This window comes from Loxodonta africana, chromosome 3, assembly GCF_030014295.1.
Source record: "Loxodonta africana isolate mLoxAfr1 chromosome 3, mLoxAfr1.hap2, whole genome shotgun sequence".
In the NCBI taxonomy this organism is placed as follows: Eukaryota; Metazoa; Chordata; class Mammalia; order Proboscidea; family Elephantidae; genus Loxodonta; species Loxodonta africana.
This window is the reverse complement of record NC_087344.1, coordinates 181764708-181908886: the sequence shown is the minus strand read 5'-3', so window position 1 is coordinate 181908886 and position 144179 is coordinate 181764708. Positions and strand designations below refer to the sequence as shown.

The following is a 144179-nucleotide window of genomic DNA, read 5'->3' as shown; positions in this document are numbered from 1 at the left end:
ATGGCTGTAAAGTTGAGGAACAGTCTACAAGACCACCCTTACTTCTGACACCAACTGCAAGTTTAGGGGTCTCCAAGACTACCCTCATTTCTGACACCAATTGCAAGTGCAGGGGTCCCTAGGACCACACTCAGATTCAATTATTTGCTAGAAGGACTCACAGAACTGACTGGAAGCTATTGCACTCATGGTTATGGTTCATTACAGCAAAAGGATACAGATTAAAATCAGCCAATGGAAGGTACATGGGGCAGAGTCCAGGAGAGTTCCAAGAGTGGAGCTTCTTAGTTGTCTTCCCCCAGGGGAGTCCTGAACAGTGCTAAACTCCCTTAGTAACCATGTGTGGCAATATGCAGGGAGTATTGACAATCAAGAACACTCACCAGTTCTTTGATGTCCAGAGTTTTTATTGGATTGGCACTCACTCACATAGACATGGTTGGCCACTCACATAGCTGACCTTTCTCCAGCCCTTCCAGAGGTCAAGTGACACTGTATAACCCAAAGCCCCTACCATAAATCACATTGTTAGACAATCTGGCATGGCCCAGGGCCCACAAGCAGACAAAAATATTCTTATCAGGCAAGACCTTCCAAGGGCTTAAAGATCACCCCCAGGAGCCAGGGCAAAGGCCAGACCTTTCTCTGGTCAAGGCTAAATCATTTATTGTACAGTTGTCTTGTAAGGAAGGATGAACCTCCAAAGAAGAACTGAGAAGAGATAGCCAAAAAAGTGGAAAAAGAACCAAGAGAGTCTGATGCCCCAGATACAGAGGAAAGGGAGGGTTTCCAGAACGAGAGAGAGGTCAACCCTGCCAGATGTTGCCCAGAGGTCAAGTAAGGTGAGGACTGAAAAATGACCCTTGCTTAACTATATAGAGTTCATTGGGGATCTCAGCAGGAGCTGTTTTGGTGCAGATGAAGCTGGTAGCCAAATGGAGAAGGCTGAAAGGTGTGAGCTGAATAAATGATGATATACAAGTACAGACTACTCTTTCAAAAATCTGGTTGTGAAGAGGAGAGAAGGCAGTAGTCAGAGGTAAAGAAAGGATAGTCTAAAATAACCCAATTAAAAAATGGGCAAAGGATATGAACAGGCACTTCACTAAAGAAGACATTCAGGTAGCTAACAGATATATGAGGAAATGCTCACGATCATTAGCCATTAGAGAAATACAAATCAGAACTACAATGAGATTCCATCTCACTCCAACAAGGCTGGCATTAATCCAAAAAACTCAAAATAAATTTTGGAGAGGTTGTGGAGAGACTGAAACACTTATACACTGCTGATCGGAATGTAAAATGGTACAACCATTTGGAAATCAATTTGGTGCTTCCTTAAAAAACTAGAAATAGAATTACCATACAATCGAGCAATCCCACTCCTTGGAATATATCCTAGAGAAATAAGAGCCTTTACACGAACAGATATATGCACACCCGTGTTCACTGTAGCACAGTTTACAATAGCAAAAAGATGGAAGCAACCAAGGTGCCCACCAACAGATGAATAGAGAAATAAATTACGGTATATTCACTCAATGGGATACTACACATCGATAAAGAACAGTGAGGAATCTGTGAAACGTTTCATAACATGGAGGAATCTGGAAGGGATTATGCTGAGTGAAATTAGTCAGTTGCAAAAGGACAAATATTGTATGAGACCACTATTGTAAGAGCTCAAGAAATAGTTTAAACACAGAAGAAAATATTCTTTGATGGTTATGAGAGTGAGGAGGGAAGGATGAAGAGGGGTTTTCACTAATTAGATAGTAGATAACTATTTTAGGTGAAGGGAAAGACAACACACAATACAGGAGAGGTCAACACAACTGAACTAAACCAAAAGCAAATAAGTTTCCTGAATAAACCGAATGCTTCAAAGGCCAGCATAGTAAGGGCGGGGGTTTGGAGACCATGGTTTCAGGGGACATCTAAGTCAATTGGCATAATAAAATCTATTAAGAAAACATTCTGCATCCCACTTTGGAGACTGGCGTCTGGGGTCTTAAACGCTAGCAAGCGGCCATCTGAGATGCATCCATTGGTTTCAACCCACCTGGATCAAAGGAGAATGAAGAACACCAAGGACACAAGGTAATTATGAGCCCAGGAGACAAAAAGGGCCACATAAATCAAAGACTACATCAACCTGAGACCAAAAGAACTAGATAGTGCCCGGCTACAACAGATGACTGCCCTGACAGGGAACACAACAGAGAACCCCTGAGGGAGCAGGAGAGCAGTGGGATGCAGACCCCAAATTCTCATAAAAGGACCAGACTTAATGGTCTGACTGAGACTAGAAGGACCCTGGTGGTCTGGTCCCCAGACCTTGTGTTAGCCCAAGACAGGAACTGTTCCCAAAGCCAAGTCCTCAGACAAGGATTGGACTGGACAATGGGATAGAAAATGATACTGGTGAAGAAAGAGCTTCTTGGATCAAGTAGACACATGAGACTATGCTTGTATCTCCTGTCTGGAGGGGAGATGAGAGGGCAGAGGGGTCAGAAGCTGGCCAAATGGACACGAAAATAGAGAGTGGAGGGAAGGAGTGTGCTGTCTCATTAGAGGGAGAGCAACTAGGAGTGTATAGCAAGGTGTATATAAATTTTTGTATGAGAGACTGACTTGATTTGTAAACTTTTACTTAAAGCACAAAATTAAAAAAAGAAAAAGGATAATTTTTTTTTATTGTTTTAGTAAGTTTTTGAGAGTCAGTGACAGATTGGTAATAGTTATAGTGATTATAATAATAAGAAGAAAAAACCAACCAACCAAACAAACAAAAAACAGCTGCCATTGAGTCAGTTCCAGCTGATGGCAGCTCCATGAGGGTCTTCAATGGCTACGATAATTTAGAAGCAGATCATCAGGTCTTTCTTCAGAGGCACTGCTGGCTGGATTCAAACCACCAATCTTTTGGTTAGTAACCAAGAGCTAACCATTCGTGCTATCCAGGGACTCCTAATAACAATAATAATGGATAACATTTATGCAGTGTGTGCTATGGACTTTGCATATGTTAACACATTTGACCCTCACAACAACCCTATGAGGTGATACTACTATTACTCTCGTTTTACAAATGAAGAAATGGAATGTGTAAGTAATTTGGCTAAAGGCACTCAGTCAGAAAGGGACAGAGCCCAATTTGTACCCAAGCTCTTTACCAGTATACAGTTAAAGTGTTGCTAAGGTTGCCAGAAAACCATATAACATAAAAAGAAGAAAGGACAGAGGAGGGCAGAAGACAGACTTCTGAGATGTTTCTTTTTTTTTTTTTTTTAATTGTATTTTAGATGAAGTTTTACAGCTAGCTTCTCATTAACAATTAGTACACATATTGTTTTGTGGCATTGCTTGCCAACACCATGATATGTCAATATTCTCCCCTTCTCAGCTTTGGATTCTCTATTACCAGTTTTGCTGTCCTCTCCTGCCTTCTCATCCTTGCCCCTGGGCTGGCGTGCCCATTTCGTCTTGTTTTGTTTTATGAGCCTGTCTAATCTTTGGATGAATGGTGAACCTCAGGAGTGACTTCATTACTGAGCTAAAGGTGTGTCCGGGGCCATACTCTCAGGATTCTCCAGTCTCTATCAGACCAGTAAATCTGGTCTTTATTTGTGTGTGTGTGAATTCCAATTTTGTTCTACATTTTTCTCTAGCTCTGTCCAGGGCCCTCTACTGTGATGCCTGTCAGAACAGTCGGTGGTGGTAGCTGGGCACCATCCAGTTGTGCTGCACTCAGCCTGGTAGACACCTGAGATTTAAAAAGTAGATGATTCCACAAAGAAGCAAGTTTCCAGAAACATTAGAAGTAAACTGGGATGGGCTAGCGTTTTGGAAGCCAAGAGAAAAGGAAGTTTTTTAAAAAAAATAACCAATAATATTAAGTGCTACAAAGAGACCAAATAAGATGAGGCTTGACAAGTATCCACTGAGCTTGGCAGATGTGAATGACAATTCAGTCATATATGGGGCTAGAATATAAGGGCTTAAAGACTGTTTTTTCAAGAAGTTCAGCTGTGGTGGAAAGAGTGGGTAGCAGTGCATATTACAGTCAATGTTGTTTTTGTTTTGGGTGAAAGAGACTTGAGCATGTTTAAACAGGCAGGAGTCAGAAGCAGAAGGAAGTGCTTAATGGGGAGGTTCAGGCCCCACAACTCAGGAGTCTGGTCAAGAGGCAGGCTAAGAAGTTTCTCCTTTTATTTTTATAACTTCTGTGTTGTTCAAATTTTCCTAGCAGGTACAGATGACATTTTGATTGTAAAAATTAGGCTGGGGTCAATAAAAAAGCTTTATGCATGTATGTGGAAACCCTAGTGATGTAGTGGTTAAAAGCTACGGCTGCTAACCAAAAGTTCAGCAGTTTGAATCCACCAGGCGCTCCACGGAAACCCTAGGGGGCAATTCTACTCCTATAGGGTTGCTGTGAGTTGGAATTGACTTGACAGCAACGGGTATTTTGTATACATTTTTTTTTTCTTTCTGTATTGAAAAAAGAACCTTATTTAAAAAAAAACAAACAGTCCTTTCTTCACCTGGTTGCTGTCCTCTCATCTCCTACAGCAAGGTTTCTGAAGGAGTAGTCAGTCCTTTCTTGTTTATGTTCATTTATTCACCTCCAATCATTCCTTGGGCCCCTCCATTCCAGCCTCCAGCCTCACCTCTCCACCAAAACAGCTCTTGCCAAGGTCTCTTGTATGTTCTGTGTTGTTGAATCAAGGAACATTTTCAGATCTTTCTCTCCAGTTCCAGATTTTTACAGGTAGTCCCCAACTTAGGACAGGGTTCCGTTCTGACGATTCCCTCATAAATCGGTTCCGACTTAAGTCGAATAGCTCACTTTTTTTTTTAGTTATTATTATTGCCTTTTGTTATCAGTATCTCTACAAATCGTAACGTTGAACATCTGAGAATAACAACATCAGCAAATTACGCACTGCAACACTGAATGTAGTACATATTATTAACAATAAGGGTACAAAAAAAAAGACTTACCGCAAATTGCGGATTCATGCCGCCTGCCGCAAAGCCAATACTGACACAGGAGGAGGTAAGCAGTAAGAGGGCTTTATTGAATACCCCTATTCAAGAGACAGAGAGGGTTAAATTGCTCTCAAATTCTGTCTAAACCTAGAGGACTAACTGGAGAGCTTTTATAGGGGGAAGGTCAGGGTTTAGAGGTTTTCAGGAATGTTGGTTTTTCTTTGAGGTAGACACAATGATAAAGTGATCTATTATTGAAGTCCTGCAAGTCTCTTCATGCCGTCCTGGAGTCCTGCAAGTCTCTTCATGCCATCCTGGTTTCTGTCACAAGATGGCTCTAAGCTTTGTTCAGCTACCTCAGTTTTGTGTATTTTTTTCCTTGGGAGAGGAACATAGTTTAATCAGCAGCTAAAAATTGATTACCTTATTTTTCTTTAAAGTAACGATCGTGGGACAGATTCCAGAGCAAGTAATTACGTTTCGAAGAGTAGCTTATGCAGTTATACTAAAACATTAGAAAATATATTCTCTCTACTTCAATACTAAAACACTAAAGAAAATTTGTTTTCTCTACTTCAAGACGATTCTAAGTGTGGTTCGTGGTAACTCAAAGTCCGTTGCAAGTTGAGGACTACCTGTATATCTACTTGCCCACTGGACACCTCTACAGATACCTCCAAATCAACAGAGCTGAAGCAGAAGTCCTCTTTCTTCCCTCCACACCCAAATGCATTCCTCCTTTTCCCACCTTGGAGAGCAGCTTCCACCTTTGCCCATTCAAGCTCAGAAATCTGGATGACATCCTGAAGACTCCTTCTCTTCCATGCCCCAGGATTCACCAATTACCAAGTCCCCTTACTCCTACCCACCACTCAAACAGCTCTCAAATGTATCCCCAATTCCAGTGTATTCTCCACACAGTCTCCATTCTACTTTCTACATATCAATGAACAAGGTCACTCCTCTGCTGACAGTTCCTGTGGTTCCCACTGCCTACAGAGTAAACACTGAGTGTATTAGTATGGGTATATAAGGACTTTCAGGGTCTTGAAGGCCCTGTCTGCTTCTCCAGCCTCATCTGTCACCACCTTCCCTTTTTAACAGATGCTCAAACCTCATAGAAACCATTTTGTTGTTTCCCGAACTTGCCGAGCAACTCCACGCTGTTCTTGTTCTTTAGCATGGAGAATTATTCCCAGACTCCCCACACCTACTGTGTCCTCTGTTATGGATTAAATTCTGTTCACCAAAAATAGGTGGTGGAAATCCTAACCCTTAGGCCTTTTTTATGTTAATGAGGCCACATAACTGTAGGGTGTGTTTTAAGCCAATCACTTTTAAGATATAAAAGGAGCAGCTTAGGCCCAGAAGCAACAAGCACACATGGGGAAGACAGATGCCTTGCTAACCTAAAGATCAACAAGGAACTAAGGAACAGAAGTTGATAAGGGTCAAGGACTTTCCCCAGAGCCAACAGAGAGAGAAAGCCTTCGCCTAGAGCCCGTGTTCTGAATTCGGACTTTTAGCCTCCTAAACTGTGAGATCTGCTGCAAAAGACCTCTTTTTTTTTTTTTTTTAGTTTTTATAATTATTGCCTTTTGTTATCAGTATCTTTATCAATCATAACATTGAACATCTGAGAATAACAACATCGGCAAATATGTACTGCAACACTGAATGTAGTACATATTATCAACAAAAGAATAAAAAAAAGATGATTGTTTAAGTGTGGTTTGTGGTAACTCAAGTCCGTTGCAAGTGTTAAAAAGCAAAGATGTCACTTTAGGGACTAAGGTGTACCTGGCTCAAGCCATGGTGTTTTCAATCGCCTCATATGCATGCAAAAGCTGGACAATCATTAAAGAACACCGAAGTAGAATTGATGCCTTTGAATTATGGTGTTGGTGAAGAATATTGAATATACTATTTTAAAAAAACCATATATGAATATACTATGGACCGCCAGAAAAACAAACATTTGTCTTGGAAGAAGTACAGCCAGAATGCGCATTAGAAGGAAGGATGGTGAGACTTTGTCTCACATGTTGCAGACGAAAACCCCAGGTTTTGCTCGGCGTGACTCGTTACAGCCAATAAACAAGAGGCCGAGGTAGGAGATCAGAAAGACACTTTTATTTTGTTGTACAAGGAAAGGAGCAATCAGGGCAGCTGCCTCCAAGACTGCTCGCAGGCAGCTTGGGGAGGTAGGCTTTTACAGAGAGCAGACAAGGAAATATAAATTCATCATGAATGTTCAGATTGACCTTCACGTAGGCACTAAGAGCTTGGGGATGACTACGGATTTTCTTTAGACAAGGGTTTGATACGCCAGGATGGAGGAAGGGATGAATTTTTCGTCATTAGGGTGTTAAGCCTCCACCCAGAGGTGCGTTGAGGCCATCTATGGCCCGTTCTGTGGTTATCTTGTCAAGGACAATTTCAGAAGCAAGGGTAGCTGGTTTTCCTCAGTGTAGGAGGATAAATCAGAGCAGGTGTCTCTTAGAATGGTTGGACTCTGAGGCTGCCTGCCTTATATACATATTTTTTTTTTCTTTTTTTATTGTGCTTTAAGTGAAAGATTACAATTCAAGTCAGTTTCTCATACAAAAATTTATACACACATTGTTATATGACCCTAGTTGCTCTCCCTACAATGTGACAGCACACTCCTTCTCTCCACCCTGTATCCTCCATGTCCATTCAACCAGTTACTGTCCCACTCTGCCTTTTCATCTTGCCTCCAGACAGGAGCTGACCACTTAGTCTCATGTGTCTACTTGAGCCAAGAAGCACACTCCTCACCAGTATCATTTTATGTCTCATAGTCCAGTCTAATCTTTGTCTGAAGAGTTGCCTTTGGGAATGGTTTTAGTTCTGGGCTAACAGGGAGTCTGGGGGCCATGTCCTCTGGGGTCCCTCCAGTCTCAGTCACAGACCATTAAGTCTGGTCTTTTACTAGTATTTGAAGTCTGCACCCCACTTTTCTCCTGCTCCATCAGGGATTCTCTGTTGTGTTCCCTGTCAGGGCAGCCATTAGTAGTAGCTGGGCACCACATAGTTCTTCCAGTTTCAGGTTGATGGAGTCTCTGGTTTATGTGGCCCTTTCTGTCTCTTAGGCTCATATTTTCCTAGTGTCTTTGGTGTTCTTCATTCTCCTTTGTCCCAGGTGGGTTGAAACCAATTGATGCATCTTAGATGGCCACTTGCTAGCTATTAAGACCCCAGACGCCACTCACCAAAGTCATCTCACATAATTCGGACATATTATCAGGAGGGACCAGTCCCTGGATAAGGACATCATGCTTGGTAAAGTAGAGGGTCAGTGAAAAAGAGGAAGACCATCAATGAGATCGACTGACACAGTGGCTGCAACAATGGGCTCAAGCATGACAACAACTGTGAGGATGGCACAGGACCAGGTAATGTTTCATTCTATTGTACAGAGGGTTGCTGAGTCAGAACTGACTCAACACCACCTAACAACAACAAAACTGTGGGAAAATAAAGTTCTGTTCTTTAAAGCCACCCACTTGTGGTATTTCTATTACAATAGCACTAAGAAACTAATATACCCTCTCTAGTCTCATTTCCTGAACTAAACTACTATTTGTTTCTCAAGACATAGCTCAGACTTCACCTCCTCAGGGGATTTAGTAACTCACATAGGGACAGTTTCACTATTAATCTATTGTAGCATTTCTTTTTGAGACTCTTAAGGCATTTGGATTAGTGTCTAAGCCTAAATAGTTTTACACAATAGTAAAGAAGTGTGGCTTGTGGCAATCCCACAACTACAGAAGTGGATTTGTTTTCTCAAGTCACATGTTGTGCCTCAAAATCTGTATTGAGCATTTGAAAGTATTTATAAACGGTGCATTTTACTACACATGGCATACCAAGACAAAAATAAGCCTTCCTAAATCAGAATTCTGTAAAAAATGCTGCTTATCCAGTTCAACCCACCCCACTCATTCCCTGAATTTTCATCTACAGCTTGGTTGGGTCCACCAATCCAGGCATCTTCACAGGACTCTGAACTCAACAAAAGCAATGCTGAGAAAGACTGAGCCAGCACTCTGTAATGAAAACCATGAAGCAGAATCTTAATATCCACAAACCCTACATTTAATGATGCCACTGGAACATATAATCTTCCCCAGGTGTTTCATCTGTAAAACTGGGATAATGATAGTTGTCCCACACGATTACTATGATGAATAAGTGAAAAGAATTTTGAGTTGGAGATAAAAGATTGGGAGTCAGTAGCTCAGCAACATATAGATGGTATTGAAACTCATGGGAAGAGAGAGAGGGGGCAGAGAGAGAAAAGAAGGCCTAGCCCTCCTTCCAAGGGTTTCCTACTCATTTGTTCATTCAACAACTATTTTTTGAGTGCCTATAATCCGCCAGTTATTGTGCTAGTCACGGAAGGATGGAGGGATGAGCCAAAGAGACATGGCTGCCATTCTCATGTAGAAAGCTTATGATCTCCTGTGGCAAACAGCACACAAGTACATATTTTATTACAAACTATGATAAATGCTTTGGAAAAAAGAAAGTATCAAGTGGTATGGGAGAACTTTATGAGGACCTAGTTCAGATTCAGTGAGATAATATATGCAAAGCACTTAGCAAAGTGTCCCACACATAGTAAGCACTTTGCCCTGAAAGGCCTCGCTAAGAAAGTGACAGTTAGGGTGACACTAAAGGATTAGTAGGAATGGGCCAGGTAAAGTGTGGGAGAAAAGCATTTCAAGCAGAGGAACATAAAGAGAAGCCCTGAGACAGGAAAGAGCCAGGAGTATTCCAGAAGCTGAAAGGGAACATGTGTTTAGAGCACATAACAGTTAATAAATGACAATACCACCTCTCTGGCCACCCAAGGCAGGACTCTCCCTGTTCCCTGTGTGATTAAAATGACCTTAAGAGTCATACAATAGCTCTAATTACTAGATCAAGAGCACAGTAATGATGCCAATTAATTGCACACACCTGAAAATGGTCCTGTAGCCTGCAGGTCCCCCTTTCCAACCTCTCCTTTCTCAGTCACCCTCTTCCACTGTCAAGGAAAGGCCTGCCCCTCGTCCACCCAGAATCTCGCTTTGGTACATTGTCCTGGGAATAACAATTCCAGAAGGCATCCTCCCTGACAGAGTCCTGTGACAAATCCGATGGAGATTCAGTAAGAAATATTAAAGGGGGCAGCATCCTATCGTCATCCAGGTTACATATAAATGCAAGGCCTGGAATTTAGCTGAAAATTCAGAAGTGTAATGGTTATCACGGGGAGACACATTAGTACTATTGTTTGAAGTGAAAAATGACAAGGAGTTTTTCTAACAGAAAGTCAGTTCGATTTGGCTGACTGATTTTCCAGTGAAGACTGGATTCTTTGCCAATTAGTTCATACGGCAAACATCTTCCAAAGTGTGAATGAGTCAAAGCTGCAGCCCCAGTGTTTTGATACAAATATAACATCTTCATTATACATTAAAAAAAATATGAATTTTGCAACTATCTAAATTTATGAGGAAAAAATTTAGATATCATCTTTAAAATGAGTGCGAGAGTATATAGTTTTTCAAAATTATTTTAAGGTTACACTAGCGAAAAACAAAAATGTAAAGACCACTGGCTTGCAAGGTACACTCAAGAGTACCTGGTGGATATATGCACACCCATGTTCACTGCAGCACAGTTTACAATAGCAAAAAGATGGAAGCAACCAAGGTGCCCACCAACAGATGAATGGAGAAATAAATTATGGTATATTCACTCAATGGAATACTATGCATCAAGAAAGAACAGTGATGAATCTGTGAAACATTTCATAACACGCACGAATCTGGAAGGCATTATGCTGAGTGAAATTAGTCAGTTGCAAAGGGACAAATACTGTACAAGACCACTATTATAAGAACTCGAGAAATAGCTTAAATAGAGAAGAAAATATTCTTTGATGGTTACGAGAGGGGGGAGGCAGGAAGGGAGGAAGAGGTATATTCACTACCTAGATAGTAGATAAAACTATTTTAGGTGAAGGGAAAGATAACACACAATACGGAGAGGTCAGCACAACTGGACTAAACCAAAAGCAAGGAAGTTTCCTGAATAAACTGAACACTTCAAAGGCCAGTGTAGCAAGGGAGAGGGTTTGGGGACCACGGTTTCAATGGACATCTAAGTCAATTGGCATAATAAAATCTATTAAGAAAACATTCTGCATCCCACTTTGGAGAGTGGTGCTTGGGGTATTAAATGCTAGCAAGCGGCTATATAAGATGCATCCATTGGTCTCAACCCACCTGGATCAAAGGAGAATGAAGAACACCAAAGACATAAAGTAATTATGAGCCCAAGAGATAGAATGGGCCACATAAATCAGAGACTACATCAGCCTGAGACCAGAAGAACTAGATGGTGCCCAGCTACAAGAGATGACTGCCATGACAGGGAACACAACAGAGAACCCCTGAGGGAGCAGGAGAGCAGTGGGATGCAGACCCCAAATTCTCATAAAAGGACCAGACTTAATGGTCTGACTGAGACTAGAAGGACCCTGGTGGTCTGGTCCCCAGACCTTGTGTTAGCCCAAGACAGGAACCGTTCCCAAAGCCAAGTCCTCAGACAGGGATTGGACTAGATAATGGGATAGAAAATGATATTGGTGAAGAATGAGCTTCTTGGATCAAGTAGACACATGAGACTATGTTGGTATCTCCTGTCTGGGGGGAGATGAGAGGGCAGGGGGGGTCAGACGCTGGCTGAATGGACACGAAAATAGAGAGTGGAGGGAAGGAGAGTTCTGTCTCATTGAGGGGAAAGCAACTAGGAGTATATAGTTGCTTGATTTATAAACTTTCACTTAAAGCACAGTAAAAACTGAAAAAAAAAAAAGAGTACCTGGTGACTGAAGGTGCGGGAGGAGCAAAGAGAGGTCAAGGGTGAGGCCCACATTTCTAAGAAGAAAATATAAGTTTAGGATCCACTCAAAATTCCTGTATGTTCATAGTTCATTTTTTTCAGTTATACTTTATTACATTTGGGTCGGGGGGAGGGATGATATATTATGGCAACACTGGAAAACTTGGAGATTTGTGAAGGTCTTGGAACTTAACCTTCAAGAATATATAAGGTCTACTGTTCCTGATATTCATTTCCATTTTGGATTTTTTTTTTTTAAATAGAGAGAGACCTAAGTTCACAATTAAAAAAAAAAGAAAGAAAGAAAGAAAGAAAGAAAGAAAGAATAATGATGTAAAAGCTTAACAGGAAATTAGGACTTCGGTCCAAGACTCAAAATGAGAGGATCTGCTCGTGGCCAAGATGAAATAACATGGACTGGATTTGCCCTCCCTCTTGAAACAAACAAAATTTTTAAAAAAGAGAGAGAGAAAATATATGAAAAAACAATTTCCAAGACACTGCAGACATCAGGCAACAAAGGGCAGTGATTCCTAAGGGACAGGGAACAAATGAGGAGAGCCCTATTATTAACTCAAGAGAGTTTCCAGGCTGGGGCACAGGAATGCAAACTGAAGTCAACCCAGTGAACTTTCTGAATTTAGGAAATGTAGTTGAAAGTCTGGGGAGACCAAGGTGGCTAGAGTTTGCCTGACAGAGTATGGGATAGGAGAAACCTATAGAGAGAAGGAACTCTGGAGATCTGCAGAGGATACTGAGCAGAGTATGGATCAGCTGAGAGGACTGCTGAGAACATTGCCCAGCATTCACATAATTGCAGAACAGTACCTGTTCCCAATAGCCAAACCCCATGAGTCACAGAACATTGGGTAAGGTATTCAAAAAAGGCCTTGACTCGGCAAAAAAAATAAATAAATAAATTTTTTTTTCTTTTTTTGGTAGTGGGAAATAATAAGCCCTAGACCAATGGATCAAGAGGCAGTCATTCAAACAAAACAAGGGGATACTGCATGGTTTTAAAGTCAGGAAAGGTGTACAGCAGAGTTGTATCCTTTCACCACACCTATTCAATCTGTATGCTGAGCAAATAATCCAAGATGCTGGACTATATGAAAACAACATGACATCAAGATTGGAAAAGGCTCATTAACAACCTGTGTTAAGCGGACGACACAACCTTGCTTGCTGAAAGTGAAGAGGACTTGAAGCACTTACTGATGAAGATCAAAGATCATGACCTTCAGTATGGATTACACCTCAACATAAAGAAAACAAAAATCCTTACAACTAGACCAATAAGCAACATCATGATAAATGGAGAAAAGACTGAGGTTGTCAAGGATTTAATTTTACTTGGATTCACAATCAATACCCATGGAAGCAGCAGTCAAGAAATCAAAAGACAAACTGCACTGGGCAAATTGGCTACAAAAGATCTCTTTAAAGTGTTGAAAAGCAAAGATGTCACCTTGTGGACTAAGATGCGCCTGACCCAAGCCATGGTGCTTTCAATTGCCTCCCATGCATAAGAAAGCTGGATAATGAATAAGGAAGACAGAAGAAGAATTGATGCCTTTGAATTGCAGTGTTTGCGAAGAATATTGAATATACCATGGACTGCCAAAAGAATGAACAAGGAGTCGGGGCCAAGATGGTGGAGTAGTCAGATGCTTCTGGTATCCCTCTTACAACAAAGGCCTGACAAAACAAACCCACCCAGTGCTGTCGAGTCGATTCCGACTCAGAGCGACCCTATAGGACAGAGTAGAACTGCCCCATAAACAAGTGAATCAATTATATATATGACAAGCTAGGAACCCTGAGCATCAAAGGCAAAGTTAAGAAATTGGACTGAGTGATGGGGGAGGAAGAGATGGTACAGAAGCAGGGAGGAGTTGCTGAGCCCAAGGCAGCATCTCAGCCCCAATTCCTTGGTGTGACTTCGGTGGGGACGATGGTAGTTTTCTGGGACATGGCCGCTTCAGTGAAAGAACCAAGCAAAGTGGTGCACCCCTGACCCTGTGGCATGACTGCAGTGGGGCTGGCCATGGCGTTTAGGATGCGGCTGCTTCAGCGAAAGAAGGCAACCGAAGTGCCAGTACCCCTGACCCCCTGGTGTGATGGCCGTGGGGCTGGCAGTGGAGTTTAGGATGCGGCTGCTCCAGCGAAAGAAGGCAAGTGTGGAACGCAGCACTAACTCCCTGGGGCAATCTCAGCGGGGACCCGGCCAATGCACACAGGCTACACACACCTCTGGAATCTGAGATAAAACAGCTCTCTTGGCACAAGATAAATGATTTTGTCTAATTGACTGCCCAGGTCTAATAGCTCCTTCTTTTGAAAGAACTCTCTCCTATCTATCTGATCCCTCCTCTCTCTACCCTAGCTGGCTTCATTAACAATTGATTTCTCTGGGCGTAAGATAAGTCCTGCTGTGTACCCTGAGCCATTCCCCTGGACTTGGAGACAGAACAAATTAACAAACGGGGGAAAATCCTCTGCCGACTCCCCTAATCTGGAAACTCAGAGCGGAAGTGGCTCCAGTCCAGGCACAAGCGACCCATAGGCTTTGTCTTCCACCCCTGCATGGGTCCAGGTGGCTCCACTAAGATCTGGCTGTTACATTGCAAAGGTGAATCTGTTTCAGGCCTGACTGTGTTCCAGATGTGCAGTGGAGAGGGAGATTTTGGACATTTGATATCACTCTGCCTATTAATCAGGGCCTTCACCTACACACAGCAGGGGCCTGAAGACTGGAGGTTCCAACCACGCCACCTAGCCACCTGCATAAGGGGTCCAAGGATAAGTGGTGCCTACCAGTTGTTACAGGTAAAAACACTGGGTGCCTAAGGTATGTCTGTAGAGCTCACCAACCAGAGCACTCTAGAGAACAAGGACGTGCCTTCCTCACAGACACTCAGCCCCACGCCTTCCTCAGAGTGTGACACCTGCTGCTACCAGAAACCTGTGTATACACCCATCACCACTACTCTAAGATAGTAGGTCAGAGCCTATACCACACGCTAGGTGAGCGACTGTCAGGACACATGAGCTGAATGGACTCCTAGGCTCATATACCTAGTAATAACTCTAGCCATCTGGTAATACGACATTAGTGCTTCAAAACATCCAATAATCAAGTTAGCTCACTCTAGTAGCCTATTTGGGTACATCAAAACAAAACAAAGCGAGGAACTAGGACACAGTGAGCAAACAAAATAAATTAATACAATTATAGATGGCTTGGAGAAAACAGTCGATATCAAATCACATAAAGAAGCGGACCATGATGTCTTCAACAAACTCCCAAAGCAAAGAATCAAGGACTCTCCCGGATGAAGCTGTATTCCTGGAATTACCACATGTAGAATACAAAAGATTAATATACAGTACTCTTCAAGACATTAGGAACGACACCTGGAATGTGATCAGGCAAAAAGCGGAACAAGCCAAGGAACACACAGATAAAGCAGTTGAAGAAATTAAAAAGATTATTCAAGAACACAATGAAAATTTAATAAGCTGCAAGAATCCATAGAGAGACAGCAATCAGAAATTCAGAACATTAACAATAAAATTACAAAATTAGACAACTCAATACAAAGTCAGAGGGGCAGAATTGAGGAAATGGAAGGAACAATTAGTGAGATTCATGATAAAACACTTGGCAACAAGACATTCAAAGAAAAATCAGATAAAACAATTTTTTAAAAATGAAGAAAACCTAAGAATCATGTGGGACTCTATCAAGAAGAGTAACGTGTGAGTGATTGGAATACCAGAACAGGGAGGGATAACAGAAAATACGAGAGAATTGTTAAAGATTTGTTGGCAGAAAACTTCCCTGACATGGTGAAAGATGAAAGGATATCTATCCAAGATACTAATCAAACACCATACAAAGTAGATCCCAAAAGAAAGTCACCAAGACATATTATAATCAAACTTGCCAAAACCAAAGATAAAGAGCAAATTTTAAGAGTGGCCAGGGATAAGCGAAAAGTGACCGACAAAGGAGAATCAATAAGGATAAGTTTGGACTACTCGGCAGAAACCATGCAGGCAAAAAGGCAATGGGATGACATACATAAAGCATTGAAGGAAAAAAACTGCCAGCCAAGAATCATATATCCAGCAAAACTGTCTCTCAAATATGAAGGCAAAATTAAGACATTTCCAGATAAACAGAAGCTTAGAGAATTTGCAAAAACCAAACCAAAACTACAAGAAATAATAAAGAGAATTCTCTGGTTAGAAAATCAATAATCTCAAATATCGACCCAACACTAGAACACAGGACAGAACAACCAGATATCAACCCAGATAGGGAAATCACAAAAATAAATCAAGATAAAAAAAAAATGCTCAAAACAGGGAATCAGTTGTGTCATTTTGTAAAAGATGACAACATTAAATCAGTAAAGCAGGACTAAATAAAGTAGGCATAGATCTTCTATATGGAGAGGAAATCAAGGCGATATAGGCAGATACAGGTTAGGTTTAAACTTAGAAAAATAGGGGTAAATATTAAGGCAAACACAAAGAAGACTAACAATCCTACACATCAAAATAAAAAACAAGAAAAACAAGACTCAGCAAAAACAAAATCAACTATAATGAAATAGAGGAACACACAATTTACAAAGAAAAACTACTCACCAGAAAAAAATCAGTGGAAAATGAAACTGTCAACAACACACAAAAAAAGGCATCAAAATGACAGCACTAAACTCATACCTATCTATAATCACACTGAATGTAAATGGACTAAATGCACCAATAAAGAGACAGAGAGTTGCAGAATGGTTAAAAAAAAAAAAACCAAAAAACCACAATCCGTCTATATGCTGCCTACAGGACACACACCTTAAAGACACATACTAAAACTCAAAGGATGGAAAAAATATATCAAGCAAACAACAATGAAAAAAGAGGAGGAGTGGCTATACTAATTTCTAACAAAACAGACTTCAAATACAAATCTAGCACAAAGGACAAGGAAGGAAACTATATAATGATTAAAGGGACAATATACCAGGAGGATATTACCATATTAAATATTTATGCACCCAACAACAGGGCCTCATAAAACAAACTCTAACAGTATTGAAAAGTGAGATAGATAGTGCCACAATAATAGTAGGAGTCTTCAACACACCACTTTCAGTAGAGGACAGAACATCCAGAAAGAAGTTCAGTAAAGACAAAGAAGAGCTAAATGCCACACTTAACCAACTTGACCTCATAGACATATAGAGAACACTCCACCCAACAGCAGCCAAGTATACTTTCTTTTCCAACATACATGTAACATTCTCTAGAACAGACCACATATTAGGCCATAAATCAAGTCTTAACAGAATCCAAAACATCGATATACTACAAAGCATCTTCTCTGACCATAAAGCCTAGAAGTCTTAAAACTAGAAGTCAATAACAGAAAAATCAGGGAAAAGAAATCAAACACATGGAAACTGAACCACACGTTCCTCAAATGTGATTGGGTTATAGAACAAATTAAGGATGGAATAAAGAAATTCACTGAATCCAACGAGAATGAAAACACTTCCTATATGAACCTTTGGGACACACCGAAAGCAGTGCTCAGAGGTAAATTTATATCAATAAATGCCCATATACAAAAAGAAGACAGGGCCAAAATCCAGGAAGTATCACTACAACTTGAACAAATAGAAAGAGAGCAACAAAAGAAACCCTCAGTCACCAGAAGAAAGCAAATAATAAAAATGAGAGCAGAATTAAATGAAATGGAGAACAGAAAAACAATTCAAAGAGTTAACAAGACCAAAAGCTGATTCTTTGAAAAGATTACAAAATCAATAAACCATTGGCCAGACTGACAAAAGAAAAACAGAAGACGAAGCAAATAAATTGAATAAGAAATAAGATGGGCAATATCACAACAGACCCAACTGAAATTAAAAGAATCATAACAGAGTACTACGAACATTGTACTCTAACAAATTTGAAAATCTAGAGGAAATGGACAAATTTCTAGAAACTCACTACCTACCTAAACTAACAGAAACAGAGGCACAACAACTAAACAAACCTATAACAAAAGAAGAGATTGAAAAAGTAATTTAAAAACTCCAAACAAAGAAAAGCCCTAGCCCAACGGCTTCACTGGAGAATTCTACAAAATTTTCAGAGAAGAGTTAACACCACTACTACTAAAGCTACTTCAGAGCATAGAAAAGGAATACTTCCAAACTGATTCTATGAAGCCAGAATAACCCTTATACCAAAAACAGGTAAAATAAGATACATAAAAAAAGAAAATTACTGATCTATATCCCTCATGAACTTAGACACAGAAGTCCTCAACAAAATTCTAGCCAATAGAATTCAACAACATATAAAAAAAATAATTCACCACGACCAAGTAGGATTCATACCAGGTATGCAGGGATGGTTCAACATTAGAAAAACAATTAATGTAATCCATCGCATAAATAGAACAAAAGACAAGAACCACATGATATTATCAATTGATGCAGAAAAGGCATTTCACAAAGTCCAACATCCATTCATGATAAAAACTCTCAGGAAAATAGGAATAGAAGGAAAATTCCTCAACATTACAAAGGGCATTTATACAAAGCCAACGGCCAACATCATCCTAAACGGAGAGGGTCTGAAAGCATTCCCCTTGAGAACCAGAAGCAAACTAGAATGCCCTTTATCACCACTCTTATTCAACATTGTGCTGGAGGTCCTAGCTAGAGCTATTAGGCTAGATAAAGAAATAAAGGGCATTCAAATTGACAAAGAAGTAGTAAAAGTATCTCTGTTTGGGAGGCGGGGCCAAGATGGCTGACTAGGGAGAAGCTACCGCAGATCCCTGTTGCAACAAAGACTTGGAAAAACAAGTGAATCAATCACATACGTGACAATCTACAAACCCTGACCATCGAACACAGAACTAAGAAGTTGACCTGAGTGACAGGGGAGTGAAAAGCCTCACGGTGAAGCAGTGACTGCTTCTGGAAGTGGCGTCCCCCGCCACAGCCTTGAGCCCTTGTGGTTCCCTGGTACCGCAGTGGTTGGGCTGATTGTGGCTTACTGAGACGGGGCAAGCACAGGATGTAGCCTATCCCCTAACGCCCTGGAGTAACCTCGGCAGAGACTCGGCCAGTTCAAGTAGGCTGCACACTGACGTGGCTGACAGGAGAACAAAAACCCACGAGGAAGTAGCGACTGTTTTTGGAGCCTGGAGCCAGCATCCCACTCAGAAAACGTTGGTGCTGGGCTTTGGACTAAGTGCTCAGGAGCAGATCACGGCTTCCTGAGATGGCACAAGCACAGGACGCAGCCCTAAACCCCTGGAGTAACCTTGGCCAGAAACCCAGCCAGCACACGCAGGCTGCACACCGACGCGGCTGACACAAGAACGAGAAATCACAGGGAAGCAGGCGACTGGTTTTGGAGCCTAGAGCACAGCGTCCCAGCCAGAAAACCTTGGTGCTGGGCTTTGGACTAGGAGCAGAGGACCTGATCACAGCTACTTGAGATGGCACAAGGACGAGACGCAGGCCTGACCCTTTGGGGCAATCTCGACCCAGCCAGTGCACACAGGCTATAGGCCCCTCTGGAATCTCAGATAAAACAGTTTTCACCAAACAAGATAAGTAAATTTATCTATATTGCTGCACTACTCTCTCCTATCTATCTGATCCCTCCCCTCCCTACCCCAGGCGGCTTCGTTAACATTGGAATTTCCTGGGCCAGGGAGTGAAGAGCTCTGTGGGTTTTTTTTTTTTTTTCTAAACCATTCTCCTGGCCTGAGAGAAGCAGCAATTAACAATCCAGGAGAGAAAAATCCTTCCCTGACTTCCCTAAACTGGAATAATAATACACAACCAGCTCCAGCCAAGCAAAAGAGATCCACAGTCCCTGGCTTCCATCCCTACAGGGAACCAGGTGGCTATTATAATGCAAAGGCAATTCTGATACAGATCTGACTGTAATTGTTTTAGTGAAGCAGCAAAAAGACAAGTTTTGGAGGTCTGAAACCTCTCTACCTATTAAACAGAGCCCTCACTGATCCACAGCAGGGAAATGAGGGCTAAAGCTCCACCCATACCACCTAGCCACCTCCTAAAGGGGTCTGAGGATAGTGACACCTACAAATCTTTGGGTGCCTAAGGTACAGCAGCAGAGTATTGGGTGCCTAAGGTACAGCAGCAGAGCCCACTCACCAAAGTGCTCTGGGAATAGAGACACTCCTACCTCACTGGCACATGGGGGAAGGCTGTCAGCATCCTGCCCTCCTCGGAGTGTGACTCCCTGCCGCTACTAGAATCGGGTGAATACAACCATCCCCACTACTCCTCTAAGTTAATAGGTGACAGCCTACACCACATACTAGGTGACCCACGATCAGCACACCTAAGCTGATTCTATTCAAGAATAGCGAATGGACTCATAGGCCCATATATCTGGTAACAGCTCAAACCAGCTGGTAATAGGACTTAAGTGATTCAAAACCTACAGCAATCAAGATAGCACAATCTAGTAGCCCATCTGGGTATACTGAAACAAAACAAAACAAGAAGATAAGATTCAGTGAGCAAATATAAATCATTACAATATGTTATAGATGGCTCGGAGACAGCAATCGATATCAAATCAAATAAAGAAGCAGACCATGATTGCTTCTACAAATCCCCAAATTAAAGAATTAAAATCTTAGATACAATCCTGGAATTGCCATACATAGACTATAAAAAACTAACATACAGAATGTTTCATGACATCAGGGATGACCTCAGAAATGAAATAACGCAATCTACAGAAAAAGCCAATGAACACATCGATAAAGCAGTTGAAGAAATAAAAAAGATTATTCAAGAACATAGTGGAAAAATCAATAAGCTACAAGAATCCATAGAGAGATAGCATTCAGAAATCCAAAAGATTAACAATAAAATTACAGAATTAGACAACTCGAAAGGAAGTCAAAGGAGCAGGATCAAGGAATGGGAATGCAGAGTGGGGGAGTTAGAGGATAAGGCAATTGACACCAATATAGTTGAAGAAAAATCAGATAAAAGAATTTGAAAAAATGAAGAAACCCTAAGAATCATGTGAGATTCTATCAAGAAGAACAACTTGTGTGTGATTAGAGTTCCAGAACAGGGATGGATGACAGAAAATACAGAGAGAATAGTTTAAGATTTGTTGGCAGAAAACTTCCCTGGCATCATGGAAGATGAAATCGAACACCATACAAGATAGATCTTAAAAGAAAATCACCAAGGCATATTATCATCAAACTTGCCAAAACCATAAAGAGAAAATTTTAAAAGCAGTCAGGGATAAACGAAAAGTCACCTACAAAGGAGAATCAATAAGAATAGGTTCAGACTATTCGGCAGAAACCATGCAAGCAAGAAGGCAATGGGACGACATATATACAGAGCACTAAAGGAGAAAAACTGCCACCCAAGTATCATATATCCAGCAAAACTCTCTGAAATATGAAGGTGAAATTAAAACATTTATAGATAGACACAAGCTTAGAGAATTTGCAAAAACCAAACCAAAGCTACAAGAACTGCTAAATGAAATTCTTTGTCAGAAAATCAATAAAATCAGATATCAACACAACACAAGGTCAAAGAAAAGAGCATCCTGATATCAACTCAAATAGGGAAATCACAAAAACAAAATAAGATTAATTTTAAAAAGAGAAAAATGCTCAAAACAGGGAATCATTGAAGTCATTATGTAAAAGATTACAATAATCAAAAAAGAGGGACTAAATACAGAAGGCATAGATCTTCCATATGGAAAGGAACCAAGGCGATATAGGACGATACAAGTTAGGTTCTTACTTAAAAAAATAGGGGTAAATATTAAGGTAACCACGAAGATGTCCAACAATTCCATACTTCAAAATAGAAACCAAGATAAACACAATGAGTCAGCAAAAATAAATTCAACTACTCTGAAAATGAGGAATACACAATTTACAAAGAAAAACTTCTCAGCATAAAAAAGGGGAAAAATGAAACTGTCAACAACACACAAAAAAAGGCATCAAAATGGCAGCACTAAACTCATCTATAATTACGCTGAATGTAAATGGACTAAATGCACCAATAAACAGACAGAAAGTCTCAGCCTGGATAAAAAAAACACGATGTGTCTATATGCTGCCTACAAGAGACACACCTTAGACTTAGAGACACAAATAAACAAAAACTCAAAGGATGGAAAAAAATATATCAAGCAAACAACAATCAAAAAAGAGCTGGAGTGGCAAAATTAATTTCTGTCAAAATAGACTTTAAAGTTAAATCCACCAAAAAGGATAAAGAAGGACACTACATAATTATTAAAGGGACAATTGACCAGGAAGATATAACCATACTAAATATTTCTGCACTCAATAACATGGCTGCAAGATACACAAAACAAACTTTAACAGAATTGAAAAGTAAGATAGACACCTCCACAATTATAGTAGGAGACTTCAACACACCACTTTTGGTGAAGGATAGGACTTCCAGTAAGAAGCTCGATAGAGACACGGAAGACCTAATTGCTACAATCGATGAACTTGACCTCAAAGACTTATACAGAACACTCCATCCAACAGCTGCAAAGTATACTTTTTTTTCTAGTGCACAGGGAACATTCTCTACGATAGACCACATATTAGGTCATAAAACAAGCCTATGCAGAATCCAAAACATCGAAATATTACAAACCATCTTCTCAGACCACAAGGCCATAAAAGTAGAAATCAGTAACAGAAAAATCAGGGAAATGAAATCACATGCTTGGAAACTGAACAATACCCTGCTCAAAAAACACTGGGTTATGGAAGACATTAAGGAGGGAATACAGAAATTCATAGAATGCAACGAGAATGAAAACACTTCTTATCAAAACCTCTGGGGCACAGCGAAAGCAGTGCTAAGAGGTCAATTTATATCGATAAATGCACACATACAAAAAGAAGAAAGAGCCAAAATCAGAGAACTGTCCCTACAACTTGAACAAATAGAAAGCGAGCAAAAAAAGAATCCATCAGGCACCAGAAGAAAACAAATAATAAAAATTAGAGCAGGATTAAATGAATTAAAAAAAAAGAGAACAGAAAAACAATTCAAAGAATTAACAAAGCCAAAAGCTGGTTCTCTGAAAAAATTAACAAAATTGATAAATCATTGGCCAGACTGACTAAAGAAATACAGGAAAGGAAACAAATAACCCGAATAAGAAATGAGATGGGCCATATCACAACAGACCCAACTGAAAAAGAATCATATCAGATTATTACGAAAAATTGTACTCTAACAAAGTTGAAAACCTAGAAGATATGGATGAATTTTTAGAAACACATTACCTACCTAAACTAACACAATCAGAAATAGAACAACTAAATAGACTCACAAGAAGAAGAGATTGAAAAGGTAATCAGAAAACTCCCAACAAAAAAAAGGCCTGGCCCAGATGGCTTCACTGCAGAGTTATCCCAAACTTTCAGAGAAGAGTTAACACCACTACTACTAAAGGTATTTCAAAGCGTAGAACAGGATGGAATACCACCTAACTCATTCTATAAAGCCAGCATATTCCTGATACCAAAACCAGCTAAAGACAACACAAAAAAAGAAAATTACAGACCTATATCCCTCACGAACATAGAGGCAAAAGTCCTCAACAAAATTCTAGCCAATAGAATTCAGGAACATATCAAAAAAATAATCCACCATGACCAAGTGGGATTTATACCAGGTATGCAAGGTTGGTTTGATATTAGAAAAACAATTAATGTAATCCACCATATAAATAAAACAAAAGACAAAAACCACATGATCCTATCAATTGATGCAGAAAAAGCATTTGGCAAAGTCCAACACCCATTCATGATAAAAACTCTCAGCCAACTAGGAACACAAGGAAAATTCCTCAACATAACAAAGGGCAACTATACAAAGCCAGGAAATCCTGGTTGCATAGTGGTTAAGCGCTACAACTGCTAACTTAAAGGTTGGCAGTTCAAATCCACCAGGCGTTCCTTGGAAACTTCATGGGGTGTTTCTACTCTGTCCTGTAGGGTCGCTATGGGTCGGAATTGACTCGAAGGCAACAGGTTTGGTATTTTGATATAAAAAGCCAATTGGAAACACTGGTGGCATAGTGGTTAAGTGCTACAGCTGCTAACCAAGAGGTTGGCAGTTCAAATTCACCAGGTGCTCCTTGGAAACTCTATGGGGCAGTTCTACTCTGTCCTATAGGGTCGTTATGAGTCGGAATTGACTCGACGGCAGTGGGTATACAAAGCCAACAGTGAACATCATCCTAAATGGACAGAGGCTGAAAGCATTTCCCTTGAGAACGGGAACCAGACAAGGATGCCCTTTATCACCGCTCTTATTCAACATAGTACTGGAAGTCCTAGCCAGAGCAATTAGGCTAGACAAAGAAATAAAGGACATCCGGATTGGCAAGGAAGAAGTAAAAATATCTCTATTTGCAGACAACATGATCTTATACACAGAAAACCCTAAGGAATCCTCCAGAAAACTACTGAAACTAATAGAAGAGTTCAGCAGAGTATCAGGTTACAAGATAAACATACAAAAATCAGTTGTATTCCTCTACATCAACAAAAAGAACATTGAAGAGGAAATCACCAAATCAATACCATTCACAGTAGCCCCCAAGAAGATAAAATACTTAGGAATAAATCTTACCAAAGACATAAAAGACCTGTACAAAGAAAACTACAAGGTACTAATGCAGGAAACTAAAAGGGACCTACATAAGTGGAAAAACATACCTTGCTCATGGATAGGAAGACTTAATATTATAAAAATGTCTATTCTACCAAAAGCCATGTATATATACAATGCACTTCTGATCCAAACTCAAAGTACATTTTTTAATGTGATGCAGAAACAAATCACCAACTTCATACGTAAGGGAAAGAAGCCCCAGATAAGTAAAGCATTATTGAAAAAGAACACAGTGCGAGGCCTCACTCTACCTGATTTTAGAAAATATTATATAGCCACAGTAGTCAAAACAGCCTGGTACTGGTACAACAACAGACACACAGACCAATGGAAAAGGAGAGACTGAAAGGGCTGACTCAAGAAGGGGAGAGCAAGTGGGAGTAGGGAGTGAGATGTATGTAAACTTATATGTGACAGACTGATTGGATTTGTAAACGTTCACTTGAAGCTTAATAAAAGTTAATAAAAAAAAAGAATTGAGAACTCAGATATAAATCCAACCACATATGAGCACCTGATATTTGAAAAAGGCCCAGTGTCGGTTAATTGGGGAAAAGATAGTCTTTTTAACAAATGGTGCTGGCATAACTGGATATCCGTCTGCAAAAAAATGAAACAGGACCCATACCTCACACCGTGCACAAAAACTAACTCCAAATGGATCAAAGATCTAACCACAAAGCCTAAAATGATAAAGATCACGGGACAAAAAATAGGGACAACATTAGAAGCGCTAATACGAGGCATAAACAAATATACAAAACATTACTAAAAATGATGAAGAGAAACCTAAAAATCAAACACCTATGCTCATCTAAAGACTTCACCAAAAGAGTAAAAAGACCACCTACAGACCGGGAAAAAATTTTTAGCAACAACATCTCCGACCAGCGCCTTATCTCTAAAATCTACATGATTCTGCTAAAACTCAACCACAAAAAGACAAACAACCCAATTAAAAATTGGGCAGAGGATATGAACAAGCACTTCACTAAAGAAGACTTTCAGGCAGCTAACAGGTACATGAGGAAATGCTCTCGATCATTAGCCATTAAAGAAATGCAAATTAAAACTACAATGAGATTCCATCTCACTCCAACAAGGCTGGCATTAATCCAAAAAACACAAAATAATAAATGTTGGAGAGGATGTGGAGAGATTGGAACACTTCTACACTGCTGGTGGGAATGTAAAATGGTACAACCACTTTGGAAATCGATTTGGTGTTTCCTTAAAAAACTAGAAATAGAACTACCATACAAACCAGCAATCCCACTCCTTGGAATATATCCTAGAGAAATAAGAGCCTTTACAGGAACAGATATATGCACACCCATGTTTATTGAGGTTTACAATAGCAAAAAGATGGAAGCAACCAAGGTGTCCATCAATGGATGAATGGAAAAATAAATTATGGTATATTCACACGATGGAATACTATGCATTGATAAAGAACAATCATGAATCTGTGAAACATTTTATAACATGGAGGAACCTGGAAGGCATTATGCTGAGTGAAATTAGTCAGTTGCAAAAGGACAAACATTGTACAAGACCACTATTATAAGAACTTGAGAAATAGTTTAAACTGAGAAGAACATATTCTTTTGTGGTTACGAGAGAGGGAGGGAGAGAAAGTGGGAGAGTGTTATTCACTGATTAGGTAGTAGATAAGACCTACTTTAGGTGAAGGGAAAGACAACACTCAATACAGGGGAGGTCAACACAACTGGACTAAACAAAAAGCAAAGAAGTTTCCTGAATAAACTGAATGCTTCAAAGGTCAGCAAAGCAGGGGCAGAGGTTTGGGGACTATGTCTTCAGGGGACATCTAAGTCAACTGGCAAAATAAAATCTATTAAGAAAACATTCTGCATCCCACTTTGAAGTGTGCTGACTGGGGTCTTAAACACTAGCAAGCGGCCATCTAAGATGCATCAATGATTCTCAACTCACCTGGATCAAAGGAGAATGAAGAACACGAAGCTCACAAGGTAATTATGAGCCCAAGAGACAGAAAGTGCTACTTGAACTAGAGACTACATCATCCTGAGACCAGAAGAACTAGATGGTGCCCAGCCACACCGATGACTGCCCAGACAGGCAACACAACAGAGAACCCCTGAGGGAGCAGGAGAACAGTGGGACGCAGACCCTAAATTCTCATAAAAAGACCAGACTTAATGGTCTGACTGAGACTAGAAGGACCTCGGCGGTCAGGGTCCCCAAACCTTCTGTTGGCCCAGGACAGAAACCATTCCCGAAGCTAACTCGTCAGACATGGATTGGACTGGACAATGGGTTGGAGAGAGATGCTGATGAGGAGTGAGCCATTTGCATCAGGTGGATACTTGAGACTATGTTGGTATCTCCTGTCTGGAGGGGAGATGGGAGGGTAGAGGGGGTTAGAAACTGGCAAAATGGTTATGAAAGGAGAGATTGGAAGGAGGGAGCGGACTGACTCATTAGGGGGAGAGTAAATGGGAGTATGTAGTAAGATTTATATAAGTTTATATGTGAGAGACTGACTTGATTTGTAAACTTTCACTTAAAGCCCAATAAAAATTATCTAAAAAAAGAGAAAATATCTCCGTTTGCAGATGACATGATCTCATACACAGAAAAACCCAAAGAACCTGCAAGAAAACTACTAATAGTAATAGAAAAGTTTAGCAGAGTATCACGATACAAGATAAACATACATAAATCAGTTGGATTCCTCTATACCAACAGAGAGCATTGAAGAGGAAATCACCAAATCAATACTATTTAAAATAGACCCTAAGAAGATAAAATACATAGGAATAGATCTAACCAGAGACATAAAAGACCTATACAAAGAAAACTAGAAGACACTACTGTAAGAAACCAAAACAGACCTACGTAAGCAGAAAAACATACCTTGCTCATGGACAGGAAGACTCAACATTGTAAAAATGTCTATTCCACCCAAAGCGATCTATAGATACAATGCAATCCCGAACCAAATACCAGTGACGTTTTTTAATGAGATGGAGAAAGAAATCACCAACTTCATATGGAAGGGAAAGAGGCCCTGGATAAGTAAAGCATTACTCAAAAAGAACAAAGTGGGAGGCCTCATACTACCTGATTTTAGAGCATATTATACCGCCACAGTAGTCAAAACAGCGTGGTACTGGTACAACAACAGATACATAGATGAATGGAACAGAATTGAGAATCCAGACAAAAATCCATCCACATATGAGCAGCTGATATTTGACAAAGGCTCAAAGTCTGTTAAATGGGGAAAAGACAGTCTCTTTAACAAATGGTGCTGGCATAACTGGATTTTTGTTGTTGTTGTTAGCTGCCGTTGAGTCAGTTCCCGCTCATAGTGACCCTATGCACAACAGAACGAAACACTGCCCTGTCCTGCGCCATCCTCACAATTGTTGTTATGCTTGACCTCATTGTTGCAGCCACTGTGTCAATCCACCTCGTCGAGGGTCTTCCTCTTTTCCGCTGACCCTGTACTCTGCCACACGTGATGTCCTTCTCCAGGGACTGATCCCTCCTGACAACATGTCCAAAGTATGTAAGACGCAGTCTCACCATCCTTGCTTTTAAGGAGCATTCTGACTGTACTTCTTCCATAACTGGATATCCATCTGCAAAAAATGAAAAATGAAGTAAGACCCATACCTCGCACAATGCACAAAAATTAACTCAAAATGGATCAAAGAGCTAAATATAAAATCTAAAACGATAAACATCATGGAAGAAAAAAATAGGGACAACACTAGGAGCCCTAATATATGGCATAAACAGTATAGAAAACATTACTGGAACTGTACAAGCACCAGAAGAGAAATTAGATAACTAAGAGCTCCTAAAAAGTCAAACACCTGTGCTCTTCCAAAGACTTCACCAAAAGAGTAAAAAGATTACCTACAGACTGGGAAAAAGTTTTTAGCTATGACACTTCCAATCGGCGGCTGATCTCTAAAATCTACATGTTACTGCAAAAACTCAACTACAAAAAGAGAAATAACCCAATTGAAAAATGGGCAAAGGATATGAACAGGCACTTCACTAAAGAAGACATTCAGGTAGCTAACAGATACATGAAGAAATGCTCACAATCATTAGCCATTAAAGAAATGCAAATTAAAACTACAATGAGATTCCATCTCACTCCAACAAGGCTGGCATTAATCCAAAAAGCACAAAATAATAAATGTTGGAGAGGTTGTGGAGAGAATGGAACACTTCTACACTGCTGGTGGGAATGTCAATCGGTACGACTTTTGAAATCGATTTGGCGCTTCCTTAGAAAGCTAGAAATAGAACTACCATAAAAAAAATAGAATCCAGCAATCCCACTCCTTGGAATGTATCCTAGAGAAATAAGAGCCTTTACAGGAACAGATACATGCACATCCATGTTCACTGTAGCACTGTTTACAATAGCAAAAAGATGGAAGCAACCGAGGTGCCCATCAACAGAAGAATGGAGAAATAAATCATGGTATATTCACACAATGTAATACTATGGATCCATAAAGAACAATGACGAATCTGTGAAACGTTTCAAAACATGGGATAACCTGGAAGACGTTATGCTGAGTGAAATTAGTCAGTTGCAAAAGGACAAATATTGTATGAGACCACTATTATAAGAACTCAAGAAATAGTTCAAACAGAGAAGAAAATATTCTTTGATAGGAGAGTGGGGATGGAGGGAGGGTGGAAGAGGAGTATTCACTAATTAGATTGTAGACAAGAACTACTGTAGGTGATGGGAAACGCAACACACAATACAGGCGTGGTCAGCATAACTGGACTAAACCAAAAGCAAAGAAGTTCCCAGAATAAACAGAATGCTTCGAAGGCCAACGTAGCAGAGGCGGGGGCTTAGGGACCATGGTTTCAGGAGACAACTAAGTCAATTGGCATAATAAAATCTATTAAGAAAACATTCTGCATCCCACCTTGGAGGTAGGCGTCTGGGGTCTTAAACACTAGGAAGCGGCCATGTAGGATGCAACAATTGGTCTCAACCCACCTGGATCAAAGGAGAATGAAGAACACCAAAGACACAAGGTAATTACAAGGCCAAGAGACAGAAAGGGCCACATAAACCAGAGACTACATCATCCTGAGACCAGAAGAACTACATGGTGCCTGGCTACAAGAGATGACTGCCCTGACAGGGAGCACAACAGAGAACCCCTGAGGGAGCAGGAGAACAGTGGGATGGAGGCCCCAAATTCTTGTAAAAAGACCAGACTTAATGGTCTGAGACTAGAAGATCCCTGGTGGTCATGGCCCCCAGAACTTCTGCTGGGCCAGGACAGGAATCATTCCCAAAGCAAACTCTTCAGACAAGGATTGGACTGGACAATGGGCTGGAGAGAGATGCTGGTGAGGAGTGAGCTTCTTGGATCAGGTGGACACTAGAGGCTATGTTAGCATCTTCTCCCTGGAGGGGAGATGAGAGGGTAGAGCCGGTTAGAAGCTGGCGAAATGGACAGGAAAAGAGAGTGGAGGGAAGGAGCGGGCTGTCTCATTAGGGGGAGAGCAATTGGGAGTATGTAGCAAGGTGTATATATGTTTTTGTGTGAGAGGCTGACTTGATTTGGAAACTTTCACTTAAAGCACAATAAAAATAAGAAAAGAATTTCATATTCTCATGGACTCTAGACTTCTTGGAGCCATGGAGGTTAGATGAACCCCTAAAACCATTACCCTGAGATAATCTTTAAACCTTAAACCAAAAATATCCCATTAAGTCTTCTTAAAACCAAACAATAGTTTAGCTTAACTAGCAAAAAAAAGTCTGCCTTGAGCATTACGCTCTTATAATCCATTGCCATCAAGTCGAATTCTGACTCATAGTAACCCAATAAGACAGAATAAAACTGTCCCATAGGGTTTCCACGGTTATAAACCTTCACAGAAGCAGACTGCTGCATCTTTCTGGCACAGAGCAATTGGTGGGTTCGAACCCCTGACCTTTTGGTTAGCAGGGGAGAACTTGACCACTGCACCACCAGGGCTCCTTATGCTCCTACAAGAACTATCTATATGGGATCAAATTGATAACAAAAACTTGAAAGATTAGATAGGAGACTTAGGGGGCAGTGAATTTATGTTAATGGAGGAGTAACAACTCAAAAGAAGGGGGAGAATGGTTGTACAACTCATAGAATGTAATCAGTGTCACTAAATGATACATGTAGAAACTGCTGAATTGGTGTATGTTTTGTGGTGTATATTCTCAACAACAAAATAAATAATTTTTTTTTTTTAAAGTAAAACATACACCTACCATATAATCCATCCATTCCACTTTTAGGTATTTACCCTAGAGAAAAAATAAGTATACATTCATACAAAGACTTGCACACAAATGTACACAGCAGCTTTATTTGTAATAGACAAAAAATGGAAACAACCCAAATGGCTTTCAACAGATGAATGGATAAACAAATTATGGTATATTCATACAATAGAACATTAAAACCAAACTCATTGCTGTAGTCAATTCATGCTCCAGGCAACCCTATGTGTTACAGAGGAGAACTGCTCAACCTATGTGTTACAGAGGAGAGCTGCTCCATAGGGTTTTCTTGGCTGTAATCTTAACAGAAGCAGATCACCAGGCCTTTCTTCCACAGTACTACTGAGTGGGTTTGAACTGCCGACCTTTCAGTTAGCTCAAACCATTTCAGCCACCTAGGGGCCTGAATGGAAGAACCAAACCCACTGCCATAGAGACAATTTCAACTCATAGTGACCCCATAGGGTTTCCGAGGCTATTAATCTCTACGGAAACAGATTGCCACATCTTTCTCCTGCAGAGCTGCTGGTGGTTTCGAACCGCTGACCTTTTGGTTAGCAGTCGATCACTTCAACCATTGTGCCATCACAGCTCCTTAAGGCCAGACAAAAAGAGTACATACAGTGTGATTTCATTTATATAAAACTCTAGAAAATGTAAACTAATCCACAGTGACAGAAAGCAGATCAGTGGTTGCCTGGAGGGTAGGGGGGAATATTTACCCAAGGCAGGAGGATACTTCCGTGGGTGACAGATAACGTCCATTATCTTAATTGTGATGATAGCTTCACATGTGACACATATGTTAAAATTTATCAAGCTGTACATTTTAAATATGTGCTGTTTATTCTGTCCATTATCCCTCAATAAAGTTGTTTACAAAATTAAGAGAGAATGGTGAGGGCACTATTAGATTTCATACAGTTCGCTTATATAATTAAAGCGTAGTTCTATCAAGGGCAAAGTTGAAAATTTATTCCTTGCCTAAGCTGCACACGCTTTAAAGGAAAACTCTCCCACTTCCATAGACTAGGCTTAACCAGCTCTTCTCATCACCACCACACCCTCACCTGGACTTCCAACTTGGGCCAGACATTTCACACATGGTGTCAACACAAATGACCCATACTAATGCCTGGTGAGGAAGGCCAAGTCAGAGTGTTGGTAACTCAGCATTACCACTAGCTGAAAAACATGAAAATTATACTGAGTATAACTGACCTAGAATTGCCCTTCCAAAGTCCAAGTTCTTTTGAGACTAAACATGAGCTGTTGGTTATAGTAGACTTTCTTAGCAAAGGCTGAAGTCTATAGGTTTTGATCAACACTGTGTATATTATAAACTGTAAATATATACAACGTAAGGGATCTGTATGAACTATTTTCTATTCACAACCAAAAGCCGTCTTCATTTTATGGGTTTATTTCATACTTGTGTCTTTTTCTATACCACAAGGTAAGTAAGACAAGAGACACCAAAGACACTTTGGGCTTTTGCTGCTAAAAATTAGTTCACTATTATGTGAGCTATTATCAAGAAATACTACAATTAATAAGACAATATGACTTCGCCCCTGTCCCCAGGAAAATGAAATCGAAAACTATATTGAAGAGGAAAAAAAAAAAAAAACCAGTTGCCATTGAGCCAATTCTGACTCACAGTGACACTAAAGGACAGAGTAGGACTGCCCCATAGGTTTTCCATGGCTGTAAATCTTTACAGAAGCAGACTGCTAAATCTTTCTACCACAGAACAGCTAGTGGGTTTGAACCAACCACCTTCCAGTTAGCAGTGGAGTGCTGAACCCACTGTGCTACCAGGGCTCCTCGTATTAAAGAAAAAAAAAAAAAAACTCATTGCCACCAAGTCAATTCCAGTTCATGGCAGCCCTATAGGACAGAGTAGAGCTGCCCCATACGGTTTCCAAGGAACAGCTGGTGGATTTCCACCGCTGACCTTTTGATTAGCAGTCATAGCTCTCAATCACTGCACCACCAGGGCTCCCACTGAGAAGACAACTAAAATAAAGTGGGGGGTGGAGGGTTGGGGAAGGACATGAGAGAACAGCCTCTTAAAATAGAATCTCAACAGCTGCCCTTTATGACTGATGATCTTCAGTCCCGGCTGCTCTGGGACTTAAGTGCCGCTCTTGCCAGCACTGCCTGCTCTCTAAAACTCTGTCTCAAAATGCTCTTCCTTTCCGCAGTTAATATTACAGACTTAAAATGTGTCTGGTGTTATTTCCAGCTGACAAACTGATGGAAAGGTTAATGGGAAAGGACTCAAGGCCAAAATCTCTAACACATCCTGGTTCTTGGAATTTCAGATACTAAGAGCTCACAAAAAGGTAGAAGCGGGCTCTCGGGACATGGAGTCAAGCCGCAAAGAGATAAATCTCTACTGATAATGATTTCTTCAGTCCACACCAGCCCTACCTTTACTATGTGGATGGTTACAGCACTATGTTGGTGAAAAAAGTTTATAAAGAGGTGTGCTGGGTATAAGCAATTCTAGTAACCTGATAGATTTTTAAAGCTTCATCTCAAAATGTACTAGGGCAGTGGTGTGATGGTAAATCGTTCCTAAAAGGAGAAAGGGGTGAGAGCCCTGATGGTGTGAATACACTCCCATAGTGTCCAACTGCAACCTATCAAGGTAATGGCATTGCATGCGGAATTGGAAAGAGATGTGCAATGGCATATGCATGGGAGTATTCCCACCAAACACAACAGATGTCAATAGCCTCAAGGGCATAAGTAATAATAAAATGTGGCAGAAAAGAAGTGATAGTTTTTAGTATCTGTTACCTTTGTTTTTAATACAATTTAATTGTAAGTTTATACAATTTAGTTTTTTCAGAATGCTAGTATATAAGAACTGGATAACAAAATTCCTAACATTTTAACAACTGGATCCCATGAGACCATATAAGCCAATACCAACACATTCCTGGCTTAGGGGCACTTTCCTTGGAAGGTGTCTTAGGCTGGGTTCACTATAGAAGCTAAACCAGTAAAGCGTATAAATATATAGAGAGAAATTTACATCAAAGAAATGGCTCACAGGACTGTAGAGGCTGGAACATCTCAAGTCTGTGGATCAGGATAAAGGCTTCTCGTGATTCACATAGCCGTCAGCAGGTCAGAAAGCAGGGCTCTTACTCACAAGCTGTGAATATTGACGAATCCCTCCCAAGACTGGCAGACAAGACTGCAAGGCTTCTGATTCACGTAGCTGCAGGGGCTGGCGAACCCAAGAATGGCAGGTCGGATGCCGGGGCTCCGCTCACAGGCTGTAAAGATCAAGGAATTCCAAGATCAGCAGATAAAACTAACAGCTCACTTCATAAGAACTGGAGGTCAGACGAACAGGAGGCAGCGCCAGGACCCAGAGCAAGCAAAAAGCCAGAACGTCTGCTTATATTCGGATGCAGACCACACCCCAAGGCAACTCCCTTTCAACTGACTGGCTACTCACAACAGATCCCATCATGGAAGTGATCACATATAAACACTGAGAATCACAGCCCAGCCAAGTTGACAGATATTTTGGGGGGACACAATCCAATCCATGACAGAGGGGGTAACATTTCTCACATAACTTCTAACTGCATGAGTCCGTAACTGAAAGAGAGCAGTAAAACTATATACATTCTCTTTAGTACTTACAACAACCCTGCTATTTCACAGATGAAGAAACAGAAGCCAGCAGAGATTAAAGAGTTTATAAAAGATAGACATGTTGTCAGGAGGCATAAGTCCCTGGAGAAAGACATGAGGCTTGGTAAAGTACAAGGTCAGCAGAAACGAGGAAGGCCCTCAACAAGATGAACTGACACAGTGGCTGCAACAATGGGCTCAAGCATAACAATTGTGAGCATCGCGCAGGACCAGGCAGTGGTTTGTTCGGTGGTATATAGGGTTGCTATTAATGGGAGCCTACCCGAGAGCACCTAACAACAAAAGATGCTAGTAAGTGGTGGAGGGGGAGTTTAAGCTCAGGTCTGACCTCCAACCCAGGGATGAACCCAGAGAAGTCAACCCACATACCCTACAAATGTTCCTACCATTCCTATTTGAAAAAAGTCTGGCTTAGGGGCTTTTAGTCTGCCTGGAGTCTTAAGGTCCTGCCTAATAAGCTGAGTTCCTGAGTGGCACAAACGGTTAAGCACCCGGCTACTAAACGAAAAGGCTGGTGGCTCACACTCACCCTAGAGGCACCTCAGAAAAAAAGCCTAGCGATCACTTCTGTACTGACACACATGGGGTCTCCGTGAGTCTGAATGGACTAGATGGCAACAGTTTTTTTGTGTGTGTTTTTGTTTTTGGACCAATATGCGTGTTGGGGGTGTGTGAGGAGGCCGACGAGAAAGTGGCATGTTAACTGTATAAAAGCTCTTTGCACCAACAAGACACTCAATCCGATCCCAAGGGCTTGTCCATGGCCTACAAGAACACTCTATTCATGCAATTACGTTTTTTGCGCTCCTACCCGCACAAGGAGCTTTTGTCTTCTGCAGGAGGAAAAAGTACTTGAGAACAAAAAAAGCATTGAATCCCGCCTGCTCGAGAGGAGAAGAGTGAACCTCTTTCACTCACAGCGCGCAGGCTCAAGGGCGTAGGGGGGCGTCTGCATCCGGGGCTGTAACCGATGGCAGGGCGGGCGGCGGGGGTGTGTCCCGGGCCTCCCGCTCTCCCAGACTGTTCTGGGACGCCACTGCCCGCAGGTCCTGCTCGCCCTGCACTAGCCGCCCTCTCCTGGCTTTTGCTATTTCGGAAGCGGTCCCGGGCGCTCAAGGACGGCCGAAGGTCCCGAGAAGGTCTAAACCAAAAAAGCCAAAACCAAACCCACTGCTCTTGCGTCATTCCGACGCATAGCGAGCAACCTATAGGGCAGAGTTGAACTGCCCCATAGGGTTTCCACGACTGTAAACTTTACGGCACTGGGGTGGTGGTGGGTTTAACCTTTACGGAAGCACAGTGCCACATCTTTCTCCCGCACAGCAGCTAGGGAATTCGAACCACGGACCTTAACGGTTAGCAGCTCAGCAGCCGAGCTCTTTAACCACTGCGCGACCAGGCCTCCTTGGAGAAGGTCTAAGGGAACGAGCAAGCCGAGGCCAGAGGTTAGTCGGCCGTGGGCGGCGACCCTTCCGGCTCGAGGCCCAGCCAGCCTTCTCACTTCCCGACCCGCCGCCTGGCTCCAGGTTGACGGAGTCTCCACGATTAATGTGGGCGAGGAGGCGGGTGAGTGGGTGAACGGAATTGTCGTTTCGCGGCGCGGGCGAGAGGCGCCCGCAAGTCCGCCACCGACTGGGATTCCGGACTCCCGCGCTGTTCTCGGAGCCATGCTGAGGAGTTGCGCCGCGCGCTTGCGCACGCTCCGCGTTCTGCGCCGCCAGCCCGGAGATGCGCGCCTGCCTGGGAGTCAGCCGGGAAGCGGGGTGCGTACCGGGGTACCCAGCGTCCGCCTGTGGGTGACCGGGGGAAGCGGGGCGGGTACCGGCCTGGGGTGCCGGGCGGCGCTATTTGGTGAGAGGAGCGAGCCTTCGCCAATCAGAAACAAGTCAACGATGACAAGTTTATCCATTAATTCGACCAGGATTTTATTGTCAGAATAAAAGCTAACGTCAACTCCAAAAAGCATCGGTATTTTCCAGAGTATGAACAGATAGCTTTCAGTCCTTAGATTCAAACCAAAAGAAACTGGGTGGGAAGGTGACTCAATTTTTAATCAGGGTGCTGACTCTGGCCAGCAGAAGGTCCTTTACTACTATGTGTAAAGGTTAAGAGATTTGACGGAGGTCACGCAGAAATTACATAGCAGAGCTGGAATCTTAATCTAAGTAATCAGTCTCCAGAGTCCAGGCTCATAACTCTTATATTATCCCCTCCAGTGAAGGGCACTGCCTCTTCAATGGTTTAATCCTGATTGTCTCTGACTTATTTCTGAGAAGGACAGCCAACTCTGGAAGTGAGTAGAAGACAGAAGATGCTTCTTAGTTAATCATATTCTCCCTAAACCATTTTATTCACGATTAGAAATTGTTTTAAGATTTAAATGAGATAATGGCACATAGGAGACCCTGGTGGCTAGTGGTTAAATGCTAACCAAAAGGTCTGCAGTTTGAATCCACCAGGGGCTCCTTGGAAAGTCTATGGGCCAGTTCTACTCTGTCCTGTAGGGTCACTGTGAGTTGGAATCTACTAACAGCAACAGGTTTGGTTTGGTGTTTAATGGCATATAACTAAACAACAACAACAAAAAAAAACCAAACCCATTGCTGTCAAGTAGATCCTGACTCATAGTGACCCTGTAGGACAGAGTAGAACTGCCCCATAGAGTTTCCAAAGAGTGCCTGGTGGATGCGAACTGCTGACCTTTTGGTTAGCAACCATAGCTCTTACCACTTGCCACCAGGGTTTCCAGTGGCACATGCCCAAACCACACCCATTGCGGTCGAGTTGATTGCGACTCATAACGACCCTATGGTGGCACATAATATTATATAAATATTGCCTGTTTTTATAGCTCTATTCAGTTGATTACTGTAAGCCCCAAGAATATGGCAGACATCATTTAAAGATGAGGAAGAAACAATCTTTTCGCTCAAAGAGCTCACAATCTAAATTAGGAGAAAGGAGTGAAATTGCAAAATTAAAGTATATATGTACTATGTGCTGTATGGTGGCGTAGTGGTTAAGTGCTATGAATGCTAACCAAGATGTCAGCAGTGTGAATCCGCCAGGCGCTCCTTGGAAACTCTATGGGGCAGTTCTACTCTGTCCTATAGGGTCGCTATGAGTCCGAATCGACGGCATTCGGTTTTTTTGGTTGTGCTGTAATAAAACACTGAGGGCATGTAGAGGGGGGAACAGCTGTATTTGAGCAAGAACTGAAAGAGGACTTTAGTAATTTAAATAAGCATAGTTTCTCTATTAAACTACCGTAGCTTTCTTTTAAACAATAAGGAGTGCGGGTTGGTTACTAATCTAGTACCATCTTGCACATTGATAAAGAAAAGGTACTAACCCAATCTCACAACAACAAAGATGAATTATGTTACTTTAATTATATGTTGGTGGCCTGTAATCTGTGTTACAAATATTTAAGTATTAGTATTTATAGGCTTTACAAGTCACGCTTTCAGTAACTTAATCTTAAAAGAAGATCCATTTAAAAAAAAGTCATAAAGGTAGCAAGTCCCACTTTATAAATGTATAACTAAAGATCAACAAGACCTTTCTTCTATTCAGGGTAACAAAAGGCAATAATTATTTCCTAACATCCGTCATGTATACAGTCTATGCTTTGAATTTACAGGTGCCTTTAAAATGGGTTTCAAGTATCAATTAGTTCTCACCTTTCATAATTTTTATTTCCCACAACATCATAATGTCCACTTGGGGTCTCAAACTCAACACGTCCCAGACTAAAATTAATAACTTCCAGCACGTGCACACACACACGCAACCCTTCCTCTTTTTCTTCTGTCCACCCCCAACCTTCAAAGCCACTGCTCTGGAATCATTCAAGACTCTTCTACTTTCTCTTCCCCTACAGTCACTCCCCACATCCTTGATTCCAGTATCCTAAATATCTCTTAAATATTTTTCTTCTTATTCCTCTGTACCTAGTTTAGGTCCCAACCATATCTCGTCTGGCCCATTGGAACAGTCTTTTTAACTGGTTTTCCTACCATTCCTTCTCACCGTTTTAATTCATCTTTTATACCAGAGAGAGCCTACGCCCATGTTACTGCCTTGCTGGAAATTCCTTAAGGCTCCCCATAACTGAAAAAAGTATTTTCTAAGTATCATTCATCTACCACCTTCATGATTTCTGTCATATCTGCATTTTGTCTGTATTATTTTTCTTTAAAGACCCCTTTCTTTAACATCGTCCTAAGTAATAACATTTGTGAGATCATGAGGACGATGTGCTATTTATGTCCTTTTATAATATGCATTTAAAAATATATATATCTTTGTCCTTGTGCCACCTAAAATCATCTCTAATCTTAGCCTTTGAAAACATTGACCTAGATGATAAAATCTAAGCCTCCGTCAAGGCCAGAGAGCCTCTGTGGTCTGATTGCTCTTGTACTTTGCCCACCACATCTTGCTGCCATTCTCTTGGCACCTTACATCCATGATGACTGAGGTCTTAGCATTTCCCCAGCATGTCATAAGGTTGTTCCATTCCTCTATGGCTTTGCTTGGAGCTGCCCTCCTCATTCTGTCCTTTTTGTTGTTGTTAATTGCTGTCACCTCCAACTCCTGGCAACCTTAGCATAACAGAACAAAGCAGTTTCCAGATCTGTACCATTTCGATGATCATTGGTATGTTTGAGTCCGTTGTTGCAGTTATTGTGTCAATCCATATGTCTTAGGCTGGGTTCTGTAGAGAAGGAACACCATTAAAGTGTATAAATATATATAGAGAAAGATTTATATCAAGGAAGTGGCTCTAGCAGTTGTATAGGCTGGAATGTCCTAACTCCGTGGGTCAGCCTGGAGGCCTCTCCTGATTCACATAGCTGTAGGGGCTGGTGAACCCGAGAATGACAAATCAGACAGCATGGCTCTGGCTCGCAGGCTGCGAAGACTGACGAATCCCAAGATGAGCAGGGGCAGGTAAACTGCTAGCTTGAGTCCCAAGAACCAGATGTCAGACAATTAGGAGCCAGCTGCAGGATCCAGAGTGAGCAAAAGCCGGAAAGCCTTGCCAGAAAGCCCACTTATATTCGATTCAGGCCACACCCCTTAGGAAACCCCCTTTCAACTGATTGGCTACTGATAGATCCCATCATGGAGGTGATCACATTATATCAAATTTCATCATGGAAGTGATCACAGTATCATACAACTACCACACTACATCATAACTGCCAAACCACAGACTCATGGCTGAGCCAAGTTGACACACAACCTTAATGATCACACCATCTCATTGAGGGTTTCCCTCATTTTCGTTGGCCCTCTACTTTACCAAACAATTTATTCTTAAGAAATAAGCTCCATCAGTCCTCACCTTTGTGAAGTTTTCCTGGAAAGTCACTCCTGGGTTTGTGTCTACTTCTGATGTGACTTTTTTCACATTAGTGACTGTAAGCACTGAGGGCAGATCTAAGTCTTCTCTCTCTGTCTCACCTGTCCCTGGCACAGAGCCAGAACATATAGTTATTGTTACATATAGTAGATGCTCAAAAAGGCTTGTTGGGTTTAGCTGAATCCCAGACTTTGAATTTTAAAATCAGGTAGGAGAGTACACAGTTGGGGGAGTCATTCTAATTCGTAAAAGTCTTCAATTAACTCTACTTTGCTGATCTAAAAACGGACTCTGGAACTCAGAGATCCTAGGGTTGTCTATTTAAGATGAGATCCATGGAAGAGTAACAGGGGTCAAATTCACAGCTCCAAAGCCAGCTCACACTGTTCTGCCTTTCAATTGACATGTATTGGTCAATACATATTAATTTGTGACTAATTGTGTCTGTTAGATCATTTCTAGAATTTGTATATTTTAAAAGCTGCATGACTGGGACTGAATTCTAAGGGAATCCTGAAATCATCCAGAAATAGAGAAAAAGCCGTATTCATGACGTTCTTATAAACATTTTCATTTAGAACAACAAAGGATTGAAAAAAATTTAAACATTTAACTTAAATGGTTAAGTAAATTGTAGGCCGTCAGTTTAAAGCACTATTTTTCTGCTGTTGAAAATGACAATAACTGAGATTAAGGACATGAGAAAGTGAACGCTAAAGAATTCTTAAGTGGCAAAAGAGCAGAAAGTACAATTATATTTCTTACTGAGATTGTGTTGTTGTTAGCTGTCCTTCAGTCGGTTCCGACTCATAGCTACCTTATGCATAATAGAATGAAACACTGTCCCGTCCTGTGCCATCCTCACAATCATTGTTACGCTAGAGCCCGTTGTCGACGCCACTGTTGCAGTCTATCTCATTGAGGGTCTTCCTCCTTTTCATTGACCCTCTACTTTACCAAGCATGATGTCCTTCTTCAAGGACTGGTCCCTCCTCATAACATGTCCAAGTATGTGAGATGAAGTCTCGCCATCCTTGCTTCTAATGAGCATCCTGGCTGTACTTTTTCCAAGACAGATTTGTTTGTTCTTCTGGCAGTCTGTGGTATGTTCAGTATTCTTCAAAGGCATCAATTCTTCTTTGGTCTTCCTTATTCCTTCTTACTGAGATTACAGGTGTATTAAGAAAAATTATATTTAAAAAGACTTGGAGGAAATATAACAAAAAATTGTCTTTGGTTGTATTAAGATCGAGAGAGATAATGATTGGGTTTTTGTTTGTTTTTCTTTTCTTTCCCATATTTTCTGATTTGGGTTCTGAAAAGATGATCTAATCCAAAGACTACAGGGGAAAAAAGGTTAAAATCCTGGACTAGGGGTAGAGTGGTCTTGAACCTGCTCACATTTCCCTTTTCTTGTGTTCCTGGGTGGTACAGATGGTTATGTGCTTGGCTACTAACCAAAAGAAAGGTTGGCAGTTTGAAACTAACCAGTGGCACCATGGAAGAAAGGTCTGGCAATCTGCTTTCATAAATATTACCACTGAGAAAACCCTATGGGGCAGTTCTGCTCTAACACATGGGGTCTCCATGAGTTGGAATGAACTTGACAGAATAGCTTTTTTTTTTTTTTCGGTTCTGGTAACACAAAGTCAGGACTTCTTTTGGCCTAGCCGAGTTTTACTTTTTAAATTTGAAATTTTTAATTCCATAGAATTCTTGATGCAGGTCCTCTTTATTCTTCCCATTGTGCCAGGATCAGAGTCAGCCCAGGCATCAGCAGAGGGCTGCTGCTCCCATCACCATAAGTGCAACCTCCCTGTTTCAGTTTCAGATGTGTGGTCCAGGTGTTGCAGGTACACTGAATCTGAATGAGTTCATAAGGGTGGCTGAAAGTAGAATGCCACAGAGTCAGTAGCTTCTGTGAGCTTCAGTGTTCCAAGATTTCTGCAGAGGTCAGAACACTGATCGTCCTTTCCGGTGCTGTTGGCGTTCACTGTTCTGCTCCTTGGTGGGTCATCTCCTGACTCCTCTGGGGCCTCTGCAATGTTCCAGTTACTCCCTGGGCCCTGGGTGTAGTGGTGCTGGCTGCTGCAGAGAAATAGGATGGGAGCTGTGGTTACCATGACACCAAAGCACTTGTCCTCTGAACCGCTTCCTCTTCCTTCTCTTCTGTAACTGGCCCTGTCACCTACCCAGGTGCACAGTTCAGAATCCTGGGACTGGTCCTTGTATTTCTCTTCTTCCCTCGTTCTCCTCGTCCAAATAATTACCAGGTTCTGCTTCATGCTCTCATAATTTCTCAGCTGGGTTACCCAGCCTCTGACTCCAGTCTTGAACATCCCCACCCTCTTTCATACTATGGCCAGATCTGATCACTGTCGCTCCCCTGCTTAAAATCCCTCCAAGGACACTGAAGATCAAATTCAAACCAGCTAGCTTAGTATGGAGGCTCATCCCCATACTCAGGCCCTTGCTTACCTCTCTGCGGCCACCTCCTTCTCCCTTTGAACCATCACAATGCTCAACCTCTTTGAGGCCTTGGTTTCATCATCTGTAAAATGGTGACAGTAATTAGTACCTACTTCATACAGTTGTAGAAAGGCTTCTCAAAACTGATGCCTCCTCGCTTTTGCACACAGTGTTCATTACTACAGTATTATTTCCAACTGGCTAATTCCTACTTGTCTATCAAGATTCGAGTCAAAGAACCCCTTCCTGAACCCCCAATCTCAGATAGATGTTACTCCCCTGTGCTCCAGCTTCCTGTTCATACCACACTGGTGTCACATTTTATGTAAAGGATAATGTCTGTCCATCTCTCTTTATCTCCAGGACCTGGCTCACGTATGCTTGATTAATGTTTGAAAGAGAAGGGAACCACACTGTGCCAATTGCTAGCTAGGTGACATTAGGCAAGTCATTTGCCCTCCCTCAATCTCCCATTTCTCCCAAGGAGGTTGGACCAGGTGATCCCTGAAATTCCCTTCCCTCCAAAATGATAAGCTTCTGGGAAGAGGAAAAACAGCAAGTTAGTCTGGGAAACTAGGAGAGTATATTGTGAAATGGGATACACCTACCATTATTCTTCTTCTCTTTGTTTTTAGAGGTCATTTTCTTTTGAAGATGTCACTGAGAAGGACCAGGCTCTTCCCAAACCCAGCTGGAGCAAGGACCTTAGGCTCCTCTTTGACAAGTTCATGAAGAAATGCGAAGATGGCTCCTGGAAACGTTTGCCTTCATATAAGACCTCTTATACCACATCAACAATTCAAGACATCAGAGCCTTTTTTTCTGGTAGGAAGAACCATTCTCTCATCAAGAATATTTATTGAACTTTAGATGAAGGTTTACGGAACAATCTAGTTTCTCATCAAACACTACACACATTGTTATATGACATTGGTTAACAACCTCACGACATGTCATCACTCTCCCTTCTCAACCCTGGGTTCCCTCTTACCAGCCATCCTGTTCCCTTCTGCCTTGCAGTCCCTGTCCCAGGGCTGGTGAGCTCCTTCAGTCTTGTTCTGTTCCATGGGCCTGTTCAATCTTTGGCTGAAGGGTGAACCTCAGGAGTGGCCTCATTACTGAGCTGAAAGGGTGTCGGGGGCCGTACTCTCAGGGTTTCTCCAATCTCTGTCAGGCCAGCAAGTCTGGTATTTCTGATTGAGAATTTTGTTATACATTTTTCTCCAGCTCTGTCTGGGACCCTCTATTGTGATCACTGTCAGAGCAGTCAGTGGTGGTAGCCGGGCACCATCTCATTGTACTGGACTCAGTCCGGTGAAGGTGGTGGTAGATGTGGTCCATTACTTCTTTGGACTAATCTTTACATTATGTCTTTAGTTTTCTTCATTCTTCCTTGCTCCCAAAGGGGTGAGACCAGTGGAGTATCCTAGATGGCCGCTCACAGGCTTTCAAGACCCCAGACACTACTGACCAAAGTAGAATGTGGAACATATTCTTTATAAACTCTGTTATGCCAATTGAGCTAGATGTTCCCTGAGACCATGGTCCCCACAGCCCTCAGCCCAGCAATTCAGTCCCTCAGGGAATTTGGATGTGTCTATGGAGCTTTTTTTTTTATTTCTTTTTTTTTGTGGAGCTACCTTGGCCTTGCCTTATATAGGTTGTGCTGGCTTCCCCGGTATTGTGTACTGTCTTACCCTTCACGAAAGTTACCACTTATCTATTGTCTATTAAGTTTTTGTCCATCCCCACCCCTCCCCTCCCTTGTAACCATCAAATATTGTTTCTTTTTGTATGTAAACCTTTTCATCAATTTTTATAGTAGTGGTCTCATATGATATTTGTCCTTTTGTGACTGACTTATTTCACTTAGCATAATGTAGTGTAATTATTGATAGGTGTGAGTTTATTGCTGTCATTTTGTAGTGCTTTTTTTCTGTGGTGCTAACATTTTCTTTGTTCCTCTTACTCTCCTGTGCTGAGTTCCTTTTGTTTGTGGATTTCTTTTTTGTTTCTTTTGTTTTTGTAGATTTTGTTATGTTTTTCTTCTTTATTTTGATGAGTAGGTTTGTTAACTCTCTTTGTGGTTACATTGAAATTTACCCTTATCTTCCTAGATTTGAACCAGTCTATTACTACTTTTTTTTTATTATTATTGCTTGGTAATGCCTTGCCTTCCTCTCCATTAGAAAGTTCTATACCTGTGCCGTTTATTCCCTCTTTTATTGTTCTGACATTGTTGTCATTTACAGATTAACCTCTCTGGTTCCCTGTTGCAATTCTTTTGGTTATGGATAGTCCTTGAGAGTTCATTTCCTAGGTTGGTATCTGGCTGGTACAATCTCGTGTCCTAGATTCAGGCTGTGGTCTGATGATGTTTATTCTCAGACCTAATGACTCCCTTTAATAATTCTTGTAAATTTGGTTTGGTTTTTACATATTCCCTTAATTTCTGTTTATCTGGAAATGTCCTAATTTCGCCATCTTACTTGAGTGAGAGATGGGCAGGATATATTATTCTTTTTTTTTTTTTTTAACTTTTATTGAGCTTCAAGTGAACGGTTACAAATAACTCAAACTGTCACATATAAGTTTATATACACCTTACTCCGTACTCCCACTTGCTCTCCCCCTAATGAGTCAGCCCTTCCAGTCTCTGGTGACAATTTTGCCAGCTTCCAACTCTCTCTATCCTCCCATCCCCCCCTCCAGACAGGAGATGCCAACACAGTCTCAAGTGTCCACCTGATACAAATAGCTCACTCTTCATCAGCATCTCTCTCCTACCCACTATCCAGTCCCTTTCATGTCTGATGAGTTGTCTTCGGGAGTTGTCTTCGGGAATGGTTCCTGTCCTGGGCCAACAGAAGGTTTGGGGACCATGACCGCTGGGATTCCTCTAGTCTCAGTCAGACCATTAAGTATGGTCTTTTTGTGAGAATTTGAGGTCTGCATTCCACTAATCTCCTGCTCCCTCAGGGGTTCTCTGTTGTGCTCCCTGTCAGGGCAGTCACCGGTTGTGGCCAGGCACCAACTAGTTCTTTTGGTCTCAGGATGATGTAGGTCTCTGGTTCATGTGCCCCTTTCTGTCTCTTGGGCTCTTAGTTATCGTGTGACCTTGGTGTTCTTCATTCTCCTTTGATCCAGGTGGGTTGAGACCAACTGATGCATCTTAGATGGCCGCTTGTTAGCATTTAAGACCCCAGACACCACATTTCAAAGTGGGATGCAGAATGTTTTCATAGTAGAATTATTTTGCCAATTGACTTAGAAGTCCCCTTAAACCATGGTCCCCAAACCCCTGCCCTTGCTCCACTGACCTTTGAAGCATTCAGTTTATCCCGGAAACTTCTTTGCTTTTGGTCTAGTCCAGTTGAGCTGACCCTTCCATGTATTGAGTATTATCCTTCCCTTCACCTAAAGCAGTACTTATCTACTAACTAATCAATAAAAAACCCTCTCCCATCCTCCCTCCCTCCCCACCTCGTAACCACAAAAGTATGTGTTCTTCTCAGTTTATACTATTTCTCAAGATCTTATAATAGTGGTCTTATACAATATTTGTCCTTTTGCCTCTGACTAATTTCGCTCAGCATAATGCCTTCCAGGATCCTCCATGTTATGAAATGTTTCACAGATTCGTAACTGTTCTTTATTGGTGCGTAGTATTCCATTGTGTGAATATACCACAATTTATTTAACCATTCATCCATTGATGGACACCTTGGTTGCTTCCAGCTTTTTGCTATTGTAAACAGAGCTGCAATAAACATGGGTGTGCATATATCTGTTCGTGTGACGGCTCTTATTTCTCTAGGGTATATTCCGAGGAGTGGGATTTCTGGGTTGTATGGTAGTTCTATTTCTAACTGTTTAGAATAACGCCATATAGATTTCCAAAGGGGTTGTACCATTTTACATTCCCACCAGCAGTGTATAAGAGTTCCAATCTCTCCGCAGCCTCTCCAACATTTATTATTTTGTGTTTTTTGGATCCATGCCAGCCTCGTTGGAGTGAGATGGAATCTCATCGTAGTTTTAATTTGCGTTTCTCTAATGGCTAATGATCGAGAGCATTTTCTCATGTATCTGTCAGCTGCCTGAATATCTTCTTTAGTGAAGTGCGTGTTCATATCCTTTGCCAACTTCTTGATTGGGTTGTTTGTCTTTTTGTGGTTGAGTTTTAACAGAATCATATAGATTTTAGAGATCAGGTGCTGGTCGGAGATGTCATAGCTGAAAATTCTTTCCCAGTCTGTAGGTGGTCTTTTTACTCTTTTGGTAAAGACTTTAGATGAGCATAGGTGTTTGATTTTTAGGAGCTCCCAGTTATCTGGTTTCTCTTCGTCATTTTTGGTAATGTTTTGTATTCTGTTTATACCTTGTATTAGGGCTCCTAAGGTTGTCCCTATTTTTTCCTCCATGATCTTTATCGTTTTAGTCTTTATGTTTAGGTCTTTGATCCACTTGGAGTTAGTTTTTGTGCACGGTTTGAGGTATGGGTCCTGTTTCATTTTTTTGCAAATGGATATCCAGTTATGCCAGCACCATTTGTTAAAAAGACTATCTTTTTCCCAATTAACTGACACTGGGCCTTTGTCAAATATCAGCTGCTCATATGTGGATGGATTTATATCTGGGTTCTCAATTCTGTTCCGTTAGTCTATGTGTCTGTTGTTGTACCAATACCAGGTTGTTTTGACTGCTGTGGCTGTATAATAGGTTCTGAAATCAGGTAGAGTGAGGCCTCCCACTTTCTTCTTCTTTTTCAGTAATGCTTTACTTATCCGAGGCTTCTTTCCCTTCCATATGAAGTTGGTGATTTGTTTCTCCATCACATTAAAAAATGACATTGGAATTTGGATCGGAAGTGCATTGTATGTATAGATGGCTTTTGGTAGAACAGACATTTTTACTATGTTAAGTCTTCCTATCCATGAGCAAGGTATGTTTTTCCACTTAAGTAGGTCCTTTTTAGTTCTTGTAGTAGTACTTTGTAGTTTTCTTTGTATAGGTCTTTTACATCTTTGGTAAGATTTATTCCTAAGTATTTTATCTTCTTGGGGGCTACTGTGAATGGTATTGATTTGGTGATTTCCTCTTCGATGTTCTTTTTGTTGATGTAGAGGAATCCAAGTGAGTTTTGTATGTTTATCTTATAACCTGAGACTCTGCCAAAGTCTTCTATTAGTTTCAGTAGTTTTCTGGAGGATTCCGTAGGGTTTTCTGTGTATAAGATCATGTCATCTGCAAATAGAGATAATTTTACTTCTTCCTTACCAATCCGGATGCCCTTTATTTCTTTGTCTAGCCTAACTGCTCTGGCTAGGACCTCTAGCACAATGTTGAATAAGAGCGGTGATAAAGGGCATCCTTGTCTGGTTCCTGTTCTCAAGGGAAACGCTTTCAGGCTCTCTCCATTTCGAGTGGTGTTGGCTGTTGGCTTTGTATAGATGCCCTTTATTATGTTGAGGAATTTTCCTTCAATTCCTATTTTGCTGAGAGTTTTTATCATAAATGGGTGTTGGACTTTGTCAAATGCCTTTTCTGTATAAATTGATAAGATCATGTGGTTTTTGTCTTTTGTTTTATTTATATGGTGGATTACGTTAATGGTTTTTCTAATATTAAACCAGCCTTGCATACCTGGTATAAATCCCACTTGGTCATGGTGGATTAATTTTTTGATAAGCTGTTGAATTCTATTAGCTAGAATTTTGTTGAAGATTTTTGCATCTATGTTCATGAGGGATATAGGTCTGTAATTTTCTTTTTTTGTGATGTCTTTTTTTTTTTTTTTTTTTAGCTGGTTTTGGTATCAGGGTTATGCTGGCTTCATAGAATGAGTTACGTAGTATTCCGTCATTTTCTATGCTTTGAAATACCTTTAGTAGTAGTGGTGTTAACTCTTCTCTGAAAGTTTGGTAGAACTCTGCAGTAAAGCCATCCGGGCCAGGGCTTTTTTTTGTTGGGAGTTTTTTGATTACTGTTTCAATCTCTTTTTTTGTTATGGGTCTATTTAGTTGTTCTACCTCTGATTGTGTTAGTTTAGGTAGGTAGTGTTTTTCCAGGAATTCATCCATCTCTTCTATGTTTGCAAATTTGTTAGAGTACAATTTTTCATAATAATCTCATATGATTCTTTTAATTTCAGTTGGGTCTGTTGTGATGTGGCCCATCTCGTTTCTTATTCGGGTTATTTGTTTCCTTTCCTGTGTTTCTTTAGTCAGTCTGGCCAGTGGTTTATCAATTTTGTTAGTTTTTTCGAAGAACCAGCTTTTGGCTTTGTTAATTCTTTCAATTGTTTTTCTGTTCTCTAATTCATTTAGTTCAGCTCTAATTTTTATTATTTGTTTTCTTCTGGTGCCTAATGGATTCTTTAGTTGCTCACTTTCTATTTGTTCAAGTTGTAGGGACAGTTCTCTGGTTTTGGCTCTTTCTTCTTTTTGTGTGTGTACATTTATCGATATAAATTGGCCTCTGAGCACTGCTTTTGCTGTGTCCCAGAGGTTTTGATAGGAAGTATTTTCATTCTCGTTGCATTCTATGAATTTCCTTATTCCCTCCTTAATGTCTTCTATAACCCAGTCTTTTTTCAGGAGGGTGTTGTTCAGTTCCCAAGTGTTTGATTTCTTTTCCCTAATTTTTCTGTTATTGATTTCCACTTTCATGGCCTTGTGGTCTGAGAAGATGCTTTGTAATATTCTGATGTTTTGGATTCTGCAAAGGTTTGTTTTATGACCTAATATGTGGTCTATTCTAGAGAATGTTCCATGTGCGCTAGAAAAAAAAGTATACTTTGCAGCAGTTGGGTGGAGAGTTCTGTGTAAGTCAATGAGGTCAAGTTGGTTGATTGTTGTAATTAGGTCTTCCGCGTCTCTATTGAGCTTCTTACTGGAAGTCCTGTCCTTCTCTGAAAGTGGTGTGTTGAAGTCTCCTACTATGATTGTGGAGGTGTCTATCTCACTTTTCAGTTCTGTTAAAATTTGATTTATGTATCTTGCAGCCCTGTCATTGGGTGCATAAATATTTAATAGGGTTATATCTTCTGGTCAGTTGTCCCTTTTATCATTATGTAGTGTCCTTCTTTAACCTTTGTGGTGGATTTAAGTTTAAAGTCTATTTTGTCAGAAATTAATATTGCTACTCCTGCTCTTTTTTGCCTATTGTTTGCTTGATATATTTTTTCCATCCTTTGAGTGTTAGTTTGTTTGTGTCTCTAAGGTGTGTCTCTCGTAGGCAGCATATAGACGGATCGTGTTTCTTTATCCAGTCTGAGACTCTCTGTCTCTTTATTGGTGCATTTAGTCCATTTACATTCAGCATAATTATAGATAAGTATGTGTTTAGTGTTGTCATTTTGATGCCTTTTTATGTGTGTTGTTGATAATTTCAATTTTCCACTTACTTTTTTGTGCTGAGGCGTTTTTCTTTGTAAATTGTGTGTTCCTCATTTTCATAGTATTTGACTTTATGTTTGCTGAGTCGTTACGTTTTTCTTGGTTTTTATTTTGAGTTATGGAGTTGTTATAGCTCTTTGTGGTTACCTTAATATTTACCCCTATTTTTCTAAGTAAAAACCTAAGTTGTATTGTCCTATATCGCCTTGTATCACTCTCCATATGGCAGTTCTATGCCACCTGTATTTAGTCCCTCTTTTTGATTATTGTGATCTTTTACATATTGACTTCAATGATTCCCTGTTTTGAGCATTTTTTTTTTTTTAATTAATCTTAAATTGTTTTTGTGATTTCCCTATTTGAGTTGATATCAGGATGTTCTGTTCTGTGACCTTGTGTTGTGCTGGTATCTGATATTATTGGTTTTCTGACCAAACAATTTCTGTTAGTATTTCTTGTAGCTTTGGTTTGGTTTTTTGCAAATTCTCTAAGCTTGTGTTTATCTGTAAATATCTTAATTTCGCCTTCATATTTGAGAGAGAGTTTTGCTGGATACATGATCCTTGGCTGGCAGTTTTTCTCCTTCAGTGCTCTATATATGTCATCCCATTGCCTTCTTGCCTGCGTGGTTTCTGCTGAGTAGTCTGAACTTGTTGGTTCTCCCTTGTAGGAGACCTTTGTTTTATCCCTGGCTGCTTTTAAAATTTTCTCTTTGTCTTTGGTTTTGGCAAGTTTGATGATAATATGTCTTGGTGTTTTTCTTTTTGGATCAATCTTAAATGGGGTTCGATGAGCATCTTGGATAGATATCCTTTCGTCTTTCATGATGTCAGGGAAGTTTTCTGTCAGCAGATCTTCAGCTATTCTCTCAGTGTTTTCTGTCCTCCCTCCCTGTTCTGGGACTCCAGTCACACGGAAGTTATCCTTCTTGATAGGGTCCCACATGATTCTTACGGTTTCTTCATTTTTTTTAATTCTTTTATCTGATTTTTTTTCAGCTATGTTGGTGTTAATTCCCTGGTCCTCCAGATTTCCCGCTCTGCATTCTAATTGCTCGAGTCTGCTCCTCTGACTTCCTATTGCGTTGTCTAATTCTGTAATTTTATTGTTAATCTTTTCGATTTCTGAATGCTGTCTCTCTATGGATTCTTGCAACTTACTAATTTTTCCACTATGTTCTTGAATAATCGTTTTGAGTTCTTCAACTGCTTTATCAGTGTGTTCCTTGGCTTTTTCTGCAGATTGCCTTATTTCACTTTTGAGGTCATCCCTGATGTCTTGAAGCATTCTGTAAATTAGATTTTTATATTCTGTATCTGATAATTCCAGGATTGTATCTTCATTTGGGAAAGATTTTTATTCTTTTGTTTGGGGGGTTGTAGAAGCAGTCATGGTCTGCTTCTTTATGTGGTTTGATATCGACTGCTGTCTCCAAGCCATCACTAAAATATTGTAGTGATTTAGTCTATATTTGCTCACTGAGTCTTATCTTGTTTTGTTTTCTTTCAATATACGTTGATGGACTACTAGATTGTGCTGTCTTGATTGTTGTAGCCCTTGACTTACTTATGACCTATTACCAGCTGGTTTGGGCTGTTTCCAGATATATATGCCTGAGTCCATTCACTATTGTTGGGTATAATCTGATTTTGGGTCATCAAGTGTGTGATACAGCCTATCACCTATCCACCTTGAGAAGTAGTGGTGATAGTTGTGTGCACCAGATTCTAGTAGCAGCTGGGGTTCACACTCCAGAGGGGGCAGGATGCTGACAGGCTACCCCAAGTGTCAGTGAGGTAGGTGTGTCTCTATTCCTAAAGCACCTTGGTGGGTGGGTTCTGCAGCTGTACCTTAGGCCCCCAATGCAAGTACCTCTACAGATTGGTAGGTGTCACTCTCCTTAGACCCCTAAGGCAGGAGGCTAGGTGGTCTGGGGGGAGCTTCAGCCCTCAGTTCCCTGTTGTGGGTCAGTGAGGGCTCTGTTGAATACACAGAGATATCAGACCTGGGAAACTTGTCTTTCCAGTAAGTCTGCTAAAAAAAATGTTGTCAGATCCCTATCAGAAATGCCTTTGCATTATAATAGCCACCTTGTTCCCTGTAGGGATGAAAGCCAGAGACTGTGGATCACATGTGCTTGGCTGGAGCTGGTTCTGTGTTTTTAGTCCAATTAGGGAAGGATTTTTGGTCCCTGGGTTTTTTGTGGTTGCTTCTCTCAGGCCAGAAGAATGGGTTAGGAAAAGACCAAAAAAAAAGGGGGGGAAAGAAAAACCGTGGAGCAGTTCTCCCTCTGGCTCAGGAAATTCCAATGTTAATGGAGCCGCCTGAGAAGGGGAGGGGAGGGTTCAGAGAAACAGGAGAGAGTAGCACCCTGGAATATAGACAAAGTTATTTATCTTGCTTGGGATAACTATTTTATCTGAGATTCCCGAGGGGCGTGTTACCTATGTATGCTGGCTGGGTAGAGATTGCCCCCCTCCGAGGGTCAGGCCCACAGAAGCCACGGTCAGTTCCTCCACTGCCAGTCCAAAGCCCAGTGTCAAGGTTTCCCGCCTGGGACGCTGCACTCCCGGCTCCAAAAACAGTCGCTGCCTCCCGGGGACTTCTCCTCCCACCAGCTGCATCGCCGCGCTGCCCACGCGGACCGGCTGGGCCCCCTCCTGGGGTCAGTTCAGGGGTGTAGGGCAACGCCCCGTGTTTACATCGTCACAGGGTGTGGTGCTCAGCTCCCATGCGCCCAGCCCAAAGCCCGGTGCCAAGGTTCCCTGCCTGGGACGCTGCACTCCCAACTCCCAAACCAGTCGCTGCCTCCCGGGGACTTCTCCCGCCAGCCGCGTCGCTGCGCCACCCGCGCGGACCGACTGGGCCCCCTCCCGGGGTCAGTTCAGGGGGGTAGGGCTGCGCCCCATGTTTGCACCTTCACAGGATGTCCTGCTCAGCTCCCCTGCGCCCAGTCCAAAGCTCTGCGCCAAGGTTCCCTGGCTGGGGCGCTGCACTCCCGTCTCCAAAACCAGTCGCTGCCTCCCGGGGACTTCTCCTCCCGCCAGCTGTGTTGCCGCGCCGCCGGCGCTGACCGGCTGGGTCCCCTCCCGAGGTCAGTTCAGGGGGGTAGGGCTGCTCCCTGTGTTTGCGCTGACACAGGATGTTGTGTTCAGCTCCCCTGCGCCCAGTCCTAAGCCCGGCACCAAGGTTACCTGACTGGGACGCTGGCTCCAGGCTCCGAAAACAGTCTCTGCTTCCCCGTAGTTGTTCGTTCTCTGTCTCTGTCAGTCAGGTCAACTCTTTAAATCTGTGTTTGTTGGTCAGGGTTCGTAGATTGTGACGTATGTGATCGATTCCCTTGTTTTTCCGAGTCTGTTGCAAGAGGGATCCGAGGTAGCGTCTACCTAGTCAGCCATCTTGGCCGGAAAAAAAAAAAAAGGATATATTATTCTTGATCAGCAGTTTTTTTCTTTCAAGGTTTTATATACGTCATCCCATTTCCTTCTTGCCTGCGTGGTTTCTGCCAGATAATCAGAGCTTAATCTTATTGTTTCTTCTCTGTATGTGACTTTTTGTTTTTCTTGAGCTGCTCACAGGATTTTTTCTTTGTCTTTGGTTTTAGTGAGTGTGATTATGATATGCCTTGGTGTTTTTCTTTTGCGGTCTAGCCTATATGGAGTTCGTTGAGCTTCTTGGATAGTCCGCTCTTCATCATTATGATATTAGGGAAGTTTTCTGTCAGCAGTTCTTCAGTGATCCTGTGTTGTCTGTTTTCTCTCCCCGTTCTGGAACTCTGATCACATGAAACTTTTTGCTTTTGATTGTATTGCACATGATTCTCAGGGTATCTTCATTTTTCTTCACTCTTTTTTCTGATTTTTCCTCAAACAGAGTTGTATCCAAGTGTTTGTCTTCAATTTCACTGATGCTGACTTCCAGCATTTCAGACTTGCTCCTCAGCACTTTTATGACACAGTCCATTTCTGAAATCTTGTTGTTTATCTTTTGAATTTCTAATTGTTGTTTTTGAATGATTTCTAGTTGTGAATTTATTTTGGCATTTTGTTCCTGTATTATTTTTTCTGAATTGTTCCATTTTTCTGTCTGCGTTTTCCATGAATTTGTCTGCCTTTTCCATAAATTTGTCTATTTTTTCCTCATTTTCAACTCTTGCGTTGCTCTGAGTATTAGAGGTTTGAATTCCCTATCAGGTAGTTCTAGTGCCTTTTCTTCTACTAGAAAGTCATCTGGTGTTTTATTTTAGATGACTACTGGAACCAGCCTGTCCTGTTTTTTAATATGTTTTGATATTGTCTCCTCTCTTCGGGACAGTCAGTAGTTATTTTTGTTTCTTGGTTGTAGATTTGTTTTGTCCTGCTTTTTTGTTTTATTTGGTTATGTCTGAGCAGGCAGGCTCTGTGTTTTTGTTGTTTGCTCATCTGTAGCCACAGTACTTTCCACCTCCTTGTCCAATGGGCAGGGCCAATCATTCAGCTGTGGTGCAGCAGGGCAGATCCAGCTGAAGGGGAAGGGCTGGAATGGGTTGTTTGTGGCACGTACTAGGGCCAGCAGGGCAGGCCAGGAATTAGTGCTGGGCAGGTTCCGGCAGGCCCTGCCTGTGCTGCTTGCAGGTATGACGTTCAGTGCCTCAGCAGCCTGAGGCCAAAGCAGTTGCCTCCCAGGCAAGAGACTGCTGCTGGTGGGAAGCAGAGGAGGCCGAGGGGGGAGGGGGATGAAGGAGGGAGGGGTTAGGAAAGGTATATTGCCCCTTACCGGGTGCTCTGTCTCCTGCTGGGAACTTCATGAAGCTGCTTTCTCACTCTCCCTGTCTACCAGTCTCTGACATGGGTGGGGTTAATCCAACGGCACAGATGCTGCACTTCCTGGCAGGCCGAACCACTGCAGCCAGCCAGGAATCTTGGAGGTAGAGCAGCGGGTAGACAACAGGGTGGGAAAGCATGTATTGCTAGTTACTGGGTGCTCTGTCTCCTGCTGGGAATTCCACGAAGCTGCTTTCCTGTGCTCTCTGTCTGCCCTGTGCAAGATGGCAGATCCGTGCTGCATTAGCTGATGGGGCCTTCAGCACTTATCTCTCCTCACTCTCTGTCCTCTGTCAGTTTCTTATTCCATTCGGTGCTTGGCTGAGTTCTTTATCCTTTATCTCTTCATTTGACACTCCAGGTTCAAGGAATTACATTTGCCTCTGTTTTACTTAGTTTTTTGTGTCTTTGCTGTGGAGGGATGGCATAGTGCTTCTGTCTCTGGTGCCATGTTGGCCGGAAGTTGAGGCTCTGGAATATCAAGACTATTTAAACATCAAATCTTAAAATTAGGGACAGATTGAAGCATTAGTTACCACTTAAAAACATAAGGGGTGTATTTCAGGGATTTCTATAGCCCCCGTTTTTTTTCCCCAGTGTTACATAATTTTGCTTTAGATGAAGGTTTACAGAGCAAATTAGTTTCTCATTAAGCAATTAGTACACGTATTGTTTTGTGACATTGGTTGCCAGCCCATGACATATCAACACTCCCCACTTCTTGACGTTGGGTTCCCCATTACCAGCTTTCCTGTCCCCTCCTGCCTTCATGTACTTGCTCCTAGTCTTGTTTTGTTTCATGGGCCTATCTAATCTTTGGCTGAAGGGTGAACCTCAGGAGTGACTTTAGTATTGAGTTAAAAGGGTGTCAGGGTTTCTCCAGTCTGTCAGAACAGTAAGTCTGGTCTTTTTTTTTTTTTGCGAGTTAGAATTTTGTTCTACATTTTTCTCCAGCTCTGTCCAGGACTCTCTAATGTGACCCTTTATGTGTTAGAGCAGTCGGTGGTGGTAGCCAGGCACCATCTAGTTTTGCTGGACTCAGTCTGGTAGAGGCTGTGGTAGTTGTAGTCCATTAGTCCTTTGGACTTATCTTTCCCTTGTGTCTTTGGTTTTCTTCATTCTCCCTTGCTCCAGGCAGGAGTATCTTACATAGATGGCCACTTTAAGACCCCAGACGTTACTCACCCAAGTAGGATGTAGAACATTTTCTTTATAAACTATGTTATGCCAGTTGAGCTAGATGTCCCCTGAGACCATGGTCCCCAACCCTCAGCCCAGTAATTCAGTCCCTCAGGGAGTTTGGATGTGTCTGTGAAGCCTCCATGACCTTTCCTTGGTCAAGTTGTGCTGCCTTCCCTGTACTGTGTACTGTCTTACCCTTAATGTTACCACTTCTCTATTGTCTAGTTAGTATTCTTCCCTCCCCAGCTCTCCCTTCCCTCATAACCATCAAAGATCATTTCTTTCTGTGTGGAAACATTTTGATGAGTTTTTATAATAGTGATGTCATACAATATTTGTCCTTTTATGATTGATTTATTTCACTCAGCATAATGCCCTCCAGATTAATCCATGTTGTGAGAAGTCTCACAGATTGATCATTGTTCTTTATCATTGTGTAGTATTCCATTGTGTGTATGTACCATAGTTGGTTTATCCATTCATCTGTTGATGGGCACCTAGGTTGTTTCCATCTTTTTGCTTTTGTGAATAATGCTGCAGTGAACATGGGTGTGCATATGTCTACTCGTGTGATGGCTCTTATTTTTCTAGGATATATTCCTAGGAGTGGGATAGCTGGATCATATGGTATTTCTATTTCTAGCTTTTTAAGGCAGTGCCATATCATTTTCCAAGATGACTGTATCATTTTAGGTTCCCGCCAGCAGTCTCCCCACAGCCTCTCCAACATGTGTTATTTTCTGTTTTTTTTTTTTTTTTTTTTTGATTCGTGCCAGTAGTGTCAGGGTGAGATGGTATCTCATTGTGGTTTTGATTTGCATTTCTCTAAATGGCTAGTAATCTCGAGCATTTCCTCATGTATCTGTTAGCTGCTTGAATGTCTTCTTTGGTGAAGTGTCTGTTCATATCCTTTGCCCAACTGGATTATTTGTCTTTTTGTTGTAGAGGTGTCAGATTTACCTATAGATTTTAGAGCTTAGACCTTTGTCAAATTCTTCATAGCCCCAAATTTTTTGCTAGCCTGTAGTCTCTCTTTTTACTCTTTTGGTGAAGTCTTTTGATGAGCACAGTGTTTAATTTTTAGAAGATTCCAATTATCTAGCTTATCTTCTGGTATTTGTGTATTGTTAATTATGGTTTGTATCCTATGTATGCCATGTATTAGGGTCTCTGGCATTGACCCTATTTTTTCTTCTATGATCTTTATAGTTTTTGGTTTTATATTTAGCTCTTTGATCCATTTTGAATTCATTTTTGAGTATGGTGTGAGGTATGGGCCCTGTTTAATTTTTTTACGGATGGACATCCAATTTTGCCAGCACCATTTGTTAAAAAGACTGCCTTTTCCCCATTTAATGGACTTTGGGCTCTTGTAAAAGATCAGGAGACCATAGGTGAATGGATTTACATATGGGTTCTCAATTCTGTTGCATTGGTCAACGTATTTGTCGTTGTACCAGTGCCAGGCTGTTTTGACTACCGTAGCTGTATGGAAGGTTCTGAGGTCAGGTAGTGCAAGTCCTCCTACTTTATTCTTCTTCCACAATAGTGCTTTACTTATCCAGGACCTCTTTCTTTTCCATATAAAGTAAATGATTACTTTTTCCATTTCGTTAAAGAATGCTGTTGGTATTTTGATTGGGATTCCATTTTATTTGTAGATTGCTTTGGGTAAAATTAACATTTTCACTATGTTGAGTCTACATATCCATGAGCATGGTATGTTTTTCCATTACGTAGGTCTCTCTTGGTTTCTTGTAGTGTTTTGTAGTTTTATTTCTATCTTTTATATCCCTGGTCAGATTTTTTTCCTAAGTATTTTATTTTTTAGGGGCTATTTATTATAATTGATACTGCTTTCCTGATTTCCTTTTCATAGTTCTCTTTATTGGTGTAGGTATACAGGAATCCAACTGATATTTGTATGTTTATCTTGTGTTCTACTACTTTGCTGAATCCTTCTATTCAGTAGTTTTCTTGTGGAGTCTTTTGGGTTCTTCATGTATAGCATCATATCATCCACAAATAGGGACAGTTTTATTTCTTCCTTACCAATTTGGATGCCTTGTATCTCTTTTTCTTGCCTTATTGCTCTAGCTAAGACTTCCAACATAATGTTAAATATGAGTGGTGATAAAGGGCATCCTTGTCTTCTTCCTGTTCTCAAGGGGAATGTTTTCAGCCTCTCTCCATTAAGAATTGTGTTTGCTATGGGTTGGAGAGGGATGCTGGTGAGGAGTGAGCTTCTTGGATCAGGTGGACACTTGAGACTGTGTTGGCATCTCCTGTCTGGAGGGGAGATGAGAGAGTGGAGGGGGTTAGAAGCTGGTGAAAAGGACATGAAAAGAGAGAGTGGAGGGAGAGAGCAGGCTGTCTCATTAGGGGGAGAGTAATTGGGAGTGCGTAGCAAGGGGTATATGGGTTTTTGTGTGAAAGACTGACTTGATTTGTAAACTTTCACTTAAAACACAATAAAAATTATTAAAAAAAAAAAAAGAATGGTGTTTGCTGTTGGTTTTATATAGATGCCCTTTATTATGTTGAGAAATTTCCCTTGTATACTTATTAAGAGTTTTTATCAGGAATGGGTGTTGGACTTTATCAAATGCCTTTTCTGCATCAATTGAGATGATCATGTGATTCTTTTCTTTTGTTTTATTTATGTAGTGGATTACATTGATTGGTTTTTCTAATGTCAAACCATCCTTGCATACCTGGTATGAATCCCACTTGCTTGTGGTGTATTTTTTTTTTTTAATATGGTGCTGAATTCTATTGGCTAGAATATTGTTGAGAATTTTTTCATCTGTATTCATGAGAGATTAAAAAAAGAGAGATATTGGTGTGTAATTTTCTTTTTTTGTGGTGTCTTTGCCTGGTTTTGGTATCAGGATTATGCTGGCTTCATAGAATGAATTAGGGAGTTTTCCTTCCTCTTCTAGTCTCTGAAATTTTTTGAGTAGTATTGGTGTGAGCTTTTCTCTGAATGTTTGGTGGAATTCTCCTGTGAGACCTTTCAGGCCAGGGCTTTTTTTGAAGAGAGTCTTTTAAATTACCTTTTCAGTGTCTTCTCTTGTTATGGGTCTGTTCAGAAATTCTACCTCAGTTCGTGTTAGTTTAGGTAGGTAGTGTGTTTCTAGAAATTCGTCCATTTCTTCTAAGTTTTCAAATTTGTTGGGAGTATCATTTTCCATAGTACTCTGTTATGATCCTTTTTTATTTCAGTTGGATCTGTTGTAATGTCCCCCATTTCTTAATTTGGGTTATTTGCATCCTCTCCTGTTTTTCTTTTGTCAGTTTGGCCAATGGTTTGTCGATTTTGTTGATCTTTCAAAGAACCAACTTTTGATTTTGTTGATTCTATTGTTTTTCTGTTCTCTATTTCATTTATTTCTGCTCTGATCTTTATTATTGCCTTTCTTTTGGCAGCTGTGGGTTTCTTTTGCTGTTCTGTTTGTTCTAGTTGTATAGCTAATGTTTTGATTTTGTCCCTTTCTTCTTTTTGATGTGTGTATCGATTGCTGTAAATTGACCTCTGAGTACTGCCTTCACTTGTTCCAAAGATATTGGTATGATGGGTTTTCATTCTCATTTGGTTCTAGGGATTTTTTTATTCCATCTTTGATTTCTTCTATTACCGAGTAGTTTTAAGCAGGGTGTTAATCACTTTCCATATATTTGATTTTTTTTTCCTTGCTCTTCCTGTTATTAATTTCTACTTTTATGGCCTTATGATCAGAGAAGATGCTTTGTTTTATCTCAGTGTTTTCAATTTTGTTGAGGGTTGCTTTGTGGCCTAAGATGTGGTCTATTCTGGAGAACATTCCATGTGTGTTGGGAAAAAAATGTGTACTTTGCTGCTGTTGCATGGAGTATCCTGTATATGTCTATGAGGTGAAGTTGGTTGATTGTGGCCTTTAGATCGTCTGTATTTCTGTTGAGTTTCTTTCTAGATGTTTTGTCCTTTATCAAAAGTGGTGTGTTGAAGTCTCTTACATTATTGTGGAACTGTCAATTTCTCTTTTCAGTGCTGTTAGCGTTTGTTTTGTGTATCTTGAAGCCCTTTCATTGGGTGTGTAGATATTTATTATGGTTGTGTCCTTATGGTGGATTGTCCCTTTAACCATTATATAATGTCCTTCCTTGTCTTTTATGGTGATTTTGTGTTAAAGCATATTTTATTTCAGGTTAGTATTGCCACTCCTGTTCTTTTTTGGTTGCTCTTTGCTTATATATTTTTTTCCATCCTTGATTTTTAATATATTTATGTCTTTGTTTTTAAGGTATGTCCCTTATAGACAGCATATTGATGGGTCCTGTTTTTTTATCCATTCTGTCACTCTGTCTGTGTATGGGTGCATTTAAGCCATTTACGTTCAGTGTGATTATTGATAGATGTGACTTTATTGCTGTCATTTTGTAGTGCTAACATTTTCTTTGTTTTTCTTATCTCTTGTGCTGAATTCCTTTTGTTTGTGGATTTTTTTGTTTCTTTTTTGTGGATTTTATGTTTACTGAGATTTTGTGTTTTTCTTCTTTATTTTGATGAGAAGGTTTGTTAACTTTCTTTGTGGTTACCTTGAAATTTACCCCTGTCTTTTTTTTTTTTCTAGGTTTAAAGCAGTGTTTTATTACTTGATATCTTCTTGACTTCCTCTCCAGTTGAAATTTCTATGCCTATACTGTTTATTACCTCCTTTATTGCTCTGATGGTGTCATTTACAGATTGACCTCTCTGGTTCCCTGTTGTAAATCTTTTAGTTTTGTTTTATCCTTGAGAGTTCATTACCTAGGTTGGTATCTGACTGATGCTGGCCTGCGTCCTAGATTCAGATTGTTGTCTGATGTTGGTTCTCTACCAAAGGGACTCCCTTTAATAATTCTTGTAAGTTTAGTTTGGTTTTTACATATTCTCTTAATTTCTGTTTATCTGGAAATGTCCTAATTTCGCCATCATACTTGAGTGAGAGTTTTGCAGGATATATTATTCTTGGTTGGCAGTTTTTTTCTTTCAGGGTTTTATATATGTCATCCCATTGCCTTCTTACCTGCATGGTTTCTGCCGAGTAATCAGAGCTTAGTCTTACTGTTCCCCCTTTGTATATGACTTTTTATCTATCCTGTGTGGAGTTCGTTGAGCTTCTTGGATGGTCAGCTTTTCATTTTTCATGATATTAGGGAAGTTTTCAGTCAACAAATCTTCAGTGACCCTCTATTTTCTGTTTATTCCCCCTGTTCTGGAACTCCAATCACATGCAGATATTTGCTTTTGATTGTACCTCACCTTGTTCTCAGGGTTTCTTCATTTTTCTCTTTCATTTTTCCTCAAACAAATTGATTCTGTCTTCCATTGTTTCAGCTTTGCTCCTAAAAACTTCTGTTGCACTGTCCATTTCTTAAATCTTGTTGTTTCTCTTTTGGATTTCTAATTGCTGTTTTTGTATGATTTCTAGTTGTTTGTTTATTCTCACATTTTTTTCCTGAATTTTTTCATTGTTTTGTCTGTGTTTTCCTTGATTTTGTCTGTATTTTCCAAAATTTTGTCCAGTTTTTCCTTATTTTTGTCTCTGTTTTCCTTCATTTTTTGGAGAGCCCTGAATATTAGTTTTGAATTACCGATCAGGTAGTTCCAGCGCCTTTTCTTCCACTGGAAGTTCATCTGGTGTTTTATTTTGGTTGCTTTCTGGAGCCATCCTGTCCTTTTTTTTTTATATGTTTGATATTGCCTGCTCTCTTCAGGACATTCAGGATTTGTTTTATCCCTTTATTCATTGTAGATTTGATTGTTTCATCCTGTTTTTTTGGTTATGTGTAGGCAGGCAGGCTGGGCATGCTTTGTTGCTGGCTCATCTGCGGGCACGATACTTCTCACCACCTTGTCAGCATGGGCAGGGCCAGTCACTGAGCTATGGTTCAGCAGGAGGAGAGGCAGGAACGGGTTGTTTGCCACACATTCTGGGCCCATCGGGGTGGGGCTGGGGTCATCGCAGGGCACGGTCTGGTGTTCCACACCAGTGTTGCTCAGGGGCACCACGTTCAGGAGGGAAGGGAGAGGATGTGATGTGTGGAGCTAAGTGGGTGAGAGAAACAGAAGCAAAAAAAAAAAAAAAAAGGCAAAAAGAAATGAGGAAAAAAGTAAATAAAATGGCAGTGCAATAGGATTCAACGGCTGGGTGCAGTACAGACCTGGGGAGGCCATGTGCCAGTGGCTCTCTAGCCCAGCAGTATAGCTCAGCCTGTCAGGAAGGGGTGGAGGCAGCACAGGGCCTACATGGGAGGGAGAAGGGAAAAGGTAAAAATAAAAAATATAGCACTAAGGGAGCTGGCCTGTGAAAGCAGTGCAGACCTGGGGAGGCCACGTGCCAGAGGCTGTCTAGGCCAGCAGTACAACACAGCCTGTCAAGAAGAGGGGGCAGCGAACAGGGCTGGGTGGATGGGAGACAGGAAAGGAAGGAAGGGAGTGAGAAAGAAGAAACAACAACGACAAAAGAAAGACAAACAAAAATGGTGCTGAGAGAGTCGGCCAGTGGGGGCAGCTTGGACCCAGGGAGGCCGTGTGCCAGTGGCTCTCTAGCCAAGTGGTGTGGCACAGCCCATCAAGAAGGGGTGGGGACAGCACACGGGGCTAGGTGGGCACGAGAAGGGACAGGAAGGAAGGGAGAGAGAGAGAAGAAACTGAAAAGAAAAAGAAATGGTACTTACGGAGCCTGCGGTGGGGGCAGTGTGGATCTGGGGAAACCATGTGCCAGTGGCTCTTTAGCTGAGTGGTGTGGCACAGCTTATCAAGAATGGGCAAGGACAGCACATGGTGGCTAGGTGGGCAGGAGAAGGGAGAGGAAGAGAAGAAACTGAAAAGGGGAAAAATGATGCTGAAGGAGCCTGCCTCTGGGGTGGCGCAGACCTAGGGAAGCTGTGTGCTGATGGCTGTCTATCTGAGCGATATGGCACAGACTATCAAGAAGGGGCTAGCTGGGTGGGAGAAAGGAAAGGAAGCAAGGGAGAGAAAAAGAAGGAACAACAACAACAAAAAAAAAAAGCCAAAAAAACAGTAACAACAACAAAAAAAAATGGCACTGAAGGAGCCAGCTGGTGGGGGCGGGGCAGACCCAGGCATAAGTTAGCTGGTATCTCTCTGGTCCAGTGACTGTGGCCTGTTGGAAAGGGGTGGAGGCTGTGTGGAGAGAAGAAGGGTAGAGGGCGGAAAGCACGTATCCCTCGTTACCGAGTGCTCTGTCTCCTGTTGGGAGCTCTGTGAAGTTGCCTTCCTGTACTCCCTGTCCACCATTCTTGGTGGCTGAGATCCAAGGTGGCAAATCCGTGCCGTGTTAGCTAGTAGGGGACTCCACTCCATAGCTCTCCTCTTTCTCTGTTCTTATTCCATTTGGTGCTTGATCAAGTTCTTTATCCCTTTATTTGGCACCTTGGGTTCCAGGATTGACATTTATATCGTTTTACTTAGTTTTTTGGGTCTTTGCATTAGAGGGACATCATGGTGCTTCTGTCTATAGCACCATCGTGGCTCTGCCTCCCTCCCCCAGTTTTATGTGCCAGAAATCTCAATGAAATTTTCAGATTGCGGGTGTCTTAGTCATCTAGTACTGCTATAACAGAAATACCACAAGTGGATGGCTTTAACAAAGAGAAGTTTATTCTCTCACAGTTTAGTAGCTTACAAGCCCCAATCCAGGGTGTCAGCTCCAGGGGAAGGCTTGCCCTGTCGGCTCGGGGGAAGATTCCTTGTCATCAATCTTCCCCTGGTTGAGGAGCTTCTTAGGCACAGGGACCCCAGATCCAAAGGATGCGCTCTGCTCCTGGTGCTTCTTTCTTGGTAGTATGAGGACCCCAACACTCTGCTTGCTTCCCTTTCCTTTTATCTCTTGAGAGATAAAAGGTGGTACAGGCCACACCCCAGGGAAACCCCCTTTACCCTGGATCAGGGAGGTGACCTGAGTAAGGGTGGTGTTACAATCCTACCCTAATCCTCTTAACATAAAATTACAATCACAAAATGGACAACCACGCAATACTGGGAATCATGGCCTAACCAGGTTGACAGATATTTTTTGGGGGACACAATTCAATCCATGACAGTGGGAAAGCATAAAATCTATTGTTAAGAATAAGACTACCTTCCTCTGGCCTCCTTACCACCGTTGGCAGAAGGGAAGAAGGGGTTCTACCCACCCACAACCTCATTACCTCTATCTTGCTGTCACCACTAATCTCATTTTGCCCTTTATTCCTGCATATGGGATATATGCCCTTGTATATGCCCTATATTCTGTCACCCTAAGAAGCTCAGGATGCTCAGGTTACTCCCTCATCTCCCAGACCAAACCCCCGAGACAACCCACCTCATTCCCAACACATACACACTACACTTCCTATCCTAAAGTGGTTTATTTTTTCCACAGCACTTACCACTATCTGACACACTTTGTGTTTTACTTATTTAATGGTTTGTCTCTCATTTCCCACTAGAGTACATGCTCAATGAGGGTAGGAATTTTTGTGTGTTTTGTTCTTTACTGTATTTTCAGTGCCTAGAACAGTACCTGATACATAGTAAGCACCTTATAAATATTTGTGGGAAGAAGCAAGGAAGGAAGATAGAAATTCATCAGCGGTCCTGCTCAGGATGCTATACTTCCAGTTCAGTTCCCTAGTATAAAAAAAAAAATAGGAATTGGGAAAAATAGTGAACCACTGTTTTTCCTACCCATTGCTTTCTTCATCTCCTTCCTTAGGTCTGGTAGGAATAAAAACCATAATCAGCGCAGCTGTTGTGATTTAAAAAGGGCACGTCTGGAAGATAGGAGGCCTGTTTCCAAGTCTGCCACTGGCTTATTGATTTTTCCTTAGCCAAAGAGTTAAGCTGCTGTTCATAGTATTTTTGAAATCCGACTCTTGGTCTGAATCACCTGGACCCTTTGGCCTAGAACCTGAGAATCTGTTTTTTTAACAAGCTTCCAGATGATTCAAATACAGTTGGTCCTGGAATTTGGGGACCACGGTTTTCTGTGATGATGTTAATGACTGATTAGAAATTGAAAGTTCTATAAACTGGTTTTGGTCTTCACACTGCAACAGGCAATCTTATTAAATTTGTCTTTGTTTTTATCTCCCTGTAAATGGAGATAATAATGCCCACTTTATCCACCATTTTAGAAGATACAGTAGGGCCGCTATGATTCGCAACTGACTGGACAGCAATGGGTTTGGTTTGGTGGTTTATAATGTCTAATTAGGCTATGTGCATTTAAAAGACAAAACAAAATCGGTTTGCAACATCCTGCCCTTATGAGAATGCAAAAATTCTCAGATTCTTTCAGAGAAGCACTCAGAGATTATAGTCTCCCCTTCCTGAAGGAATGTCCGTTTTTCCAGGGAGAGATCAGTAGCTTTCGTAAGATTCTCAGGAGAGGTTATGGCCTAAAAATATTAGGAACCACTGGTTTATGGACAGTTGCACAAATGTGGATAATTATTAAAACAAGTAGCTTAGTGAGATAAATCAAATAAAGATAACTAAACAAACAGAACCTGAGAGTTGGGACCCAGAAGATCATGTATTGTGGGGATGTTTTTAAGAGGGCTACCAGAATCACTTAAGGGGACTTCCCAGTCTCCACTGCTTCTTTCTGCTCTTCCCCCTTGAGAATAACTAGCCTTCTTCCATTGAGCACCTGTTGTGTGGCATACAGTGTGCGAGGCACTTGGGTAGAGCAGTGGAGAAAACAGATGAGGTGCACCACCCTGCTGGAGTTCAGGATCCAGCGCTCGCCTTATTAAGCATTTTTTATTGAAGAGAGGACATGGGCTCCCTCACTTGTTTTGGGATGGAAGAAAGTTGGGCACCACTACCACAGTCTCACTCTTTCTGTTTTCTCTTGCTTTCTGCAGCAACGCTTAAAAGCAGTCATCCAGACTTAGCTTGAACCCCTCCAGTCGTGTGGTACTTGGTACAAAGGGGCTTTTTCCATTTTGGACAGCTCTAATTATTAGTGATTTCTTCCATATACTGTACTGAACTCTAATCTCTCTCATGGCTTTCATTTAGTCATTGAGCTCTACAACCTTAGAAGACACAGAATAAGTATAACCCTTTTACTTGGCTTCCCTTTTCATACAGGAATTAGATGTTTGCATCTCACACCTGTACTCCTGCCAATTCTCTTTGCCAGGCCAGTCTTCTCTGTTGTTTTCAGGTATTTCTCCCGGGAAAAGGTGTTTCAGTCTCCTCACACTCCTGGTTGCTTTTCCCAGGACATGTTTTTCAGAATCCTACTTAGTGTATACCTCCCAGAACTAATCTTGAAACTCAAATTATGATCTGTCCAGGCAGAATAAGACATTAACTCTTGGGTAGGTAGCCACATCACACTGTTGACTTACAGTCATCTAAAAGCCTGTATCTTTCATGTGGTCTAGTTGTCACCCCTGTCCTGTACCTATGTGGCCAACTTACTGAACCTAAGTGATGAACTTTGTATGTATATATATGTACACCTAATACGTTCTTCATAGTTAGAGTCAGCCTGTAAAGTCTCTTTTGGTTTCTTATTTGCAGCATCCAGCATTTATTCATTCAACAAATATCTGTTGAGCATCTGTGCTGTGCCAAGCATTGTGTTCCTGTAATAGGTCTGGGCCCACAGATATGGTCCCTTCCCTCATGGAGCTTATACAGATGTTTCCTCATTTGCTTATTATCTTTTAATCATCTAAACACAGTCTTTAGGTAGTTGTTTGGAGAGTGTGGTGGTTTTGAAAAAGTGACTTCAATGGGTCCTTACGGTTGCCTGACAACCCCACTATGTTTTTCTAGTCTATTCACTTCCTAGATGATTATTTTCTACCTTCTATTTTCTCCTCAAGCCTCTAGTACGTCCTGTCTGTGGTACAATGAATTACTTAATATGGCCCTTCTAGCCATGGTCTTTGTGACTAACGCAGTGATTGAGTGGGACTCTGCAAATATGGAACTTGTGATTTCCAGTATTGTGTGGTTGTCCTTCATTTTATGTGTTGGGGACCCTGACCTCTGCATGTTGATGAAGCAGGATTGGTATAAGGTGTGTCTTGGGTTGCAGACTTGCAGAAGGGTGTGATCTAGTTGTCACCCATGTTCTGCACCTATGTGGCCATCTTGCTGGCCTAGCCAGAGGCCCAAGGCCATATGCATATGAATGGGAAGATAGTTAAGGAGCGAGGAGAGAAGAGGAGTGTTTTAAAAAGTGTTATGTGTTTAGGATTATGTGTTTAATTGAATATACTATGGATATTGAATGCTCCTATATAGGGTTGTGAAAAACAAACAAACCCATTGCCATTGAGTCGATTCTGACTCATAGTGACCCTATAGGACAGAGTAGAACTTCCCCACAGGGTTTCCAAGAAGTGGCAGGTGGATTTAAACTGCCGACCTTTTGGTTAGCTGCCAAGCTCTTAACCACTGCCCCACCAGGGCTCCAGTGTTGTAAAAATAATACAAACCCATTGGTGTCAAGTCAATTCCGACTCATAGCGACCCTATAGGACAGAGTAGAACTTCCCTGTAGTGTTTCCAAGGAGCACCTGGTGGATTTGAACTGCCGACCTTTTGGTGAGCAGACATAGCTCTTAACCATTACACCACCAGGGTTTCGAAGCAGACCTAAATGTATGATAGAAATGAATATCGGGTTTTATAGATTACAGCCTTCAGCCAGTACTTGATTGGATATGCTAAAAGCGGAACTAGACTATTGGTTTGAATGCAGTAGTCCTGAGCGCCACTCAGATTTTGCATCTGAAAAGACGTGCACAACCACCCAGAACTGCTGTGAGAACTGGAGATTTGCCTTTAAAGGCAGAACCTGTAGAAGGGAGAAAAAAAAAATGTCTTCTTTTTTTTTTTTTTTTAATTTCAAGCAAGTGGTTTGCTGTTGGACGCATTGAGGCAGGAAAAGTCAGTGCCCATCAGATGGAACCCCTTTCCAGGACTGGAGTAGATAGCTTAGTATGCTCACTTGTGATCACCACCTGGGTCCACTCACTGAGTGGAAGTGGGGGAGGTGCAGCAATGAAGAGACAGGCTGATTTTGGACATGTTCCATTGGCGCCTGTTGACCCAGCCCACAGGGGCAAGGGATGAGAGTGAGAGGAAGGGCTGGCTGATCAGAAGTAAAGGGAGTTGTGTGTGAACTCTTAAGTTTATGGGTGGTGCTCGTTGACCTAGACCAAGGGGGCTAGGGATGAGAGTGTATGAAGGGGCTGGGAAGTGTGTATGAACTCTGGAGCCTAAGGCTGCTACCCGTTGTGACCTAGCTTGGATGGCTACGGATGAGCTGACCAGAGCTGAACTGAATGAAGAGGAAGATGTTTGACCCCATGAGCTGGTGTGATTGCTGCAGTTTGATGGCTTGCTCTGGACTGGACTTTGCTTATGGATGCAGATGCTTAAAGTTCCAACCAGAACAAAAGATTCTTCAAGACCAAGGAACATGCGTGTCTCCTCAGAGTACTGGTTTGATAGGGACAAGCAGTTTAAACACTGGCTTTCTAAAATGGGGGGACGGGGGCAATAAAGACATGAAGTGGTTGATTTACACACTTTTTTAAGTGTGCTTACATAAAATGAGGGGGACAAGGGAGGATCCCCACTGAATAGATTCCTCTTTTCCTGATGGGTCTGGAAAAGAAAGGGTGGGGGAAGATGTTGATAGGATTATAATATTCAGCTGTGCATGTTGATTGTTAACAGGGTTAATTGTGATTGTAAAAACCGTAATTGTAGAAGCGGCAACTATGGAAGTGTGGACTGAGGGGAAGGCACTGCTGGACTAGGGTACAGTGGCCAAACCTAAAGTTCCTTGAAGTTTTTGCTCTGCTAATACCTCCTGAGGCTCAGAGCAAGGGAATAATCTTCTCTCAGTTAAATATTACCAGACACCAGAAACGGTGAAGCAGAAATGACTTTTGGAGGACCTGACCAGATCAAATGGACACCTGCAGCAAACCTGAATGGCTGGTACCTGAGTAACCTCATCCTTAGAACTCTTTGTCCTGTTAAAAAAAAAACAAACCCATTGCCGCTGAGTTGATTCTGACTCATAGTGACCCTGTAGAACTGTGATGGAGTAGACCTGCTCCATAGGGTTTGCAAGGTGCAGCTGGTAGATTTGAACTGCAAACCTTTTGGTTAGTAGACAAGCTCTTAACCACTAAGCTACCAGGGATCCCTTGTGCTGTGGAAGGACTAATTGTTAATGACTGGTTTGTACTGGTAAAATGACTGGGAGGGGGAAGTTATCCTCCAAGTAGGAAAGAACCACGGCTAGAAAGGCCACACAAAAGTAATCAATTGCACAGCACTGTCCCATTCTCACTGTCAGTTGATCTAACTTCCTGTTTCACTGAGAGAAAATAAAAGCAATCAGAAGAGAACTTCCAAGCTCCTCATTTAGCCTCCTCCCCGCATCTGTGCCTGATGTTCTTTCTGCTTCTTCTGTTATGAATGAACTGCCCACAATCTGAGCACATTCCGCACCTTCTAGTTGTGCACTGTATTCCATCTGTTTTGAATCTTCCTTTGCTAGAACTTCCCCCAGTAAAAACCCAGTGCCATCGAGTCGATTCCGACTCATAGCGACCCTATGGACAGAGTAGAACTTGCCCCATAGAGTTAACTTTCCCATCAGCATGCAAATATGCCACCACTGCATTTCCCAGTTTCTCTTGAACCCACTCCAATCAGACACTCCCAACGCTCCATCAAAACCATTCTTGCCCCCCATGAGGGAGCAGGAGAGCAGTGGGATGCAGACCTCAAATTCTCATAAAAAGACCAGACTTAACGGTCTGACTGAGACTAGAAGGACCCCCGAGGTCACAGTCCTTAGACATTCTGTTAGCCCAAGACAGGAACCATTCCCAAAGCCAACTCTTCAGACAAGGATTGGACTGGACTATAGGATAGAAAATGATACTGGTGAGGAATGAGCTTCTTGGATCAAGTAGACACATGACACTATGTGGGCAGCTCCTGTCTGGAGGGTATATGAGAAGGCAGAGGGGGTCAGAGGCTGGCTGAATGGACACGAAAATAGAGAGTAGAGGGAAGGAGTGTGCTGTCTCATTAGGGGGAGAGCAACTAGGAGTATATAGCAAGGTGTATATAAATTTTTGTATGACAGACTGACTTGATTCGTAAACTTTCACTTAAAGCACAATAAAAATTAAAAAAAAGAAAAACTGCTCTTGCGAAGAATACCAGTGGCATTCACACTGCCAAATCCAATGACCTGCCTCAGTTTTTGACACAGATGGTATCTTAGTCATCTAGTGCTGCTGTAACGGAGACACCGCTAGTGGATGGCTTTAACAAAGAGAAATTTATTTTCTTACAGTCGATAGTAGGCTAGAAGTCCAAACTCAGGGTGTCAGCTCCAGGGAAAGGCTTTCTCTCTCTCTATTGGCTCTGGAGGAAGTTCGTTGTCCCAATCTTCCCATGGTCAAGGAGCTTCTCAGGTACAGGGACCCTGGGTCCAAAGGATGCCCTGTGCTCCTACTGTTGCTTTCTTGGTGGTATGAGGTCCCCAACTCTCTGCTTGCTTCCCTTTCCTTTTATCTCTTGAGAGTAAAAAGGTGATGCAGGCCACACCCCGGGGAAACTCTCTTTACACTGGATCATGGAGGTGACCTGAGTAACAAAATTACAATCACAAAATGGAGGACAACCACTCAATACTGGGAATCATGGCGTAATCAAGTTCATACACACATTTTTGAGGAAACATAATTCAATCTATGACATTTCTGTGGTGGCTCACCACCCCCTCAGCCTTCATCTCTCCTTCTTCCACCACCTGCTTCCTTCCTGCTCACCTTGCAAAGGTTGTTGGCTTGTTCTGGATCCAGCAGCTGTTTCTTGTCTGACCTCTGGTTCTTGGGACTTGAGCTAGCAGTTTACCTGTCCATCTTGGGATTCGCGGATCTTCACAGCCTGCAAGCAAGAGTCCTGCTCCCCGACCTGCCTATCTTGGGTTCGCCAGCCCCTGCAGCTAAGTGACTCAGGAGAAACCTTGCAGTCTTGCCTGCCGACCTTGGGGATTCCTGGACCACCACAACCTGTGAGCAGGATCCCTGCTCTCCAGCCTGCTCATCTTGGGTTCACCAGCTTCTGCGGCTCCATGAATTGGGAAAGGACTCTCTCCTGGTCCAAGGACTTGGAATGTTCCAACCCCTACAATTGTGTGAGCTGTTTTCTTTATATAAATCCCTCTATATATATTTGTACACATTACTGGTTTTGCTTCTCTAGAGAACCCGGCCTAAGACAGATGGTGATTCCATTCACCTTGAACTTGGCTTCCAGGACAACATTCTCCTTCTTCACTGGTCTCTCCTTTCCAGTTTCTTTTGCCAGTTCTTCCTCATCCTTTCAAACTCTTAATGTTAGGGTGCCCCCAACTCTCAATCCTTAGTACTCCTTTTTTCTCTATACTCGTTGGTAATCTCATGCAGTCTTGTGGCTTTAGAGAACACCCAAAAGCTGATTACTTCTGAATTTAATGGTTGGAAATTTGAATTTAGGCTCCAGTTTTGGCTTCACAACTGACAAACTGTGGGACCTTGGACAAGTTACTTAACCTTTCTGTGCCTCAGTTTCCTCATAGTAAAAACCAGTTGCTGTCGAATTGATTCCAATTCATGGTGAACCCATGTGTGTCAGAGTAGAACTGTGTTCCATAGGGTTTTCAATGGCTGATTTTTTTTGGAGGTAGATTGCCAGGCTTTTCTTCTGAGGCACCTCTGCGTAATCTTGAACCTCCAACCTTTTGGTTAGCAGCCTAGCGTGTTAACCATTTGCACCACCCATACTCGAATACTTGTTGAAGGAGTAACTGAAACAAAAATAAAATTACCTTATCTAAGAAACGTGATAGAGTTTATGAGTTTCTTTATAGAATATAAAGAAATAGAGATAAGACTTACTGTTTTTCAAGTGAAGGGAAAAAATAGTAATTTGCATGTCATTACTAATTCCATTCTCACTAATTACCATATCACACAATTAATTGAATGAGTTTAACCCAGTACAGTCTGGCATCTAACAACTCTCTGAAATTTCTTTACTTAAGCTACCAGTGACCTAAGTGCCAGATTTCTTTGGCATTTTCAGCCCATCCTTTGCTGGACTTCACTGTTGATCTCATTCTCCTTGAAACTTTCTTCTTCCTTGGCTTTCATAAACCCCTCTGACCCATTTTCCCTTTTTCCTTCTTCCACCTGCTCCTTAAATGTCAATAGTTACCAGGCTCCCATTCCCACTTGGTTCTGTTTATTCCCTCATCTGATCTACCTACCTCCACTTTACTGAAACTTGTCCCTCTGAGAATTGGAAGGAGCTTGAGGTCCTCCTTGCTACAGCCATTTGCTTCCAAACCATTACTTGCCCCTCTTCTTAGGTCACACCCCCTGTTCCTTTGAGGTTTATACTGTCTGACTTGATCGCCCTCCTCTTCCCCCCGTTTGTTGCTGTATCGACCAGTGTCTTCCTCATGTGTTGAGTGCATCAACACCTGATTAACTGCCTTCCCCTCTACCCAACTCCGTTCACCATTTTCAGCCGTTTCAGCATCGCACACCCTGGCTCCTTAGTTCACTTGCCTCCTCGTGACCTATGAACTTTTCTTTTGCCTCACTCCAGCCACATACACCCTTGGACATTTTGAGCCTTATTATCATTAGAAACTGCACAACCTCCAAATCTACAAATTTAGAAATCTGTTTTCTGACCACAGTCTTTTATCCTTCCAGCTCACTTGCTCAAGGGCCCCTCAGAAACAATTCTTTGGCCTTATTAAGACTTCAGTCGATTTGAGTTGTGTACTTTCTCTTTGTCCCATCTTCCTCTTCTATCTGAATTTCTCTAGCCCACTTACCAAAAACCCCAACCCTGGGAAAATCCAACCATCTGCCATCTCTTATTTGCATAGGCCCTTATGTAGTTGAACATTGCTGGAGAGACTCATCCCACCCAGCAGACAAGTTTGGTGATTGATCATGATAGATTTTATAGTGTTATTGTGGTCTTCTAATTCATCTCCTGCCTCCATTCTGATCCCCCTGAGATCCCTCCTTGCGCCCAGCTGGCAGAGTGATTCCAAATGCCAATCTGATGCTGTTACTCCCTTGTTACCTTCAGTGTCAGCCCATGTCTGAAAAGACCAGTGCCTCTCAGACTTTAACAAGAATCTGAACCTCCTGGGAGTCTTGCTAAAATGCAGGTTCTGCTCAGTAGGTCAGGGGCGGAGTCTGAGATTCTGCATTCCTGACAAGCTGCCCTGGCGCTGATGCCACTGGTCGCTGGTCGGTGGACTACAGTCTCAGTAGCAAGTCACCGTGCTGTACTAAAACTTCAAGTGCTTTAACGTGGCAAGTGGTCCGGAACCTGGGCCCTGCTTCCTCCCTGAGCCTCATTGTTCACTTTTAGCTTTGCGTTTACATAGCTTCCCTAGCTTGCATCCACTGTGTTATTTCCTCCTCTCTAACTCTGCTTATACTGTCCCCTTTGCCAGAAATGTCTTTTTCCCAAGGAGCCCTGGTGGTGCAGTGGTTAAGCACTCAGCCGCCAACCAAAAGGTCGGCAGTTTGAACCCACCAGCCTCTCCATGGGAGAAAGATACGGCAGTCTGGTTTTGTAAAGATTTACAGCCCTGGAAACCCTATGTGGGGAGGGGGCAGTTCTGCTCTGTGCTGTAGGACCGCTGTGAATCGAAATCGACTTGGCAGTAGTAGGTTTGGGTTTTTTGTTTTGTTTTGGTCCTTTTCCAATTTCCCTCCAAAACCTGACTGACTTTTACTCAATTATTAACCTGTCAGTTCTTAAAGGGTTCTGTTAAGGTAACAATGTTCCCAATGCCTCAGGCTAGTCCCGCCTACTCCCTCAGTGTCCTGTTCTACGTCTTCTAGTCCTTCACCTACGGCTTTGTATTAAGTTTATCTGTTTAAGTCTCTGGGCCCCACCAGACTATAAGCTCCTTAAGGACTAAGATCTTTTATTCACTTTTGAATTCCCCAGTGCCTAACACAATGCCTGATATCTTAGATTTGCATTGTAGGTTTACTGACGTAAAGAATATTTACTCAGAATAGCTGACACTTCTGCAGTGCTTAACCATATGTCAGACTCAACGTTCACAGCAGCTCCACGGAATAGCTTCTATGATTATTCCCTCTTATGGATGAGGAAGCTGAGGCACAAAGAGGTTACACAGTTTTTAAAAAAGAAAATTATAATGAAGATGATGAAAGAAGAGGCAAAATCAGTTCTGTTTTTTGGCTAGACTTAGGGTCATGGAATATAGTCAGGTAAAATCACACTTTCCCTGCCCCCTTCAGGACCTGAGAAGAAAACCTAAATAATCTATTTTCATTGATTCACCACTGGAGAGATGTAAAAGTGTCAGATGAAGGCAGATGAAGGGGGAGTATTCAGACTTGCCAAAAAGGGAAGTGAGAGATGAAAAATAAGAAGGAAAACTCAAATTGATCGGCTTTTGGAAGAGAAGAGGAAACCAAGTTGCTTAAACTGTTAAAAAAGTTCTTTGAATGCCAAAGAACATGTAGAAAGGAATCAGCAGATGTATTAATGGCTATAATTCTCTTGAAATCCTCTAGCAGAGACAGTGTGATGGCATGGGTAAGCCAGTTACTTTAAGCTTCAGCTCTCAGGGCAGTCAGTTGACCTAAGGAAGAATCCATATTCCAGGGTGGTCAGCCGACTTTCTATCAGAAAGCCCCATTTTGAGGTATCTTGGGTTACTACATGCATGTCAACACTCTGTCTCTCAGTCAGCAACTGAGGTTTTGCTAATTTGCAGAGTGAATGTCAGAAATAGGTTTGCATTTATGTATAAAATTAGTGGCTTGTTAATTAGCATGATGAATTAAGAAATGGGTTGTCATTAATATTAAAGTTATTTAAGCTATTTAGATTAGCTAAAATTTTTAGAGACGCCTCCTACCCATGCCTGAAGGATATAAGAATCTAAGAGGGCATGTAGCCTGCCCCCCTAAGAGATGGTGTGAGGCTTGATCCCTAAAAGGGCCTCTGTTGTTAAGCCATTGATTATGAGGGTTTCTGGTTTCCTGATGTCACACTAGGGGTGATGAAATTCTGCCTCTGTAATCTTGACTTTTGCCTCAACTCTTTATGCCCAAAAGGCCAGAGTCTAAAAGGAAAAAGAACTGACAGCCCGTTGAGCTTACTGAGCAGGTTTTATGTACCACTTTGTACTTAATTGCTAATTTTTTTTTTTTTCTTTTACTTCTGTTTCAATAAATGACTATGTGTAGCAGAATCTGGTCTGAGACTTGCTTTAAGGAGCAGCTTCTGTGGGATAATAGTTAACCTTTACCCTCTTCAAGCTTTCTTCTGAACTTTTATCATCTACCAAAAGAATTTAAGAGTTGCACCTGACCAAATTTAGAACTCCTGTTCTGAGTAAAAACTTTGGTTTGGTGCTTACCTTATCCTGAAGTCCCAGAATGTCAGATTTAGAAGAGATCTTAGAGGTCATTTAGATTTATCTCCTTATTTTGTGGATCAAGTATGGAGCAAGGAGCAAGTTCTAGGCCAGGCTAGACCAAGAACTTAATTTTTCCGACGTCCAGGCCAAGATTCTTTCCACTATACCATAATACTGACCCCAATTTTACAGTTGTTTGAATGCATATAGTATGTTCATATCTGTGCCAGCTACTAGACATGCAGAGTTTAAAAGACAGGGTGCCTGCCCCCCAGAATATTCATGGCCTTGAAAGATATCCTCCTGTTCCCTCTCCTCATTTTCCCCAAATCCACTCATCTATTTTTCCAAGTTTGTCAATATAAATTCTATGACAATAAAATAAACAGTATTATGCAAGGCAAATCATGATGAGCTAAAAAAAAAAAAAAAGGCTGAGAGTTTTGGGAATTAAATCTTAAAATAAATATGAAAGGACAAATATGCCCTTCCTTTGGAGCAGTAGGTTTCAGTCTTTATTTTGAAGAAACCTGTATTTTGAATCATAACCCAGTACACACATACTTGTATACAGATGTATAATAGAAAGCATCTGAGTGAGTACACTAGCACTTACCCTGGATTTACGTGATGTATTCTGTTTCTTCTTAAAGGCTGCTTACAAACCACTAATTTGATTTCACGACTGCTAATGTTCTAAAGGATTCTTGGTGCAGTGGTTAAGCGCCAGGCTGCTAACCGAAAGGTTGGCAGTTCAAACCCACTGGACGCTCTGTGGGAGAAAAGACCTGGTGATCTGCTGCCGTAAAGATTGCCCGTTGCCATTGAGTGGATTCCAACTCCTAGTGACCCTATAGCAACCCTATAGGACAAAGTAGAACTGCCCCATAGGGTTTCTAAGGCTGTCATCTTTACAGAAGCAGATTGTCAGGTCTTTCTCCCATGGAGCAGCTGGTGGGTTCAAACTGTTGACCTTTTGGTTAGCAGCTAAACACTTAACCACTGTGCCACCAAAGCTTCTTCCACAAGTGTTACAGCCTGGAAAACCCTGTGGGGTTCTGCTCTGTCATAATAGAGTTGCTTTGAGTCGGAATTGACTCAGTGGCACCCAACAAGAACAACAATGGTTCTGACCCCCATTTTGTGGTCTTAGAATCAGAATCACATGGAATATCGAGCTGAACTTGCACAGTTTCTATTCAGTATGATAACTGTCTTCTGCTGAGGCTAACCTCATGTCCATCAGGAAAAACCTTCTCCCTACTGTGACATTATTCATTTTCTTGAAATCCTGTTTAAACCACACTTATTCCAAGATGGGAACCCTGGTGGCGCAGTGGTTAAGCCGTCAGCTGCTAACCAAAAGGTGGACAGTTCAAATACACCAGCTGCTCCTTGGAAACCCTCTGGGACAGTTCTCTTCTATCATACAGGGTCACTATGAGTCGAAATTGACTCCACAGCAACAAGTTTGGTTCGGTTTTGTTCCAAGGTGAGTTTCTGTCTGCACCTTGCCATTTCATTAGTGTACCCTCAGCATTTATGTACTAGGTTTTCTGATGGCCATGTCTGAGTAAGTCCTTGATTTGATTTCATTGATGTTTACCATGCCCCCAGTTAGATTATGAATTCCCAAGGGCAAAGGTCCTGTATTCTGTTCCTTTGGGACCTTCCTATTCCCTTCCATTTTGCAACCAGTTGACATTTAAATCAACAACCCACTGGCCTGTGATTCTAGCAGGTGCAGATACTTCGTTCTGTTGTGACATTTCTCTAAAACCTGTTTCTCATGTGCTGTTGCCCATCTCTTATTTCCCTACAGGCTCGATACCTCTGAAAGAAGAGCTGATGTCACAGGCCAGGCTCTTCACCAGAAGCTTTGAGGATGGCCTGGGCTTTGAATATGTGATGTTCTATAATGATGATGAGAAAAGAGTGGTTTGCATATGTCAAGGAGGTCTTTATCTACAAGGACCACCCGGGTAAGAACTATAGCCTAGAAATGTGGGATCTAAGATATTTTTGTCATATAGTACTCTCTCTCCATATCCTTCAACTACAGTGAAGACAATAAAGTGATGATGTAAATGTGTATTTATTGACATGGGAAGTGTTTATATTGTTCAATGAAAAAAGCGTAGGACATAGGGCAATAGAGTATAATTTGAGAGAATACCAGTAAAATGTTAGCAGTGGGTATCGTTAGGTGGTAGGATTATGGACCTTAAAATTTTTTTTTCCTTTTGTTTTCTGCTGTCTGCATTTCCTAAATTTTTAAACAATAAATGTATATAGTACACATTTGTTTGTTTAATTAAAACAGAATGTATGTTTCCAACTTCAAAGGACTGAGTAGCAGGGTCAGGGGTCTGGGGACCATGGTTTCAAGGAACATGTAGGTCAATTGACATAAGAAAGTTTATGAAGAAAATGTTCTGCATCCCACTTTGGTGAGTGGTGTCTGGGGTCTTAAAAGCTAGTGAGTGGCCATCTAAGATGCATCAATTCGTCCTAACCCACCTGGAGCAAAGGATAATGAAGAACACCAAAGACACAAGGAAAATATTAGCCCAAATGACAGAAAGGGCCACATAAACCAGAGACTCCATCAGCCTGAGACCAGAAGAACTAGATGGTGCCCAGCTATCACCATTGACTGTCCTGACAAGGAACACAACAGAGAGTCCCTGACAGAGCAGGAGAAAAGTGGGGTGCAGAACTCAAATCCTAGTAAAAAGACCAGATGTAATGGTGTGACTGAGACAAGACTGGAGGGACCCCAGAAGATATGGCCCCTGCACTCTCTGTTAGCCCAAAACTGAAACCAGTCCCGAAGCCAACTCTTCAGACAAAGATTAGACTGGACTATAAGACATAAGGTTTTCACTGGCTAATGCTTTTCAGAAGTAGACTGCCAGGTCCTTCTTCCTAGTCTGTCTTAGTCTGGAAGCTCAGCTGAAACCTGTCCTCCATGGGTAACCCTGCTGATATCTGAATACTGGTGGCATAGCTTCCAGCATCACAGCAAAACACAAGCCCCCACAGTACGACAAACTGACAGACACGTGGGGGCATTAGCCAGTGAAAACCTTATGAATAGCAGCGGAACATTGTCTGATATAGTGCTGGAAGATGAGTCCCCCAGGTTGGAAGGCACTCAAAAGATGACTGGGGAAGAGCTGCCTCCTCAAAGTAGAGTTGACCTTAATGACGTGGATGGAGTAAAGCTTTCGGGACCTTCGTTTGCTGATGTGGCACGACTCAAAATGAGAAGAAATAGCTGCAAACGTCCATTAATAATTGGAACCTGGAATGTACGAAGTATGAATCTAGGAAAATTGGAAATCGTCAAAAATGAAATGGAACGCATAAACATCGATATCCTAGGCATTAGTGAGCTGAAATGGACTGGTATTGGCCATTTTGAATTGGACAATCATTTAGTCTACTATGCTGGGAATGACAACTCGAAGAGGAATGGTGTTGCATTCATCATCAAAAAGAACATTTCAAGATCTATCCTGAAGTACAATGCTGAGAGTGATAGGATAACGTCCATACGCCTACAAGGAAGACCAGTTAATAAGACTATTATTCAGATTTACCCACCAACCACTAGGGCCAAAAATGAAGAAATAGAAGATTTTTATCAGCTGCTGCAGTCTGAAATTGATCAAACATGCAATCAAGATGCATTGATAATTACTGGCGATTGGAATGCAAAAGTTGGAAACAAAGAAGAAGGATCGGTAACTGGAAAATACGGCCTTGGTGATAGAAACAATGCCGGAGATCGAAAGATAGAATTTTGCAAGACCAACGACTTTTTCATTGCAAATACCTTCTTTCACCAACATAAACGGCGACTGTACACATGGACCTCGCCAGATGGAACACACAGAAATCAAATTGACTACATCTGTGGAAAGAAACGATGGAAAAGCTCAGTATCATCAGTCAGAACAAGGCCAGGGGCCGACTGTGGAACAGACCATCAATTGCTCATATTCAAGTTCAAGCTGAAACTGAAGAAAATCAGAGCAAGTCCATGAGAGCCAAAATATGGCCTTGAATATATCCCACCTGAATTTAGAGACCATCTCAAGAATAGATTTGACACATTGAACACTAATGACCAAAGACCAGACGAGTTGTGGAATGATATCAAGGACATCATACAGGAAGAAAGCAAGTGGTCACTGAAAAGACAGGAAAGAAGGAAAAGACCAAGATGGATATCAGAGGAGACTCTGAAACTTGCTCTTGAGCATCGAGCAGCTAAAGCAAAAGGAAGAATCGATGAAGTAAAAGAACTGAACAGAAGATTTCAAAGGGCCTCTTGAGAAGACAAAGTAAAGTATTACAATGACATGTGCAAAGAGCTGGAGATGGAAAACCAAAAAGGAAGAACATGCTCGGCGTTTCTCAAGCTGAAAGAACTGAAGAAAAAATTCAAGCCTCGAGTTGCAATAGTGAAGGATTCTATGGGGAAAATAGTAAACAACGCAGGAAGCATCAAAAGAAGATGGAAGGAATACAGAGTCATTATACCAAAAAAAAAAAATTAGTCGATATTCAACCATTTCAAGAGGTGGGATGTGATCAGGAACCGATGGTACTGAAGGAAGAAGTCCAAGCTGCTCTGAAGGCACTGGTGAAAAACAAGGCTCCAGGAATTGATGGAATATCAATTGAGATGTTTCAACAAACAAATGCAGTGCTGGAGGGGCTCGCTCATCTATGCCAAGAAATATGGAAGACAGCTTCCTGGCCAACTGATTGGAAGAGATCCATATTTATGCCTATTCCCAAGAAAGGTGATCCAACCGAATGTGGAAATTATAGAACAATATCATTAATATCACATGCAAGCAAAATTTTGCTGCAGATCATTCAAAAACGGCTGCAGCAGTATATCGACAGCGAACTGCCAGAAATTCAGGCCGGATTCAGAAGAGGACGTGGAACCAGGGGTATCATTGCTGATGTCAGATGGATCCTGGCTGAAAGCAGAGAATACCGGAAGGATGTTTACCTGTGTTTTATTGATTATGCAAAGGCATTCAACTGTGTGAATCATAACAAACTATGGATAACACTGCAAAGAACACTTAATTGTGCTCATGAGGAACCCTTACATAGATCAAGAGGCAGTTGTTCAGACAGAACAAGGGGATACTGATTGGTTTAAAGTCAGGAAAGGCATGCCTCAGGGTTGTATTCTTTCACTATACCTATTTAATCTGTATGCTGAACAAATAATACGAGAAGCTGGACTGTATGAAGAAGAACGGGGCATCAGGATTGGAGGAAGACTCATTAACAGTCTGCATTATGCCGATGACACAACCTTGCTTGCTGAAGGTGAAGAGGACTTGAAGCACTTTTAATGAAGATCAAAGACCACAGCCTTCAGTATGGATTACACCTCAACATAAAGAAAACAAAAATCCTCACAACTGGACCAATGAGCAACATCATGATAAACGGAGAAAAGATTGAAGTTGTCAAGGATTTCATTTTACCTGGATCCACAGTCAACAGCTATGGAAGCAACAGTCAAGAAATCAAAAGACGCATTGCATTGGGTAAATCTTCTGCAAAGGACCTCTTCAAAGTGTTGAAGAGCAAAGATGTCACCCTGAAGACTAAGATGCGCCTGACCCAAGCCATGATATTTTCAATCACATCATATGCATGTGAAAGCTGGACAATGAATAAGGAAGACCAAAGAAGAGTTGATGCCTTTGAATTGTGGTGTTGGCGAAGAATATTGAATATACCATATGGACTGCCAAAAGAACGAACAAATCTGTCTTGGAAGAAGTGCAACCAGAATGCTCCTTAGAGGCGAGGATGGTGAGACTGTGTCTTACATACTTTGGACATGTTGTCAGGAGGGATCAGTCCCTGGAGAAGGACATCATGCTTGGCAGAGTACAGGGTCAGTGGAAAAGAGGAAGACCCTCAATGAGGTGGATTGACACAGTGGCTGCAACAATGAGCTCAAGCATAACAACGATTCTAAGGATGGCACAGGACCGGGCAGTGTTTCATTCTGTTGTGCATAGGGTCGCTATGAGTCGAAACCAACTCGACAGCACCTAACGACATAAGGTATAAAATGATACTCGTGAAGAGAGTGCTTCTTAGCTCAAATAGATACATGAGACTAAATGGGCAGCTTCTGTCCGGAGGTGAGATGAGAAGGTAGAAAGGGACAGGAGCTGGTTGAATGGACACAGGAAATCCAGGTAGAAAGGAGGAGTATGCTGTCACATTATAGCGAGAGTAACTAGGGTCACATAACAATGTGTGTATAAATTTTTGTATGACAAACTGACTTGAACTGTAAACTTTCACTTAAAGTACAATAATAAAAGAAACAAAATATAGGTTTTCAGAATTATATTTTACCTTTGTGCTTGCTTGTACTCTGGGTATTAAATTCCAGATTTATTACAAATGTTTAAGACTACACTATTATGCTATGAACAAAATAAATTCAGATACATGGATATTATTTGACATTCAGTACCCTGAACACGGGCTAAATGGACCTTTCCTAAGTAAACGTATGGAGATACCGGGGTAATTTTTCTGTCAAGAGAAAGACTCTCTGTTATCAGAAGTTCTGAAAACATTTCGTCCCCTCCTTCTGTAACTAGATTCCTCCATGGAGGTGCCCTTGCGACCCTGATTGACATTACTCTTGGTACGAATGCCATGGTAGCTGGGGGACCTGTCATGACTGCTAATCTCGACATCAGTTTTAAAAGGTAAATTCATAGGAATTTTCACTTCTCCTTAGGGATCATAGGTCAGCTTCCCCAGTAGCCAACCTTTGATGAAGATTTGTGTGCAATTGATTCTTCAGGAAGCACTCCCGGGGGGTCGCTAGTAAGGGAGAGGCAGGACTGGAAAGGGGAGGACGCCAGCCAAGTGTGAGCTCTCAAAGTCCTGCAAAGGGTGGCTCCAGCCTGATCATGCATGGGAACTGGGGAGTGAGATTTGTGCCTCAGAGTTGTCCCTACCCCAAGGAAGGAAGCTGGGGTCTTCATACTCTCTCACGTATGGGTTATAGAGTACAGGCCACTGTGAGGGGCCATCAATTCCCAGACATTTCTAACTCTGTGATCAGGGCAGAGCACCAATATCCAGTTTAAGGGTTTTACATAACTTCACACAGAAAAATAAAAGGGCAGCAAGCTGAATTTCATGTCTAAACTGTGCGCATAAACACACAGGTTATACTCTAAATCCCAAGCAATAGTGAAACTGCTAGGATGAGGAGTCTACTATGCTTTTTTTTATATTTTCATTTAGGATTTTTACTCTCCTTTGCCAAACATGTAAATTGTACCTGTGTTTCCATCTTTTAAGAAAATGACAAACATTAATCATGTCTGTTGTAAAAAGTTCAAGCTATCAGAATTATTTAGAGGCAAAAGCAAAAATCCTGCTTTTACTTTCTCTCCCTGCCTCTGTAATTTCACTCTCTAGAAGAAATCTCTGTCAACATTTTAGGTGTAGCCTTCTAGATCTCTTCCTATGTATTTACAAATATATACACACATATCAGTGATCCTTTGTTTTTCTTCTTGATGTAAATGAATCATACAATATGTATTTTCTGAGTGTAGAACTTTTTTTCTTTTTTTTTAATTGTGCCTTAGATGCAGGTTTACAGAACAAACTAGCTTCTCATTAAACAGTTAGTACACGTATTGTTTTATGACATTGGTTAACAACCCCACAACATATCAACACTCTCCCCTTCGCGACCTTGGGTTCCCCATTACCAGCTTTCCTGCCTCCTCCTGCCTTCTAATCCTTGCCCCTGGTTTGGTGTGCCCATTTAGTTTCAATGGACTCTACTATCCGATCTGATTGGGTCACACACACAGACACTTTACAAAGTGTTGACAGTTGAAGGCTGTTATTATTGTTTATAGAAGGTAGACAGTAAAAAACAGGAGCAGATTACTTACAGAAAGCATAGAGTAAACAACAGGAACAGATTTGAGGTGAACCAGCCTCCTCCACCCCACGAGTACCCCACTTAGCGTCATAGAAGAGGAATCCACTTGTGTCTGAAAGTGGACCCACTCACCCTTCCCAAATTACCCATGTCCATTTCTGTGTCACTGGGTGGGTGTCCTGTGGATCAGGTGTCAACAGGTATGTCATCAGCTGAGGTCACGTGTGGCATGGCTGTGTTCTCTATCTCTCCACAACTTTTTCTGGCCAGGTCTGGCCCCCTGTGCTTACTGGTCTACTCTCAACCGGCAGCTCCAGGATAACCCCAGCCAGTGCCAGGGTTAGGTCAGCATTACAACAGCTCTTGAGGCAAAACTGTTCTATGGGCAATCTCTGTACAGTGTATGCCCAGCCCTCTGTGGGCAACCTCTTGGCCCTTTGGACAGGCCTCCAGTCGGCCCCCTGGGTAGGCCTCCTCTCAGCCCTCTGGGCAGGCCTCCTCTCAGCCTCTTCTTAGCCTTAATATTACAGCTCTCAGTACAGCCAATGTGCCTGCCACTGCCAAAGGCAGACCAACTTAGCCCCTAAGCTGCTGCTTACTCTGCTGAGGCGTCTGCCTGCATGGGCCCCAGCTGTGGCTGCTTCCCCTTTACAGGGCACCCAGCAATACTGGCAACCTCCAGCCCGGAGGTGCCCAGCTCCACACCTCGCACCGACTCTGCCCACTGGCACTATGCTCACTTGCTGGCTCTGCCACTGGGCCCTTTCTGGGCCTCTTCTGTGTTATCAGCTCAGTGTTACAGACTGTGGCCCATATTATAGTTCTTATATGTGGGACTAGGAGGTTCTCAGCACAGCCACCTCAGGTCAAAGGACACAGCCCTCTCCAGACTCTTGTTGATCGTGAAGTTCAAAAAAATCTTCTGTGAGATGGCCGCGTATTAGGAAAACTCCTTGTCAATTTCAAGATACGCCTTTCCTAAGAGGATGGTAAACCAGCCAATCCTGTTGGATGGATTGGCTATGTGCATAGCAAACCAACCAATCACGTGGCAGCTTGCAGCCCAGCCAATCATTTTGAGAGAATTGCAAAACCAGTGCCAGAAAGACCACGTAAGAGAAGCACGTTACAGCACAGTATCGATCAAACGTAAAGCTCTAATTTAATTTAATCTCATTTAATTGTTCAGCCATACCAGCTGTACTTCCACAGTCAACAGAATAGCATGGATACTGGCACAGGAATAGAGAAAGAGAACAGTGGGGCAGAATAAAGTCTAAGAACAGAGTCCAATAGATGAGGTCTCCAAGTAAGGTTTTACGGTTATTACCTCATACAGTAGGGAGCGTTTAAGTTACAAAACATCTCCATTTTATATCCCAAAGAGTTGAATGGCTTCATGTGACAGTCGTCAGGGAGCCATGCTTCATAGATTCTGTGTTTATTTACTGTAAGTAATCCTTAGCCAGATGTATCCTACTAAGGGCATTCTATAGAAAAGGACTCTTTCCCCCTAGCAAATATTATTAGTTTATCTCAGGGGGTCAACAAACTTTTTCTATAAATATTTTACACTTTGTGGTCCATACATACTTCATGATAAAAGTTTCAATTCAATAGCAAACGATAACAATTCTAAATCTGTATGTATCTAATACAGTAATACTTCATAAGCAAAACTGGTAGAGCCAAATGGATCACAGGTACTACAGCCTCCACCAGACTGAGTCCAGTACAACTAGATGGTGTAACCACCACCGACTGCTCTGACAGGAATCACAATAGAGGGTCCCAGACATAGCTGAAGAAAAATGTAGAACAAAATTCAGACTCACAAAAAAGGCCAGACTTAACTGGTCTGTTAAAGACTGGAGAGATCCCACAAGTGTGGCCCCCGGACACCCTTTTAGCTCAGTAATGAAGTCATTCCTCAAGTTCACCCTTCAGCCAAAGATTAGACAGGCCCTTCAAACAAAACGAGACTAAATGGGCACATCAGCCCAGGGGCAAGGCAAGAAGGCAGAAGGGGACAGGAAAGCAGGTAATGGGAAACCCAAGGTCAAGAAGGGGAGAGTGTTGACATGGAGTTGGCAACCAGTGTCACAGAACAATATGTGTACTAATTGTTTAATGAGAAGCTAGTTCTGTAAACTTTAAAGCACAACTTAAAAAAATGGGTAGAACTGTAGAAAGAAATTGACTAATCCACCTTTACAGTGAGAGATTCCAGCACACTGTTCTCAATTACCGATAGGTCAGGCAGACAAAAACATTGGAAAAGAAAAGGTTTAAACACCACGAGATAACAAGCATCATTTATTGAACATACCTAGAACTTTGTTGTTGTTGTTGTTAGGTGCCATCAGATCTGTTCTGACTCATGGCAACCCTATGTACAACAGAACGAAACACTGCCTGGGGGTCCTGCACCATCCTCACAATCGTTGCTATGCTTGAGCCCATCGTTGCAGACACTGTCAATCTATCTTGCTGAGGATCTTCTTCTTTTTCACTCATTCCCATTGCTGTTGATTCGATTCCGATTCACAGCGACCCTATAGGACAGAGTAGAACTGCCCCATAGGGTTTCGAAGGAGCAGCTGGTGGATTCAAACTGCCAACCATAGCTCTTAACCACTGCACTACCAGGGCACCTCTCTTTCACTGACCCTTTACTTTATCAAGCATAGTGTCCTTCTCCAGGGATTGGTCCCTCCTGATAACTTGTCTAGAGTACATGAGACTACGTCTCGCTATTCTCACTTGTAAGGAACATTCTGGCTATATTTCTTCCAAGACAGATTGGTTCATTCTTCTGGCAGTCTGTGGTATATTCAATATTCTTCTCCAGTACTATAATTCAAAGACATCAATTCCTCTTTGGTCTTCCTTATTCATTGTCCAGCTTTCATATGTTTATGAGGCAATTGAAAATACCATAGCTGGGGTCTGGCGCGCCTTAGTCCTCAAAGTGACATCTTTGCTTTTCAACACTTTACAGAGGTCTTTTGCAGCGGATTTGCCCAACATGATAATGTTGTTTGATTTCCTGACTGCTGCTTCCATGGGCGTTGAGATCAAAGTAAAATGAAATCCTCGACAATGTCAATATTTTTTCCATTTATCATGATGTTGCTTACTGGTCCAGTTGTGATAATTTTTGTTTTCATTATGTTCGGGTGTAATCCATACTGAAGGCTAGAGTCTGTTATCTTCATCAATAAGTACTTCAAGTCCTCTTCACTTTCAGCAAGCAAGGTTGTGTCATCTACATATTGTAGGCTGTTAATAAGTCTTCCTCCAATCCTGATGCCTAGTTCCTCTTCATATAGTCCAGGTTCTCGGATTATTTGCTCAGCATACAGTTTGAGTAAGTATGGTGAAAGGATACAACCCTGATGCACGCCTTTCCTGATTTTAAACCACGAAGTATCCCTTTGTTCTGTTTGAACTACTCTTGATCTGTGTATAGGTTCCTCATGAGCACAATTAAGTGTTCCAGAATTCCCAATTTTCACAATGTTATCCATAATTTCTTATGATCCACACAGTTGAATGCCTTTGCATAGTCAATAAAACACAGGTAAACATCCTTCTGGTATTCTCTGCTTTCAGCCAGGATCCCTCTGACATCAGCAATGATATCCCTGGTTCCACGTCCTCTTCTGAATCCGGCCTGAATTTCTGGCAGTTCCCTGTTGATATACTGCTGCAGCCACTTTTGGATGATCTTCAGCAAAATTTTACTTGTGTGTGATATTAGTGGTATTATTTGATCATTTCCACATGCTGTTGGATCACCTTTCTTAGAAATAGGCATAAATATGGATCTCTCCCAGTCAGTTGGCAAGGTCGCTGTCTTCCAAATTTCTTGGCATAGATGAGTGAGCACTTGTTTTTAATAGCCTTGCTTTTTACCAGCACCTTCAATGCAGCATGCTACCTCCTGAAATGGTTGAGCATCGACTAATTCTTTTTGGTACAGTGACTCTGTGTATTCCTTCTGTCTTCTTTTGATGCTTCTTGCATTGTTAAACATTTTGCCTGTTGAAACCTTCAGTATTGCAACTCGAGGCTTGAATTTTTTTCTTCAGTCCTTTCAGCTTGAGAAATGCCAAGCCTGTTCTTCCCTTTTGGTTTTCTAACTCCAGGTCTTTGCACGTGTCGTTATAATACTTTACTTTGTCTTCTGGAGCTGCCCTTTGAAATCTGTTCAGCTCTTTTACTTCATCATTTCTTCCTTTTGGTTTAGCTGCTCTGTGTTCAAGAGCAAGTTTAAGAGTTTCTTCTGACATCCATTTTGCTCTTTTCCTTCTTTCCTTTCTTTTTAATGACCTTTTTGCTTTCTTCATGTATGGTGTCCTTGATGCCATCCCGCAGCTCATCTGGTCTTTGGTCATTAATGTTCAACGAGTCAAATTTATTCTTGAGATGGTCTCTACATTCAGGTGGGATATACTCATGGTCGTACTTTGGCTGACATGAACTTGTTTTAATTTTCTTCATCTTCATTTTTGAACTTGCATATGAACAATTGATGGCCTGTTCTGCAGTCGGCCCCTGGCCTTGTTCTGACTGATGATATTAAGCTTCTACCTTGTCTCTTCCCAAAGATGTAGTCGATTCGATTCCTTTGTTTTACATCCAGACTGCTGTTTATGTTGTTGGAAAAAGGTATTTGGTCTTGCAGAATTCTGTCATTCGATCTCTGGCTTCGTCTCTGTCACCAAGGCCATATTTTCCGACTACTGATCCTTCTTCATTTCCAATTTTTCCCTTCCAATCACTGGTAATTATCAATGCATCTTAGTTGCATGTTTGATCAATTTCAGGCTGCAGAAGTTGGTAAAAGTCTTCAGTTTCTTCATCTTTGGCATTAGTGGTTGGTGCATAAATTTGAATACTGGTCCTATTAACTGGTCTTCCAGTTTGATAATTGAAAAATAAGGGTATTTTTTAAAAATCTGCAGTAAATTAGTGTAACACTAGCTGCTGTAATAATGTCCATATTGTACAAGCTTAAACCAATTGACGTTTTGTTTAAATAATAATCCTTTGCGGTTATCCCAGGTCAGTGAGGGACTTTACCCTATGAAGTGATTTAGAGATCCAGGCTCCTTCCTGAGTATGGCTCCACTATCTTTCAGGGTCCATGCCATTTTGTGTGTGTGATAAATAGGTAACCAAAACATTTGCCCTTTCCACAGTCTTCACATGTACAGTTCACAGTGTCTTCTTTATCCAGCCATTCAAGCTTTATCTTTTTTTTGTTAATTATGGTTACATGTTTTTTTGCAAATGTTTCCATTTTATCTGTTTTTAGATTTATTGACATGAAGTTACTCATACTACTCTTGATTTTTCTATCTCTTCCAAATCTATAGTTATGTTTGTTTTGGCTCCAGTAGTATTTATTTATGCTCTAATTTTTCTTGATCTGTCTTGCCAGACAGGAGCCCTGGTGGCACAGTGGTTAGGCACTCAGCTGCTAACTGAAAGGTTGGCAGTTCAAACCCACCAATTGCTCTGTGGGAGAAAGATGTGGCAGTCTGCTTCCATAAAGACTGACAGCCTTGGAAACCCTATGGGACAGGTCTACTTTGTCCTATAGGGTTGCCATGAGTTAGAATCACTTCAATGGCAATGAGTTGGGTTTTTTTTTTTCTTTTTTTGTTATCTTGCCAGAGAGTATTTAGTCTTGTCAAAGAGCTAACTTTTGGCTTTGATAAATCTGTGTTTTCTCTTAATTTTATTTTCGGTTTTGCTGATACCTTTATTATCACCTTTCTGGCTCTAATACAAATCTAAGTAAGTTGTCTAGTAAAACTGGATTGAGGAAAATTATCTGAAGCCTGTTTTTTTTTTTTTTTTTCAGTCTGTCACATATAAGTTTATATATACCTTACTCCATACTCCCACTTGCTGTCCCCAATGAGTCAGCCCTTCCAGTCTCTCCTTTCGTAACAATTTTGCCAGCTTCCAACCCTCTCTACCCTTCCATCCCCCCTCCAGACAGGAGATGCCAACACAGTCTCAAGTGTCCACCTGATACAAGTAGCTCACTCTTCATCAGCATCTCTCTCCTACCCACTGTCCAGTCCCTCCCATGTCTGATGAGTTGTCTTCGGGAATGGTTCCTGTCCTGTGCCAACAGAAGGTTTGGGGACCATGACCGCCGGGATTCTTCTAGTTTCAGTCAGACCATTAAATATGGTCTTTTTGTGAGAATTTGGGGTCTGCATCCCGCTGATCTCCTGCTCCCTCAGGGGTTCTCTGTTGTGCTCAGGGCAGTCATTGGTTGTGGCCGGGCACCATCTAGTTCTTCTGGTCTCAGGATGATGTAAGTCTCTGGTTCATGTGGCCCTTTCTGTCTCTTGGGCTCATACTTATCGTGTGACCTTGGTGTTCTTCATTCTTCTTTGATCCAGGTGGGTTGAGACCAATTGATGCATCTTAGATGGCCGCCTGTTAGCATTTAAGACCCCAGATGCCACATTTCAAAGTGGGATGCAGAATGTTTTCATAATAGAATTATTTTGCCAATTGACTTAGAAGTCCCCTTAAACCATGGTCCCCAAACCCCCGCCCTTGCTCCGCTGACCTTTGAAGCATTCAGTTTATCCCGGAAACTTCTTTGCTTTTGGTCCAGTCCAGTTGAGCTGACCTTCCATGTATTGAGTATTGTCCTTCCCTTCACCTAAAGTAGTTCTTATCTATTAACTAATCAGTAAAAAACCCTCTCCCACCCTCCCTTCCTCTCCCCCTCCTAACCACAAAAGTATGTGTTCTTCTCAGTTTATACTATTTCTCAAGATCTTATAATAGTGGTCTTATACAATATTTGTCCTTTTGCCTCTGACTGATTTCACTCAGCATAATGCCTTCCAGGTTCCTCCATGTTATGAAGTGTTTCACAGATTCGTCACTGTTCTTTATCGATGCGTAGTATTGCACCGTGTGAATATACCACAATTTATTTAACCATTCATCTGTCGATGGACACCTTGGTTGCTTCCAGCTTTTTGCTATTGTAAACAGCTGCAATAAACATGGGTGTGCATATATCTGTTCGGGTAAAGGCCCTTATTTCTCTAGGGTATATTCCAAGGAGTGGGATTTCTGGGTTGTATGGTAGTTCTGTTTCTAACTTTTTAAGATAACGCCATATAGATTTCCAAAGTGGTTGTACCATTTTACATTCCCACCAGCAGTGTATAAGAGTTCCACTCTCTCCGCAGCCTCTCCAACATTTATTATGTTGTGTTTTTTGGATTCATGCCAGCCTCGTTGGAGTGAGATGGAATCTCATCGTAGTTTTAATTTGCATTTCTCTAATGGCTAATGATCGAGAGCATTTTCTCATGTATCTGTTAGCAGCCTGAATATCTTCTTTAGTGAAGTGCGTGTTCATATCCTTTGCCCACTTCTTGATTGGGTTGTTTGTCTTTTTGTGGTTGAGTTTTAACAGAATCATATAGATTTTAGAGATCAGGCGCTGGTCAGAGATGTCATAGCTGAAAATTCTTTCCTAGTCTGTAGGTGGTCTTTTTACTCTTTTGGTGAAGTCTTTAAATGAGCATAGGTGTTTGATTTTTAGGAGCTCCCAGTTATCTGGTTTCTCTTCGTCATTTTTGGTAATGTTTTGTATTCTGTTCATGCCTTGTATTAGGGCTCCCAAGGTCCCTATTTTTTCTTCCATGATCTTTATCGTTTTAGTCTTTATGTTTAGGTCTTTGATCCACTTGGAGTTAGTTTTTGTGCATGGTGTGAGGTATGGGTCTTGTTTCATTTCTTTGCAAATGGATATCCAGTTATGCTAGCACCATTTGTTAAAAAGACTGTCTTTTCCCCAATTAACTGACACTGGGCCTTTGTCAAATATCGGCTGCTCATATGTGGATGGATTTATATCTGGGTTCTCAATTCTGTTCCATTGGTCTATGTGCCTGTTGTTGTACCAGTACCAGGCTGTTTTGACTACTGTGGCTGTATAATAGGTTCTGAAATCAGGTGGAGTGAGGCCTCCCACTTTCTTCTTTTTCAGTAATGCTTTACTTATTCGAGGCTTCTTTCCCTTCCATATGAAGTTGGTGATTTGTTTCTCCATCACATTAAAAAATGACATTGGAATTTGGATCGGAAGTGCATTGTATGTATAGATGGCTTTTGGTAGAATAGACATTTTTATAATATTAAGTCTTCCTATCCATGAGCAAGGTATGTTTTTCCACTTAAGTAGGTCCTTTTTAGTTCTTATAGTAGTACTTTGTAGTTTTCTTTGTATAGGTCTTTTACATCTTTGGTAAGATTTATTCCTACGTATTTTATCTTCTTGGGGGCTACTGTGAATGGTATTGATTTCGTGATTTCCTCTTCGAGGTTCTTTTTGTTGATGTAGAGGAATCCAAGTGATTTTTGTATGTTTATCTTATAACCTGAGACTCTGCCAAAGTCTTCTATTAGTTTCAGTAGTTTTCTGGAGGATTCCTTAGGGTTTTCTGTGTATAAGATCATGTCATCTGCAAATAGAGATAATTTTACTTCCTCCTTGCCAATCCGGATGCCTTTTATTTCTTTGTCTAGCCTAACTGCTCTGGCTAGGACCTCTAGCACAATGTTGAATAAGAGCGGTGATAAAGGGCATCCTTGTCTGGTTGCTGTTCTTAAGGGAAATTGAAGCCTGTTTTTTATGCTAATAAAACTAATCTGTGCCTAAGTATGAGTTACATTTAGAAAATTGTACTCTACATAGGTAGTATATTATTTTGTTTTTTCTGAGATCCTTTCTCTTATCCTGTCTGTTAATCAAGGACTCTTTCCATTGCAAGGGATAGAACTCCTAACTCACACTAGCCTAAACAAAAAAGGGAACGTGTTGGCTTTTGTGGTTGAGAAGATATGCGTGACTGGATGTCAGTGCCCGACAATGTTATTAGTAGTCTGTTTCTATGTCTCAGCCATGCTTTCCTGTGCATTTCCTTCATCCACATGACGGCACAATGGCCACCAGCCAGGCTTGTTTCTGCAAGCCTAGCAACCCCAGCAGAAGAACAACTGAGCCCTGAGAACTCCATCAAAGTCCCAGGATTGACTGTGATCAGAGGGTGGGGTCAACTCTAGTCAACCCCCATGGGCTAAGAATGGGGGAGAGGTGATTCTCCACAGAAAGGGGTGTGTGAGTGTATGAAAGAAACAGAGGTGAGGGGTAGGGCGTAGATAAATGAAGGGGGTAGTATTGGTAGGAAAGTGAGATGCCGGGCAGGTAAGAACACCTGATGTCCCCTAGGTCTTAGTACATCTTGAATTGGCTCAACAAAGGAACAAAGCTTGATTGTTCCATCTTGAGGTTCGGGAAAGGCTGATGGGAATAATAAAAGATCATGAAGCAAAAACTAGGCAGGGAGGCAGTCACATTGATTGCTGTCTTCTCACCTAGTAGTTTCTTCGTCCTCTTGGTGGTGCTGTAGAAGCACGAAAAACATCCTCCTGCTCTGCTTTACTTTTCTGCCAACTGAAATTTCACCTTTAAAGAGATAATCTTTTCATCATGGCACTGAGTCTCCAGGATTCCCATTGGTGACTGTAGCCATTAGTCACATGTAGCTATTTAAATAAAATTAATTTAAATTAAAGATTGCATTTCTCATTCACACTAGCCACATTTCAAATGCTTAGTAGCTATGTGTGGCTACCATATTGGCCAGATATAGAACATTTCTATCAGCATAGAAAGTTCTGTTGGTGAGCGCTGACTTAACACATTAAGCTGTTATCACCAGGGACACCAGTGCAGGGTGTCAGTTACTCTAAAGAGGATTAGTGAGAAATTTTTGTTGTGACAGAGGTACTGAGAGTAGCTGACTGGAGCCATCCTGTGGCCCTGTTTTCACAGCTTTAAAAGATTTCAGCTCCTTCAGACTTTGCTCTGGACCTCCAGAGAGTCTGCCGTCACAGAGCTGAAATTGCTGACAGTCTCTTTTAACCTAATCCAGAAGGGCAGTGTGGTTCCATGTGCCCAGCAGCCACTTGAGAGCGCTGGTAGCCGAGAGCTGTGCTTCGTCTAAGGCAGTCAGCGCCCATTAACATCAGCTAGCATATATTTCCACCCCTTGTCATGAACTCAGTTATCTCTCAGTATTACAAAAATATGATAAAAACTGATTTTTTTCCTTCTGCAGACCTGTCCCACTTTGCTCTGTTGTTGTGATAAATAGCCAACTTGATAAAGTTGAAGGAAGGAAATTTTTTGTTTCCTGTAATGTTCGAAGTGTTGATGAGCAGACCCTACACACAGAGGGAACAGGTAAGAAGCTGCTGTTATCTTTCTGCCTAGCTAGCTCTCTATCTCTATCCCCTCTTTTTTTTTTGCTTTGGTTTATAACCCACACGTGCCCAGAAATTTTAAATCCCTGTCATGCAAAGAACAAGTCAAAGGTATTCTTATACATGGCTGGTAGAGAGTTATTTGCCATTAGCTTTCAAAATTACAAAGTCATATACCTTTTGACCCATTTTCAGGACTTGATCCAACATGTCTACTATAACATGCACATGGCTGGTAACCAAAAGGTTGGAGGTTATAAAGGCAACCCAGATGCACCATCGAAGAAAGGCCTGGCAATCTACTTCGAAAAAATCAGCCATTGAAAACACTATGGAGCACAGCTTTACTGTGACACGCATGAGCCGAGGTCGACTTGATCGCAGCTGGCTTTTGTAGTCAACATGTGCAAAATTCCAGTGTATCTGTGTTACTCATTGCGATGTTATTTGCATTAGCAAAAGATGGGAAAACATAGCTATCCATCAATAGGAGACTGGTTAAGTAGACTGCAGTTCAGCCATAAAATAGAACCAGGAAGCTTTTTATGTATGATATGGAGCAACCTCTAATAAGTGTTGAATGGAAAATGCAAGGTGCAGGATAATGAATATAGCATGTTATCATTAGTGTAAAAAAGGGAGGGACCATCCCAATTTCCCTATTGTCTTCTCCTTCCCTTCTTTTTCCCCTTTTCTCCTTCTTTCCATTTCACCCCTTCCTTCATTTCTGAATAATTTATTCCAAAGCCATTAGGTGGGTTTGGCACAGTGGGGGGCTCAGAGATGAGGGGGAGGCTACATGCAGGGAGGGGCATGGAAGGCCCAGCAGAGCGTCTGAGCCAGAGTGGTGTGAGGGGGACATCCGCACAGGGTGTGGCCCAGTGCAGGGTGTCGGAGCCCAAGGAGGGAAGGAAGGAGAGTGGCATGGGGTGTCAGAGCCAATGCAGCGGGAGGATGGGTGGCACATGCTGGGGGACTGATAAATAAGTAAATACACTGTCAGAAAAGGGAGCTGCAGGTATGCAGAGAGAGAAAACTAGAATGAGCTCTGGTGCTGGAGCGAGCTTGGAAGTATTGGACATTTATGTTTTCCCGATCTTGCTCTTGCAAGTAATGTTCTAACAAATAACAGACATATATTATCACTTGGCACACATTTTGGCAAGTAACTCTCCAAGGGTCTGGGGGGAAATAGTTGTTTGTACTATTCTTGCAGTTTTTCTGTAAGCCTGAAATTATTTCAAAATGAAAAGTAAAAAATTGAATATATATATATGTATAAAAAAAATTTTTTTTTTTTCTATATATGCATAGACTGTCCCAGGCAAGTTACACATTTTTATTGGTTGTCTCAGAAGGGAACTGGGTAGGCTGGAAGGGAGATTCCACTGTATGTCCTTTTGTACCTTTTGAATGTGGCCAGGTGACTATTACCAGGCTTTGTGGAGCCTAAGGCTTATACAATTCAAGAAGCTCACTTTAAGAAAAAGAATACAAAATGGGGAACAAAAGTGAATATTGACTATTTAAAAGGAGAAAAGAAATCTCACCATATCCCTGCTCTCTTGGAGCTCTGCCTTCAGGTCCCTTCCTTCAGAGGTCTCTATAGGCAGTTTACCAGAAATGCGTCCGTGGAAATGCTTGCTGAGCACACCTGCTTCCTCTCCCCAGCGTGAGCACCCACAGCTCCCAGCTCTCTCACAGGGCTGTGCCTAGAGGAGCCGCTGGAGCCTCGCCTTCGTTAGCTTCAGATTTAGACAAATTGAGTTAGATACTCAGTGTTTTTGTTTTTTCTTTTTTCTTTTAATGGCCCTCAGATACACAGGTTTGGAGTAATCATAATCCTTGATTTAGGACACACAGTTATTATTGGTATATGGATGGTCATCTTTTATTTGTCTTTATTCATTCACTAATGTACTTATATTTTTAACTAATGAAAAACAAACACCCTGGAGCCTACCAACAAACAAGAACCAAAATCTTAATATTGTCTTTGACATACCACCCCCGCATCTCACCCTCCTGCTTTTACCCCAGAAGTAACTGCAATCCAGAATTTTGGTTTTCACTCCTATAGGCCTTTTTATTTTTATCAAAAATATATATATGCCTAAAGAATACGAATCCACCAGGTGCTCCTTGGAAACCCTCTGGGGCAGTTCTACTCTGTACTATAGGGTCACTATGAGTTGGAATTGACTCGATGGCAGCGAGTTTGGTTTTGGCTTCAGGTTTGTTTTATATAGGAAAAATGCTGTATGTGTTCTTCTGGGATTTTTTTTTTTTTTTTCACTCAGCTTTATATTAACTGAGGTTCATCCATGTTGTTGGCTGCGTAGTTCACTCATACTACTGCTGTGTGCTATTACACCATGTAGCTGTACCACAGTGGGTTTATCTTTTCTCTTGACGATGGGCTCCGGCTATGTGAATGGGGCGGCTGTGAACATTATTGTTCATGTCTCCTGGTAGTGCACACAGTGGAGAGCTTGGCACATACTTAAAAGGAGAATTTCTGGGTATGTGAGTGTTCAGCTTAACAGGAGAATGTCAGACTGATTTCTAAAGTTATACCAAATTACACTCCCACCGGCAATATATAGGAGATTCTTTTGATCCCTGTCTTCTCCAGCAACTGGTAAAAGTCAGACTTCTTGATTTTTGCCAGGCAAATAGTTATAAAATGGTATCTCGTTGTGCTCTTGATTTGTATTTCCCCGATCACATATAGGGTGGGGTATCCTCTTTGTATGTTTATTGACCATATATATTTCCCATTCCGTGAAATCCCTATTTGTGTGTTCAATCTCTTTTTCTATTTGTTTTTTCTTAACATTTTCTTACTGATTTACAGAAGTTCTTTACATGTTTTGTATTAAATCAGTCCTTTTGTTGGTTATGTAAGTTGCACATATCTCCTTCCAGTAGGTGAGTTGTCTGTTTCTTTCTTTTAAGGTATCTTTTTGATGAACAAAAAGTTTTAATGTTAGTGTAGTTGCATTTATTAATTTTTTTCCTTTATGATTAGTGCTATATGTGTCTTGTCTAAGAAATTTGTTTTTCTCCTAAGGATCAACTGTTAACAGGAATGATGTATTAAAGGAGCAAGACGGAGGAGATAGTGGATAATTTGAATGCACAGTCAGTATAAAAACTCCATTCTAGGTTGTGGTTTCTACCTCCTGTCTCACTAAATTTTTCAATTTTTCAATAAAGGTGCCTGATCACTCAATTTTAGTTTTAACTCCTTCTACTTCCATATCTCTCATGAAAGTTGCAGTGAACCATGAAACGGCCAAAAGAGAGAGGACTGGTCATCCAGGGTGAGGTAATACGGTACTGAGATAGTCAGAAGTTGATTCTTAATTTAACTGAAGAAAATAAGAATGGGCAGACAGAATGAAGTCCAAATGTGAATCTATGTGCCTTTATTTCTGTGTCTGTCCTCTTAGAGCAGTCCCACCAGGTTGAAATCAGAAGACTTATAATCGTTTTCTGTTATTTTCTTTCTTTGTTTAGGCTTATTTATAAAGCTGGAGCCTGGTAAAAGTTTGATATAAAAGAGCTTCTGGTGAATTCCTCACCATCCTGCCTAAGGTTCTCCCTCCTCCAGGAGAAGCTGTGGTCTCCACTCCACCCTTTCTGCCCACAGCCACATTCCCCACGGGAAGAAGCCTGCTAACACCAACCTGCCCCCAAAGTCCCCCGGATACCACTCCAGAAACTCAGTCTCCACTTCTGACCTTTTGACCCAGAAGCCCTTCCTGTGAAAGTCTCAGCAGTTCTTTGTGTCTCCTTAGGATAATTGTCCAGTTCTCCTGAAATTTCAGTGAGCTCCTTAAGGTTGTACCAGCCGGAGGTCTGCTCCATTGCAGACAGGAGAAAAAATTCTTATTAAAACTGTTACTGCAAACTTGGACATGCTAGAAAGGAGTAAATATCCAGTTGCATGTATGGGTGCATGTATGTCTCTGTGTGCACTGTAAATTATAAAGCTTTGTTGTATCTGAACAAACTAGTTGTTTTGGCTAGATTAGGAAACTAGCTCCTCTAGGAACAGATACCTCAAATCTGATGCCCGGGATTCCAGGCATTAAGCCACTGATCATTGTCAATATAACCTATGCTGTTGTGTCTTACCAACAGCACAGCTTATCGTCAGTGAAGGAACCTTGACAAGGCCAACAATGAATCGGGAGACTAATATTCCGGAAAACACAGAAAGTAGATTCTGCATCCAAATACAGACAGTAGATTCTTTGGTTTTCAGTTTTGGCCTTTCTTTACCCGTAGTAAAAGTTAGGTGGAATCACATGCAATCACCATTTTTGAAGGTCAGAATGGTTGAATATTGACAGTCTTCTTTGGCTCAACCTAATAAGTGAGGGACAGCTTTGTGATACCCTTGCCAGTCATCTTTCCACAGCCAAGAGATCAACTGGGAGACCTGCATTGCCAGAGCCGACTGACCCTAGGATAACCAAGCCCGAGGAAGACCCAAATCCTAGAAGCTGCTGCCCCCCTGCAGTCCCTGAGCTACAAGAAAGGCCACAGCAGAAGGCCCTGCAGACATAAGGCTGGCGGTGCCTGCCCTCTGGAATCTCTGGTAGAGTTTGCAGAAGTGCCCTGGAGGTGGCTGGGCCCGCAGCTCTGCAGCTCACACGTCTGGCAGCAGCCACCCTTTCTTCCCAGCCTTCCTTTTGTGTCCAATCCTGAAAGTACAGAGAAAGCGGGTACTTTTTGCAGCTTTATCCCACAGCTTGCTTTCCATGGAAACCAGGCGTGTTAAAAACATGAGGCTAACGGAGCGAGTCATCGCCGCTGTCTGGTTTCATGTACCTGGCAGAGAGGAAGTTTAGATGGTGAAGGTACTTTACTCTCATCCCTTGCGGTACTGGAACAGGCTTGCAAAGCTGCTCAAACCTGCCAGACCTTCCAGGCAAAAGAATCTAATGGAAAGAATGCCAGATGGCCAGTTTTTCCTCTTTCTAAGTTTGCTCATAGCTCTCTTTCTGTCCACTTTTACAGGTTTAGTTCTCACACTGGCTTGGTCGTGTCCAGGGTACGTTGCAGCACCTGAGTGAGACTCTCTGAATTAGATCAACTGAGGAAAAAGCTCAGTAGCTGTTAGCACAGGTTTTCCCCATAGCCAGTGAGTTAAAAATGGTCTCCCTGCTTTGCATACCTTGCAGCAGACTGTATTCTAGGCTTGACCAAGCCCTGGCATCTTTGCCTTCATCAGGTTGTATTTTGATAAATACGTAAGATCTTGGAAAAGGTGGCTGAACAGTCAGAAAGGAGGAGAAAGGTACGGTCAGCATTGTCACCAGCTGCACTCCAGCTCCACTGTGTAGCCCAATCAAGTGATTCCTCATTGCCCGTTTCCCCCTCTGTACAATGATGGCAAATAATATTTTGAGTGAAGATTAGGAGTTGGTGCCATTAGTGTTAAAATATCTTTGAACTATCAGTACAAACATAACCAGGCAGTGAATTTTTGCTCCTACCACCAGGTTTCTAAGTGTTTGAGAGGGACAACAGAAAGATAGTCGTGGCACAGAAATAACATTGTTGGAGGAATAAAAAATAATGTTAAAATAACATTAAGCTGTGTCTGTAATGGGAAGGTGAGATGAAACATAAAAAGAAGTCAAGAAAAAGCCTTTTGTCCTGTGTCAAAGAAGCCCATCTCTCCCATGTTCCTGTGTCTCCCACCCCATGACCTTCTCAGGACCCTGGATCTTCCCTCCATCCTGGGGAGTCGTGAGGCCCAATTATTGTTCTAACTAATAGCTGGCCATCATGGAGCCCTAGACAAACATATTTTTCAATGCCAAGCATATAATACTGTGTGGTGGAGACAAGTTTGGCATTGAAAACTATGTTTAAATCACTGAAAATAACTTAGGGATTTTATGGGTCAGAAAAGTAAATAAAATTTGTTTTGCTAGTTTCCCTGGTCCGGCACTACTATGATTAGTTCAGAGTTCCAGAATTGGCTTATTCCTCATCTCAATTGTGGATTTAAAATTAAATGTGGTAGTAAATGGGTCAATCTTATGTTTGCAATAAGTTTTTTTTTTTTTTTTGGTGTTCTTCGTTTTTTTGCTTAGATGAAGTTAAAATTGCCCAAACAAGATACCGTGAAAAGGTTTCATTTTCTTCCATTTCTGCCTTCTCAGACAGGTTCTTCTTGGCTACATCCATTCCCTGCCTCCGTGCCCCTGTCTCTAGCAGAACTTCTCAAACTCTTTATGAATCACCTTACCTTGTCCTTGGTTCCTGAGAGACAACCCTTGGAATTTCCTGAGTAGTTGAGGTATCTTTATTATCTAAAATCTCCAGACCACACCTGAGGATTTGTGCTAATGGGTGAGAGCTGGCCAAACCAGAAAGACCCCCTATCAGCTAACCTCAGGAGGCATGATTTAACCCATATTATATATATATATGCAGTGAGGCCTCAATCATGACTATGTAATGAAGCCAGTGAAGGTGCTGAGCATGGAGGCTACAAGAGCTTCATGGTTGGCAAACAGAGGGCGATACGGCCTCTGTGGGATATGGAAGCTGCATGTTGGGAACCCTCCCGAGCCTCACCCACACATCTTTTCCTTATGCTGATCCTGATTTGTATGCTTTTGCTATAATAAATGCGTAATCATAAGTATAGTACTTCCTGTGAGTTCTGTGAGTCATTCCAGCCAATTACCAAACCCAAAGGAGTAGTGGGAGCCAGCAGGTGAAAGTGAGGGAGGCCAGGGGAGGTCCCCAAGCTTGCAGCCAGCATCCTAAAGGGGTAGTGGGAAAAACTTGAATTTGTGGCCAGCAGATCAGAAGTAAGAGTGTCATGTGGACTACAAGTTTGCAGCTGCTGTCTGCCCATTTGGCAGCCTGAAGGACAGTGTCCTTTCAGCTCGTGAGCACTGACCTAGCTCGAGGTGGCTCGGGGCAGAGGGAGAGTGCCGCATGGGTGGCTGGTGTCAGAGATAATTGGGGAAGTAGAGATTTGAATAATCTTTACATTCGGGGATTAGATTTATGTCGATTTTTATCCACAAACTTTAACTCTCAAAAACCTTCGGTACTGTGATTTGAATCTTAGCTAATTGTCTAACAAGTTAATAAGAAACTAAAAAGTTCCCCCACTGATGTCTGAGCTCAAACTCTATTTTAATAAAACTTAAGCCCTGAAGGAAGATGAGGAATAGGAACAACTGGGGGTATTTTGCTTTGGGGGAGGGGGAAGGGTGGTCTGTTTCTTTTTCACACTGGGATTTCCTGTCTCCCTGTGAGTCCAGGGGGCACTGAGGTGTGAAGCAAGAGCGATGCCTTGTAGCCAGCTCCTGCAGAAGAAATCTCCTTCATCACTGGACTTAAGACCAGAATTTTCAAACTTGAATCTTGAAAAATTCCTATTTTATAAAGAATCATACCCTGATCAATAAATTGATAAAGTTTTAATAAGGCAAAACTTGATAGCAGTATGTCATCCATGTCCATTTTAAGATTAGAAAAAAAAACTGAAATAATAACATACATAAATGAGTGAGTGTGTGGGCTCGCGTGTGAATGCGTATGTGTGTCCATGCACCGGTCTTGTGCTTGCGGGTGATATTTGTGTTAGTGTGTATGTATGTGAGTGTCATGGATTGAATTATGTCCCCTGAAAGGTGTGTATCAACTTGGTTAGGCCATGATTCCCAGTATTCTGGGGTTGTCCTCCATTTTGTGGTTGTAATTTTATGTTAAAGAGGATTAGAGTGGGATGGTAACACCCTTACCAGGTCATCTCCCTGATCCAATGTACAGGGAGTTTCCCTGGGGTGTGGCCTGCACCGCCTTTTCTCTCTCAAGAGATAAAAGGAAAGGGAAGCAAGCCGAGAGTTGGGGACCTAATACCACCAAGAAAGCACCACCAGGAGCAGATCATGTCCTTTGGACGCAGGGTCCCTGCGCCTGAGAAGCTCCCCGACCAGGGGAAGACTGAGGTCAAGGACCTTCCTCCAGAGCCGACAGAGAGAGGAAGCCTCCCCCTGGAGCTGACCTGGAATTTGGACTTCTGGCCTACTTTACTGTGAAGAAATAAATTCTTTGTTAAAGTCATCCACTTGTGGTATTTCTGTTACAGCAGCACTAGATGACCAAGACAATGAGTATATGTGCTTGGGCCATGTGTGCATGTGTGTGCATTTGTGTGTCTCTGTAAGTGTGTGGCATCCATGTATTGGTGTATGCATCTGTGTGTTTGTGACTGTGTATGCACCTGCATGAATGTTGTGTATACTGGTGTATACAAGTGTGCATGTGCGTGTGTGTATGTAGGTGTGTATATTTCTGAGTATGTCCACATCTGTGTATGTGTGAATGTTTATGCTCAAATCCATGTATACGTGCGAGTGTGCACATGTGCACATGTGAGTGTGTGCGGATGCGAGTGTGCTGTGAGTATGCGTGCGTGGGGGATGCGTATGTGTGTTTGTGAATGTGTGTGTGTACTGAAAGAGTCAGGTAATTCGGGGCAGCAGTTGCCCAAGGTGGGGGAGGGGAGATGTGGTGCAATGGATTGCTTTTGTGTGGCCTTTCTCTCCACGGTCTTGTAACTCCCACCGAAGCAGTATGACAAAACCGACCAATCCCCTTGGTGGGCCACAATTACCTTATTTATACAGGTAATCGTGGCCCACCAAGGGGATTGGTCGGTTTTGTCATACTGCTAGGCTTAAAATGAGCCACCCCAGAGGTGGGAGGAGAGGATCTTACCACCACCAAGAAAGAAGAACCAGGAGTGGATGCTTTCTTTGGATCTGGGATCCCTGAGCTGAGAAGTTCCTAGAGGCAGGAGACCAGAAGAAAGAGCCATAACATCGAGTACAGCGAGAAGTGGTGGCAGAGAAACAGTGGTAGCAGAGGCAGGAGACAGCAAGAGACGGCACAGTGGGTTTCCCGGCCCATCAAACTAAAAAACCAAGCCCATTGTCATCGAGTCAATTCCAACTCATAGCGACCCTACAGGACAGAATAGAACTACACCATAGAGTTTCCAAGGAGCGCCTGGTGGGTTTGAACTCCCAACCTCTTGGTTAGCAGCCAGACTTTTAACCACTACACCACCAGGGCTTCTTTCTGGCCCACTGAGCGAGAAAAGTACGTGCCTTTGGACAGGAGGCTGGCTGGCAGAGTACAGTGCTTCAGGGTACGGGGTACTTAGTAGCAGAGCTAAAAACCTTTGTAACACTTCCCCAAGCAGGACAGAGGCTAAAGGACCAGAGAGAGGCATGCCAGCAGGCACTGCTGAGAAGAGGCTGTCCTGATGGAAGGACTGGATCCTGAGCATTCCTGAACCTGAGTTGTAACCCATTTTCCCTAATGAAGCTCATAATCTTGAGTATTGTCTGTGAGTTCTGTGTGGCCACTGCAGTGAAATTATCAAACCCAGCAGAGAATAGAGGGTTGTTAAAGATGGTGGACAGAGGAGGCATGTCTGACCTCCACCTCATAAGAATCAGCCTTGGGCTGTTGATCTTGGTCCTCCTTCCTCCTCGTGAAGTCAGAGTAGGTCAGAGGCCATCTCCAGCCATTCTTACCAGAGAAAAGTCCACAGTGCCAAAGAACCAGGTGAGCTCAGCCTACAACAGAGGGCACGGAGAGGGAGCAAGGCTTACTCTGGCACCTTTGCACCAAGGGACTCTGCACTAGAGCAGGGACAACATTGTGCTTTGCTGACGGGGTCACGAGGGCACAATGTCAATACTGTCATGGACAGGTGAGCTGCCCCTCCAAGGAGGCCACCTCTCTAGTGCTTCACTGCCCCACTAAAGGTCAGCGGAAAGGAAGGAACCTACCAATGGATTTTTTTTTTCAGCCTTTGTAGTCAGAAACCAGGACATAGCCCCAGAACCAGGCACTCCTGCTTCCAGGAGAGAAATTCACTATCAGACGGGTTTAGTGAGAAACTTTGGAGGCAGTCAAAGGGTGGGGTGCCAGTGTTTTGTCATCCTTCAGAAGGGTGACCACGGAGCCTTCTCCCCACCCCCCAGGGAAAGAGGAACTGGTGTTTCAGACGCTTATCATTCCAGCCTGGGTTTTATGGATTTTGGGAAACTCTTGTGAAATAAATATCTGGAGAATCCCGAGACGGAGGGTCTCCCCCTACCTAGTAAAAGGAGAGCCAAGGCTGGTTGGGGTGGGAGAAGGACGATGACAGGGAATATAGCAGGGAAATTGCCCTAAAAGGGAGAGAACTGAGAAGCAAGTGGTGGGGGTGGAGATGGGAGCCACCCGTGTGAGGGGTATTGTTCAAGAGCTTTTCCTGGAGACACTTGGGAGCTGAACCAACTAGGCAGCACCCCACTCCACCTGCTCCCAAGGCCTGGCAGCTGTTCCTCCCGTGGGCTGAAGAACACATGCCCACACAGGCCCTTGCCCCACTCCAGGCCCTCCTGTCAGCAAGGGCAATGCCCCATCATGGCTGTGGGCCTTAGCTCCATACACATCTGATTATCCTGCAGGGACACACACATACCACCCCCAGGACACCTGTGGCCCTGACGACAGGAGGCTGGGCACCCAACAGCAGCTGATAAAATCACTATCACCTGTGCTCAGAGGGCTCACGAGCTTAGCACCAGAGGAGGTTCCAAAGTTAGTGACACCCCTGTTCAGAGTTCTCAGGAAAGAAAGGTGCTCAGGATATCACAGCCAGGGTGAGAAGTCAGTCATCTAATATGCCGGTTAGAAGGAATTTGGCCTTACTTTGCAGCTGAAGCTGGGAAGCAGGATATGCCAATGGCACTAACTACCTATCCAATTGGTTTGAAGGCAGTCAGTTAACCTGTTGCCATGAAGTTGATTCTGACTCATGGGGACCCCGCGTGTGTCAGAGTAGAACTGTGCTCCACAAAGTTTTCAATGGCTGGTTTTTTGGAAGTAGATAGCCAGGCCTTTCTTCCTAGGTGCCTCTGGATGGACTCTTAACAGCCAACCTTTTGTTAGCAGCCAAGCATGTTAACTGCTGGCACTGCCCAGGGACTTGGTTCAAAGGTACTGCCTCTCAAGTTACTGTCTAAATTTGAGGAGAGGGAGTTGCAGGTATTGGTCTGGCCAGGGCCTATCAGCCCTACCCTGAGTGTACACACACACACACACACACACACACACACACATATCCCTTCAGGATTTGTTATTTCACCTCTCTGACCTTAGAAGCTCTGCTTCTCTGCCTTGTAGCATTTCACAGATAGGAATTCAGATCCAGCAGAGCAGTGGTTGGGCTCTGACATTTCTGGAAAGTATTCTCAAAGTTTAGCAGGTTCTTGTCCCTGTACTCTGCTGGCTGCCCTCCATCAGCCCTGATCATGCTCAGTAGCAGCACCTGGAGCCAGCACCGCTTATCAGCTGTTCCTGTCACCTGCCCTTTCCCCCCTTCCACCACCCCCAGCACAAGGTCCTGCCCTCCATGTGTTGTTCTTCACGAGGTGGGCACTTCACTCAGCCTGCCTACCCAGGGCCCCTCTTCTTTCAGCTCCCATGTCATGCCCCAGACCTGTCAAGACAGGCCTTTACCCATCTCAGCTAGTCCTCAGCCAGGCCTACACTTCGTGAGCTCAGCTTTTGCCATCCCCCAAGCTGCCTACGACACTTCCCGCCCGCAGCAAACATCAGAAAACCTTAGAAGCTGGGTGAAGCCAAACAGCCTGAGGCAAGAGCACAGCCAATTGATTTGCTGGTTTCAATAAGTGACCATGATTTTCCTTTCCAAAAGGCCCACTGTGGGCATTCAGGCTGTAGAATGAATCTCAGGAAGGTCCCTCCCAGCAGGAATCAGGGAAAGACAGGCTTATCTGAGAGCAGAGAGACTAGCTCTGGGGCAGGTGGTGAGACACGGACAGAAGGCTGGACAGCCTCAAGACCAGAATAACAGGCCCATTGATCTGGGACTCTATCCCATGGGTAGTGTTACAAGACAACCCATACATGCAGCCCGTGACACACAAAGTCTTACGTATCTCTCTCAAGTTGTTTCTCAAGACCCCACTATAGGGGTGGCATCTTACAGATCTCAAGTTGTTTTTCAGGACCCCACCATAGGAGTGGCATCCTGCATATCTCACGTGTAAGTTGTTTTTCAGGACTCTATCATAGGGGGTGGTGTTACAAGATAACCCACATCCTGGACTCTGAGGCATGAAGTTCCACATATCTTCCCTACAAGCTGTTTTCCAAAGAATCAGCCGATCCCTGGGGCATGCATAGTGAGAATGGGTGTGGCCTTACAGTCTTTTCAAGTGGCCACCGAGACTGCGCAGTGGTGACCTAACATTGTCCAAACTGACTCCACCTTGGATTCCAGATGGGCACGCACCTAATTTCTTAACCCCTCTATTTCTTCAGAAAGCCCCAGCTTTTTCCCCAGAAAGCAATGAATAAAACATGAGATCCTTCCCGCCTAAAACCCCTTATAAACTCCAGGAAAACCTCCATTCAGAGAGAGACTGGAGGCTAGCAGAAGCCCCTCTCCGTCCCTCCCTCATGAGCCTCTGCTTTCTTTCTGTCACTAATAAACCTTTGTTCGTGTGGAAACTCTGAGCCTCTCTTGGTCATTCGTGGTCAGTAGAAGGCAAGAACCTAGGCAGGACTTGGTCCCAAGCTGGGAAGGCTTGCCCTGCAACACTGGCATACTCCTAGAAAGGTGCTCTGTGGCGAAGGGCCCAGGAGGACAAGATCAAATCAAAGATGTTTGGTTTGGCTCATGCAATTTTTTTTTTTAATTAAATGGAACATTTAAAAATTAGAAAATTTCACATTAAATCTGGATTTGTGGCTGGCTGTTCTTGAAAAAAGGAGACCTGGTGGTGCAGTGATTAAGCACTCAGCTGCTAACCAAAAGGTCAATGGTTCAAACCCACCAGCTGCTCCACAGGAGAAAAGATGTAGCAGTCTACTTCCGTAAAGATTTACAACCTTGGAAACCCTGTGGGGCAGTTCTACTTTGTCCTATAGTGTCGCCATGAGTCGGAATCGACTCGACAGCCACTGGTTTTAACTGGCTCCTTGAAAAATTAGAAGAGTTGGCACACTGAGCCAGCCTTCCCTCATGGCAACTCCTGCGTAGAGCAAGCCAGGACTACCCCCTCTGAGGGTCTCCAGGCTTGCCTGCCACTTCTGCTGTGCACAACCCCTCTCATCCAACACCAACCTAGCCTCTAATCCCTAGCTCAGAAGAATATCAAGAATATCAAGACACCAAGCTTCCCCTGAGGGCAGGTCCAGCCTTGGCAGGGCTGATAGGGAAACAACCAGTCTGGGAGCCTTTTCAGGGCTAAGTCTTCAGGAGGGACTTGAGTTCACAGTGGCCTAGTCAGGAATGGCATCTAGGAAGACCATTAGGGAAATTCCTAATCCAGAAAGGCCAGATGGTGGTGGAAATCCCACCATCAAAGCAGGAAGCCAGCAGGCCCACATCAGGGGACGCTCTACCCATGCCCAGAATGATCTGAGAGGGGCTTCCAGGACCACCCAAGATAAGGAGGACTTGGTAAGATTTCTGGAAATGTGAATAATTTTCCTGTTTCTCCTTAGTGATTAACAGTAAATATGTTTAAACAAAAGTCCTGTAAGCTTGTTTGGGGAACAGCAAGGGAGGCAGACAGGCTGGGGAGACTAAGTTCTACTCCATAGTCAGTTTTATAAGGGAAGAAAAATCCAGAAGATAGAGAAGTGGGAGCAAGATTAGTTCTGGGGACCTGCTTGTTGTTGTTAGGTGCCATCAAGTCGGTTCTGACTCACAGCGACCCTATGCACAATAGAACGAAACACTGCCTGGTCCTGCATCATCCTTACAATCGTTATTCTGCTTGAGCTCATTGTTGCAGCCACTGTGTCAATCCACCTCATTGAGGGTCTTCCTCTTTTCCACTGACCCTGTACTCTGCTAAGCATGATGTCCTTCTCCAGGGACTGATCCCTCCTGAAAACGTGTCCAAACTATATAAGACGCAGTCTCGCCATCCTTGCCTCTAAGGAGCATTCTGGCCGCGCTTCTTCCAAGACAGATTTGTTCGTTCTTTTGGCAGTCCATATGGTATATTCACTATTCTTCGCCAACATTACAATTCGAAGGAGTCAGCTCTTCTTCGGTCTTATTCATTGTCCAGCTTTCACATGCATATGATGCAATTGAAAATACCATGGCTTGGGTCAGGCGCACCTTAGTCTTCAGGGTGACATCTTTGCTCTTCAACACTTTGAAGAGGCCCTTTGCAGCAGAGTTACCCGATGCAGTGCGTCTTTTGATTTCTTGACTGCTGCTTCCATGGCTGTTGATTGTGGATCCAAGTAAAATGAAATCCTTGACAACTTCAATCTTTTCTCCGTTTATCATGATGTTGCTCATTGGTCCAGTTGTGAGGGTTTTTGTTTTCTTTATGTTGAGGTGCAATCTATACTGAAGGCTGTGGTCTTTGATCTTCATTAAAAGTGCTTCAAGTCCTCTTCACTTTCAGCAAGCAAGGTTGTGTCATCTGCATAATGCAGGTTGTTAATGAGTCTTCCTCCAATCTTGATGCCCCGTTCTTCTTCATATAGTCCAGCTTCTCGTGTTATTTGTTCAGCATACAGATTAAATAGGTATGGTGAAAGAATACAACCTGGTGCACACCCTTCCTGACTTTAAACCAATCACTATCCCCTTGTTCTGACCGAGCAACTGCCTCTTGATCTATGTAAAGGTTCCCCGTGAGCACAATTAAGTGTTCTGGAATTCCCGTTCTTCGCAATGTTATCCATAGTTTATTATGATCCACACAGTCGAATGCCTTTGCATAGTCAATAAAACACAGGTAAACATCCTTCCGGTATTCTCTGCTTTCAGCCAGGATCCATCTGACATCCGCAATGATATCCCCGGTTCCACGCCCTTTTCTGAAACCGGCCTGAATTTCTGGCAGTTCCTTGTGGATATACTATTGCAGCCATTTTTGAATGATCTTCAGCAAAATTTTGCTTGCGTGTGATATTAATGATATTATTCTATAATTTCCACATTCGGTTGGATCAACTTTCTTGGGAATAGGCATGAATATGGATCTCTTCCAGTCAGTTGGCCAGGAAGCTGTCTTCCATATTTCTTGGCACAGACCAGTGAGCACCTCCAGCGCTGCATTTGTTTGTTGAAACATCTCAGTTGGTAATTACATCAATTCCTGGAGCCTTGTTTTTCGCCAGTGCCTTCAGAGCAGCTTGGACTTCTTCCTTCAATACCATCGTTTCCTGATCATATCCCACCTCTTGAAATGGTTGAATATCAACTAATTTTTTTTGGTATAATGACTCTGTGTATTCTTTCCATCTTCTTTTGATGCTTCCTGCGTCATTTAGTATTTTTCCCATGGAATCCTTCACTATTGCAACTCGAGGCTTGAATTTTTTCTTCAGTTCTTTCAGCTTGAGAAACGCTGAGCATGTTCTTCTTTTTGGTTTTCCATCTCCAGCTCTTTGCACATGTCATTATAATACTTTACTTTGTCTTCTCAAGAGGCCCTTTGAAATCTTCTGCTCAGTTTTTTCGTTTTGAATAATTTTTATTGTGCTTTAAGTGAAAGTTTACAAATCAAGTCAGTCTGACACATATAAGCTTATATACACCTTACTCCATACTCCCACTTACTCGCCCCAATGAGTCAGCCCGCTCCCTCCTTCTAGTCTCTCCTTTCGTGACGGTTTTGTCAGTTTCTAACCCACTCTACCCTCTCATCTCCCCTCCAGACAGGAGATGCCAATACAGTCTCAAGTGTCCACCTGATACAAGTAGCTCACTCTTCATCAGCATCTCTCTCCAACCCATTGTCCAGTCCCTTCCATGTCTTATGGGTTGTCTTTGGGAATGGTTCCTGTCCTGGGCCAACAGAAGGTTTGGGGACCATGACTGTCGGGATTCTTCTAGTCTCAGTCAGACCATTAAGTCTGGTCTTTTTATGAGAATTTGGAGTCTGCATCCCACTGTTCTCCTGCTCCCTCAGGGGTTCTCTGTTGTGCTCCCTGTCAGGGCAGTCATCGGTTGTGGCCGGGCACCATCTAGTTCTTCTGGTCTCAGGATGATGTAAGTCTCTGGTTCATGTGGCCCTTTCTGTCTCTTGGGCTCATACTTATCATGTGACCTTGGTGTTCTTCATTCTCCTTTGATCCAGGTGGGTTGAGACCAATTGATGCATCGTAGATGGCCGCTTGTTAACATTTAAGACCCCAGATGCCACACTTCAAAGTGGGATGCAGAATGTTTTCATAATAGAATTATTTTGTCAATTGACTTAGAAGTCCCCTTAAGCCATGATCCCCAAACCCCCGCCCTTGCTCCGCTGACCTTTGAAGCATTCAGTTTATCCCGGAAACTTCTTTGCTTTTGGTCCAGTCCAGTTGAGCTGACCTTCCATGTATTGAGTATTGTCCTTCCCTTCACCTAAAGTAGTTCTTATCTATTAACTAATCAGTAAATAACCCTCTCCCACCCTCCCTCCCTCTCCCCCTCCTAACCACAAAAGAATGTGTTCTTCTCAGTTTATACTATTTCTCAAGATCTTATAGTAGTGGTCTTATACAATATTTGTCCTTTTACCTCTGACTAATTTCACTCAGCATAATGCCTTTCAGGTTCCTCCATGTTATGAAATGTTTCACAGATTCATCACTGTTCTTTATCGATGCGTAGTATTCCATTGTGTGAATGTACCACAATTTATTTAACCATTCATCTGCTGATGGACACTTTAGTTGCTTCCAGCTTTTTACTATTGTAAACTGTGCTGCAATAAACATGGGTGTGCATATATCTGTTCGGGTAAAGGCCCTTATTTCTCTAGGGTATATTCCGAGGAGTGGGATTTCTGGGTTGTATGGTAGTTCTATTTCTAACTTTTTAAGAAAACGTCAGATAGATTTCCCAAGTTGTTGTACTATTTTACGTTTCCACCAGGAGTGTATAAGAGTTCCAATCTCTCCGCAGCCTCTCCAACATTTATTATTTTGTGTTTTTTGGATTCATGCCAGCCTTGTTGGAGTGAGATGGAATCTCATCGTAGTTTTAATTTGCATTTCTCTAATGGCTAATGATCGAGAGCATTTTCTCATGTATCTGTTAGCTGCCTGAATACCTTCTTTAGTGAAGTGCGTGTTCATATCCTTTGCCAACTTCTTGATTGGGTTGTTTGTCTTTTTGTGGTTGAGTTTTAACAGAATCATATAGATTTGAGAGATCAGGCGCTGGTTGGAGATGTCATAGCTGAAAATTTTTTCCCAATCTGTAGGAGGTCTTTTTACTCATTTGGTGAAGTCTGTAGATGAGCATAGGTGTTTGATTTTTAGGAGCTCCCAGTTATCTGGTTTCTCTTCGTCATTTTTGGTAATGTTTTGTATTCTGTTTATGCCTTGTATTAGGGCTCCTAAAGTTGTCCCTATTTTTTCTTCCATGATCTTTATCGTTTTGGTCTTTATGTTTAGGTCTTTGATCCACTTGGAGTTAGTTTTTGTGCATGGTGTGAGGTATGGGTCCTGTTTCATTTTTTTGCAAATGGATATCCAGTTATGCCAGCACCATTTGTTAAAAAGACTATCTTTTCCCCAATTAACTGACACTGGGCCTTTGTCAAATATCAGCTGCTCATGTGTGGATGGTTTTATATCTCGGTTCTCAATTCTGTTCCGTTGGTCTATGTGTCTGTTGTTGTACCAGTACAAGGCTGTTTTGACTATTGTGGCTGTATAATAGGTTCTAAAATCAGGTAGAGTGAAGCCTCCCACTTCTTCTTTTTCAGTAATGCTTTACTTATCCGGGGCATCTTTCCCTCTCATATGCAGTTGGTGATTTGTTTCTCCATCACATTAAAAAACGTCATTGGAATTTGGATCGAAGTGCATTGTATGTATAGACAGCTTTTGGTAGAATAGACATTTTTACTATGTTAAGTCTTCCTATCTATGAGCAAGGTATGTTTTTCTACTTATGCAGGTCCTTTTTAGTTTCTTGCAGTAGTACTCTGTAGTTTTCTTTGTATAGGTCTTTTACATCTTTGGTAAGATTTATTCCTAAGTATTTTATCTTCTTGGGGGCTACTGTGAATGGTATTGATTTCGTGATTTCCTCTTTGATGTTCTTTTTGTTGATGTAGAGGAATCCAAGTGATTTTTGTATATTTATCTTACAACCTGAGACTCTGCCAAAGTCTTCTATTAGTTTCAGTAGTTTTCTGGAGGATTCCTTAGGGTTTTCTGTGTATAAGATCATGTCATCTGCAAATAGAGATAATTTTACTTCTTCCTTACCAATCCGGATGCCCTTTATTTCTTTGTCTAGCCTAACTCCTCTGGCTAGGACCTCTAGCACAATGTTGAATAAGAGCGGTGATAAAGGGCATCCTTGTCTGGTTCCTGTTCTCAAGGGAAATGCTTTCAGGCTCTCTCCATTTAGAGTGATATTGGCTGCTGGCTTTGTATAGATGCCCTTTATTATGTTGAGGAATTTTCCTCCAATTCCTATTTTGGTGAGAGTTTTTATCAGAATGGGTGTTGGACTTTGTCAAATGCCTTTTCTGCATCAATTCATAAGATCATGTGGTTTTTGTCTTTTGTTTTATTTATATGGTGGATTACATTAATGGTTTTTCTAATATTAAACCAGCTTTGCATACCTGGTATAAATCCCACTTGGTCGTGGTGGATTATTTTTTTGATATGTTGTTGAATTCTATTGACCAGAATTTTGTTGAGGATTTTTGCATCTATGTTCATTAGCGACATAGGTCTGTAATTTTCTTTTTTTGTGATGTCTTTACCTGGCTTTGGTATCAGGGATATGGTGGCTTCATAGAATGAGTTAGGTAGCATTCCATCCTGTTCTATGCTTTGAAATACCTTTAGTAGTTGTGGCGTTAACTCTTCTCTGAAAGTTTGGTACAACTCTGCAGTGAAGCCATCCGGGCCAGGGCTTTTTTTTGTTGGGAGTTTTTTAATTGCCTTTTCTATCTCTTTTTTTGTTATGGGTCTATTTAGTTGTTCTACTTCTGATTGTGTTACTTTAGGTAGGTAGTGTTTTTCTGGGAATTCATCCATTTCTTCTAGGTTTGAAAATTTGTTAGAGTACAATTTTTCGTAATAATCTGATACGATTCTTTTAATTTCAGTTGGGTCTGTTGTGATGTGGCCCATCTCGTTTCTTATTCGGGTTATTTGTTTCCTTTCCTGTATTTCTTTAGTCAGTCTAGCCAATGGTTTATCAATTTTGTTAATTTTTTCAAAGAACCAGCTTTTGGCTTTGTTAATTCTTTCCTGTTCTCTAATTAATTTAGTTCAGCTCTAATTTTTATTATTTGTTTTCTTCTGGTGCCTGATGGATTCTTTTGTTGCTCAGTTTCTATTTGTTCAAGTTGTAGGGACAGTTCTCTGATTTTGGCTCTTTCTTCTTTTTGTATGTGTGCATTTATTGATATAAATTGGCCTCTGAGCACTGCTTTTGCTGTGTCCCAGAGGTTTTGATAGGAAGTGTTTTCATTCTCACTGCATTCTATGAATTTCTTTATTCCCTCCTTAATTTCTTCTATAACCCAGTCTTTTTTCAGGAGGGTATTGTTCAGTTTCCAAGTATTTGATTTCTTTTCCCTGATTTTTCTGTTATTGATTTCCACTTTTATGGCCTTGTGGTCTGAGAAGATGCTTTGTAATATTTCGATGTTTTGGATTCTGCAAAGGTTTGTTTTATGACCTAATATGTAGTCTATTCTAGAGAATGTTCCATGTGCGCTACAAAAAAAAGTATACTTTGCAGCTGTTGGGTGGAGTGTTCTGTATAAGTCTATGAGGTCAAGTGGGTTGACTGTAGCAATTAGGTCTTCCGTGTCTCTATTGAGTTTCTTATTGGAAGTCCTGTTCTTCTCCGAAAGTGGTGTGTTGAAGCCTCCTACTATAATTGCGGAGGTGTTTATCTCACTTTTCAGTTCTGTTAAAGTTTGTTTTATGTATCTTGCAGCCCTGTCATTGGGTGCATAAATATTTAATATGGTTATATCTTCCTGATCAATTGTCCCTTTAATCATTATGTAGTGTCCTTCTTTATTCTTTGTGGTGGATTTAACTTTAAAGTCTATTTTGTCAGAAATTAATATTGCTACTCCTGCTATTTTTTTGCTTGTTGTTTGCTCAATAAATTTTTTTTTCCATCCTTTGAGTGTTAGTTTGTTTGTGTCTCTAAGTCTAAGGTGTGTCTCTTGTAGGCAGCATATAGATGAATCGTGTTTCTTTAACCAGTCTGAGACTCTCTGTCTCTTTATTGGTGCACTTAGTCCATTTACATTCAGCCTAATTATAGATAAGTATGTGTTTAGTGCTGTCATTTTGATGCCTTTTTGCGTGTGTCGTTGGCAATTTCATTTTTCCACTTACTTTTTTGTGCTGAGATGTTTTTCTTTGTAAATTGTGTGTTCCTCGTTTTCATAGTAGTTGAATTTATGTTTGCTGAGTCATTTTGTTTTTCTTGGTTTTTATTTTGAGTTATGGAATTGTTATACCTCTTTGTGGTTACCGTAATATTTACCCCTATTTTTCTAAGTAAAAACCTAACTTGTATTGCCCTATATTGCCTTGTTTCCCTCTCTATATGGCAGTTCTGTGCCTCCTGTATTTAGTCCATCTTTTTGATTATTGTGATCTTTTACCTATGGACTTCAATGATTCCCTGTTTTGAGTGTTTTTTTCTTTTTAAAATTAATCTTAATTTGTTTTTGTGATTTCCCCGTTTGAGTTGATATCAGGATGTTCTGTTCTGTGACCTTGTGTTGTGCTGGTATTTGATATTACTGATTTTCTGACCAATTTCCTTTAGTATTTCTTGTAGCTTTGGTTTGGTTTTTGTAAATTCTCTAAGCTTTTGTTTATCTGTAAATGTTTTAATTTCACCTTCATATTTGAGAGAGAGTTTTGCTGGATTTTTCTCCTTCAGTGCTCTATATATGCCATCCCACTGCCTTCTTCACTGCATGGTTTCTGCTGAGTAGCCTGAACTTATTCTTATTGATTCTCCTTTGTAGGAGACCTTTCTTTTATCCCTGGCTGCTTTTAAAATTTTCTCTTTATCTGTGGTTTTGGCAGGTTTGATGATAATATGTCTTGGTGATTTTCTTTTTGGATCAATCTTATATGGGGTTCGGTGAGCATCTTGGATAGATATCCTTTCATCTTTCATGATGTCAGGGAAGTTTTCTGCCAACAGATCTTCAACTATTCTGTCTGTATTTTCTGTTATCCCTCCCTGTTCTGGAACTCCAATTACACACAAGTTATTCTTCATGATAGAGTCCCACATGATTCTTAGGGTTTCTTCATTTTTTTTAATTCTTTTATCTGATTTTTTTTCCAACTATATTGGTGTCAATTGCCTTATCCTCCAGCTCCCCCACCCTGCATTCCAATTGCTCAATTCTGCTCCTCTGACTTCCTATTGGGTTGGCTAATTCTGTAATTTTACTGTTAATCTTTTGGATTTCTGAATGCTGTCTCTCTATGGATTCTTGCAACTTATTAAGTTTTCCACTATGTTCTTGAATAATCTTTTTGATTTCTTCAACTGTTTTATCGGTGTGTTCCTTGGCTTTTTCTGTAGATTGCCTTATTTCATTTCTGAGGTCATCCCTGATGTCTTGAAGCATTCTGTAAATTAGTTTTTTATATTCTGCATCTGGCAATTCCAGGATTGTATCTTCATTTGAGAAAGATTTTGATTCTTTAATTTGGGGAGTTGTGGAAGCAATCATGGTCTGCTTCTTTATGTGGTTTGATATCAACTGCTGCCTCCGAGCCATCTATAAGATATTGTAATGATTTATTTTATATTTGCTCACTGAGTCTTATCTTTTTTGTTTTCTTTCAATATACGTAGATGGGCTACGAGATTGCGCTGTCTTGATTGTTGTAGCCCTTGAATCACTTATGTTCTATTACTAGCTGGTTTGGGCTGTTACCAGATATATAAGCCTAAGAGGCCATTAACTATCCTTGAGTAGAATCTGATTTTGGGTCACCAAGTGTGCGGTGCAGACTGTCACCTATCCACCTAGAGGAGTAGTGGTGATAGTTGTGTGCACCAGATTCTAGTAGCAGCAGGGGGTCACACTCCAGGGGGGGCAGAGTGCTGACTGGCTTCCCCCAAGTGCCAGTGAGGTAGGTGTGTCTCCATTCCTAAAGCACTTTGGTGGGTGGGCTCTGCAGCTGTACCTTAGGCACCCAATGTAGGTACCTCTACAGATTGGTAGGTGTCACCATCCTCAGACCCCTAAGGCACGAGGCTAGGTGGTCTGGGGGGAGCTTCAGCCCTCAGTTCCCTGTTGTGGGTCAGTGAGGGCTCTGTTTAATATGCAGAGATATCAGACCTGGGAAACTTGTCTTTCCAATAATCCACTAAAACAATTACAGTCAGATCCCTACCAGAATTGCCTTTGCATTATAATAGCCACCTTGTTCCCTGTAAGGATGAAAGCCCAAGACTGTGGATCTCGTATGCTTGGCTGGATCTGGTTCTGTATTTTTAGTCCAATTTCGGGAAGTCAGGGAAGGATTTTTGGTCCCTGGGTTTTTTGTAGCTGCTTCTCTCAGGCCAGGAGAATGGGTTAGGAAAAGACAAAAAAAAAAAAAAAACACAGAGCTCTTCACTTTCTGGCTCAGGAAATTCCAATGTTAATGAAGCCGCCTGGGAAGGGGAGGGGAGGGATCAGATAGATAGGAGAGAGTAGCACCCTGGAATATAGACAAAGTTACTTATCTTGCTTGGTGATGACTGTTTTACCTGAGATTCCCGAGGGGTGTGTAGCCTGTGTGCGTTGGCTGGGTCAAGATTGCCACCGAGGGTCAGGCCCACGTCCTGTGCTTGTGCTGTCTCAGAAGCCATGGTCAGTTCCTCCGCTCCCAGGCCAAAGCCCAGCACCAAGGTTCTCCGGCTGGGACGCCACACTCCAAGCTCCAAAATCAGTTGCTGCCTCCCGGTGACTTCTCCTCCTGTCAGCCGCATCGCTGCGCTGCCTGCGTGCACTGGCTGGGCTTCCCCCGAGGTCATTTCTGGGGGCTAGGGCTGTGTCCTGTGTTTGCACCATCTCAGGATGCCGTGCTCAGCTCCCCTGCGCCCAGTCCAAAGCCCAGCGCCAAGGTTTTCTGACTGGGATGCGGGCTCCAGGCTCCGAAAACAGTCGCTGCTTCCCCGTGTTTGCTCATTCTCAGTCTCTGTCACTCAGGTCAACTCTTTAGATCTGTGTTTGATGGTCAAAGTTCATAGATTGTCATGTATGTGATCCATTCACTTGTTTTTCCGAGTCTTTGTTGCAAGAGGGATCCAAGGTAGCTTCTACCTAGTCAGCCACCTTGGCCTCCCAACCTTCTGTTCAGTTCTTTTACTTCATCAATTCTTCCTTTTGCTTTAGCTGCTCGATGCTCAAGAGCAAGTTTCAGAGTCTCCTCTGACATCCATCTTGGTCTTTTCTTTCCTTTCTTTTCAGTGACTTCTTGCTTTCTTCATGGATGATGTCCTTGATGTCATTCAACAACTCATCCAGTCTTCAGTCACTAGTGTTCAATGTGTCAAATCTATTCTTGAGATGGTCTCTAAATTCAGGTGGGATATACTCAAGGTCATATTTTGGCTCTCATGGACTTGCTCTGATTTTCTTCAGTTTCAGCTTGAACTTGTATATGAGCAATTGATGGTCTGTTCCACAGTCGGCCCCGGCCTTGTTCTGACTGATATTGAGCTTTTCCATCGTTTCTTTCCACAGATGTAGTCAATTTGATTTCTGTGTGTTCCATCTGGTGAGGTCCATGTGTATAGTCGCCATTTATGTTGGTGAAAGAAGGTATTTGCAATGAAGAAGTCGTCGGTCTTGCAAAATTCTGTCGTTCAATCTCTGGCTTTGTCACCAAGGCCATATTTTCCAACTACTAATCCTTCTTCCTTTCCAACTTTCACATTCCAATTGCCAGTAATTATCAATGCATCTTGATTGCATGTTTGATCAATTTCAGACTGCAGCAGCTGATAAAAATCTTCTATTTCTTCATCTTTGGCTCTAGTGGTTGGAGCATATATTTGAATAATAGTCGTATTAACTGGTCTTCCTTGTAGGCATATGGATATTATCCTATCACTGACAGCGATGTACTTCAGGATAGATCTTGAAACGTTCTTTTTGACGATGAATGCAACACCATTCCTCTTCGAGTTGTCATTGCCAGCATAGTAGACTATATGATTGTCTGATTCAAAATGGCCAATACCAGTCCATTTCAGCTCATTAATGCCTAGGATATCGATGTTAATGGGTTCCATTTCATTTTTGTTGATTTCCAATTTTCCTAGATTCATACTTTGTACATTCCAGGCTCCAATTATTAAAGGATGTTTGCAGCTGTTTCTTCTCATTTTGAGTCCCGCCACATCAGCAAATGAAGGAAGAAAACACCTGGGACCAAGAAGAAATCTGTTGAACCCTACCAAAACCTTGGTTACCCCTGTTGCTTTGCTCTAAGCCAATGAGCCCACTTCAGCCAAGAAGCTTACTCCTCACCAGTATCATTTTCTATCCCATAGTCCAGTCCAATGCCTGTCTGAAGAGTTGGCTTTGGGAATGGTTCCCGTCTTGGGCTAACAGAAGGTCTGGGGACCATGACCTCTGGGGTCCCCGTCTAGTCTCAGTCAGACCATTAAGTCTGGTCTTTTTATGAGAATTTGAGGTCTGCATCTCACTGTTCTCCTGCTCCATCAGGGATTTTCTGTTGTGTTCTCTGTCAGGGCAGTCATCGGTTGTAGCCAGGCACCATCTTGTTCTTCTGCTCTCAGGCTGGTGTAGTCTCTAATTTATGTAGCCCTTTCTGTCTCTTGGGCTCATAATTACCTTGTATCTTTGGTGTTCTTCATTCTCCTTTGCTCCAGGTGGATTGAGACCAATTGATGCATCTTAGGTGGCCGCCTGCTAGTGTTTAAGACCCCAGACACCACTTACCAAAGTGGGATGCAGAATGTTTTCTTAATATATTTTGTTATGCCAATTAATCTAGGCATCTCCTGAAACCATGGCCCCCAGACTCCCACCCCTGCTACTCTGGCCTTTGAAGCATTCGGTTTATTCAAGAAACTTCTTTGCTTTTGATTTAGTCCAGTTGTGCTGACCTCTTCTGTGTTGTGTGTTGTCTTTCCCTTCACCTAAAATAGTTCTTATCTACTAATTAGTGAATACCCCTCTTCCTCCCTCCCTCCCCACCCTCTGTAACCATTAAAGAATATTTTCTTCTGTTTAAACTATTTGAGTTCTTATAATAGTTGCCTCGTACAATATTTGTCCTTTTGCAACTGACTAATTTCACGCAGCATAATGCCTTCCAGATTCCTCCACGTTATGAAATGTTTCACGGATTCATCATTGTTCTTTATTGATGTGTAGTATTCCATTGTGTGACTGTACCATAATTTTTTTATCCATGCATCCATTGATGGGCACCTTGGTTGCTTCCACCTTTTTGCTATCATAAACAATGCTGAAATGAACATGGATGTGCATATATCTGTTCATGTAAAGGCTCTTATTACTCTAGGATATATTCCAAGGAGTGGGGCTGCTGGATCATATGGTACCTCTATTTCTAGCGTTTTAAGGAAGCACCAAATTGATTTCCAAATTGGTCGTACCATTTGACATTCCCACCAGCAGTGTATAAGTGTTCTAGTCTTTCCACAACCTCTCCAACGTTTATTATTTTGAGTTTTTTGGATTAATGCCAGCCTTGTTGGAGGGAGATAATATTTCATTGTAGTTTTGATTTGCATTTCTCTAATGGCTAATGATAGTGAACATTTCCTCATGTATCTGTTAGCTGTCTGAATGTCTTCTTTGGTGAAGTGCCCGTTCATATCCTTTGTCCGTTTTTTAATCAGGTTATTTGTCTTTTCATTGTTGAGTTTTTGCAGTATCACGTAGATTTTAGAGATCAGATGCTGATTGGAATTGTCATAGCTAAAAACTTTTTCCCAGTCTGTAGGTAATCTTTTTACCCTTTTGGTGAAGTCTTTGGGTGAGCATAGGTGTTTGATTTTTAGGAGCTCCCAGTTATCCAGTTTCTCTTCTGGTGTTTGTGCATTGTTGGTAATGTTTTGTAGTTTCCTAGTGTTGTTCCTACTTTTTCTTCCATGATCTTTATCATTTTAGATTTTATATTTAGGCCTTTGATCCATTTTGAGTTAGTTTTTGTGCATGGCGTGAGGAATGGGTCTTGTTTCATTTTTTTGCAGATGGATATCTAGTTATGCCAGCACCACTTGTTAAAGAGACTATCTTTTCCCCATTTAACTGACTTTGGGCCTTTGTCAAATATTAACTGCTCATATGTGAATGTATTTATGTCTGGATTCTCAAGTCTGTTTCATTGGTCTATGTGTCAGTTGTAGTACCAGTACCAGATTGTTTTGACTACTGTAGCAGTATGTTTTAAAATCAGGTATTTCCCTAATCTTGAGCCACTAAAGTTAGATTCTGTCCAGCGGGAGAAAAGTTCCAGGGTCACCCAGAGGGTTGATGATTCTATGCATGTCAGGCAGGCCAGACTTGGTCTTAACTGGTTCTGTGGTCTGTAGACCCCAGCCTCTTGTTTTTCTTATATTGGGCAAGAAGTTGGCCGACTGCCTAAAAAACATCTGGAGAAACCAGTTAGAAGGGGAGGTGGCTCATGCTACTCTACGTACAAGTTGGGGATTGGTATTGGTGCCCGGAGACTGGGGTCTCACATCTCTTCCCAACTTCACAGTCAGGGTCAGTGACATCGTATTAGTAGCTTGATATCAGCCATGGTGGGAATTTTTACTCCACATAAATTGGCAAATGCCAATTAAATCCTCCTAGTTCCCACTCCCACCTCAGAGAGCCTGTTGTTAAATGTTTATCAGCACACCACTGCTGGTTCTCGTATGAGTCACAAATCAGATCAGGCCCAGGCTATGCTTCTGATATAGGTTACACATCAGAGAAGCCCTTGGGTTCCAAAGTGGAAATGAACCAGGCAGGCAACAAGCGAAGTCAGAATGCAGCAGGAGCTCTGAATTATGCTGAACTTTCACCAACTTTCCTCTTTTTTTAGTTACCTCTCCAGAAGTCCAGATATGGGGAGAAGCTGTGGTCAGGGGCAGGCAGGGGGTAAGCAACAGAGTCCTTTGTTTCCTCTGAGCTGAGTTCACACAGAAGGAGTTGCATTGGGGCCAAAGTTCATGTTGTAACAAAACACTTAAGGCATTAGCCAACTATCTTTCCATCTCCCTGGATAGCAGGCCTGTCAGCTCACTCCCGTGAAGGCTCAATGTGGCAGAAAGAATCTACAAAATGAGTACAAAGAATAAACCAAATCCGTTGCCATCAACTATATTCTGACTCACAGTGACTCTATAGGACAGATTAGAATTGCCCCACAGGATTTCTAAGGAGCGGCTGGTGGATTCAAATTGCTGACCTTTTGTTAGCAGCCAAGCTCTTAACCACTGTGCCACCAGGGCTCTAAAAATAAGTAATGTTAAAAGGAGTCAGAAAGGAAGAAAGGAGTGCCTTTCCCATAATCCTAATCTCTTGCTCCCTGGGTGGCTTTAGGCAACTTCACTCTACTCCAATAATCCTAATTCAGGGCCACCCCCATCATCTAAAGATGTTTTCCTCAGATCTCTCTTTCTAATTACCTTCAGTCTTTCATGTCCACGATCCCACCATATCTACTCTTGAATATCACAGACATCATCAGAGCCTCATTTCTTTTTTCCTTCCTGGACTCTCTTCCCTCCCTCCTGGGAAATCAGTTAATCATTTCAACCACTGATCCACTCCTCCAACCCACCTCTGTTCCCCTGAACCACATTGTCCAGCTAAACCTTGTCAACTTGAGGAAAATAAAAGTTCTTCTAGAAAGGAAATATAACAATGATACACTACACGGCAAGGCTGAGAACGAAATTGACGTGATCATAGTGATGCAAATATTTGAAAGTTGATTAAACCTAAAACTGCGGTATAACTAAATTGGGAGGGTGTCACTCCCGTTGGCAGAAAACAAGAGCGGGACTGCATGTGGATCTCACCCAGAGGTACAGCCTGCAGGGAAGGCCTGGCCGTGCAAGGTGTCAACCCAGCCACCCGTTGCTCTCAGGAAATGAAACAATCATGTCCTCTCCCACTGACTTTTCGTGGGAGGACGGCCCTTCCCTCCTCCTGAAACAACCTTGCTGGGGTCAGCTACCACGCTTCAGGGTCCCTGCTGACCCCTTACTTCTCCCCACACCTTCTTCCTCTGAATTCTCTTCAGTCCTACCCTTTCTAATATTCCTCTTTTTCCCTCCTGCCTCCCCCTCAAGCCCTATTGTCGCTGCAACAGAAATAGCACAAGCCTGTGGCTTTAACAAACAGAAACGTATTTTCTCATAGTTTCAGAGGCTACAAGACCAAATTCAGAGCACCAGCTCCAGGGGAAGATTCTCTCCCTGTCCATTCTGGGGGGAAATCCTTGTTCGGGCATCTCTACCCCAGTGTTCCTCAGTTCCTTGGGAATCATCACGTGGCATCTATCTTTCCCTGTTTGTGCTTGCTTGTCTTTGTGCCTAATCTGCTCTTTTTATATCTCAAAAGTGGTTAGATTTAAGACACACCCTATACTAATATGGAGCCCTGGTGGTGTAAATGGTTAAGCGCTTGGCTGCTAACCAAAAGGTCAGCAGTTTGACTCCACTAGCCGCTCCTTGGAAACCCTATGGGACAGTTCTACTCTGCCCTATAGGGTGGCTATGAGACGGAATCAACTCGAAGGCAAGGGATTTGGTTTGGTTTCTACACTGATATTGTTACCAGAATAAGGTTCTTGCCTCTCACTGGTTAAGAATGAACAGGTAAGGCACTTAGTTTTCCACATGAGCAAAGCTTTATTGAAGAGGCTTGCAAGCAGAGACGAAGAGGGCCTAGAACAACACATACTCTCATCTAACAGAACAAAAGACAGGCCTGAGTTTTTAAAAGTTCTTGGGAAGGAAAAGATTCATGTTTATTCATAGACACAGACTTATTATGGGGTGTCGCACCTGCACAGTCTATCACCCCCTGGGTTCAATTCCCCAGCTGGAGCTGCAGCCCCTCACTGCCCCTGGTAGAAGGTCACACAGTGGTCACAGTTGGATATTCTGCACATGTCCCTGGGCCTGGTTTTCTCCAGCTGCTTCTGAAAGGCAACTTCAAAGAAGTTTGCGGGCTATTTTTAGATACCCTGCCCCATTGTTCTGAGGAATGGCTTTGTTTCTGTGCCCTGGCCCATTTCTTGTTACTTTGTAGATTTGAGGGCCCCTCTGTTCCCTGTCTTACTAAGTCTCTAGGTTCCACACGCAACACTCTAATACTTCTCTGATAAAAAATAGTATACCCTATTTCTCTTTTACTTGCTTCTCCTCTAACCACACCAGTCTCTTCGCTATTTCTCAAACAGGCACCCTCCGATCGCAGGGCCTTTGCTCCCTGTCTTACTCCCCACTGAGAGACTTCAACCCCATAAATCTCTATGGCAATGTGGATGGAGGTCTCTGTTTTCTCCTAAATTATCTAACTTCTTCATGTTGGACTGGGGTGTTGTTCTTGCCTAACCAAGTAGAATTCTCTGGCACCACTGGGACCCCTTCTTGGGGAATCAGTTGGTAGTCTAAATCAGGGAATTATTTCTTTTAATAGCCCTTTTCTTTTTATACATTTAGACGATAGTTCTAGGAGGGCATCCCTGCCCTCCTAGTGTATGGCATCATGAAAGATTTTTACTATTTTCTATAATAAATACTCAGGCACATATAATACTCTCTCATTATTCTTCATCCATCTTGTCTCATCATAAGAAAAACCTTTTCCCTTCTCTTAAGGCCCATCTGTATAGCAAGAGGGTAAGAGTTTGATTACAAACATTAGACAGGTACCTCATGCAACATTGTCTAAAAGACTGATTAAAACGATTATTGATTTACCCTAAACTTAATTCTCAGTCTAATCTTTGGAGTCAGTTTTTCAAAACAGACTGAATTCTTCAAAAAAAAAAAGCACAATGTCCAGAGCAAAATGGTCTTGTTAGTTTATCTGGACAATTGTTTGTTAAGGACACCCAAAGGCGATGGCCTGTGTGGGTTACCTCAACCTCTATGAAGGTCAGAAATCTGGATTCCAGGAGAATTACATACAACTCTTTCATGGTTCCCTCTTTTGGATCATGATCTTGTTATACAATCTTTGATTAAAAATGTTCAATACTATTTGTTTTTAAGATCTCAGACACCATACAGTAAATCAGGAGGTAGAATAGAAACACTAACAGTAGGCCAATTGTCTGAAATCACCAATGAAACCATGACCCTAAGGCCTTTGAACCAAGGAAACAAATGTCATGAGGTGTTTGTTCATGTATAAGCAGCATCAGTAACTGTCTTTCCTGTGCCTCAGCAACAACTACATTCTGCCAAGCCTAAGATTGCTATTCTAATTTGTAAAATCATAGTTCAAATTTCAGACACCTTTCTGGTCATGACATTTATAACTTTGTTAAGTTTACCAACAGGAACTTCTAATTCAAGAGTTAAAATATTTCAACCCGCTAGTTAGATAATTTAGGAGAAAAGAGGAATATGGTTTCTTATCTCCAGAAAGTAAGACCTTAAAGCATCAAGGATGTTCTCACATAAAATCCATAGTACCCTTTAGTTTAGATATTTTGCTCTAGGGTTTTCAGGAAATCAATAAAGTATCATAATTCTTAATGGTGAAGGACCTGACAGAAACCAATTACAAACCATTAACCATATTTTTAAAGAACTTCAGATGTAATACATAATCCCGAGACACAATACCATACAGTCAGGATGTATCAAGGATATACCAAGACCATTAAGGCTCTAAATACCTGAACAGCAACAAAAATAACTTCATACGTAAAAGATGTGAATTCTTCAATCAAACCATTGGCTTTAATGATGTTAGATTCAAAAAATAAATCAACCAAGTTAGCAATAACCCAAAGAGAAAGAATCAGGCACTTCTTATGGCTTTAACAACATGCTCCATGTAATTTATATCATGTTAAATAAACCTTTTTAGCACTTTCTTCCAAACTTGTCATCAGTCACCAAGAAACAATACTTCTGTGGTTTAACCAAAGATCTTAAAATAAAACCCTTAGTTTTTTCTTAAAGCCATGTGGCTTGGTTTCTGACTCAGGAATCTTATTCTAATGACAGAGTGAACCTTTGTCTTTGAAGGAGATTCAATTTAACTTCAATAAGTTACCTAAAAGATCTTAGAGATTATTTTAAACCTGTGTGCCATAAAACATAACTAATTGAAATAGTTTCTTTAAATATTCTAAATTTTCATTTGACTTTTATTATTTTTCCAATCTAATTTTATCAACTGGCTTTGGAAATCACAAGGTTTCTGTTTAACTGACCAATTAAATTTCCATAGGCCATTTCAGGCATGTTCCATTGTAGCCTTGATAGCTGAGGGCCTGGAGCTAAAGAAGCCTCATTTTGCCCCAACCTACCTACCTTTAACTCAAGGTAGAAGACAGGATTAGCCCATTCTGATTCATTTACATATAGAGACATTTTGAAAGGCTATGTACCCAGTAAATACCAAAGCCCTTTAACAATTTCATAAATGGATCCAAATCTTAGCTAGAGAGACTAGAGGCTTTCATCTCAATTCCAGACATTTTGAAGGGCAAAAGACAACAATTTCTTTCTCTTTTACTGTTCTAGAACTACTTTTTCTTTAAGACAAAATTAACTTTTTTCTTCAAACCACCTTGAACAAAAGATGACCAATTGTTCAGTAAACAGCCCAATCAGTAAATTCTCAAGAGTCTCCACAAGCATACTCCAATTCAACCTGAATTTCTCTTCACCAATTAGTTTCTGTACAACACACACATTACCCATAAGACAAGGAGGCGACCGAGACAATCTCACAGTCTCAATCTGCCAGACAGCCCCAGTCACAGATAAACAGAGAGTGCTCAGACCAGACAAGTCAGAAATGGCTTACTGAAGTCTAACACATTACTAAGAATATCTGAATCTCCACTTTGATCTTCTAGATACCTCTTGTCCCCAATACTAAACAGAGGGGATTCAATCTCTCAATCCAAACAGAGACCTCTACATCCATTCCCCCAGAAACAGGGTGTACCTTCTACAGATAGACAATATCCAGACACACAAAACGACAGCTAAAACAAGCAGCTGGACAAAAAGCCAGCTTGAGAGGAGAAGAAAGAGAAGAAAAGAGATAGGCTACAGTTCTTGCCAAGAGTACACTACCAACAGGTCAGAAATTCCCTACTCCCTGGGGCCAAAAAGAAGGCGTCCCTTGGTCCCTAGGGTTTGAAAAGCCCATCGCTCTAGAGACGCTCCACAGAATGTGTCCCTTGGTCCCTAGGGTCAATTTAGACCCGTCACACTGTGGACAATCCATAAACCTTTCTGTAGTAATTTCTGACAGGGATACCCCTAGTCCCTGAGGTTTAAGGTATCTCGTGGTCCCCAGGGTCAGTTTAGAGCAGTCACACTAGAGAGCCTTCAGAAGACACCCCTTGGTCCCTAGGGTCAGTTTCAACCTATCGCTCTGGGGATGCTTCACCCTTCACTAGTGCCTCCGGCCCCCACAGTACAAGACACCCGTCCATGGCGGACTCCCAGGTGGCCTTACCCGGGGGAGCAACTCATCCGCAACTCAGATTTCTATTGAGTCCTCATCATTACACTTCACGTTTCTAAATAAAAACAGACAGAAAAACAGAAAGTTTGCTAAAGAAGAAAATGAAACTAAGGTTGGGCCGCAAAGAATAAGGGGGAGAAGTCCTAACCCGGCAGAGAAACACAAGAATAATCAGTCTTGGCAGCTGCTTCATTCATCCACCAGGGTCAGACAATTCTCTCCACTGCCTCAGGTCTGAGAAGGGGACACAAAAAATCCCTTTGTGCCTCCTGGCTGGCTCGCCACAATTGTTACCAGAATAAGGTGCTTGCCTCTCACTGGTTAAGAATGAACAGGTAAGACAGTTTTCCACACGATCAAAGCTTTATTGAAGAGGCTTACAAGCAGAGAGCAAGAGGGCCTAGAACAATACATACTCTCATCTAACAGAACAAAAGACAGGCCTGAGTTTTTAAAAGTTCTTGGGCGAGAAAAGATTCATGTTTATTCATAGACACAGACCTATTATGGGGTGTCGCCCCTACGCAGTCTTTTGCTCCCCAGATTCAATTCCCCAGCTGGGGCTGCAGCCCCTCAATCCCCCTGGTAGGAGGTCACACAGCGGTCACAGGTAGACATTCTGTACATGTCCCTGGGCCTGGTTTTCTCCAGTTGCTTCTGAAAGACAACTTTAAAGAAGTTTACAGACTATTTTTAGATACTCTGCCCCACTGTTCTGGGGAATGGCTTTATTTCTGCACCCTAACCCATTTCTTGTTACTTTGTATGTAGATCTGGGGCCCCCTCTGTTCCCTGTCTCTAGGTTCCACACTCAACTCCCTATTACCTCTCTGATAGTATAGCCTATTTCTCTTTTACTTGCTTCTCCTTTAACCACAGCATTCTCTTTGCTGTTTCTCAAACAGGCACCCTCCCATCTCAGGGCCTTTGCTCCCTGTCTTAATATAGCCTCATTAACATAACAAGGAAAACCCTATTCCCAAAGGGGATTACAACCACAGGGTTAGGTTTCCAACGTATATTTTTGGGGAACAAAATTCAGTCCATAACACTTACTTCCAAATCAAGTGTCACCCGTAGAGACTGGCAGACTGAAAGAAGAAGTGCCGGGTCCCAGAGGAGGCCTGCAGCAACCCAGGGCACGGGTATCACCTCCAGCCACTTGTTGGCTGTGCAGAAATGAAGGTGCATTGTCGCCAGACCTTTCATTTACCTGGAGACCTTTGACCTTCAGCTTTATATGAAACGCCCAGTTTTTAAACGTTGGCAACTAATTCAGCTATTTTGGGTTAGACCCAGTCCTGACTCAATCAAAAAACTGGTTCCCCCGGTCCTTGAGGAAGTTTGATTCAAAGCTTCAAAGGAGGTGAGGGAAAATATTTATATTTCAGTCTTCCAGGGCAGCCAAATACAGGGGATGAGTCAAAGTTTTAAATTTTCCCTATTAAGCCAGTGTGATCTTTCAGAACTTGCCAAAACATTATTATTATTTTCATCATTGTCATTTTTCCACCTTTGCACGGTTCTGACCTTTAGAAAGTGCTTTCTTCCAGTAAACTAAAAACCGGGACACTTAGATTCCCTGGGTGGTACAAACTGTTAACAAGCTTAGTGGTTTAAGTCCTCCGCATCAAGAGGCACCACGGAAGAAAGACCAGGTGATCTACTTCCAAAAAACCAGCCATTGAAAACTCTGTGGAGCACAGTTCTACTCTGATACACATGGGGTCACCATGAGTTGGAGTTGATAGCAACCGGCTTTTTGGCAGTAACATTGCCTACACCCAACTACCTTCTCCTGCTTCTTTCCTGCACTCCACAAACTACCAAAACTCATCCAAGATGAAGCAGATAACCTTATCTTGGTTGTAACTATTAAAGAAATGGAATCAGTAATTAAAAAAAAAAACAAAAACTGGGGGTTTTGATGGAAAACTGGCAGCTTTAATTCAATAGAAAAAAGAACCCCACCAAAACATCCACAGTCTTGCAGATGTTTGCTAAGCACTCCTTCCCACCCACCCAAAGCTATCTCATTTCCAGGCTGGGGGTGGTAAGAGATGGAGCCATTTGTTTTCTCTGAGCTGAGCTCTCTCAGAAGGAGATGGGCTGAGGCCCAAGCTCAGGGACAGAGCATCCAGAGCCCCCATCCCCACCTCACTCTTAGCCCTGTCTGCTACCACCAGCCCTCCATGGTGTTCCCAAAACATGAGCGGACCCTGCTTCCTTCCAAACAATTTTCTGTCGCCTCCCTTCCCACCCTCTTTTCTGCCCCCCACCCCCCACCCTGTCCAGGACCAGCAGGCGGAGGTCTCCCCATGCTAACCCTGGTCTGGCATTTACGAAGGGGGCGGTTGCGGGCTGTGAGTTGGTGTTCTGAGACCCAGAATCATATTAGAGTTTTTGATATTTCACCACAAATATGTCACCAACACCGTCCTATCAAGGGAGAGATCTCCCTGATCTTTCTAGATATTTTCTTAGCTTCTCAACCGAAGTCCTGAGGCAGCTCTTCAGGAATCCACATAGAATAGACCTCACTGTTTCTTTATGTCATTTTTTTGTTTCTATAACAAAATATTTATTTCTGAACTCAGATCCACTCTGCTTGCCATTGATCCCCAGCAGCCTCCCCTTCCCACCAGTGCTGTGTGGGGCAAGGACTCTTTGCCTAGCTTATTGCTCCATCAGTGGGAGTAATGGATTACATTACATCCCCTAAAACATGTGTGGTAAACCCTTACCTCTATGCCTGTGGTTCTAATCCCATTTGGGACTGAGAAATGGATTCAGACAGAGAAGCCCTGAGGTCCTCATCTCCTGGTGCCTTCTCAGTCCAGAGCTGGACCCTTCCCCCTTTCCTCTCTCTTCCTTTTCTCCAGTGGATACTGATTAAGGAGGAACAATCATAAGGATAGACATAGGTATTGACTGAGTTCTCACCCTGTGCCAGGCACTTCCCATACATTTCATTTAATGACGCCAACAACCCCATGAAGGGGGTACTACTGGTATTGTCCCATTTTACAGATGAGGAAACCGATGCCCAGAGAGAATAAGCGGCCTGACTAAGGTTACATTGCCTGAGTGGCAGATCTCGCGTTTGAATCCAGGTCTCTGTAACTCTGAGCTAGCACCCTCAGCCACTAGGCTCTATACCTTACAGGGATAAGATGCCCCAGTGCAACAGGGAGGATGGGGTGAGGAGAAGGGCTATGGTCTGCAGGAGAGAGTGTGAGAAGTGAGGGAGGTGGGCTAGAAATGGATTCAGGGAGGAAACCCATGGCAACAAAGCCAGACGTGTGTCCTGTATAACGACCCAGTGAGCTCTCGTCCCTCTCTCTGCCCCAGCTCTTCCCCTGTGGCTCAGCCTCCTCCTGCCTTTACCCATTTCTGGGGGTGAACTTCCAAGGCCGCGGAAGAACCACTTCTCCGTCCCCACAGAGATTCTGAGTCCTCTGGAACACCACAGCTCCTTTAGGGCGTGGGCTGGCTTCCTACATCTCAGTAGGCCCCTCTTTGCAGAAACAAATGTGAACATGAGCTAGAAGGAGGAATGCATCCTTTTTCTTAGCTTAGGCCCCTTCTCTCTCCACTGAGACCACAGCTCCAGCCGGGGGGTCCCTGTGCACACCAGTCTGTCACCTGCCTCCCTCCTTTTTCAGCTCTCAGTTCCCCCAGCTTCTGCAAAGCTGGAAACTAAGGTGGTGGGTACCACCACAGAGGAGAGGGGAGGGGGGCTGGGCCACAGCCAGGAGAGAAGCGGTTCCCCTTGGTGAACCCCAACCGAGCCCAGCCCCTTCCCCTGGCCCAGAGCGAGGCTTTTCTGCTGATACACCCAGATCCCAGGGCTGAGAAAGTAGTGAAGCTAAAACTCAGGTGGGCGAGGGAGAGTCTGGGGTTTTGAAAAGCCACCAAAGACAGCCAGCTACCTGAAACCCCCTCCTGGTGCCCCCGCCACCCCCGCAGTCTGGGACTGGAGAAAGGAGGGGAAACAAAGAATCGAGTGAGAACAACCAGTGGATGGGGGAGGGGATGAATCACCAGAGGAAGCTCTGAGAAGCAGGAGCCCAGCACCACCACCAGCCCTTTCCCTGCCTTCAGGGCCCCTCTCCTCCTTCCCAAGGTTCCTCTGCTGAGCCAGGAGGCCAGTGGGCCTGGGAGAATCCTGGCTCTGACCCCCAGGCCCAGCCCTGTTACTCTCCCTCCACGGAAACAGACATCTCCATCCTCCCTGAGCCCCAGAGCTCCAGGGGAGGGGCTGCATTGCAGCAGCAGGAGGAGTGAAGGTTAGATCTCAGAAAGGACTAGCCACTGAAGATAGGAGCAAGACCCCAGAACTGCCTTCCTTGGAGAGCCCCGAGCATGGGAAAGCCTCTGCTCCCTGTTAGTCTGAGTCAGGGGAGCAGAGGCAGGGGAGGGGCTGGATAAAACCAGCACAAATCTTTTCATTGTGAGGGACAGGCTGGGACTCTCCAAACCCTCAGGCCTTGAGCTCACAGGGTTTGGGATTTCTGTGAGGAATGGGAAGAAAGGAAAAGGGGAAGGTGCAAGAGGGAGTCCGTTATAAAGCCCTCCGATGGCCTGGACTCTCAGGGCGAGATCTGTGGCAACCTGGCGACTTGGACATCTCTTTCTGGTCCTCTGCTCTTCATTATACCAACCAGACATGAGAAAGCTCGGGCAGGGCACAGCAGAGACAGGCATGTGACCCCATGCCCCATGCTGGACTGATGCCCATCCCTACTGGCTCCACAATGGCCATGCCACTCAGGGTGAGATGCATGGGCCGCCCTCCCTCTGGCTGGCTAGGGTGCTCTTTAACTAAAAGACAAGACAGTTCCTCTACTTGACAGCAGCAGGTCACCATGTCATGGAGCCTGTACTGTCCTTGTCTGGACCCACACTTCCCCTTACTGCTCTCCTAAAAACAAAACAAAAAACCTAAACCCACTGCTGTCCAGTTGATTCCAACTCATGAGGACCCCACGTGGTATGAAGTAGAACTGCTCCTTAGGGTTTTCTTGGCTGTAATCTAAATGGAAGTTCTCCAGGCCTTTCTTCTGTGGTGCCACCGGGTGGGTTTGAACCACCAACCTTGAGGTTAGAAGTTGAGCACAAACCGTTTGTGCCACTCAGGCCTGTCAGTAACTCGGTGTCTCCGCCTTACTGCCAGTCTCCTTTTCTCTCCGTCTCTCTCTACGTCCCTGAGCTTTTCCTTCTCTGGGCTCCACCTCTGTCTCTGGGGTTCGGGCCTCAGAGTTTTGGGCTCTCCTGGTATTTCCTGGTTTATGTCTATGGACATCACTCTCCACCATGTGTTTCATAAACCTTCCTGCCCTTTGAGTTCGGCCTCTGCATGTCTCTTTATGTCTTGGTCTATTTCTGCTTCTTGGGTGTCTGGCCCTTGGTCTTTGAGCGTGTCACAGTCCCAAGTCCCAAGTGCTCTAACTCTCTCTAGCTGTGGTCAGAGGGAGTGGTGGTGGTTGGCACTCACTGGTGAGTGGGGAGTCAGATAACTTGGGGCTATGAGACCCCCAGATGTGCCCTGTGAGTAGGACCAGAGGCACTGAGCCCCAGCTTGGAGGAGACCCCCTCTTCTACCTACCAAGTGGGTGGAGCTGTGGGGGGTAGAATGTAGAGCTGCCCAAGCAGCTCCCTCAGCCAGCACCAGGTCTTGCCCTCCTGCCAGGCTCTGAAGCACACCCAACCATAGCTTCCCAGGGGTGATTCGCTCGTTTAGGCCACTTCTGAGAAGACCAGCCTGCCAGCCTCTGCTGCTAATGGGGAGAAGTGAGAAGGAAAACTGACGCTCTCAGAGGCTCTTGTTCCTGTTTGGAAGATCGGGTTCCTATGCCCACCCCTCCTTATCCAACTGCAGGAGCCTCAGTTCCCGTCTCAGAAGAGGAGCTGTTCATCCTTTCCTTGCTCCTCTGGGAGAGCCGACTCTGCTCTACTACCCTTGGCAGACACCTAACTCAGGGGCCCGGGATCCCTCCTTAGCCCTGGACACTCAGAACCAGGAGTCTCTCCACAGTTGGTTTTGTAGTTGTTTTATTTATTTTTTTAAATCCTGCTCCCTGGTTTTGCAGATGAGGAGACCAGGCCCCGGTGACTTGACTAAGGCCACAGTGCTAGTCAGTTACAAAATGGTACCAGAACTGGTCTTTAGACTCTCAGTCTACGGGTCTTTCCAGGATCCAATATGGCCTCCCTCTGTGGCTTGTGGGAAGACCCCCAGGTCAGGCCTCAGGCCACAGGGCTATGGGGCTTCCCTTTTCTTCCTTAACCCTGTGCTCTGAGAAGATCTCTGGCTTCCCTTACATGAGTGTGAGGGTGGGGAGAGGCAGGTGGGTCTCTGACTTATCTACCTATTATGGATTGAATTATGTCCCCAAAAATACGTGTTGTAAATCCTAACTTTTATGCTTATAGTTATAATCCCATTCGGGAATGGATTGTCTTTGCTATGTTAATGAGGCAAGGTTAGTGTAAGGTGTATCTTGAGTCAATCTCTTTTGAGATATAAAAGAGACTAAGCACACAAGCAGAGCTGGGGGGAAGAGATCTGCCAAGATACATGGAGATCACCAAGGAACCAGGAAACCGAAGCTGAAGTGACCAGGACCTTCCTCTAGAGCCGACAGAGAGAGAAAGCCTTCCACTAGAGCCAGCATCCTGAACATTGGACTTCTTGCCTCCTCAGTTGTGAGAAAATAAATTTGTGTTTCTTTAAAGCCACCCATTTGTGGTATTTCAGTTATAGCAGCGCTAGATAACTAAGACAGAATTTGATATTGGAATAATGGGTGCTGCTCTAACATATACCTAAAATATGGATGCGGTTTTGGAATTGGGTAATGGCTAGAGGCTGGAAGAGCTTTAAGGTGCCTAGAAACCCTGGTGGCGTAGTGGTTAAGTGCCTCGGCTGCTAACCAAAGGGTTGGCAGTTGGAATCCGCCAGGTGCTCCTTGGAAACTCTATGGGGCAGTTCTGCTCTGTCCTGTATGTTCGCTATGAGTCAGAATCAACTTGATGGCACTGGGTTTGGTTTTGGTATTGGTAATAGTAAAAGCCTCGATTGCCTTGAAGAGACTGTTGGGAGAATTATGGACATCAAAGGCAGTTCTTGTGAGGGCTCACAAGGAAATGAGGGGAGCTATAAAGAAAGCCTCTATCATCTTAGGGAATACATATGGCGCCAGCAACAGGACGTTGCTAGAAATGTGGGTCTTAAATGTGCTTCTGGAGAGGCTTTAAAAGAAAATGATGAACGTGCAATTGGACAATGGAGGAAGGACGATGCTTTTTATGCAGTGGCAAAGAACTTGTCTAAATTATGTTCAAATACTTGGTGGAAGGTAGAACTTGTAAGTGATGAGCCTGGATATCTGGCTGGTGAAATTTCTAAGCAAGATCTTAAAGGGTCCACGTGGTTTCTCCTTGCCGCTTATAGTAAAATGCGAGAGGAAAGAGATGGACTTAAAAGTGGACAGTGCAAAATGAAAACAGAACTTAAAGATTTGGAAAATACTGTTGTACAAACTAAGCACACGCATCCTAGAATGCTCACCAGAGATATGGCTATGCAATCTTTTGTTGAAGAGATTAAGTCTGTGACTGATGGATCTAACCAACTACCACAGCAGAAGATCCATCAGCTTAAACTGAAGGGGACAGAGAAAGAACAAAAAGAAAGAACATTGTCTGCCTCTTAGAATTCTGTAAGTAGGAAAGAGGCCAAAGGAGCTACATCTGGTGTCCTCCAAGAAAAGAAAAGGGCCATTCCTGGAGCAGCTCAGTGATCAGCAGAACTGTTGGAAGGAGGACAGGAAACAGGGCCTTCCCGGTTTCAGAGGGTAGGGCCACAGCCTCCTGGATCTCAAAGGGTGGGCCGCAACCTCCTAGGATTCAAAGAATCAGACCTTTGACAACTCAGTTCCAGAGTGTGGGGCTGCTGTTAGAGTGTGTAAGGGGAATGGTGCCCAAAGCCGAGGAGGTGGGGCTGCTGTTAATGTCTGCCAGGGGAATGAGGCCATTGCCCAGAGCTGAGGAGGTTGGGCTGCCATACTCAAGGGGCAGAAAAATGGGGCCTGCTGGGGGCCAAGGGAGTGTGGTTGCCACTCAGATGGACTAGGAGAATGGGGCTGCCCAAAGCCGAAGGAGCAGAGTTGCCATCCCAGTGGCCTGGAAGGCAGAGCTGAAACCCAGGGCCAAGGGGCCTCCACCTAGAATCCAGGGGATGTGGCCAATACCCACAGTCTGGAGGGCAGAGCTCAACTGATCTCGGAGAACAGAGGATTGTTTTTCAAACCTTGAGATCCAATGTAAATTGTTGTGCTGGATTTTGGACTTGCTTGGTGCCTGTTATCCCTTCTGTCTCTCCAATTTCTCCTGTTTCTAATGGAGATGTCTACCTTGTGTCTGTTCCACCATTGTACTTTGGAAACAGATAATTTCTATTCTAGATTTCACAGGTTCACAGATGAAGAAGAATTTTGCCCCAGTATGGAATATGCCTAAAGTCTCACCCATATATGATTTAGATGATACAGAATATGAGATTTTGGACTTGGAGTTGCTTAAGACTTTGGGATGATATGATGGGGTGAATGTGTTTTGCATGTGGCAAGGACATGAATTTTGGGGGGCCAAATGGTGGAATGTTATGGATTGAATTATGTCCCCAAAAAACATGTGCTGTAAATCCTAACCTCTATGCTTGAGGTTATAATCCCGTTTGGGAATGGGTTGTCTTTGTTATGTTAATGAGGCAGGATTAGTGTAGGGTGTATCTTGAGTCAGTCTCTTTTGTGATATGCTGTTGGGTCCCCTCAAGTCGGTTTCTACTCATTGCAACCCTATGTACAACAGAATGAAACATTGCCCAGTCCTGCACCATCCTCACAATCGTTGCTTTTTGAGCCCACAGTTGCAGCCACTGTGTCAATCCATCTTGTTGAGGGTCTTCCTCTATCTCCCTGACCCTCTACTTTACCAATCATGATGTTCTTCTCCAAGAACTGATCCCTCATGATAGCATGTCCAAAGCACGAGAGACAAAGTTTCACCATCCATTTTTCTAAGGAGAATTTTGTCTATACTTCTTCCAAGACAGATTTGTTTGTTTTTCTGGCAGTCCATGGTATATTCAAGATTCTTCACCAACCCTATAATTCAAAGGCATCAATTCTTCTTTGGCCTGCCTTATTCATTGTCCAGCTTTTGCATGCATATGAGGTGATTGAAAATACCATGGCTTACTTAGGTCAGGTGCACCTTAGTCCTCAAAGTGACATCTTTGCTTTTTAACACATTAAAGGGGTCTTTTGCAGCAGATTTGCCCAGCGTAACACATCATTTGATTTCTTGACTGCTGCTTCCATTAGCACTGATCGTGGATTCAAATAAAATAAAATCCTTGAAACTTCAATATTTTCTTCGTTCATCATGATGTTGCTTATTGGTCCAGTTGTGAGGATTTTTGTTTTCTTTATGTTGAGGTATAATCCACACTGAAGGCTGTAGTCTTTGATCTTCATCAGTTAAGTGTTTCAAGTCCCCTTCACTTTCAGCAAGCAAGGTTGTGTCATATGCGTATTGCAGTTTTTTAATGAGTCTTCCTCCAATCCTGATGCCAAATTCTTCTTCATATAGTCCAGCTTTTCAGATTATTTGCTCAACATACAGATTGAATAAGTATGGCGAAAGGATACAACCCTGACACACACCTTTCCTGACTTTAAACCATGCAGTATCCCCTTGTTCTATTGGAACAACTACCTCTTGATCCATGTACAGGTTCCCCATGAGCACAATTAAGTGTTCTGGAGTTCCCATTCTTCACAATGTTGTCCATGTGATCCTAATACCTTGCAGCATGTTTTCTCCATTTCAAAATGGGCAATAAAGAGCTTGACATAACTATCACCATAATGATACTCTAAGTAACCAATAGGGGTTTTTTTGCTTGGCATTTTGTACACTCTCACTTTCAATGTCCTTTTTTATTATACCAGCTGCACTGGTCTCTTTCCAAAGGGGTGCAGGGCCTTCTCGGCTCTTGCAGCCTTGTTTTACCTCCTTTTTCTTTGTTGTCTTGGGAGATGGCCTTCCATCTGCAAGGCGGCAGCTAGGAAGGCTGCATGGCACTTTTGGTCTGCAACTTTCTTCTTGCTCCTTATCTCAGTTAGAGTAAACTTGAAAGGCCAGTTCCACTAGCCAGGGTCCAGATGTCCAGCATGCATACTCTTAGTCTGATAGTGTATTGTGATGTATACTCATCTGATCATCTGTGGGCTATGTACTTGAAAACACTATGCAATCCTTACAAAAATAATACATAAGCTGTGATGTAGAAATTGCTTTTTGAGACTCCATAAAGACAGCCTGCATTGCTGTCAGACTTTCCATTGGTGTCACCTCCTGATAAACTTTCTCTCTCTTTCTAACTTAGAGTATGTTTCATTGGCTCTACTGCTCCAGGGCATGGACCCAACTGGGTAACATATATAATTTGTTATGATCCACACAGTCGAATGCCTTTGTATAGTCAATGAAACACAGGTAAACAACTTTCTGGTATTCTCTGCTTTCAGTCAAGATCCACCTGACATCAGCAATGATCTCTCTAGTTCCATGTCCTCTTCGGAATTCAACTTGATTTTCTGGCAGTTCCCTGTTCATGTACCGTTGCAACGGCTTTTGAATGACCTTCATCAAAATTTTACTTGCATGTAATATTTAATATTAATGATATTGTTTGATAATTTCCACAATTCTGTTAGATCGCCTTTCTTTGGAATGGGCATAAATATGGATCTCTTCCAGGCGGTTGGCCAGGTAGCTGTCTTGCAAATTCCTTGGCAAAGACAAGTGAGCCTTCTTGGCATAGACAAGTGAGCATCTCAATTGGTATTCTGTCAATTCCTGGAGACCTGTTTTTCATCAATACATTCGGTGAAGCTTGGACTGCTTCCTTCAGTACCATCTGCTCTTGATCATATGCTACCTCCTGAAATGGCTGAACATTGACCAGTTGTTTTGGTGCAGTGGCTCGCTGTATTCCTTCCAACTCTGAGATAGAAAGGAGATTGGACAATGGAGCAGAGCAGAGATGGGGAAAGACACATGCCAAGCCACATGAAGATCATCCAGGAACAGAAACTCAGAAGAGAAAAGGACTTTCCTCCAGAGCTGACAAAGATAGAAAGCCTTTCCTTAGAGCCAGCACTCTAAATTCGGACTTCCAGCCTCCTAAACTGGACAAAATTAATTTCTATTTGTTAAAACCACCCATTTATGACATATATAAATCATTGAAGGAGAAAAATTGTCAGTCAAGAATCATATATCCAACAAAACTGTCTCTCAAATATGAAGGCAAATTTAGACATTTCCAGGTAAACAGAAGCTTAGGGAATTTCCAAAAACCAAACCAAACCTACAAGAAATACTAAAGGGAACTCTCTGGTTAGAAAATCAATATCAGATATCAACCCAACACTAGAACTCAGGACAGAGCTACCAGATGTTAACCCAGATCAAGATAGAAAAATGCTCAGAACAGGGAATTAGTGATTTCATTATGTAAAAGATGACAACATTAAATCAGTAAAGAGGGACTAAATAAAGTAGTCATAGATCTTCCATATGGAGAGGAATTCAAGGTGATATAGGGAGATAAAAGTTATGTTTAAATTTAGAAATATAGGGGTAAATATTAAGGTAACTACAAAGGAGGTGAACAATCCTACACATCAAAATAAAATACAAGAAAAACATAAAGACTCAGCAAAAACAAAATCAACAACAATGAAAAAGAGGAACATACAATTTACAAAGAAAAACTACTCAGCACAAAAAAGTAAGTGTAAAAATGAAACTGTCAACAACTCAAAAAAAGACACCAAAACGACAGCACTAAACTCATGCCTATCTATAATCACACTGGATGTAATTGGACTAAATGCACCAATAAAGAGACAGAGAGTTGCGGAATGGATAAAAAAAAAAAACACGATCCATCTATATGCTGCCTACAAGAGACACACCTTAGACTTAAAGACACAAACTAAAACTCAAAGAGATGGAAAAAAGATATCAAGCAAACAACAATCAAAAAAGAGGAGGAGTAGCCACACTAATTTCTGACAAAACAGACTTCAAACTTAAATCTACCACAAAGGACAAGGAAGGAAACTATATAATGATTAAAGGGACAATATACCAGGAGGATTTTACCATATTAAATACTTATGCACCCAATCTCAGGGCTTCAAGATACATAAAACAAACTCTAACAGCATGGAAAAGTGAGATAGACAGCTCCACAATAATAGTAAGAGACTTCAACATACCACTTTCAGTGAAGGATGGAACATCCAGAAAGAAGCTCAATAAAGACACAGAATAGCTAAATGCCACAATCAACCAGCTTGACCTCACAGACATATAGAGAACACTCCACCCAACAGCAGCCAAGTATACTTTCTTTTCCAGTGCACTTGGAACATTCTCTAGAATAGACCACATATTAGGCCATAAAGCAAGCCTTAACAGAATCCAAAACATCAAAATACTACAAAGCATCTTTTCTGACCTTAAAGCCATAAAACAAGAAGTCAATAACAGAAAAATCAGGGAAAATAAATCAAACATATGGAAACTGAACAACACTTTGCTCAAAAGTGGTTGGATTATAGAACAAATTAAGGATGGAATAAAGAAATTAACTGAATCCAGTGAGAACAAAAACACTTCCTATCTGAACCTTTGGGACACAGCAAAAGCAGTGCTCAGAGGTCAATTTATATCAATAAATGCACACATACAAAAAGAAGGGCCAAAAATCAAAGAATTATCACTATGACTTGAACAAATAGAAAAAGAGCAACAAAAGAAACCCTCAGTCACCAGAAGAAAGCAAATAATAAAAATGAGAGCAGAATTAAATGAAATGGAGAACAGAAAAACAATTCAAAGAGTTAACAAGACCAAAAGCTGATTCTTTGAAAAGATTAACAAAATCGATAAACCACTGGCCAGACTGACAAAAGAAAAACAGGAGACGAAGCAAATAACCCAAATAAGAAATGAGATAGACGATATCACAACAGGTCCCCCTGAAATTAAAAGAATCATAACAGAATACTATGAAAAATTGTACTCTAAAAATTTGAAAACCTAGAGGAAAAAATTGACAAATTTCTAGAAACACATGACCTACCTGAACTAACACAGAGACAGAACAGCTAAATAAACCCATAAAAAGAAGAGATTGAAAAGGTAATTAATGAACTCCCAACAAAGAAAATCCCTGGCCCTGACGGCTCCAGTGGAGAGTTCTACCAAACGTGCAGAGAAGAGTTAACACCACTACTACTAAAGGTATTTCAGAGGATAGAGAAGGACAGAATACTCCCAAATTCATTCTATGAAGCCTGAATGACATACCAAAACCAGGTAAAGACACCACACACAAAAAAAAGAAAATTATAGACCATATCCCTCATGAACTTAGATGCAAAAATCCTCAACAAAATTCTAGCCAATAGAATTCAACAACATATCAAAAACATAATTCACCACAACCAAGTGATATTCATACCAGGTATGCAGGGATGGTTCAACATTAGAAAAACAATCAATGTAATCCATCACATAAATAGAACAAAAGACAAAAACCACATGACATTATCAATTGACGCAGAAAAGGCATTTGACAAAGTTCAACACCCACTCATGATAAAAACTCTCAGCAAAATAGGAATAGAAGGAAAATTCCCCAACATAATAAAGGGCATTTATACAAAGCCAACAGCCAACATCATCCTAAATGGAGAGAGACTGAAAGCATTCCCCTTGAGAACTGGAACCAGACAAGGATGCCCTTTATCACCACTCTTATTCAACATTGTGCTTGAGGTTCTAGCCAGACTCTTAGGCTAGATAAAGAAATAAAGGGCATCCAAATTGGCAAAGAAGTAAAGGTATCTCTGTTTGCAGACGACAGAAAAACCTAAAGAATCCTCAAGAAAACTACTAAAACTAATAGAAGAGTTTAGCAGGGTATCAGGATACAAGATAAAAAAACATACATAAATCAGTTGGATTCCTCTACACCAACAAAGCGAACGTGGACGAGGAAATTAACAAATCAATACCGTTTACAATGGCCCTTAACAGGATAAAATACTTAGAAATAAATCTAACCAGAGAAGTAAAAGACCTATACAAAGAAAACTATAAAACACTACTGCAAGAAACCAAAAGAGACCTACATAAGTGGAAAAACATACCTTGCTCATGGATAGGAAGACTCAACATTGTAAAAATGTCTATTCTGCCTAAAGCGATCTACAGGTACAATGCAATCCTGATCCAAATACCAGTGACATTTTTTAATGAGATGGAGAAACAAATCTCCAACTTCACATGGAAGGAGAAGAGGCCCCCGATAAGTAAAGCATTACTGAAAAAGAAGAACAAAATAGGAGGCCTCACACTACCTGATATTAGAACGTATTATACCGCAACAGTAGTCAAAACAGCCTGGTACTGGTACAATAACAGACACACATAGACTAATGGAACAGATTTGAGAATCCAGACATAAATCTATCCACATATGAGCAGCTGATATTTGACAAAGGCCGAAAGTCTGTTAAATGGGGAAAAGACAGTCTCTTCAACAAACGGTGCTGGCATAACTGGATATCCATCTGCAAAAAAAAAGAAACAAGACCCATACCTCACACCATGCACAAAAATGAGATCAAAATGGATCAAAGACCTAAATATAAAATCTAAAATTGTAAACATCGTGGAAGAAAAAATAGGGACAACACCAGGACCTCTAATACATGGCATAAACAGTATACGAAATGTTACTAATATTGTACAAATACCAGAAAAGAAATTAGAAAACTGGGAGCTCCTAAAAGTCAAACATCTATGCTCATCCAAAGACTTCACCAAAAGAGTAAAGATTACCTACAGATTGGGAAAAAGTTTTTAGCTATGACATTTCTGATCGGAGTCTGATCTCTAAAATCTACATAATACTGCAAAAACTTGACAACAAAAAGACAAATAACCCAATTAAAAAATGGGTAAAGGATATGAACAGGCACTTTACCAAAGAAGACATTCAGGCTGCTAACAGATACATGAGGAAATGCTCACGATCACTAGCTATCAGAGAAATGCAAATCAAAACTACAGTGAGATTCCATCTCACCCCAACAAAAGGCTGGCATTAATCCAAAAAACACAAAATAATAAATGCTGGATTGGTTGTGGAGGGACTGAAACACTTATACACTGCTGGTGGGTATGTAAAATGGTACAGCCACTTTGGAAATCAATTTGATGCTTCCTTAAAAAGTTAGAGATGGAACCATCGTCGACCTAGCAATTCCACTCCTTGGAATATACCCTAAAGAAATATGAGCCTTCACAAGAATAGATATATGCACACCCATGTTCATTGCAGCACTGTTTACAATAGCAAAAAGTTGGAAGCAACCAAGGTGCCTATTAACTGATGAATGGATAAATTATGGTATATTCACACAATGGAATACTATGCAACAATTAAGAACGATGAATCTGTCAAACATCTCATTACATGGAGGAATCTGGAAGGCATTATCCTGAGTGAAATTAGTCAATTGCAAAAGGACAAATATTGTATGAGACCACTTTTATACTAACTCCAGATAAAGTTTAAACACAGAAGAAGATATTCTTTGATGGTTATGAGGGTGGGAAGGGAGGGAGAGGGATATTCTCTAAGTAGATAAAAAAAAAGTAGATAGTAGACAAAAATTTTTTTAGGTGAAGGAAAGGGCAACACATACGACAGGAACAGTCAATACAACTGGACTAAACCAAAAGCAAAGAAATTTCCTCAATACAACCGAAAGCTTCGAAGGCCAGAGTAGCAGGGGGACCATGGTTTCAGGGGACATCTAGGTCAATTGGCATAACAAAATGTATTAAGAAAACGGCCTGCATTCCACTTTGCTGAGAAGCGTCTGTGGTCTTAAACTCTAGCAAGGGGCCATCTAAGATGCATCAATTGGTCTCAACCCACCTGGAGCAAAGGAGAATGAAGACCACGAAAGATACAAGGTAAATATGAGCCCAAGAGACAGAAATGGCCGCATAAGCCAGGGACTCCATTAGCCTGAGACCCAAAGAACTAGATGATGCCTGGCTACCACTGATCACTGCTCCGACAGGGAGCACAACAGAGAATCCCTGAAGGAGCAGGAGACCAGTGGGCTGCAGATCTTAAATTCTCATAAAAAGCCCAGGCTTGATGGTCAGATCGAGACTGGAGGGACCCTGACGGTCATGATCCCCGGACCCTTTGATAGCCCAAGATTAGAACTATTCCCGAAACCAACTCTCTGTACAGGGATTGGCCTGGACTATAAGATAGACAACGATACTGGTGAGGAGTGAACTTCATGGCTCAAGTAGACGCATGAAACTATGTGGGCGGCTCCCATCTGGAGGGGAGATGAGAAGGCAAAGGGGGACAGAAGCTGGCTGAATGGACACGGGGAATACAGGGTGGAGAGGAGTGTGCTATCTCATTAGGGGGAGAGCAACTAGGAGTATATAGCAAGGTGTATACAAATTTTTGTATGAGAGACTGACTTGATTTGTAAACTCTCACTTAAAGCACAATTTTTAAAAAAACCCACCCATTTATGGTATTTCTCTTATAGCTGCACTAGATAATTAAGACAGTGGGTGTTGTATCAAACCAGCCCAGCCTTGCCCTAATGATAAATGTAATCTCTCCCCAGAGAAAACTTGATGATGAAAGAAAGCCTTCTGACAGGAGAAGCTGGTTTGGGAGGTTGGGTGTGCTGACAGTCCCACAGCACTCACCTTGCTGCCTCCTCAGACTCAGCCATGATGAGGAGAAGCTTCCAGGTAGCAGCAAGACTTGGCCACTGCAGAACCCTCCTCGGTGCCCCCTGCACCCTGCCCAGGCTCAACCCTGCCTCAGCTTTTGGATCCTCCACAGATGCCCTGGTGAGTGAGTTCCTAGGTCAGCCAGATGGGTGCTCCTCCTCCTGGGAGCCAAGGGCTTAAGGAATACCCCAAATCTCCTCTTCCCCATGCGTGGCCAGGTGGGTGGGCAGCGTGTTGGGGAGCTACTTGATTTGGCAAAGGGAAGCCTGAGCAGCCCAGATTCAAGACTAAACCCACCAGGACACTTTAGTTCTGGTCTGAGTTTTGTGTGGCCACCAATAAGTCACTTTCCCCCTCTGGGACTCTGGTTGCTGCAATTGAGTTGTCCCTAGACAGAGGCCTCCCAGGGGCAGAATTTGGATGAGTTTCCTCTCTGTGGTGTTGGCAAGTGACTCACTCACAGCCCACAGTTGTGACTGGCACATGTGGAGTCGATGGCACAGAAGCCCCCCTTGTCCCCCAGGGGTATGCTGTCCCTGCTCCCAGTGGTGACACCACATGTCTGGGAAGGAAAAGAACATATTTAAAGGAGCGGTCCTGCCCAGGCAGGCCCACAGCTGTGGACAGAGCCAGAGTTACAACTCCCTCCCAAGGCGAGGGAGTTGTAACAGTAACCCTCACCTACTGTGGTCCACCCCCAAGGTAGACAGTCTCAGAATGGGCTCCT

General features: G+C 42.3%; 3 protein-coding genes across 4 annotated transcripts in view; all 3 read left to right on the top strand.

Moving 5' to 3' along the window:
• The first annotated feature begins 35707 nt into the window (after positions 1-35707).
• Positions 35708-100354, top strand: THEM4 (thioesterase superfamily member 4). Of its 2 annotated transcripts, XM_010589425.3 has the most exons (6): positions 35709-36449; positions 43162-43351; positions 77250-77409; positions 82096-82206; positions 93587-93711; positions 97254-100354. In XM_010589425.3, the coding sequence occupies exons 1-6, from the start codon at positions 36354-36356 to the stop codon at positions 97292-97294; spliced, it is 723 nt and encodes a 240-aa protein (XP_010587727.1). In that variant the 5' UTR covers positions 35709-36353; the 3' UTR covers positions 97295-100354. The 2 variants fall into 2 exon arrangements, with proteins under 2 accessions (XP_010587728.1, XP_010587727.1); XM_010589426.3 differs by lacking the exon at positions 82096-82206 and having other exon boundaries at positions 35708-36449.
• Positions 77416-82086, top strand: LOC135230802 (craniofacial development protein 2-like). Its single transcript, XM_064282603.1, has one exon. The coding sequence runs from the start codon at positions 78520-78522 to the stop codon at positions 79477-79479; it is 960 nt and encodes a 319-aa protein (XP_064138673.1). The 5' UTR covers positions 77416-78519; the 3' UTR covers positions 79480-82086.
• A 41943-nt stretch (positions 100355-142297) lies between the features above and the next one.
• The window catches only part of THEM5 (thioesterase superfamily member 5), a 14691-nt gene continuing 12809 nt past the window's right edge, over positions 142298-144179 (top strand). The window contains exon 1 of the mRNA XM_003409348.3: positions 142298-143572. Within this exon, the coding sequence (XP_003409396.1) occupies positions 143450-143572 (123 nt within the window). The 5' untranslated portion in view covers positions 142298-143449. The remainder of the gene's footprint in view (positions 143573-144179) is intronic.

Coding starts and splice junctions, on each gene's coding strand:
- THEM4 (XM_010589425.3), top strand. CDS start 36,354: ATGCTGAGGAGTTGCGCCGCGCGCTTGCGCACGCTCCGCGTTCTGCGC. Junction 82,207..93,586: donor CTCGACATCAGTTTTAAAAG/GTAAATTCATAG, acceptor TTCCTTCTGCAG/ACCTGTCCCACTTTGCTCTG. Junction 93,712..97,253: donor CCTACACACAGAGGGAACAG/GTAAGAAGCTGC, acceptor TTCTTTGTTTAG/GCTTATTTATAAAGCTGGAG.
- LOC135230802 (XM_064282603.1), top strand. CDS start 78,520: ATGAATAGCAGCGGAACATTGTCTGATATAGTGCTGGAAGATGAGTCC.